General features: G+C 36.0%; 1 pseudogene; it reads right to left on the bottom strand.

Annotated features, from left to right (window-relative positions):
* Positions 1–27,291: 27,291 nt before the first annotated feature.
* LOC149194869 (uncharacterized) lies at positions 27,292–122,624 on the bottom strand (annotated as a pseudogene).
* Between the last annotated feature and the right edge of the window lie 21,555 nt (positions 122,625–144,179).

The following is a 144,179-nucleotide window of genomic DNA, read 5'->3' as shown; positions in this document are numbered from 1 at the left end:
TTGTGTTTTCTTAAATAATATCTAGGTTGAAATCATCTTATGATTTTGGATTTTGATATGAAATTGTTTTTGATGGTTTAAGGGTTAATTTTCTTTTGATTTGATGAAAAAGGTTAATGGTCCAATACTTAAAGACATTTCATAAAAGTTAATGTCTAGCTTTTTACGGACAATTAGGTCTTGTTTGCACACATGATATTGTTACACATTGTCATCTTGAGATTGTATTAATAGAAGTTAGACAAATAGCGTTTAGTATTATAGATTTGTTCTTACTTTGAAAAAAATAGTGCTTTCTAAAGAATAGAAGTGCAAAGACTTAGAGTTCTCTCCCTATTTTGTATTGTTTTCAAAAACTCATTTTCAGTATCTATCAGTTGTAATTTTTGCAACTAATTTTCATGAACTTGGGAGTTGTTCTTTGAACTTTGGTAGAGACTTCGGTGACAAAGTAATGGGTTCTTTCCTGATAGATGCATTTGTTCCATTTTTCAAGATCTCTTATGGGAACTATGTTTGTTTGTTTCTATCCTTCTTTGGACTTTTCATTTGTGGATAAAAATGGATGGACTTTAGGAAATGAATCTCGAACCTCATCTATGATTTCCAATAAATGCATTGAAGAATCAAAAGAGAGCTTTCGTTATTCCCTTGGTAGTGTCACATACCTAGAAGTTTCACAAACTTAACGTCTTTGTTTTATGCCCAATGTATTTATAAAATTCTCACTAGCTTTAGATTGGAAGGTCAATCTATGTATGCCAAGGCTCTAAGAAACCATATGTTCTCTCTTTTCTCTTTTGTAATTACACACATGTAATAACCATAATGTGCTTACACTCATGTAGTTACACACATAAAATGACCACAATGAGCTTATGTTGCATTATGTGATTATATATATATTTTAATAATTTAGCATAGACAAAGAGACAATATTCAATTGTTTTAGCTAATATGACATATGAAATAGATTAAAATAGAAAGATGACACATTGGAACACAAATATTTACTTTGTAAACCCATACAATAAAGCCAAAAAATAATGAGTGGCCTTGCCTTCCATCTTCTTATCAGAGATTACAATATATATTAATAACTTGTCCAAGCTCATAAATAGCCTATAAGATACCGTATTGATATTCTAAAATCCTATAAAATATGGTTTTGTCTCTTGACTTTGTTAATATCTCCTTCATAACCATGCTCATATGATTGAAAAATGGTCACGCAACCAAAACATTAACTCTTTTCCCTCCTATTAGGACTTTTTATAGATAAAATAGTTTTAAGTTTAGGGTTTCATAATCCTCTTGGAAACTACATGATATGTGGTTAACACTCCATATAAAGATTAAGGTAGGTTAGCATGACTAGTGCTTCTTCATATGGTGGAAATATCAATGATCCCCTTTCTAGGGACATAAATTGGGACTTAACAACTTCATTCAAGGCATGCATATCTTGTTTGAAAGTTGTCAAGAAAAAGTATAATTTACATATATTAATGATCCTATGACACATGTTTGTTATCAAAAGGTCAAAATGTTCTTCATGGACCTAAAACTAAAAACATGCTTGAAGTCTAAGACATCTCAAAATATAATATCCCCAATATGTTCATATGGTACTTATGTACATTGATTTTGGATGTATAATGAAAATCCCTAGATGAGAAGCAATGAGAAGGCTTGCAAATGCTAATGCCCCCTGCTTGATTAGCAACAATTAATTTTGTCTTCAATGTTTTTTTTCATATTTTGGATTTCAACAAAATGTTCAAAACCAAAAAGGTTTGGAGCACCTTTCAAATGAAAGAGATTAATACTTATATTAATGGAGAGAGAAACATAGGAACAATGCCACCTACAACCAAATATAGGTAAAACATGAGGTTGTCGTAGTAAATTAGAGAATGGGGTCTAATGAGAAAAAATTATGATCAATCAATAATAAAGAACATGTTATTTCCTTAGGGACTAACAATTCTTCACCTAAAATCATACAAAACGCACTAACCACATGAAGGGGAGAATGTTGAAGTGAAGTGTTACCTAGGTGAAAAAGGAGAATGCAAACATTTCCTTTTTATCAATTTCTTAGGTTATCTTTTGTTATTATATGAGTTCTCACACAAATGAGAGTAATGATAAATTGTAGCATACTCATCAATGTTCTTCTATTCCATGCTAGCTGCCCACTGAACAAAATCTTGAAAATTTTGACCACTCACATGTTTTTTTCTTTTTTTGTAAGCTTGGCAGGACTACATCTTCATCATGTCCGATATATCACCCAAATGAGGGCGGGGAATTGAATTGGTGACTTCATATCAAGGAGTACCTTAACAAAGCACCCGAACACTATAAATCCAAGACCCTGTGGACTGGCCACTCAAATATTAGTTCACTAATTAAAAGTAAATTTTTTTTTTGAAAAAACTTCTAAATATATAATTATATATAATTTAATCATATAATAATGTGAATAACACAAATACATGCATATGTTTTGATCTATAAATAACAATTTTTTCTTTATAAAATTAAAATCTACATAGTATCTTTATTAGTTCCACATTCATTTGTTTATTTTATATATCACCCTACTTAAAACAATTTCAATAAATTAAGTGCCTTTTTTCTCTAGCTTACGAGCTAAAAAAAATCTTGCTCAAGAAAACACCAAAAGCATACCCAGTACTCCTATTCTCATTAATCCAATAAATGAACCACCTTATTTAATCGTTGATTTAAATAATAAATAAAAACTACATTTAATTTAATGATAATATCTTCCTCAAACACTCCTTAATTAGAAGACAAAGGTGAGCAATAGATATGGGGGGCATTTGATTTTCCTTCGGTTGTGTTTTCCAAAAAACCAACACTACTTATACATGCACAACACCTTTCTTAAACACTGTAATAACACATATACAACTCCACCTTAATAGGAAGTAGAATGATTCCTTCAATACATCATTACCGACAAAAGGTTAGCTCGACAACGTAATCATTTTAACATTACTTGTGACTAGTTGTAGGATGACAAAGGTTTGATTGTGACACATGATTCAGTTTGATGGCATAAGATGCAAAGACTATCCGTTCTTAGCATAAGATGTAATAATTATACATAATTATAGGTGTGGTATATATTGGAATTGGGTTATAAAGAATTTTAGTTTTTTAACAAATGAATAAATATGATTTGATTTTAAGATAATATATTTCGTTATCGGTTTGGAGTATGTCGTAAAACTGTTTCTGTTTGGCTAAGAGCTCGGACGTAAGGAAACAGGTTAACGGCCCAAGACTCAGAGGCATCTGGAAGGAGTGAAAGCCTGCTCCCTTACGGACCACCAGCGAGTTATTACAGGTGGCGTGGTTTTCCTTGATAATAGTGATGAGTCAAACCGACATTCGCGGATAGCATCCAGAGATGGCTGTCCTCACTGTTGGTTTGACACCTGAGTTTGATAGGTTTTGCCACCTTCAAAAAAAAATACTTAACCGATTATATGAAAAATATTTTAAAACATTTTTAATTTCAAACAAATAACAAGAAATTAAATTTAAATATCATTTATTTTGGCACATGTTCACGCTGATTGGAATTGAAATATTATTTATTTTGGCACATGTTTCGTTTGGTTCCATGTGTGTGACCATTAATAATTTGTTTTGTTTCGTTTCATGTCCCATTTGTCAACGCAAACGCTCAATTGTTAAATAAAAACAAATCAATTGTTTTTTATTTTGTCGAGACAATTCATTTGTTTATTAATCATAATGGACAATTCAGTATGGATTATTGAGGTGAACACTTGCAGGTGCACCGCGTGAATGGTTGTTGGCTATTGACTTCAGAGCGTAAAAGTCTCACACAAAACATTTTCATAATTTCTATGCATTTTGAATAATCACTTAGTATTCATTATTTGCATGTGCACTGCTTGAATGGCATGCTCCATACGCTACATTTTCTTGTGGTTCTATAGTATTTATTTATACTCATTACTTGCATGTGCACCGCTTGAATGGTATGCTCCATACGCTACATTTTCATATTGTTTTATAGGATTTATTTCTACTAGTTTAATTTAATTAGAGGTGGAATGGTGATATTTTATTATTTAAATTGTAATTTTTATATAAAAATATATATATTTTTTTAAGATTAAAAAAATTTAAAACATTGATATTATATGGTTTCACTAATTAAAAAAATTTCATTTTTCTAATTTTTAATCAGATAAAAAAAAATTTAGATGCTAATTAATCAAATTCGTTGTGTTATTGGAGTTTTTAATAAAAGGTTTTTGGTTGTTGCAAACAAGAATGCTTGGGAGGCTTCACCATTACCAGTAAAATTTTACTTTATCAACTTTTGTTGGTGTGCATTTATTAAAATTTGATTTTAGTTATGGTTTTTCGGATTTTCATATTCGTCTCTATTTTTATGTTGTTATTGACGTTCTTATATGTTTTATGTATCATAAATTTTGTTATTTGATCTATTAGGGTGTCTGGGCTAGGCTTTATCAATCTTGTGACTTTTTATTCGATCCATGCTTTTTTGTTAAAAATAATAATGTTATGTTTTTGAAGGTTTTTTGTTCCTAGAAGTTATCCAACTTTGTCTATATTTGAGCCATGAATTTTAAGTATCATGCAAGGTAGAGAGGGGATTTTCATTTTCTAGCATAATTCTTTAGGATCAATTTTTCTCATGTTAAAAATTATCTTTGCTTTTGTATGATCTCTCTATTATTTCTGCCAGTGTGTGATTTGAAAACTATATTACAATGTGATGATTTTTAGGTATATCTAACACGTGGATAGAGTTGCAAGAGAAAAGGGATTTTCATTTTCTAGCATAATTCTTTAGGATCAATTTTTCTCATGTTAAAAATTATCTTTGCTTTTGTATGATCTCTCTATTATTTCTGCCAGTGTGTGATTTGAAAACTATATTACAATGTGATGATTTTTAGGTATATCTAACACGTGGATAGAGTTGCAAGAGAAACGAAATCTATCCAGTTTCCATGGTTCTGAAGTAAGTTTCCCATTATTAGAGTTTTATATGGTGGGAGAACATTATGCCTTTATTAGAAATCTTGATTTATGAAGGTTTTATTGGGGTTCTTTTGATGATTCCCCTGGATGTTTCTAAAGAATTTATCTAGTTTGTTTCTTAGCCCTATTTTCATGCGCTTTAAGATACTATAATTCAAAAGTTGTACTGTATTGTGTATTGTCTAGGGTTTTTTCCCTTTGCTTTTTGCTTTTTTACTAGTATAGATTTTTTCTTGTGCATTTTAGGATATGTCTTTGGTGTTCCTACATTGCCATGGTTTTTTGATGTACCTTTATATATATATATATATATATATATATATATATATATATATATATATATATCAACTGATTTTGTCATTTGTGAAAATTTTGAGAACTTTTTCCCTTTCTTTCATTCCTTGTATCATTTTTATACACAAGTGATGTTGTGTGCTCCTAGATAGCTTGTTTATATGATACTTTTTCTCTATCTTGTCCCACTCCAATACTTGCAGTACATAAAATTGTTGCATCAGCGGTGCAACAATCTACCCTATTAAGGGTATCAAGTTTATTGGATCTGATTCTCAGGTTGGCAGATATTTTGAACCTCTACATATAGTTCTGTTGATGGTGCTAGACCTGCCAACATTCAGGGGAGCACCCCAGTATGAAGTCCCAACTATACCTCACACAGTTTGGTGTGGGAGTCCCATCCGATATGATGGCCCGGTTGCCATTGTCTTAAGGATTTGCCTCAACTCTTTCTTGTCAGTACAGGAGTGTGGTCTAATTTTTCTTCGAGAAGTGATGTTTGCGTGCCTGGTGATTTCTAGTGTTACTGGTGTCAATGGTTCTCTCACTTTAGAGGGGAAGGTTGAGAGTGAGTCCCAAGTCGGTTGGGAGGAAGCTCCAACTCTATTAGGAACACATAACACAATAGGTTGTGCATAGCTTCCGGAGGAGCGGTCCACACGGTTACGACAGTCACAACACACAAGGGAAGATAACACGTACAACACTTAGCGGATGAGCCCGCACGAGTGCAATGGTTGTTACAACAAGTTTTATTTGAAAGGTCTGTCTGATGTCTGGGGAGATAACCACCTTGGGTGAGACACTGTTAACACCATATACAACACATTGTCATTAACATATTATGTATTGCAACAAGTGAAATAAGTTCAAGTGTTCAACATAGGTTAAAGCAACATGCATTACAAGTGTTCAAGATTAGTCTTGCAATAGTTACAATACATGTGTGAAAACGTGCTAGCCTGTTAACAGGCTTTTGAATTAAGAGAAATTTCCAAGACACATCCTTACACCATACATCACTAACCCCTTGCACGGGGCCTTAGAGCCACTACTTACTCCTCAAAGAAAACATTACAGACTCTCTTGGCTATGTGGGAGGAGCAGAGGTGAAAAGTCTATTTCATGTACAAATGAGGGGCTATTTATAGCCAAGGGTGAAACTGACCCTTGTGGCTGTTAGACTACCCTCATGATTGTTTGAATTCCATGACTTTTCGAATTTACATGACTCATTGTACAACAAGTGGGTCTCTTGGACTTCCATGTTACATCACATTGATTGACAACATGACCCATAGTAGAGATGTGGACGACATGACTCACGACTCTACTCGACATGACAGTGCTGGTACGTTTGTGCTGCTGCTGGATTGCATGTCGAGCTGCAATGTTGCTGGGTGATTGATGTATTCATGGTGTGTTACAGCTTCACCTCCACATGACAAAGTGCACGGAGTCTTCAATGATTGTTGGTTCACTTAATGTTGCTTTGGCACATTATTTCTTGCTTGTATGGTGGAAGGCTTGATAGGCTCATTTGTTTGTGAAAGGTGAATGTTCATCTGTTCGTCCGTCCATGAGCACATCTTGCATGTTTTCTCATCCGTCCATCCACAAAGACATCTTTGCATGATCATCCGTTCATGAGCACATCTCTTCACAGGCATCGTTCATTCGTTTATTGGTGAACCTGTCCTTCTGCATGTGCTCCCTTCATTCATCCCATTCGTCGTTGTGCCATGTTTGTTGGTGTACTTGTAGTTACAGTCACTCATGATGAGATGACATCAAATCAAAAAACCTCTTAGTCTACCATAACACGTGATCATTTCGGATGCAGGTGACTGGGAGAGGAAACAAGGTTGCGAGGCAGGATGATGGCTCTGGGCACTACTAATGAAAACCACGCAAGGGTCACTGGGTGATGCAGATGGGCAATCCGAGTCGACAGTGACTGTCTAAGAGGTCTGGCTTGGCTGGAAGGAAAAACTGCACAAATTTTGGGAGGGACAGTTCGAGCTGTGGGAAGGAAAGGCAGACAAAATCTACGCATTTTCCGGAATGAGCAGGTAGCGGGGGCTTGACAGAAAAATTTGCATAATTTATTGGAGGAACAGGCCAGGTTGCAGGGAGGATTGGCAAATAGGATTTGCGCAATTTTTTGGAGGAACTGGCCAGGAACCTGGTAGCCAAAACTGCACAATTCCTGGAGGGAACTGACAATTGGCTACTGGGTCACTGGTAGCAGAAACTGTGCAATTCCGAAGGGGAACATGCAGTCATCTACCGGGATCTTGGCAGCAGAGACTAGCGATTCCTGGAGGGAACTGTCAGTCTGCTGCTGGTAAGAGGAATTGTATAGATGTTAGGAGGCTGGCCTGCAAATCATCTCTATGCACTTTCTGAGCTAAGTGGATTGTTGGGCAGTAGAAGGCCTACTCATGAAAACTGCACAATTTTATGGATTATTAGCGGGTTGACTGTCGGGAGGACTGACTAGGAAAACTTCGCAATTTTGTGAGGGAGCCAAGGATGGACACTGGGTGTCTATCTGACCTGTCTATGCAATTTCCTTAGTCAGCAGAGTGGGCAAGGTCAGTAGCCTCTACGCAATTTTTGAGGGGAGTCAGTCTCTGGGTGGCCGTCGGGTCCAACTCTTCGGGTGGCTAGCATGAAGCTTAATTGAATCTCTTGCGGGCATCGAAGCTTGAAAATAATTGCTTGGTGCTTTTGCTTTGTTCTCGGTGGAATTCGATCAATTCGATGGTGAGGTGATGGTCCGACTATCAAAGAGGAGTCCGGTAATCAGAACTTCAACAAAATGACTAAGTGTGTGAACGAGTGAAATATGAAAATGTGATCTTACAAACATACACCCACATGACTTGTCGACAAGAAAACTCAAACCAACCAGACACAGATGTTTAACATGACTAACCGATGTGCAAGCGATAAGAGCGATAGTCGTGATTGATTGTTGATCGACCGTGACAACGCTTGTGCGACAGTGAATGTAACTCTGTGTGTGAGTGCGAAATATGCTTTCAAAGAAAACATAGCATTTACACATGAAGAGAAGAACTTGAGCATGACCAGAACATGGTCGCAAGTAAGATATTGACATCAACATGAAAAATCTTGGGTGGAATGAACAAGCAAGGAGGGTGTGAAGGCTCACACGAGCTCACGGAGTGAACCTTAGTGTACGCAACCATCAAGTGAACCTCTCAAGGGAGGCTCTGAATTTGGGTGCAGGCCAAAATTTTGGAGGGTGGTTATAGCTTCTACAACACTTGGTGACACATTGGTAGAACTCCAGCTTCTCTATTTTGGTTCATTGACAGCATAGGGCCTTGGTCTTTTAGGGAGTATTGAAATGCTATGTGGGTTACTTCGACTTACCAAATTACCCCATGGGCATACATGGTTCACATTTTTCCAACTCAGTCAAACATAATCGAAGTTTCAGCTTGATCACAGTGTTTCAAATCTGGAAGGGTTGTTTAGCTCACGAGTTGAAGATTTTCAGAGTATAGTTTTCATCTCTGGTGTTGCTTTGCTACCAGTAGGCTTGGATAGTACGTCGATGGATTCATGTAGGAACACACACATTGCTCCACTACTAGCGAGCATGGTCAGTACCCCAGTTGAGATGCATGCTTCACCTCTCTACACATGAAGCCTTTCTCTTCTTTTGCCTTTGTATCTTTCAATAGGATTGTGCATAGGAACTTATTTATTTTTGGGGCGGAAGAGGGATCCTGACTTATTGAGAGCAGAAGAGGTTGTTCCTTCAGAGAATCATGTAAGACCTTTGACATAGGTTTGTTCGTTTAGATTTCCCCTTCTTTGTTTCTACTAGTTGGATGAGCTTGAACACACAAAGAAGAGGGCTGAGTACCAACATCGAGATTCCCAGTGTGGACACAGGTTCATGGTTGGACCAAAACTTCCCTTGCAGACGGTTCATATTTTCCATGGAGACTTCATTGGCATAAACTTATAACCAAGAAAATAGAAGACAGACACAAGACTGGTCAAGTGCTGCAGTGTCACAAGTCTCTTCAAATTTCAGCCACATAGTCTATTCAAAAGCCAAAACGTAGTAGTTGGCAGCACTTATTTCCGGAAACAAAAATAGTAATATACCAAGAAAATAAAACAAATGTAAAAAAATAGCAAGAATATCAAACAAAGTGAAAACAAAGATAATAAGTAAAGCAAACAAGATGAAAACAACAAGTGGCAAGCACACTATGTACATGGCAAGGGCGTGGCTCGACCTACTGAAAGGAATACTTGAGATCTTTGTCCTTGACAGGAAGGTTGTCAATCCTCCCATCAAGTGATTGCAGGTGATATGTGTGTGGGCAAAACTTCTCATGGACTATGTACGGACCAATCCACAGGGACTCGAACTTTGTATGTTTTCCTTTGTCTTCATGGGGCTTATCCCATTTCTAACTAAGTCACCAAAACTGAAGTAGCTTTCCCTGTAGACTTCTTATCGAATCATCTCTTGATACGGTTCTGGTGGAGTGTGAATTTTTATTTTTCTTTCATCCTTTCTTCCTGAAGCTTATGGAGAGCATCCATCCTACGTTGTACTAGCTGGCAAGGCTTGCCTTGGGATTCTTGGGAAAGCTGAAGTGCAGGAAAGTAGATATTTGGCGGAAGGATGGCTTCTTTACCATAAACCAAGAAGTACGGTGAGGTATTCAGAGAGGGATTGGGTGTTACACGGTCAGCCCATAATGCATTCATCAGGGTGGTATGCCAGTTATGCTACTCAGAGAAAACAGTCTTCTTGATTATGCGAATGAGGTTTTTATTTGTGGATTCTGTGAGACCGTTTCCTTGTGGGTAATAGTTAGATGAATTTTTAGCATATACCATTCTATAATGCAAAATCATAGAGTTTCAACGACGAGAACTATGTTTCATTATAAAAAACAAGTAATACCGAAACACTGAAGCATGAGATGATGTTCTGCTGGAGGAAGCTGATGACCTCCTAGTTGTTCACTTGTTTGAGCAGAACTACTTTTATCCACCACGTGAAGTAGTCAGTTGTTGTTAGGATGTAGCAGTGTTTCTTTGACGAATATGGGAATATTTCCCCAATGATGTCCAGGCCCCACTGTTGGAATGGTTTGGTCACTGCAACAGGGTGCAGTGGGGCTGCTAATATTCATGTTCTGTCGGCACATCTTTGACAGACCGTGCACTTGTGGGCATAAGCATGTGCATCCATGAATAATGTGGGCCAGTAGAAACCAACTCGCATAACTTTGTGCACAATGTTGTTTCCCACAAAGTGACCCCTAGAGGATCCTTCATGCAGCTCTCAAAGTAACTTCTCTGATTCATGTGCCTCAAGACACCTGAGCAAAACTCCATTGCTATGATTTCTGTAAAGCACTCCTTGCATCGACTGATATGCTAAGGTTTTAAGGCGCAATGCCCTCTTCTGCCTAATGGAAGAGTGAGAGGGTACGGTGCTGTGCTCAAGGTACTAACACACATCTACGTACCAAGAGGTTCCATCTTCAGTGGATGTTGCTTGCCTTATATCATACATCTCAATTTCTTGCTCCTAGCTGGCGAGCTCTTCTTCACTTTCCGGAGCATGTACTGCTTCAGATGTAAGTCTGCAGAGCCCATGTCCTTTGATTGTGTGAACTGGCTTGATTTCAAGATCATACTCTTGCAAGCCTGTCATCCAATTTTCACGTCGTTCACCCAGTTCCTATTGTACAAGCAATGTGTGGACTTCTGGGTGAAGGACGAAGACTATGCAATGGTTCTTTAGCAAGTAGGGCCTAAAGTGTTTCACCGCCTTGTATACTGCATACACTTGCTTATCAATGGTAGGGTAGTTGAGCTCTGGTCCCTGCATGCTTGCACTCATGAAGGAGATGGGATGTTCATCGTTCATTTCATCCTTCTGAGTGAGTACTGTAGCTAGTGAATTATCAGAGGCGAAGGTGTATAGCAGGAAGTCTTTCTTGAAGTCTGAGTTGTAGAGTGCAGGCGCTTATGAAATGGCCTGCTTGATGGGGTGAATGCATACTTTTCCCTCTTTCCCTAGCTGTAGATTGTGTCTTTCTTGATCATGTCCTGCATGGGCTTGACTATTTGTGCATAACGTGAGATGAAATTCCGGAGGAAGTTTATCTTGCCCAAGAAGGACTGCATGGATTTCTTGTTGGTTGGGTATGGGATCTGTGTGATAGTCTCAACCCGGTATGGATAGACCTTGATCCCAATTTTGGAAACAATGTGTCCAAGTAGGTTCCCCTTTGACACTGTGAATACGCTCATTTTGGGATTCAAGTAAATCTCGTATCTCTGGCATCGCTCAAATTTTTCATTAGATGGTATATGTGGTCCTCTCGTCTTCTTGAGAACACAATCACATCATCGAGGCATACCACTACACTCTGTCTGATGTGTCCATGAAAAGAGTTTTTAATAACAGGCTTTTGGTTGTTGCAAACAAGAATGCCCAGGAGGCTTCACCATTACCAGTAAGATTTTACTTTCTCCACTTTTTTGGGCATTTATTAAAATTGATTTTAGTTATGGTTTCTTGGATTTTTAGATTTGTCTCTATTTCTAAGTTGTTATTGACATTCTTATATATTTTATGTATCATAAATTTTTTTATTTGAGCTGTTAGGATTTTTGGGCTAGCCTTTATCAATCTTGTGACTCCTTATTTGATCCATGTTTTTCTATTAAAAATAATAATGCTACGTTTTTGAAGGATTTTTTTTCCTAGAAGTTGTCTAGCATTGTCTATATTTGAGCCATGAATTTTAAGTATCATGCAAGGTAGAGAGGGGATTTTCATTTTCTAGCAGAATTATTTACTATCGAATTTTTTATGTTAAAAATTATCTTGGCTTTTATATGATGTCTCTATTATTTCTTCTAGTATGTGCCTTGAAAACTATATTCCAATGTGATGATTTTTAGGTATATCTAACACATGGATAATATCGCAGGAGCAAAGAAATCTATTTAGTTGCCATGGTTCTGAAGTAAGTTTTTCATTATCATAGTTTTATATGGTGGGAGAACATTATGCATTTATTATAAATGTTGATTTATGAAGGTTTTATTGGGGTTCTTTTGATGATTTCCCTAGATTTTTATAAAGAATTTATCTAGTGTGTTCCTTAGCCCTATCTTCATGCATTTTAAGATATTCTATTTCAAAAGTTGTAGTGTATTGTGTATTGTCTAGGGTTTCTTCCCTTTTTTCTAGTATAGTTTTTTTCTTGTGCATTTTAGGATATTTCTTCGGCATTCCTGCATTTCCATTGTTTTTTAATGTACCTTTCTGTGTGTGTGTGTGTGTGTGTGTGTGTGTGTATATATATATATATATAAACTAATTTTGTCATTTGTGAAAATTTAGAGAACATTTCCCTTTCTTTCACTCTTTGTATCACTTTTATAAACAAATGATGTTGTGTGCTCCTATATACCCTATTTATCTGATACTTTTTCTCTATCTTTTCCCAGTCCAATATTTGTAGTACATAAATTTGTTGAATCAGTGCCGCAAAGATCTACCCTATTAAGGGTATCATGTTTATTGAATTTAATTCTTAGGTTGGTAGATATTTTGAACCTCTACATATTGTTCTATTAAGAGTCAAGAGTGTATGACTCAAAAAATGTTTGATGTCTATATTAGGCGATTTGAGGTTGTTTGCAACTATGTATAATGGATTAGGTATTATTTGCAATCTATGTTAGCCTGCACATTCCCACAAGTTAGTGATGGTTATTGGCCATGTTGACTCTCTATAGAGAGGTTAATATCTAAGTCCTTTATGTTTATAATCTTGTATTCCTATGCTTATTCTCAAATCTGGTGGAACATGTAATAATTTCAATGTTCAATTATTATGAGCTGAAAACTCATAGTATTCTTGTTTTCCTATTCCAGCTGTAGTTGGTATTTCTATAATCATCTAAAGGCGTCCAAGCTTACATGGATTTCCATTTATTAGAAACAACAAGAGAGGATGGTTATAGTACCTTTCAAATTTAAATGAGGTGATTAAAATTTCTTGTAAAATGGACAACAACACCATATGTGAAGAAAACATTTACTTCAATTTTTGCAAATGTCATTATGTACCATGAAGTTGATCAGTTAGACTTATTGTGTTAAGGCCTACTTTAGTTTGGAAAATTAAATGCACATTTTGATACATAGCTGACAGGAGTTGATTAGAAAGATTTATTATTCTTAATCTTGGCTATAAATTTCATAGTGGAATGAATTCAGATAGACACATTCTTTACTAATTGTTGCATGATCTATTTTGCGAGTTGACATGTTTCTCCTTGTTTCACCTCTAGAAGCATAATCATTAATTATATATATTGTATATCAACTATGGAAAAATATATATAGGGACATAGATGATTTAAACTGTGAATGTGTAAGTTAAAAACATGTCAGTATTCTACTTAAGTCATGCATATCTAGTGTTAAAAAGATGCAGTAATTATATTTATATGCATATCAAAGAGGAATCATTGTTCAAATTTACTCATTTGCAATGAAATGGGGTACACAATGCAAGAATGTTGAACTGAATATTAGAACATGGATATATTAGTATCATTTGATATACACTTAGTTAGTGAGTATAAAATTCAAATTGCTTATTCTAATTCCTCATATTCACGTGAGTTTCATTGTGGTTCGAAGATGGAAATTATCATTGTTCTATTATTTTGGAAATGTTTTAGATTATTCTTTATTCTTTTTGGGATGTATCATTATTTGATATTGTAGTTTTTTGTAAATTTTTAGTAGTTAGAACCTGAAATTCCTGGATTTCAGGTAATTTTCTAATTATTTTATTTTTTAACATATTTTGGTTATATTATGGATTTTATTATCCATTGTCCTTAGTTTCATGTGTCAAACCCCTAGGCTTCTGGCAGGTTTTTAGTATAAGTTGTGGATATGCAGAGGTTTTATTTGTATAACTATTTAAAAAAATGTAAATTGGATGAATATCTCTACAACATTTCCACCAAACTCTTCAACTGCTTATGTGATTAATTTTTCTTAGATTAAATTGCATACATAAGGTTATGAGAGTTTACAGTAATTGTAAGGTGACAACTTTATTTTCTATTTTGTTAGTAGAAAGGAAGAGAAATTTCAATATATGTGCTTGTGGTAAGAATCAAAGAACAAAGAGGAGAGGTTGTCAAGTGTTAATATTGTTAACGCACATGAATTAGTAATTCCTATTGATATTTTTTATCTCAACCAATTTTCCAAGTTTAGTGTGTGTTTATCAATGTGATTTTTCTTCCCCTATTATATGTGAGCCTCTTAGCAAGTTGATCAGGTGGCTTGGTAGTCTTGGTATGTTGAAATCTATAGAGATTTATATTTCAATGGAAAATTTTTGATTTTCTTCATACTATTGGTAATTTTCCATGAAGGGGCCCTTTGTGTTGAGATTTTATTTTTTAAAATAATATTCATAGAAGTTAATTTCTATTAGGATATTCCGACACATAGGAAATAGTTAAGTACAACTTGGTCTAGTATAGAGTTAGGTAAAGTGTGTTTCTTTACCTTGTACATTTTGTAACTTACAATCTGACGGTCACGATATGTAGTGATCTGACGGTTCATTCTCTCCTCGGTATTACCGACACTTGATCCGTGGCTTGACACCCGATTGGTCCATGATTTCTATTTAAAGCGCATGGAGGGTCATTTGTAGGGTAATCCATCTATGAGAGAAGCTTATGTAAATTTTCATTATTTTATTAATAAATTGCCTGAAGTCGCCGCATTGGCTCAGGCCGTGGACTGTTTCCCTCTTTGAGGGTTTTAACCACGTCAAAAATACTGGTGTATTTATCTGCGAGCAATGTTCTTTGGTGTTCTGTCTGAGGAACTTACCTTGTAAATTCCTACAATTTCAAATATTTCATGATGCTCAAGATTGAATATTTATAATTCAACTTGTTTAGTTGTTTTAGAATGTAATTTTTTGTTCATTAAAATGTCTTTACCTAATTTGTTGTATATTCTCTCAAGCATTTTTTTTCTTGGTCGAGTAAGTAGATGATAAATAATCATTTATTACCTTTTCTTAATTTATTCACCACAAATTTATTATTTTTCATTTACACCTAAGTGTAAATAGCTGGGTCGCTTTCCTAACATGATTATAAATTAAACATTTTATTTTCCCTTCACCTTGTGCATGTTGACCCTCAAAATTTCTCTCTTAAGTTTTTTTATACTTAGCCAAATTTCATGTGTGTAGAAGAAAGTCTGTGTTACTTTATCTGCACATGCATTATCTCTACGTAGTCATTTCCTCTTGCATATTGACTCTTCTACACATTCTTTATTTCACACACATCCTCGACTCCACACACCTCTTGTTCCATACAAATAATTTTTCTGCATTTGTCACTTCTCACATGTTCTATCACAAACCAATATTGATTGTATGCACATCAGTTGTCATGATCATAAGATTTTAAAGAACAATATTTATTTTTAATCATTAAATTTCCATGTAATTCAATGTTAGTGATACCAAAGGTGTTAAAAGGGAATCAATCTCTAAATTAAATGGACAAGATGGTTTTAAAACTTGGAGGTTTATTGCCACCATCTTCAATAAATGATAATGTTAATATCTTAAGATTCTATTTATTAGCATTTATGTCCAAGGAAAGTGTAACACCTTCTCTCACCCCTTGGGTCATTCTCAAGCAATAGAAGGTGTTAAATGAAGCTAACCCAACCTCCATAGTCCTATCATGTAAATGGGGTAAGGAAATTACTCAATTTTAAACTTCCCTAAAACTAAATACTAATATAATCATTACGTTCGTCTCATCGATATATTTTCAAAAATATAAATTTTATCTTGATCTGAGCTACAGATAAAAAATTATGGCCATTTGAACTCGACCCTTTTTCAAGCCCTGCCATGTAATCATGGCTTGCATGTGGCACTCATAGTGTGGCCCATGTCGTGTGCTCGACCAACATAGAATTCATATGTGGTAGGCCATGTCCTCTAGGTACTTATCATATCATCGTTCCCTTATATTATTCAAGATCTCGGTCTCAACGTTAGTTCCCTGGTCCATGGCGTGATTGCATATTTCAAATGGGTTAGAGGTGAGACAAACTCCTTCCATGTCAATTGATAAGAATACTTCCAGTCTTGGTCTAATCAATATCATCTAATTTCCTCAGTATACTCCTTGCCATGCATGCCATAGTTCCTCTTAAGGTTTAAGGAACCCAAGGTCCTAAGACATGAATATCTCTATCAATTTCTAGGGAAACTTCCTATCAATCTCGACTGCATCAGTCTTGACCCTTTTCCTATGGCACACCTCTTTTCCTCTTGAAGGTCTAGAGAAATCAATATCCCCATTGATTCCCATGGAAAACTACAGTCAATCTCGACCCCATTAGTCTTGGCCTTTTCCCATGAACACCTATTTTCCTCCCCAAGGTTCTAGGACATGAATATCTCCATCGACTTCTAGGGAAAATTACTGTTAATCTCAACCTGATTAACCTTGCATATGTGTGTGTGTGTATTAAAAATAATGTCCTTGACACTAAGCCTTAACGACCTATCCCTCCTTAGAGTTATGTATATATGTACACACATACATATATACAGGGAAAACTACACTCGACCTTATTGGCCTATTTGTCTTGAGGTTGTCAATGCCCTTTCCTGAAACTTGGATAATTTGGGCTATCTCTCTTGACATTTAACAAATATATACTTATATAATTATTTACATAGGGATGTCCTCGGTCATCGTAAAAGAGAGTAAACCCACTCAAGAATCCATAATTGATTATCATAAGTATGATAGAGTTACATGGAGCATCAAGCCTCCCAAAAATGCACATTATCAAGAATTCATACAATGAATAAGAACATTCTAGTTAACAACACACAACATAAGACAACAATATAACATCATAGTGAAAATTTCATTCACAATGGCATTAAATAGACAACTGATCTTGTGTTATAAATGAGTTTAGCATCTTAGATTAGGAATCTAACTCTCCACCCAACATTAGATTTACTACACTACTATATTTCTTACAGTCAATCAACTTGAAGATAGATCCACAATCTAAGGGAAATCTTATTTAGTATTTCATGGACTTCATACACATATTCGGGGAGAATGAGGTCATTTACCAGGTAGTTTATCCGTTTTCACACTTCAAGGAAAGCACTGCAGGTCTCCTATAGCTCATGAATTATGGGTGTTTTATCAGCTTACTTAACAAGCTCTCAGTGGTTTGTCAACCCTTCTTATCTATCACTCAGATTTTTATTAATCCTTTCAGCAAACACCCCATCAATGCTACCTTTCTATGTGGTTTCATCCTTATTAGTAAGTGATATTGGGGTTTATCATCTTTCTCAATAAGCTCTTAATGTTTTAATAGCCACACAACAACCACCATCACCCATGACTCTCCTCCAAGCACTCGAGTGAATTCTCCAAGCTAGGAAACTTAGATTTTGTGGCTTGATAACTTTCACATAGGGAATTCCATTCCCTTAGCCTCAACAAGCTTTTTAAGCGCTTAGCATGTGCTTCGAAATTTTGTTCTTCTAGCATTTTATTTTCCTATGATGTGCTCTATGACATATTCTCCTTTGATAGATCAATCCCCTTCCAATTGCCTCTAATTGTTGTTTTGCTTGTATCCCCTTCCCTTGGGGTTGTTCATATTCCCCCTGTCGCTCTCATTCTCTCAACATGGGAGATGTGGGGGCTTCCCTTTGAGATATTTTTTCCATATTTTGAGTGAAGTGTGTGGGTGGTTATGCCAACCCAACACCACTCGACCCTCCATTAAATCATGAATCCATGTCCCTTTTCCATTGGTTCTAGTCAAATAAAAATTTATTCACATTTTTAATAACTCATTACAAAAATTGGAGGTGTATGCTAGAGGTGTTACAAACCCCACCCCCTTAAAGGAAATTCTATCCTCAGTGTCCTCTATAACAAAAAACAAAACCTAAAATAAGAGCTTTTATATATATAGCTCGTACATGCACTTATTCAAGAAACAAAAGATGGGTAGAACACCCTTATTTTTTTAGTCATATCCTAGGTGGCTTCATCAGTTCCAAAGTCCTTCCATTACACCTTAACCTACACTAATAATCGATTCCTAAACATGATTTTCCTCTGATATAGGATGCATAGTGGTTTAGGTTGGAACTCGCCATCAGGTTCCACCAGTGTCACAAACCAGTCAACAACATGATTAACATCATGAACATATTTCTTAAGCAATAAAACATGAAAAACATTATGTTCTTTCACTATGGGTGGTAGGTCCAATCTATAATCCATTGGTCCCACTCTTTCTAAGATCTGAAATGGTTGAAAAATATTTGGGTTCCAACTTGGCACATGAGCCCACTTTTAATAATATTTTCCTTGGCTTAATGCAGAGGTAGACATGCTCTCCTACTTGAAACTATTTATGCAATATCTATTGGTCTGCATAACTCTTATCTCTATCTTGTTATGTATTTAACTTTTGTTTTATTTTGATCATCTCTGATTCCATTTCTTTTAATATTTCTGGTCCAAGGAGTACTTTATTCACTGGATCATCCCAACTAATAGGAGTATTGAATTTTGTACCATAAGTGCTTGAAATGGACTCATTCCCAATGACTCTTCATAACCAATGTTATATGAAGTGGTAGGTACACTTCCCACTTTCTTGGTTGATGCATAACATACATCCTTGACATGTCTTCCAATATTTTGCTTATGCTCTTAGTTTGACCATGTGATTGAGGATGGGAAGTTTTGCTAAAATCTAGTTGGGTTCCAAAGGTAGCAAACAATGGCTTCCAAAACTTTTCTATGAACTTGGCACCTCTATATGATATTATTTTTTTAAGTACTGCATGCAACCTAAATATTTATTTCATGAAGATGTGAGCTATGTCAATTTCCTTATGAGTATATTTAATAGTAATAATGTGAGCTTCTTTTCTCAACTTATCCACCACAACGATGATAACATCTTTTTTACAAACTATCTTTGGTAATTCGATGATGAACTCCATAGACCTGACTTCCCATTTCCACTCTATAATGGGAATTGGTTGCAACAAGCCCACTAGATGCCTACATTCTACTTTTACTTTTTGGATTTCCAAACACTTAGCATTGTATTATGCAATGTCCCTTTTCATTTATAGCCAACAATATGTTTTATTCATTTGTGTAACCATCTTTTGGTACCAAGGATGACCTGAGTAAGGTCTCTTATGAAACTCGTCTATGACCAACTTCCTCAAATCAATTTTATTAGGTACATATTTTATGTTGGGTCCCTATAATACTAGTGATTACCCCATTACTATTGTAGTTATACCCCTTATTTATATTGTTGTGCCCCTATTACCCCCATATTGTTATTTCTGTGCCCCATAGAATCCCTCTATTGTTATTTTTGTGGCTTTATATTATTATTGTTAGGTCGGCTGGATTATATTGTGACTCCTTAGACTCCTATATATAGAAAGGAGGTTTTGTCATTTGTATCATCCAAGAATTGTTCATTTATGTAATGTAAAGGAGGTTTCCCCCTCGAAGAGGCTGAATTCTAAGGCGTTGATCTTTCTTTCTATCTTTTCTTGAGCTGGTTTCATAACATTTGGTATCAGAGCTTTGGATTCTAGGGTTTCGCTGCTCCAAACAGGTCATCGTGGAATTTTCGCTATAACTTTTTTTCTGTGACGTTTCAGAAGTCTAAAAAAAAACCCATTTGATAAGAAATCGCGCTGAACCTTGGGTCCAAATTTCAGATCCTTTCGCGTGATATTTGCGGAGATATTCTCTGAGGAAGTTGGTCTTTTTGCAGACTCCTGAATTACATTCAAAACAGGTGACCTAGGGAAAATTGTCATAACTTTCTCTCTGGGGATCGGATTGAAATTTCGTAAGAAGGTACAGAAATAGGACGGATTTTAGTTTCTTGTATATCTTTTTTAGAACCAAAGGTCGAAAATTGTACACGTGGCACTTCATACAAGTTCACTCTTCTGGAAAGGTCTATAATCAGGTCATCTTGGGAGATTGTGCATAACTCTTTCTTGGAGAATCCAATTTGGATCAGACTGGTGGCATTGGAAAGAGGACACAGAGGGCTACTACAAGTCACAATTTTAAAACTAGATGATTGGAAAGTACAGAGATACATCAGAGGCAATATCAAGCTCCTACAAAGTGAAAAAAGGTGTGTAGATTTTTATAAATTTTTGCTTAAGCTTTGTTTGAAAATTTATTGTGAAGGAATTCAAAGGGCATAGTAGAGCATTATTATCGGTAACTGATGCCCCGAGGAAAGAAAATTCAAACACCTAGTAAGGAACCTGAAAGCTCTAGCATGACTCATGAAGAAGAGGAAGAAATGCAACATGATATATCAAAATTACAAGACCAAGTGCAACAACTGTCCCTTGGACAAAAAGGAACAGAATCTAAGATGGATGGTTTAAAGAAAGGTGTAGAAGCTAAGATGGACTGTTTAAAGAAAGGCATAGAAGCTAAGATGGATGGCATGGAAGCTAAGGTGAAGGGCATGGACGCTAAAATTGATGGCATGGATGATACGATGGAAGAATTGAAGATAAATATGAATAAGTTGCTACAAGAAATGGTCACTAAGGGTGAAAGAGTACTAAAGGAAACTCATGATTAGAACAAAAGAAATGTTAATCATGATTCCATAGACTCTAATGTTGGATCGAAGACTCACCATGTTCCAAAAATCGATATGAGGAAGTTTGATGGCAAGGATCCCGCCACATGGATATTACAAATGGAGCAATTCTTCGATCTCAATAATGTGCAAAACACACAAAAGGTACGTATGGCAACTTTATATTTGGAACCAAATCAGTTTGTATGGTATCAATGGCTTTGTTCTCGTAAACAATTTATCACTTGGGCAATTTTTACGGAAGAATTGATAGCACATTATGAGGATACAAAAAGCAACACTTTTTTTAGCCAATTGATAAGTCTCAAACAAAAGGGTTCAATAATGGAGCACATTGAGGAGTTCCAAAAATTGAACATAAGGGTAAAAGATATTCCAGAGGAGCATAGGATTGATGTGTTCATAGGGTCTTTAAAGGATAATATCCAACATGATGTGCGCCTTTGGGAACCTGATTCATTAGAGAAGGCATTCAGGTTAGCAAGAAAAATGGAAAGCAAAATTATGGCAACTAGGAAGCATACCATTCACAACTATAAAGATGGAAGTGTTGTTGCCCATAGTCTTCCACAACCTACAAGGTTGACACCACAACAATTGGAAGAAAAAAGAGCAAAAGGGCTTTGTTACAATTGTGATAGCAAATACACAAAAGGTCATAAGTGTGCTGAGAAGAAATTATTCTACATAGATTGTGAAGAGGAAGAAGAAAAGGAGCAAGAAAGGTCAAAAGAAGAGGATATATTCCAGGAACAAAGCCTAGATGAAGAACAAATAAATCCGACCATATCTTGTAATGCATTGGCGGGAATTACCACTCCTCAAACCATCAAGATAGAAGGACAAATCAAGAAGAAAAAGGTAATAGTGTTGATTGATTCAGGAAGCACCCACAATTTTATTCATTGTAGGGTAGCAAAAGAATTGAATTGCTTCCTATATCCAGCACCAGAGTGTCAAGTGATGATTGCAAATGGAGGAACAATAAATTGTTCTGGAAAGTGCCATAATATCAAGCTATCCATGGGAGAATATGTATTGACTAGCCCAATGCTTTCCATTCCAATGGGAGGTGCTGATGTTGTACTAGGAGTCCAATGGCTACAATCCTTGGGTACAATAGCTTTTAATTTTCAAGAACTTTTCATGAAATTTTCTGTGGAAGGAAAGGAAGTTGAATTAAGGGGTATTGCAGGGAAACCAGGAAAGATAATCAGCTCTAATGGCATGACAAAGCTTCTAAAAAAGGAGCAAAGAGGTGTAATTGCACAATTATGTTCGCTAGATGTTTCCACATTGGAATCATCTATTTCTCCAGATCTCCAAAAAGTCCTGGACAATCATTCCAAGGTATTTGAGACTCCCAAAGGTCTCCCACCTATGCGTGATCATGATCATGCTATTCATCTGATTCCAGGAAGTGTTCCTCCAAACATCAGGCCGTACAGATATCCATATGTCCAAAAAAGTGAAATTGAACGTATGGTTGCAGAAATGCTAGAGGCTGGTATAATTCAACCAAGTCAAAGTTCTTTCTCAGCTCCAGTAGTATTGGTGCACAAGAAGGATGGATCATGGCGCATGTGTCCAGATTATAGGGAGCTCAACAAGCTCACTATTAAAGATAAGTTCCCCATTCCTGTCATTGATGAATTACTGGATGAATTGCATGGATCAATTTACTTCACCAAGTTGGATCTTCGTTCGGGATATCATCAAATCAGAATGAAGATTGAAGACATTCCGAAAACAGCATTTAGAACTCATGAGGGTCATTATGAATTTTTGGTCATGCCTTTTGGCCTTACCAATGCACCTTCAACATTTCAAGGTTTGATGAATTCAATTTTCAAACCATTCCTTAGAAAATTTGTGTTAGTATTTTTTGATGATATACTAATCTACAGCAAGTCTTGGAAGGATCATGTTGAACATGTTGACAAGGTGCTACAACTATTGGAGGAGAAAAAATTATATGCAAAAAGATCAAATGTTTCTTTGGAGTCCAGGAGGTGGAATATTTGGGTCATATTGTATCTCATGAAGGAGTTAAGGTAGACCCTAGCAAAATTAAAGCCATTAAGGAATGGAAAATCCCCACATCCATAAAGCATCTGCGAGGATTTCTTGGGTTGACAGGGTATTATCGCAAGTTTGTTAAGAATTATGGGAGAATAGCAGCACCTCTAACAACATTATTGAAGAAAGATTCATTTTCATGGACTCCGGAAGCAACAAAGGCCTTTAAACATCTTAAAGAGGCAATGTGCCAAGCACCGGTCTTAGCTACACCAGACTTCACAAAAACCTTTATTGTGGAATGTGATGCTTCAGGAAATGGAATTGGTGCTGTTCTAATGCAAGATGAAAGACCCATTGCTTTTGAAAGTCGTCCAATCAAGGGAAAGTTTTTAAGCAAAGCTATTTATGAGAAGGAAATGTTGGCAATACTCCATGCACTTAAGAAATGGCGACCCTACCTAATGGGAAGACACTTCAAGGTAAAAACGGATCATGATAGCCTTAAATACTTTTTAGAACAAAGATTATCCTCTGAAGAGCAACAAAAGTGGGTCACAAAGATGTTGGGTTATGACTTTGAAATCATCTACAAAAAAGGGAAGCAAAATGTGGTGGCAGATGCACTCTCAAGAAAGGATGAGGATATGGAAGCATTGTTGTGTGCCATTTCTATTATCCAACCAGATTGGATAAACGAAGCAAGGGAGGAATGGAAGAATGACGAAGAAGTGTGGGCACTTATTCGAAAGCTACAACAAGATTCCAGTACTTCTGATACATTTAGCTGGAAAAATGATTCGTTATGGTACAAAGATCGCTTATACCTCTGTAAGAATTCCCAGCTAAAACAAAAGATTCTTATGGAATTGCACACTTCTCCCTTAGGAGGGCACTCAGGATTTTTAAAAACTTACCACAAGGTTAAGAAGGAATTTTTTTGGGATGGCCTTAAATCAGATATTCAAAAGTTTGTGGCGGAATGTTTGGTTTGCCAACAAAATAAAGTTGAAACAATTAAGACACCGGGTCTATTACAACCTTTATCCATTCCAAGCCAATGTTGGGAGGAGGTTTCAATGGATTTTATCACAGGTTTACCCAAGTCTGAGGGAAAGAGTGTCATCATGGTGGTAGTTGACAGACTTACCAAGTATGCACACTTTTGTGCATTATCACATCCATTTAAAGCCAGTACAGTTTCTACTGCATTTATGGAAACAGTTCAAAAGCTACATGGAAACCCAAAGATTATTGTAAGTGACAGAGATCCCATTTTCACTGGAAATTTTTGGACAGAATTATTTTCTTGTCTTGGTACTCAGTTAGCTCATAGCTCATCTTATCATCCTCAATCTGATGGGCAAACTGAGATAGTAAACAAATGTTTGGAAGGATATCTTCGTTGCTTTGTATCTGATAAACAAACACAATGGGTCAAATGGTTGCCTCTGGCTGAATGGTGGTATAACACTTCCTTCCATACAGCAACAAAAATGACCCCATTTATGGCACTTTATGGGTACCAACCACCATCAATCACATCATATTTAAGAGAAAATTCTAAGGTTCAGGCAGTGGAACATCACATCGAACATCAACAACAAGTCCTCCAACTCTTAAAGGATAACCTCGTGTTGGCACAAAATAGAATGAAACAACAGGCAGATCAACATCACAGTGAAAGAAGTTTTGATGTAGGTGATTGGGTATTCCTACGGCTACAACCATATAAGCAAATGTCCCTAAAGCAAGCTAAGAAGGATAATAAATTATCACCAAAGTATTATGGTCCGTACAAGGTGTTGGAAAAGATTGGTACTATGGCATACAAATTGGAGCTTCGTATAGCTTCTCGATTGCACCCAGTTTTCCATGTTTCAGGTTTAAAGAAGGTTATAGGCGACAAGCTCCCAGTTCAAACAATATTGCCAGAACTTGACGAGGAAGGAAAAATTATATTGGAACCGGAAGCAGTCACGGAAACAAGAACTTGACAGCTACGAAATCGATCAATTTCAGAGTATCTTATCAAGTGGAAGAACTTATCTGCTGAAGATTCCTCATGGGAGGATGAGAATTTTATGCAGAAGTATCCAGAACTGCTCAAGCGTTGAGGACAACACTTTTTTGAAGGAGAGGGGCATGTTGGGTCCCTATAATACTAGTGATTACCCCATTACTATTGTAGTTATACCCCTTATTTATATTGTTGTGCCCCTATTACCCCCATATTGTTATTTCTGTGCCCCATAGAATCCCTCTATTGTTATTTTTGTGGCTTTATATTATTATTGTTAGGTCGGCTGGATTATATTGTGACTCCTTAGACTCCTATATATAGAAAGGAGGTTTTGTCATTTGTATCATCCAAGAATTGTTCATTTATGTAATGTAAAGGAGGTTGCCCCCTCGAAGAGGCTGAATTCTAAGGCGTTGATCTTTCTTTTCTATCTTTTCTTGAGCTAGTTCCAAAGGTAGCAAACAATGGCTTCCAAAAATTTTCTATGAACTTGGCACCTCTATATGATATTATTTTTTTAAGTACTGCATGCAACCTAAATATTTATTTCATGAAGATGTGAGCTATGTCAATTTCCTTATGAGTATATTTAATAGCAATAATGTGAGCTTTTTTTCTCAACTTATCCACCACAACGATGATAACATCTTGTTTACAAACTATCTTTGGTAATCTGATGATGAACTCCATAGACCTGACTTCCCATTTCCACTCTATAATGGGAATTGGTTGCAACAAGCCGATTAGATGCCTACATTCTACTTTTACTTTTTGGATTTCCAAACACTTAGCATTGTATTATGCAATGTCCCTTTTCATTTCTAGCCAACAATATGTTTTATTCATTTGTGTAACCATATTTTGGTACCAAGGATGACCTAAGTAAGGCCTCTTATGGAACTCGTCTATGACCAACTTCCTCAAGTCAATTCTATTAGGTACATATTTTATGTTTTTGAACATTAATATGCCATCATCATTGAGATGGTAACTTCTACTCAAAGATCCATAGTTGCTTCTTGCAAAACTTATTCACATATTGGTAATGTTAATAATCAATTAACCCTTAATTAATTCTTTCCTTCATGTCATATGAACATGTTCTCAAATATGCTAGGTGAATCTATTGCAAACTCCTACAAAGTGCATCTTCCACCTTATTTTATTTTCCTTTGATATGCTTTACATCAAATTCAAACTTATTTATCAAATAAAACCACCTAGCTTGTATGGTATTAACATGGGCTGGTTAAACAAATATTTAAGTCAACAATGGTCTATCACGAACACAAATCTCCTTCCCAATAATTAATGTCTCCGCATAATGCATGCACAATGGCTACTAACTCTAAGTCATGAGTGGAATATTTCTTTCATGGTCATTCAACTTCTTGGACTCATAAAATACTACATGCCCTTCATGCATCGAGACTCCACCAAGTCCCTCCTTACAAGCGTCAATGCAAACAACAAAATCTTTCAGTAGGTCAATTATTCTTCGGATAGGTGCACAAGTGAGTAACTGCTTCAACTATTCAAAACTAGTAGTGCATTCAAGCATCCATTGAAATTTTACTCCTTTTCTTTTTAAAGCATTGATGGGATTCCCAATATTTGAGAATTTACGAGTGAACCTTCAATAATAACTGGCTAATTACCATAAAGGATGTGACCTCCATCATACTCCAGGGAGTGGGAAATTCCATTGTTGCTTTGATATTGTTTGGGTCTAAAACCATGCCTTGTTTTAAAATAACATGTCCTAAGTAGTGAACTTAGGTTTTGAAAAACTCACATGAAAGAATTATCAGGTACATAGAACTTTAGTGTTTCCATAAGGGAGTCTTGCACCCACATGACCATCTAGAATGACAGTTCTCATAATATCAATTGGATACGAATAACTCTCTAGTTTTAACATTAATAAAGCCAGTTAACATAAGTCCAACATAATTCCAATCTCTATAGAGAAATCATGAAGGGTACTCCTGTGTTTTGCAACTAGATCAAACAAAGAAAGTTTCACTTCAAATAAAATTTAATTGAAGTCGGCTCACCCACCCAACCTCTCATTCGGATCATAGTTTGTGAATAACATAAACTCATTTCCCAATTTGTGTTAGGTCCCTATAATACTAGTATAACCCCATTATTGTTATTGTTGTTTCCATGTAGCCCCCATATTGTTATTGTTGTGCCCATGTAGCCCCCATATCGTTATTGTTCTGCCCCATATAAGCCCGCTATTGTGATTGTTGTGCCCTTACATTATTATTGTTAGGTAGACTCTCATTATATTGCGACCCCTTAGACTCCTATATATACCAAGGAGGTCTTGTCATTTGTATAATCCAACAATCATTTATTTATTTGATGTAAAGGAGGTTTCCCCCTCAAATAGGCTAATTTTCAAGTTGCTGATCTAACTTTTCTTCTATTTTGTGACCTGGTTGCATAACATTTAGTATCAGAGCTTTGGATTCTAGGGTTTCACTACTTCAAACAGGCGATCTTGGAATTTTTCCTATAACTTCTTTTCTACAAAGATTTAGAAGCTAAAATTTCTAGCACATGAAGCCGAAATATTGATGAACTTGTCAAAATTTCATATCTTGGTTCACTATATTTTCTTAGATATGGTCCAAAGAATTTAGGGTTTTTTCATGCTCCAGAATTTAGTCTTAAACAAGTGACCTAGGGAAAATCATCATAACTTTCTCTACAAGCACCGGATTTGAATTTCATAAAAATTTGATGAAGGTGAAAAAACTTTATCTTGTATTATATCATTTTTAGAGATGAATGTTGAAATAGTAACACAAGGAATTCCTTGCAAATTTTCTCTACTAAACCATTGTGAGATATTAGACAGAACCTTACCTTGAGGAATCCAATTTAGGTCTGACTTTTGTCATTGGAAAGAAGAATTATAGGGATACCATAAGAAAAAATATCAGACTATGGAGAGCTGAAATTACGGAGATACAATAGTCTCAAGATCAAGCTCCAAAAAAAAAACAAAAAGGTGTGTATTTTTTTTTAATTTGCATAAAGTTTGTTTGAAAAATCAGTTTCAAGTGATTCAAAGGGAATATGAATCATACATATCATTATTTAGTTCTAATATGCCTCGAAACAGAAAAAATGGACACACGCAGTAAGAAACTATAAAACTCTAATATGATGCATGAAGAAGAGGAAGAAATGCAACATGATATTTCAAAATTAGGATACCAAGTGCAACAAATTTCGCTCTCACAAAGAGTAACTAAAATTGAATTAGAAGTGATGATTAATGTTAATATGGTTTGTTTAGAATAAAAAATAAAAATGGAAATGGAAGGCTTGAAGGATGATTTAAAACAAGAAATGGAAGGTTTGACAAAGATTCTACAAGAAATGCTTCTTAATGGTGACAAGGTATTTCATGAAACTGATGATGAGAAAAAAAATAATGTGAATCATGATTTTAGAGACTCTAACATTGGGTTCAAGACCAACCATGTTCCAAAGATAAATATGACTAATTTTGATGGAAAGGATCTCGTAACATGGATACTACAGATGGAGAAATTCTTTGATCTACATGATGTGCCACACACACAAAAATTACACTTTGCATATTTATATTTAGAACAAAATTAGTTTGTGTGGTATAGATGGGTTTGTTCTCGTAAATCAATTGTCACTTGGACAATTTTTACAGAATAATTGGTGACACATTATGAGGATACAAAGAGAAATACATTCTTTAGCGAATTGATAAATCTCAAATAAAAGGGTTCAATGTCGGATCACATTGAGGACTTCCAAAGATTGAATATCAAGGTAAATGATATTCTAGAGGAGTAGAGGATTGATGTCTTTATAGGGACTTTAAAGGATAACATCTAACATGAGGTTCACCTTTAGGAACTTGATCCATTGGAGAAGGCATTCAAGGTGGCAAGAAAATTTGAATGCAAAATTATGTCAATAAGGAAGTCTTCCACTCACAACTATAAAGATGGAAGTGTTGCTCCTCCTAGCCTCCCACAACCTACAAGTTTGCCACCAAAACAACTAGAGGAAAAAAGAGAAAAAGGGTTTTGTTACAGTTGTGATAGAAAATACACTAAGGGTCATAAGTGGGATGAGAAGAAATTATTTTACAAATATTGTGAAGACAAGGAAGAAAAGGAATAAGAAAAATCAAAATAATATGATATACACTACGAACCAACCCTTGAGAAAGAATAACTGAATCCGACCATATCTTGTAATGCATTGGCAGGAATTACCACTCCTCAAACCCTCAAGATAGAAGGATATATCAATAAAAAAGGTAATGGTGTTGATTGATTTTGGTGGTACCCATAATTTTATTCATGGTAATATAGCAAATGATCCAAATCTCTCAACAGCCAGAATTAAATAAGATCTTTTAATTATTTGATGTTAGTAGAATTACATGTGAAAGAGGATGAAAAACCACATGTGCATACTTTAAAGAAGGGAAAACATAAAGACAACCATCAAATCAAGAACACACATAAGTTGATAATGAACTTCACCCAGTGTGGTTTATGTATCTGGGCCCGATGTCAAGAGTGGGGAGATAGCTCCATTAAATGCTACAAGTTGATGATGAGTACATGATGTATTCTTTGTCAATATAAGGAATAAATCCCTTAATTAGAGTGGCATGTCTCTCCATGAGACCTTATCCTATAAGAACTCTCACTCATAAAATCTCTCCTTCATCATGAAAAAATATCAAACTCTCCTATGAATTGGCATACAAGGATACTCTAAAAAAGTGGAAAACCAAGATCTCAACAACAAATTGTCACCTCAGAAAAAATCAAAGGAAGACATGGCATCAGTGCATCTTATACCTTGAATTTAGAGGATGACCTCAAAATTCACACCTCTAATGAAGAAATAGACTACATGGATGAATTCATGGCAAAACATTGTTAAATATGACTATAAACCTGACTCCTTATGCTTTGGTCAAAATATAGATTCTCAAGAATTTCAAAGATTCCCCAAATATTCCTTCCCATGGGTTGACTGGAATTTGGATGCTCAAATGAAAAATATGACTTCACCACTATGCTCCTTGCGAAAAACTAGTTCAAATGAGTATAAAATCGACATATTTTTGACACGTTCAAAATTCTACCTCAAGGGAATCTTAAAGATTCCTCGTAGAGAATATTGTTTGAAATATTCCCTAACATATGCTCTAACAATATTCCAAGAATCTTCTTGAGATTCATGACTTGATTGTACTTCTTGTACCCTCATCTCTCATGTATTCTCCATCATTCTCCATGGTTCCATTCGAACCATTTGAATGGAATTTTATAAAAAAGTGTGAGGGTGAATAAGACAAAGTGTTTGGTTTGCATAATTGTAACGAATCCCAAAACCGATAATAAGACAAAGATGGTGGTTGAACCGTGTCAAGGCCAAGTTGGGCCTACTTTGAGGTGTCATGTGGCACCATGTAATTAGGCCATGTGGCAGACTCTCATTGGCCCACATCATTTGCCACCTACTTGCCATGTGTTGACTTGTGGTGTTGCCATGTCACTTGCTTGCGGGTCCACCTGGTTTGCTGACTTGGATTCCACATTAGCTCTATGGGAACTAATAGGCCTACGAAATTTGCTGCCACATGTCATTTTTATGGCATGCCACGTGGACGAATGTTGACTTTGACTTTGACTTTTTCCTAGTTTAACTGAAACATTGAATGAGCATAAATTTCGCTTACGAACTTGATTGAGGTGTCATTTGAACCATTTCAGATATTGTGATGGCCTCTTTGATTTGATCATAGTTTCATTTAAATCCAAGAAATTTTATTTTGAGCCTTTCTTGAGCCCTCTTTGACTTTAGAGCATTTTTGGAGCCACCTAGATTAGCCAAGGAATTGAATTGCTTTATGTATCCAGCACGAGAGTGTCAAATGATGGTTGTAAATAGAAGAACTATAAATTTCTCAGGGAAGTGCCATAATATCAATTTAACTATGGGGGAATATGTATTGAATAGTCAAATTCTTTCCATTCCAATTGGTGTTGTTGATGTTGTATGAAGAGTCCAATGGTTACAATATTTAGGGATGATAGATTTTAATTTTCAAGAGATTTTCTTGAAATTTTCCTGGGATGGAAATGAAATTGAATTAAGGGGCATCACAGGAAAAATAGGGAATATTGTAACACCCTCCTCCCACATTTACCCAATCTAATCGGCTAGTCGGGTAAACATGTGATGAAGAGTTACTATCATATGATTCAACTCCCCATGTACAATTAAGGAAGTGGACACAACAAGACAAGACCAATCCTACCTTCCTCAGGAGATACAAAACCTTCATAAGACAACCAACCCTTCCAGGTGCCCATCCCTTGGGACAACTTGATATTTTCTTGAACTAAACCCTAAGCCACTCCCATGTCAAGCCCTCCATGCACCTGAGGCCCTCTAGTCACTCCCACAACAAACACTCCAATGCATCTGTGGCCTTTTTAATGTAGTTTAATGCCATTGACCTTGAATTTTGGGCCACTTTTCAAAGCTAGGTCTCATGCCTCTACCCAAAACTTCAAGAAACTTGCAAAATTGATAAATAACAATGAAATAAGGCTACTAATGCAAACACTTTAATAAGGACTTGACCTGACCCCTAAGAGCCATGACATGAATTTCATCAAACATATCATAAACATGTAATCTACATATTATAACAACATATCTGAACATTGGTATCTCATACTTATCTGAGAATCGTCAAGGAGGACTGATGACTCCTCCCAGTAGATTCAATGTTAACTATTAGTTCATTCATTCATTAATATTTCATTTATTAACTAAAACATGATGAGATCCATTCGACAATATTGTCATAAAACATACTTATAACTAGCAAATAACTAGAGGTATATCAAAGATGAAACAACCATTAAAGCCACATATTGAAAACATATTTACTCATGAAATACCAAAGGAAAATGAGATCTTATTAACATATGAAAATCGAACCAAGTCAGGGACTTCCATGTACGCCTCGACCATATATTGGGTTGAACCAAATCTCTCTTTCAACCAATCACCCCCATGCCATATTCATATAATGAATGTGGGATATCATGGAATAATATAAGAACACCAAACCAAGGCTTCGAGAAGCTAAACCACCTCAACCAGTGATTCCACCTCATAGTTGGACATTACTAACCATCAGTAGATTGGTCTCTACCTAGGCTATCCAGGGCTTTAGAGTGCTTGTCCCAACCAAGGCTTCCAAGACTAGTAACTCAATCCGCAACTACTGCTAGGCTCCAGAGCATTTGTCCAAATAGACCTTCGAGAACTAGTAACTCAACCCACCAAGGGCTCCATAGAATTTTTCCAAGAAAGGCTTACAAGAGTAGTAACACAATCCAATTTATTACAAGGCTTCTAGAGCATTTTTCCAATCAAGGCTCTAGGAACTAGTAACTCAACCCACATCTAAAGGAACATGAGCACAAACCAGAAAACAAAGATAAAACCCACAACATCATGGCTCTTAGGGAAATGTCAAGGCCCAGAAAAAGCATTGTCAATCCAAGAAATCCTCCATGCCAATGATAGATCATATCCAAGAAACCACATGCGTGTCACATGCATGCCAAAACTAGCAAGGAAATCATACATGTAATTCGGTACCTATAAGAAAACCCATTGGAGTTACTGATACCATTATCCTCTTGCGGTTTCTTTATTTTCCTTTTCCTCCTTTCTCCAAATCCAAAGTATGCCATAGTCCTCCAAGAATGATCCAATAAAACTCTAAGTTTCCAAGAGTACGAGAGAGAGAGAGAATAGAAGAGAGAGCTCCTAGCTAAAACTCACAAAAAACACATATTTCATTAAATTTGGAAGTATTCAGTGAATCTAGAATATATAATTTTATCTAGATTAAGTTTTTTCAAAATGGGGAATTAGAAATTCACTTAGTTCACTAATTTTAATGTAGATATTCATCATTTTTTGTGAAAAAATTATCATGATAAACTTTATTAAACAAATTCATATAAACTTGCAAAAGCAAATCTTTCATGTCTAAATCTTGGATTCCTTACATTATCTATTTTAATATTTTTATGGTTTGTATTAAAATATAAGTTTGTTAAGGTTGTTTTATGAAAAGAATGATGTGTATTTTACTATTATTAACCCATTTAATGATAATCCAATATAGTAAATATCATGTATGTGTTAAGTTACAGTTATTACTAAGACAATGTTGGCACAATTTAAAAGTCTATCACCTTTGCAACACTAGTAATATCGTTGAAGATTTAAAAAATCTCATAGATCATTGAGTTTATACTCATATGGATTTAAATTTCAAAATACTTGTGACGCTACCAACCTTCTTGATCTTTTAACTAAACAAAATTATGATGAGCTTGAAACACTTCTTTTTTGCTTTTTGAGCATAACAATAAAATTCGAAATAATTTTGGGTAATACCTTTTTGCCATCTTATATACTATATTTTGTCTTACTGGATGATAATCATCATTATCACCATCATCATTTCATACTATTGTAGGAAATTTGCACCATTTTAGAGTTGATGAGAAAATATTTCTTTAGGATCAAATTAAATGTTGAATGCGAGTAGTAGCATAATTTATTTGTATTTATTATTTGTACTTTTGTGTTAAAAACTAAGTTGATTGAGGCTTACTTAATGAATAATAGATTAATATTCAAGATACATATTAAGTATAAAATTATTTAATGACAAATGATCATAGTAATGTGTCCAATATATACCAACATAGATCCATCTTAAGTACAAATGTACGGATCAAATTCCTTCACGTGCAAACATTTTTAGAGTGCAAAATACAATGTGTTATTTTTCATTGTTGAAACTGTATTTTTGAATGCTAAATAGAGTATACATAAGACTAATAAAAATTTTAACTATAAAAAGCTTATTTTTTTATATATATAGATATATATGAAGTTGATATTGACATAAATTAGTTAACATAGATCTTCAAATAGTTTATTTGAATCTCTAGTTGAAATATTTTTGAAAAGTATAATATTTAAACATCTAATTCACACATTTTTTTCTTCTAATTACTTTACAACATATTCATTTTTTTATTTTTCTATTTAGAACATAATTTTTATTTTAAAGGGGCACAAACGGACAGACAAACTTACACATCTCCTCATACTGGGTTGTAGGATGAGCCTCTCGACTCGATTACTAAGCATTTTAATGATTAAAATCAATCACGAATTAGAATAGTAACAAAGTAGCACAATTTGATTATTTTCAAATACAAAATGAAAGAGAGAAAATTGACTAAACTATTTATTACAAATGTTTAGTTTTTATTCCTGTAGTGTTTAAGGATATTGTATTGAAAAGAACATATTAACATTCATCTAAAACTTAGATTCCTTACATCATTTCTATTATCATTAATATTTATATTTATGTATTACATTTGAATCATGAATAATAGATTTTGTAAAAAGAGAAATTACCTATAAAGTTTTTTAACAATATATTAATATTGTTTTTCTTACTATTATTGACCATTTTAAATTGACACTAACTACTTTTCCTAAGTTGAGTACAAATTTATTATAATAGTACAATGTTGGCACCACTTCAAAATCTATAAGAGGAAATATTTTATAAGTCGAGTTGTGTTGTTCAATGATCAAGAATTTTTTTTTATAAATTAGAGTGCAACAAAATAGCAAATTTGATTTATATCAATTATAATAAGGAATATTAAGGAAAACTCACTTCAAACATTATTACAAGTGTCTAGCATCTATTCATTAAGTGTTTAAATGATTTACATTAAATAAAATACTAATTAGGTACCCCACTATTGTTTTAATAGACCAAGTTTAGAAGATGTTTTTAAGTGTATTATTGAATTTGATTATGCATATTTGATATGGTGAAAAGTCATGTTGGTCAAATAAAGCTTTGAAAACTTAAATATTTTATGGCAATGTCATGTAATTTGTATCAACACATGATTACATTGAAATACTAAATAATATAAAACTCAAAAAATAATATGAAGGTAATATTTTATATACAACAAATATTGAAAAGTGTATCTGAATGTATATTAATAGATCCTTCGAAAAAAAATTACATTCATGAATCATATAAACCTAATCTTAAGATATTTGTTCTTGCAGTGTTCTTTCATTGGCATCCATGCCCACACTATGGTATTAATTAGAATAGAACCAAGTTCTGTGTCATCAAGATTTGGTATCCAATATTGCTCTAATTCCATTGCATTTCCCTGACATAGGTTTCCACTAGTCAACCTTTACATGAAGATTCTCAATTTCATTATCCCTAAAGATATCTGAGGTGGATTTTGCCATCCAAATCATTTCTCATGCATCCTCATTTCCTGATCTAACTAGCAACATCCTTCCTTTCTCAACATCAATCATCGGATTGAATGTTGGCTTTGGATTTTTTCATTTGGATCCAAAATATATTGGTTCATCTATCGCATTATCAAAATCTCCATCCATAATACTTGAGATTACATGGAGTGCATTACAATCAACATCAATGCTTTGCCTTCTATTGGGCCAGAAATCCTCAGAAGATGAATCACTTCCATCTATTATTTTATGATCATTATAGATTCCATCTATATGTATCAAGAACTCTTTCCCAATACACTACTTTATTTTTCCATTCCTCTGTAACAGTTGGCGAATCCTCATTCCGATTGTGTCTTTCCACATTTTTATGTATGATGTTATCCCTTCGTTTAGTTCTTTTAAATAGACATCATTCTGTTTGGAAGCTTAGAAAGATGTCTTCCCTATGGGAATTATAGGTCAACCTTCATCATCTCCATAACTCAACTTGTTCTGACCACTTAGTATCTCTAATTGATTCCTTGTACCTTAGTATTGAAACATCATTGAGTACAAGAAATTGGAAGTATTAGACATTAAGATGTCCAACTAGTGCATTTTTTCCCTCCTTGGTGTATCCATTAAGGAAACTTTTGAAGTCATAGACCTTGTCAATAAGTATAGGTGGAAACACTCGATTTTCTTCAATTATGCGATATGTATCCATCATTTCAGGTTAAGAATATATATCTTTACTTTTTAGGTTGGAAGGAATTCTTCTATAGGTTCCATATATGTATTCATGAGTGTGCCCCACAGGCAAGAACCCAACCTCAATAGTGATGAAGACACCAAGTGCAGTTAAAAGTGATAGAAACATGAAAAGATAGCGATTCTTATTATCACTTGCTGCATTGTCCAAATGTAACAACAAATGTCGAGGAAGAGGTTTAAAATCAACATTTTGACTTTTTGATCTTCCATGAGATATAAAATCATCCTTGTACACTTGACATTTTGAGTAAATAGAGGTGTCAAGTAATGCATTTGTAAGTGGGTTTCTTGAACTTCCACTTCCATAAAGTAGATCACCATACATATCCATTTGTGGGTCTTCAAGGTCCCTTAAGCACTTTGCAAGGGATGTAATAGTAAATTGTGATCCCATATGTACAAATGGTAAAGAGAAATGACCAAAACCTCTTGTCTTATGCCCATGTGTAAGCATACCTGTCAATGAAAACCTAAATTTGTTACTACAATAGATTTTGATTTGACACGTAGCCTTGGAATTGAAGTCTTTGTTTCGTCCATTTTATCATGGATAATGCTCAAATACTCCTTTGGAAATTGCTCTAACATAATTATGTGGTCATAGTAGCATTATTTTCCACACATAACAATCTTGTTATGTTTGTTCAACCTACCTCATGCCTTTTCTTCCAACTCTTTTGTAGTTTTTGAATTCATTTGTGCTTTCAACACAATACATTCACCACACTTACTGAAGTTGGTGTTCTTTGAAAATGCCACATCTCGAAACTTAGTATTCCAAATCTTGCTCATTGTAGACTGTGATATTGATGGGTAATTGAGCTTTTGAAGAGCCTCATTGATCTCTTTTAACAAAGAATTTTGTGTGTAAGTCGAATGAAGCAATCTTAAAGGAGAGTATGTTCCATCTTCTTCAACTTGATGTGTTTGGTTTGGTGAAAATTCTGAATTATCCATTACAATTTTGTGCAATATTTCTATGGCTGCCTTTGTGTGAGCTCGTGCTTTGCATGTGTTGGTGTTACCATGAATAGCTTTTATCTATCCATGTTGGAAATAATGTTGGTAGTTATAAAATGTGCTTTGAGGAATCTTATGTATCTTATACCAGGCTTTCTTACAAATAATATTCCCATTAAATCTCATGTCCTTTACATTTCTAGCAATAGGTGGTAGGCCATGGCCATGGCTCTTTCACATGATTGTGTTTGACATGAGTGAATTTAAGACAAATTCCCTAATACCATTTTTATTTATTTATCTCATACCCCTCCTAGCACATTCAATGGCCTTCCTATCCACATGTTGAAGACAATCTTTTCTACAACATACACCTGCTGCCAAAAGTCGAATTGCTTTCACTTCATCTATTTTTGTTTGACATTTTGCAATTTTTTTTGTAGCCATAACTCGTTTAATCCTTTTATATTGCCTTGTTACATGCATATCAAGTGAGTTTCTATCTTTTTCATTACAAAGATACCCATCCCATTTGTTTAAGGGATTTGTGTCCTCTATAACATCCCATATCACCATTTCCTTGGGTGGCTCCTTTAACTTTTCCTTGACCCTTAATATCACACCTCTGTTGTCCACCAATTTATTTATTGGCCATCTAAGTAAACAGTAGATAGACTTATCCCCAATTCTTGATATCTCACAATTTCCATCTATCTCTTCCAAAAAACACCAAAGTCCATTTCACCTAGTGTTTCATACTCAACAATGTGCTCCTCGCAGACATTAACGAGCATTCCTTTGGCAATGCACATGCTTGTTCCCATGCATTCATGTGTAAGAGAAACCTTTGTACATATGAATCTAACCCTATCTTGGGGAATATTTATGGCATGATCATGACAATGAGGCTCCAAATCTGATTCTGGCAAAATCTCATAAGATTCCAATGCACCCCCTAATGTATGCTAAAATCCTGTTGGATGTGGTAAAGGAGCATCATGTTTTAACACCTTCTCAATTTTAACCATTATGCATCCTTTATTTACCATATTTCTATGCACTTTATGCCCAAGCTTTGTATTGAATATGGAGCCCTCACCCAACTTCAATCCATGTTGCAGAAGATCTACCTTGTCTCCAATAGAAAATGTAGAAGAAACATTTGCACCTATAAACGAATGTAAATAAGGTTAGTATTTACTCAATAAAACATTTACTATATTATCAATAATATTTAACACATGCCTCAATATTTTGATTTACCTATGTTGTGTCTCAAATCTATGATCTTCCATGGATGTATGTCCCCTTCATTAACATCCTCATCAATCAAATGTGGTTGAGTGATACCAATTATCAAAATTGTAACATAACCTGCATTAACCCTTTCTCAACATAATAAGTTCTAGACTCTGCAAATTCAACCCTTCCTAGCCCAATGACCTGATCACTAATAAGGAGATCAACAGCGTCCCCTTTTGCCAAAATTACATTTTCCATTGTAGCTTGTATCAATTCTGTAACAAAAATTAAATCGTAACATGTAATCAAAAGGTTGAACCATGTAAAGTGTGACTTTATATTTTCAAAAAAACACAACTTACAAAAAAGTAATATGGATGCAATAATTTAAATAGTTTGGTAGTCATATTATATATAATGAAACATTGTTTCCCACCATCTAGTGCCTACTACCAAAAATTACTTTACATACAAATTACACAAATATATATATATATATATATATATATATATATATATATATATATATATATATATATATATATATGAAGACTGGGCAATTAGAGATGTAGATAATATCATAGAATGAAAAATATAACCTCATATCAAACCACCAAGTTCCTATTTAACTTTAGAAATGACACTTGTAGTCTTGATGCATGTGTATGAATAATGATCATAAGAAATTTGTAGAAGTTGAAGAACCAAAACATGGTCCTTTGGAAAATATAAGAAATTCCAAGATCGATGCTACATAAGATGTCTAAAATCCCCATGAGAAGGAGAAATTATATTTATATTTCACTTCGTGAAGATGTTTGATGTTTGAACTTGATAATCGAAAGCCAAACTAGAGGTTTTCTTCCAAATAAAAGTTTTGCTACTATAAATACTAGATAATTCTCACTTTTATTCTAAAAGCAAAGAAATTGCATTGGAAGAAAAATATAGTATACCTCAATAAGACATTTATTCATAAACTTCAAAATTATACAAAGCTCACATTATTCTCCATGGATCAAATAATTATGATTGGATTATTGTGTTTGTGCCAAAAGGAAAGCTATACCATTATCTTTCCTTCCAACTCAAGCACAAATGTAGTGCCAACAATAACATATATTTATATACGAATATTTTGAGCTATCATTGATCTTCATAAATTGTTCCAAATTCAATAAAAAGGCACATCAAAAGCTATAACTCTAACCATTGTGATTATTTAAACAATGTCACTCCTAGAGCATTGGTTGCATAAGTGTAATGGTGTCTAGAAGAAAGTTAGTAATCACTAGGTATCCTTCTTGCATAATCACAAATGCACTGCCACGAACAATATCAGAGCACTAACCTTGGTGAGGGTGAAATCTTGATAGTTTTCGTTTTGGCACAAGAACAAAGATCTAGTGCATTCTATAATTCCTTCTAACACAAATACAAGCACATTTCCAACAATAATTTTGCATTGTGAAAAAAAATTAACGCATGCAAGATTTACTTCTATCACAAACACAAACACATTTTCAACTGCAAGATGAAGGAAATTTAACACATTCTAACCTTCCTTCTAGCATAACGACAAACATATTTCTAATAACAACATTACATTATGAAGGAAATATAATGTGCTAGCTTTCCTTCTATCACAGGTAGAAGCCCATTTCGAACAGCAACATTGCACCTCGAATGAAAGCTAACAATCAATATCATTCCTTTTACTACAAACATAAGCATATTGCTAGAAGCAACATTACATGGTCAAATAAATCTAGCACATGCTAGATTTCCTTCTAGCACAAACACAAGCACATTGCCAATAACAATATTATAAGGTGAACGAAATCCACCACACGCTAAATCTCCTTATAACGTAAATAGAAGCATATTACTCACAAAAACATTGTAAAGTAAAAGAAATCTTACACAGAATGAGTTTCTTCTAGCACAAACACAATCACATTGTCAAAAACAACATTGCAGGGTGGAAGATATCTAGCATACACTTGATTTACTTCTAGCATAAACTCAAGCACATTGCCAACAATAACATTGTAGGGCAAACAAAATCCAATGCGTGATAGAATTCCTTCTAGCACAAACACAAGTACATTTCCAACAATATTGCATTGAAAAGGAAATCCAATGCAAGTTATATTTCGTTCTAGCACAAATACAAGCATGTTGCCAACAACAATATTGCATTGCAAAAGAAATCTATTGCATACTAGATTTTATTCTAGTACAAACACAAGTACGTTTCTAACACCAATAGTGCATTGCGAAATAAATTTAGTGCATGTTAGAATTCCTTCCACCATACACAAACATATTGCCAACATCAATATTGTAGGGTAAAAGAAATTTATCTCATGTTATATTTTCTTCTATCACAAACATAAGAATATTTCAAATAAAAATATAGCAAGGTGAATTAGATCTAACATGCTATTTGTACTTATATCTCAAACACAAACATGTCACCAATAATAACATTGCAAGGTGAATGAAATCTAACACATGATAGATTTCCTTCTCTCGCAAACACAAGCACATAACAATATTGTATGGTGAAAGAAACATATCGCATATTAGATTTACTTCTAGCTCAAACAAGCATATTGCCAAAAACACCACCATTGCAAGACAAAAGAAATCCGTTGTGTGATAGATTTCCTTCTAGCACAAACACAAACACATAACATTGTAGGGCTAAAGAATCTAGCGCATGCTAGATTTTGTTATAGCAAGAACACAAACATATTACCAACAACATTCTAGGGCAAAAGAAATCTAACACATACTAGATTTCCTTTTAGCACAATCACAAGCACATTGCCAATAAAATCATTGTAAGGTGAGGGAAATGTGACACATACTAGATTTCCTTCTAGCACAAACAATTGAATTTCAAACAACAACATTGCAATGTGAAAGAAATCTAGTGCACACTAGATTTCCTTCTAACGCATATACAACCACATTGTCAATAAACTCATAGAAGGGTGAAAGGAATCTAATGTATGCTAGATTTCCTTCAAGCACAAACACAAACACATTATAACATTTCTAGATAAAAGAAATCTAGCACATGGTAATATTTACTTCTAGCACAAACAAAAGCATATTGCCAACAACCACATTGTAGTGAAAAAAAATCTAATGCATGCTAGATTTCTTCGAACCAAAATAGAAGCATGTTGTCAATAAAAACATTGCAAGGTGAAGAAAATCTAACACGTGTTAGATTTACGCATAGCACAAACACAACCAAACAACGACATTTTTGCCAAACAAGTAATTCAACAAGACATGAGTAAAAAGGCCTTATAACTCCCTTTATTAGACATTGCCACTCAACATTTGGAATTTTCGAAGTACTCATAAAACCTTCAATAGATTGAAGTTGATTAGGAGATAGTCTTTTAGGCTTCCCGTGGTCAAAATGAATAAACTTTATCAGTAGAGATCTTCAAGATCCCACTCATAACTTGAGCAATAGATAAGTCCACACGTGAAGTTAAAGGATCCTTTCTAAGTCTTTGAAATTCCACCATTAATTCCACATAGGAATCATGAACAAAAGCCATCAATTCCTTATTCCAAGAGGCAATAAATTGATTGTGTGTGCCATGTTTATTTCCTAAAGCAATTACGAAGGCTTCATTTTCAAATAGATATCGCCCTGCATTGTGGCATATAAGAAAACATACAATGATTGTCACTAGCATGCTGACTGAGAAATTCAATGGAAGGGGGGATACGATGCAATTATCTAAACAAACCCTCATAGTTTTTCCATACTGGGACACATTTGTAGCAACACCAGCAATTTGAGCCAAGTTGTAAGACGTATACCTCCTGTCCAATGCCACACTTGTCTATCCGAAGCCAAGGGTAATGGCAACAAACCATTTATCTGTAATTTTTCTCCCATCTTCAACTATGCATACATCTATAGTATGCAATTTTGTCGCAACACTTGAGCTACTAAATAGATTTGATATTTGAAATTTTCTCTTTTTTTTTTTTTTTTTTTTTGGAAATAAACTCCTTAGAATGGAAAATATGGGACCCACAAAGACAGCGTATTTTTGGCATGGAAATGATAATCCTATTTCCCGAGTTGACAATAACACCTGTTCAACTGACATAAAAACCAACAATACAACAATACCATGATATTTAAATTTGTTAAATAATCATTTGATTCTCTTATCACCACTTTCAACAGCGTCTTTTGTAGAGTTAAACTTCAAAGGTATACAAATAATTGTAGAATCAGATGAGCCCCAAGAAAGAGTTTTGCGAACAAAAAGTGGAAGAAATTGATCTTGGAACCTCCCAAGCAAATCTTTACCTCTTAAATAACACATTTTTTCACTTGGTGATCTTGAAGGTATAAAAGGACCAGGGTTCAAAGACGTATTAAGGTCCAAACCCAAAGGATCAAATAAATAAATAAATCCATCAAAAACTATCAATGGAAGGTCACATAGCAGGTAACAACTTAGTAAGCCTGAGCCATAGCTAAGGGTTTGACCTCGAAGTTTCCATGGAGGATTAAGATGGAGAATGCATATTTCCTCCATACTTAGCACAATCTCTTCAAAAGTAATTATGGGAGCAGGCCCCTCGAATTCACCTAGATTAGGTTGAAGTAAAGATTGTCATGGGTGATCCCACTTATCATATATAATGTGTAATTTCTTTGCTTGGCATTGCTATGCTATCTCTGACAGGTCAAACAATATAAGGTTGCCATTCCCATATCTCTGAAACAATTCAGTTATTCTAGTATGATCCATACAAGGCAAATATTTTGACATTTCTTGATCTATAAATGACATATATTGTAGTGACTTTGCACCAAGTCACTTAGCCAAATCATTGCTTATAAATCAACAAAGTGTAATGGTGATTCTCTGTTGTGAAGACCCATATGAAAAGTGGTGTAATGATGATAAGACCAATGCAACTACCACTAGGATACCCACTCACCTTTCCCTTTATCCTACAAAACATTCCCAGGTGTGAAATCCTATTTTTGCCAAGTGTTTGTTTGTAAAAGGGGAAAGTAATGAATAATTTAAACTGCCAGAATAACTTTCTTTGGGGAAAACAAGATGGAAAACATGAAGCCTCATCTCCTTACCAAGCAAGTAAGGCTAACTAGGCTTGATTCGTATCCATGACCGAGGAACTATATTAGTGGTAAAATTTGTTGTTTTCACTATGATTGGTGATGAACCTTGAAAGACACACGTGTTATCATCTTCAAAATGTTAACAGTTACACATCCATGGCATCTCTGATTCTTCCAACTTCTATGTCATAATCAGTGTAGTTGAAGCCTTGGAGATTTTTGGATCCAGTGTTCTTAGAAGAATGTGGCAAGGTTAGAAGTTGTTGTCCAAGCAGTTACTAACCTTTATCACAAGCTGACCAACTGGTTTTCCTATTCTATATTACTCTCAAGATCTACTTACATGCTACAAACAAAAGAAGGTATTGTAAAAACAATCTCTCTCTGTTTCTAAAAGAAAACAATCTCTGTGAAATGACCAAAGATAATTTTTTGTTATTTTTGTAACAGTTGCCTCGAGAACATTGCTAGAGAACTCATAATCCATTGCAGCATTTGAAAATGACACAAGGCACTAATTCTCAAGCATTTCTTGTTTGTTAGAATGAACTAGGTCCTATAAAAGGTAAATCTGTCAACCCAAAATTTCCTTGCACAACTGGAGGGTTAATCTAGCTAGACTCCATCATGTTGGTTTGTTAAAATTGGCAAATAGGGCCAAATTCCACTTTGGACAGCTCCTATGGGAAATATTATTGCAACATTAAATTCCTCTCTTCGATAAGACCAAAATCGATCTAAAGATCGCCAAATTTGGATAAGGAAAATGGGTTTTCGAATTTATGTTCTCAAGTAAATTTATAAGGTCGGCCTCATCCTTATGTCGACTCATCAAGCCTAAGGCAAGGACGTAGGTGTCAAGATTCAAGTTAATGAAGATGTTTATCTCTATTTAGGGTGTAGGTTCCTTGGGAGAGAGTCGCAGGTCTAAGGCACCATGGGTGGAGGCTAGAGGATTGTTTGGGAAGTTTAACTCTTGATTATGAGAGTGAGTTTCTTGTTGGATAGGGCCGAAGTCAGAGGTATGCTCATTGGGTATTTTTCTGTGCCATTTGGTGTGTTCAATCTCTATTACAAGCCATAGAAAGAGGGATGCTACAACAAATTATTAGTAAGCAGTTTGGAGGGTGTAAAATACTTTTCTCTAGGCCACATATGCCCAGGCTAGAGCGCAGCTAGGTCAAGCACTCTTCCATGTGTTTTGGACTGCTTTGTAATATCTCATAGGTCCAAACTGTAGCAAGGAGGAAGATGCATCTGAGAGGGAGTTCTGCATGATGTTTGGGCTTGTCATAGTTGGATTTTTCTCTCCTACAGCAGGCCACAGCCCTAGCTATGTGTTACAAGTAGGCCGCAGGCCTTGACAGCCTTGGACAAGAGGCTGAAATGCTGGCAGGAGGACAGAGGCCTTGGATCTCTTGGATGGGAAACTGTGACTCTTATCTTTTGTTTGAATAATAGTCCAAACCATCAGCAAATTGGAACAGAGGTGTTTGGCGGAAGACCACAGTCAGGTATGGGTCCAGGAGCAAATAAACAAGGTTGTAACAGTTTGCCATCAAACCTTCTCAATAATTGGCATTATCTCGGTTCATCATTACAGAAGTGTTTCAGCCCTTTAAGATCCTCGACCTGCATTGTTTCTATGACTCACATGTTATGATTTGCATTCTATAAACTCTGGCCCGCCTGGTGTTAATAAGAATCACTACAGATCTCTCCAATCACATGACAATGACTCATTATATCTACACAACACCTTGATATGTAAAATGGTCTGTTCAAACTACATATTGGCCATGATAAGATGGATAAGGTATGACACATGGAAATTGATACTCTGCAAATCCCATGATAGTGACTACAATTCTCATCTATAACATATTTGTACTGTTGTAACCTCGAAGTATAACATAATTCATATTTCATTAACTTCGTACTAATCAAGCTTTCACCTGTGATTATTATTTGAAGTAGTCTGAACTATAATCTAGCCAGAGATAGCTTTCTCCTATAATACAACCTTATCTCAGTGCCCTGAAATCAGTATCTATGATATATCTCCTTAGATCTAGGTTATAAATTGACAAGAACCTTGCATAGAAGTAACATTGACAAGGTTAAGTCTTTAGCACAGTAAACCCTGTAGCTGATGGTATATGATATAAATATAAATGGCACAATCCTGAGGATGAAGATAAATGACAGAAGCACCATATGGGGTTCAAGTTGATCACACCCTTGTATTGTGTCAATCTTTGAAGATCTAATTTTATTAGTTGAAATACCTCTGTGGCTCAAATCTGAAGAATATAATTTGAGGTAGTATGTCCTCAGCTTTTCATCTTGTGAAGATCACCCTTGGAACACTATGATGATTACCTTGTTCACTTGATCATAATTGATTGGTGGCTTACTACTATTGAATATTGCTATATCCCTTCTGGAGATTGAAATATCAAGTCATTTTCTCTAAAGCAATAGCTCAAAAGGTCACTTCAATTGCTTCTCCAGATATTCTATTGACAATACTTTCAGGTAGTTACATTTGTTGAGAGTAGGTGTTGTATGCATTTTGCAAAGGCTGAGAATTGTGAAAGTCTTGACATTGAGATCACTATACATGAGTCAGTACTATTGCATACACAATTGTGAAATAACGATTGCAGGGTAGTACAATGCACATCAAGATTGAGAGTCGATGTTCTTGGTGGTGCCTAGGGTTTGTCTTTGAGTGAGATTTGTCAAAATTCTGTATAGCTGATTTACAATATTGATAACTCATATGACAAGATGCATGTGGAAGAAGATGAAAGATGGATTTTTTGCTGATCAGAAGTTCGAAGGCTTGCTTAATAGCTTAAGCAAAGCTACCAAAGTTTTCAAAGTATTTGCCATATGTCTACAATTGTATAGAATATTAAAGCAGTTTCTTTGATATCCTGGGAAGTCAGAATATGTTACTATTAGTATGATTATGTATGACAGTCAGGGTACATCTTGATGATGTATGGGCTTCAGTTTTCCAGAAGTACAATACGTTCATCTGGCATATTCAACCTTGAATAAAATCTATTGTTGAGATTCATAATCTGTTGAGCAGTCAATATATCTCAGGGTCTATATTTGATGACAGGTGTATCTAGGTCTTTATAGTGATTAGGGATTTCTACAGAGTCAGTTTCAATAGATTCCCAGAAACTGTTATTTTTTACAGTTTTCTTTTTCCTAGAAACAAGAGTTCTAGGGCTCACATGGTAGAGATGCTTAAGTAGATTGATCCTCAAAGTGATTTTGTTTTGATAGGACCGCAAATGTCACTATGAATTAACTCGTGATTTGTGTTGCTCTCAATTTAGATATTTCAAAGCTATCCATCTTCTGCTTTCCAAAAACACATGCTTCAGCTCTGACGCCAGGTCAAAATTGAAGCAAATTAGCATCATGTTATCACTGGAACTGGATCACATAGATCATTCAATAAGACAAAAACACTATGAAATGAGACACTGACAATTTTATTACAAAGACAGAGCAAAAGAAAATGGATTTGGAAGCACATGAACACATAATAGAGCTTTTAACACTAAACATTCCAATTCCTATGACTCTTTATTTGCCCAATAACCTTTCACTTCCTATAATCTCTCTCTCACCACATATGTAGCCAAGTTTGTCCTCTTATTGACTTGCCATTTTACAGACCCTCAAATTACACCACTCACAATTGTTTCATGTACACTAATTTCAAAATTTGACCATTACTTTAATGACCTAACATTTTAACAACAGAACCAAGGCAAGCCTTTCAGGACCTTTCCTATAATAGCTCACATCAAATCACAAGATCCCAAGATGGCTTTTCCTGGTTGCAGTCAACCTCTGACAGATATGTCACTTATGCTAAAGTGACACAAGAAACAATATTGTCATAATGTATGACACAAATTCACGTCATTAAAGATGGTGTGACCCACCATAAGCCTTATGCATTAGATATGGAATTGTTTGCTGGGGAAAATAAAGTGGAAAGATGAATAAGGTGTAGGATGATTTTGGTGAGATCTAACCAATTTTGGGAATAAAAGGGTAATCACAACAAATATGCACAACTGTGGTATCACTAAAACAACCTATTTAATCATTAATGTTTGTGCACAACGCTATAAATGAAACAGTGATCCTCATTAATCCTTAGTGACAAACAAAGAGCATTAAGACAAAGTGTGCTAAAATAGTCTGTAGTTGTAGCTAATACATGCAAAAATTAGCTTAATGGCTTTCTTGGAAGTTGTCTAAATCAAATCCTGTTGGAACTATCCTGCTACAGGAATACAAATACACAAAAGAACCATTAGACTATATTTTCAAAAGGCTGTTCACCAAAACCCTAGTTGGTTATTAGAGCATGATAGAATTTATTTCCTGTCATATCTTCACTTTTATATATAAACTCCTGTGTATGCAAGTTCAACCTTTTAGGATCTGAAGCACCCATGAAAGTGCCTCTGCATATCATTGATCACATAAAATAGTTTGAAAACAGTTGAATTAATACATGAATACACATTGAGAAACAAAATCTGCATGGCATGTTGGCAGAATATCGAATATAACAACAATTGTTATGCATAACATCAATAACTTAAATTATTGGTTCTCAATGATTGCTCTTGTGATGGATTCATTGTAAACCTATACAAAATGTTTGGATTGACAAAGTACTAGGTAGCATTATAGAATTCACACTGGAATCTGTCTAATCCCAAGACTTACCATCATCATTGATCATGTTTGAGAGGGTAGCAGCTAGCTTACCCAAGGTCAAAGACTAGTCACACAATATTCTTTGTGCTTAGTCTTTGCAATTGAAAATTCTTTTGTAGGGAGAATTAAGAAGTAAAATGTTTTTCAATTTCATCTTTTAAGCCTACCCTTGGTTGATTTGATAGTGGATATTATCTTCAAGCCTTCTTTTGAATATAGATCCCCTAATAATCCTTGCACTATGATATTCTGCAGATGATTAGATCATAAACAATCATACAAACGGAAACTGTTTTCCATTGAGAAGAATCTATATACCCCTCTCAAGGTCTTGCAAGGAAAGGACATGGATTGAAAATAATATATATACTCTTCTCAAAAGAATATATATACGTTATGCATGAGGTTAATTCTATACTATCTTGAGGAAAAACAAAAGGCTTGGGTTAGATCCGGTAGTCCAAAGGGAATATCTTCTATTGCTGGTCTAATTGAGGGCTTTCTCGAGCATTGGGGCCCTGGGTTCCGATGATATGAAAATACCTTTCAAGACCTTGTGGTAGACGTACAAGAAGAAGAAGCTCCCACCTCTCTTGAAGATGATAACAGCATATATGTTATCCAAAATCAAAGGAAACAGTCAATGAAATCAAGGTGAATATTGGGTAAAATAAGCAAGCATAAAATTAAATCTGAAAAACTCAGAAATATTACGAGAAATTGAAGATATTTGCAACAAAGGATAACAGTATCACTGAAAAAGACACTTTAAATTCACAAGATTAGTTCTTGATGGACAGGCTACTTGTGACCAACGTGGCCCCACAATAAACCCCATCCTCATCAAAGAACAACTATGTGTTGATGTATCTGTCCTAGATTCTATGAATGATTTGCATGAAAACAAGGAGCATGATAAAAAATTTCACCATTGTGAGGATGCCAGTCATGATTTCCTACATGACAAAGTGATAAACAGAGGAAATGAAGAATTTTTTAATATCTCCAGCGATGATACAACCCATATGCAGTTCTAGACAGGTAGAAACCATGTTTCTACCCCAAAAGATCAACCATATGAAAAGGATAATGAAGATCATGCTTCCCTTGCTGATAATTTAAATCCTGAAAACACTTTTGAAGTCACAGAAATATAGTTCAATCACACTAATCCTATTTTCATAGACACTGAAATTAAGGGAGCTGTAGGCTTTCATGGTAATATACTTGGCACCTCAACATTTCATTGTGAGTTTGAGGAGTAATGTAACCCCCACGTTGCACTTTGATGTTAATCATGATCATATAAGAAATAAATGGAAGTAATCATGATTTCCTACAGTTTGAGGTCAATAAACTCAAAAGGTTTTTCAAAGCCAACAAAGTAATAATGTGACCATTATTATTATCTGAGTGAAGAAACAATTAATATTATAGTTCAATCCTCAAAGATCCTATATCATGGAATCCGACAGTCCTGCTATTTTTTATGCCTACAATCTGAATTTATTCCTCAAGCCTGATGGGATAGGGAAGTCTCTTCCTTTTACTGTCAATACTCATCTGGAAGAAAATGTTATTGACATATGTGATGGATATTCCTTGGTAGACGAACAAAGGGTATGTTATAAGCTTTCAGTCATACAGATCCATTGGATATTCCTTGGTAGACAAACAAAGGGTATGTTATAAACACACAATTATTGAAGCTTTCAGTCATACATATCCATTTCCACCTCTAGATGGCTCTATTGTTGACAATAAAAAAGTTGGACAGCGCAGAAGATTGATGAAACCTGTAATGAAACCCTCGATGACACATACAACTACAGTGCCGAGAATGAAAACGGTGTCAAGAAAATAATTGATGAAGAATACAGACTTGACCAAATAAAATATTTCTCTCTGGACCACATCAAATGCAAAGATGTTCTCTTCTTCATGAACATGTGGACAATCATTCATGCACTAGATTTTTAAAATGAAATGTAGACAACGAACCTCTAACAAATCCACATGAAGTCAATGCTGAGGGACAATTTTGGGGCCTAGAAAAGGTGCACTCTGGAATGATCGATGATATAGGTCAAAATGATCTTGAAACCAGCAAGAGGACGTTTCTCAACCTAGTCATAAACAAGATCTGGCTGCTCTGACCACTCAGCTTATGGGGTTTAGGGTTTGATGGTGATACAAGCACCGTTATGAAGTGTTGTGTCTGTGTATCAATTTCTGGGCATTATATTTCATAAACAGACTCTAAGACGTTACTTATAGTGGACCACTATAAAACAATCAGGTTCCATCTTTCTAATTCCCTTCACTGTGTGTTCAACTTTTGAATGAGAAATGACCATTTGTGGGTATTATTGGTCTTCTGGATCAAATGTGCATGACCTTGAAGGCTCTAATTTTTCAATGGAAATAGGATGAAGTTAAATCGACAAAAATGGACCTTAAACAAAAGTTTTGTACCATTACTTGGGTCAAACTTATCGGTTCATTCATCACTGCAATTACACAATATTAGAAACATCCAAACACCTCAAGTCTCTAAACAAAGAATCTGGTGTAAACTCATTGACTCCAAATGACTACAATACCAGAGGCGAGCATCAGAAATACCATGTAACATCCAATGGGAAAATACATTTTATACATGAAATCAAATGCAGTCAGAGTATTTTCTAATGTTAGAACCCTGGAAAATTATGGAAGACGTACTCGTTCATTTTGATTGAAGGTAAAAATACTGATTATAATATAGTGCAAGGCAATTCCAAAAATCTCTTAATGGGAGACAGAATACACTTTCTATTAATATGTGTCCAAAGGTAAACAACTACATTCATACATGAAAGAAGGAATTCTCTGAACTATTCAATACTTCCTAACAACTATAACCCATTCCAAAAATTAAAAAAATGCCATTTCATCTAAGGATACTAAAAAGAAAATGGAAGAAATAAGTGAGTGAACTGACAAGAAAAAAATAAAACAGGTTCCCAATAAGATATTCTCAAGGTGAATCTATGCAAGTTCGTTCATATTCTCAAAGTAGACAATGACATGAAAACTTTCTAGTTTGTAACTGAGGAATACCAGAGCACAATGAAGATGCAAAAGAAATATATTTTTAACTTGCAAGTTATCTAGTTTAAAGTGCATGATGCTAATCAATACCAAATACAGAAGTGCAGGCTGTGGTAATCAATTCCTGCAGCAAGAGCAGCAATCAAACCAGTCATATATCCTGAAAGTGCATGCCAAAAATACTTGCAGCCCCTCATAACAGGCAATTTTGTATCATTGCCAAGATCCCTGTTCTTTCGGTAATCAGAATAGAGCACTAAAGCGAGGAGCATCCCTGGAATTTCCTGCATTGTGATTCAATATAAAGTTGAAAGAATGAGTAGGTGGATGTGAATAAGGTGCTCACTATTTATGAGTCCTCACTTTTAACAAACCGTGACATCCATAGAAATACTGTTCATAAGAACATTTGTGTAAAAAATAAACTAAATAAAGCATTCATACAAAATGGTATCTTCCCACTAAAAATGCACCAACTACAACAACAATCTGTTGATGGTTTAAACAAATTAAAGAACATGTTAAATAGTTAATACTGATAGAGTTAATGACAGGTTAAGAGAAAAGACTTCATTCTGGAGTAACAATGAAGTAAAGTAACTCTCTTTATTGGAGATCTTACACAGAAAGTTTTGTGTACCTGAACAGGTATTGAATATCTTATAAATAAAGTTTGGTGTACCCAAACAGGCCCAAAATGTATCTCATGTATGCAGTTAATCTCTTACAAGCACCCTATGTCCATTGATCAAGTCACTATAATACTAAAATAGTAAACAGTTATATCATGGCCAAATATGACATGTTAGGTTCCTGAACAAATATTGTCTGATAAACAAAGCTGGAATACAGTATTATACTGGAATATACTTGATGAAACAACTAAAATCTAAAACCACTTGACTGTTATATCTTTATAAATTATTCCAAAGAAAAATATAGACAAGAACACAAACAAATAATTATTTTGAAGATGGCGGAAAATGAAGAGGAAAAGAAACACTAGCAGCGCTCTGATGGTCGGCGATAATGGAGTTAATGTGGCACTGCTGCCAGGCACCTGACAGTCAGTGTTAACCTCCACAGCTCGCCAGACTCCATCCAACCTTACCTCCTTCCCGCGGGCTCTCTGGCATTTTCCATTCCTGTGGTCCTCCCGCCTTCCTCACAGTCCATAACCACCATCGACCGTTTTCCTGTCAGTTGCAATGGACCTGGACGAGGTGGGCTATACCGAGGACCCCAATCCCCATGAGGTCATTTGGTCTCGCCATCATGCCGTGTCAGGCTCTGGTCCCTTTGCCGCATCTCTACAACCTCTGTCAGCTCCTAGCTCTGCACTGGACAAACCTGGGCCATCTGTGCCCTTTCCTCCACCATCTATCAACATCGAAGATGCCTCCGGCTTGGACTGCCCACCGCTTTCCCCGGCTACCTTGAATCTCCTTGGTACCTGCCTACAACCATTGCCCACTTTCGACGTGCCACTGCCCCGTCTACCCCACATCTCTGCCCCGCCCTACAACCCTTCCACATCTAGCATCCCCCCTCCTGGGACTACTACCTACCCTGTCCCTACACTATCTGGTAGCACCCTTAACCCTGGTGGCCCATCTCCCAGCACCCCTATCCATTCTGGATGCTTCAGCTCCCCTGTCCCAAACCCTAAATCGACCCCATCCACCCCACAGACGCTTAACCAGGGCATACGGGGATATCTTTGGGACTATCTTACGGCTCGCAGATCTGGCAAGCTAAAGAAAGGAAGGTGCCTAAAAGCTATCGATATGGACATCAACCTATCCTTGGGCTAAGACCTCTCGATGGGGGAAGTTGCTGATACAACCAAGAAGGTCTTGGTGGGCCAAGTTCGGGGGCAGAAGTATACTGTGGAGAGACTTCGTCTCTGGACCTCAGAGATTTGGGGTTCTTTACTCAAAGAACTACCCACCATGCAGGTGCTTGCGCGAGGATAGTTTGCCCTTCATTTCCACAGGGAAGAGTACACGGACTGGATACTCTCTAGATTATGGCATATCAAATTAGCCCCTATTCTGCGGAAAAGATTGGATCCCTTATTTGATCCTGGGAGGGAACAGATGGGAGCCGGGCCGATTTGGGTTCGATTACCAAGCCTTCCGATGCAATACTGGACTCCAGTCATTTTTAAGCGCATAAGCATGGCACTAGGTACCTATTTAGAACATGATCAGTCCTATGAAACGTCAGGGAATATGACTATGGCTCGCATCCTGGTTCATTTGGACACCAGAGAAGGCCTGGAGGAAAATATTACCCTACATTGAAGGCATTTCTCTCGCTGACAAAATCTTGGTTATGAAGGTGTTCCATTGAGGTGTAGATGATGCCATAAGGTTGGACATCTTTTCAAAGAATGCCCACTGATCATGCCTACTACTCCGGCTGCTACAAAGGGAACCAAACATTTCCAGATGAAAGACCTAATTGTGGATGAGAAACCCACAGGTCTAGATAGTCCAAAGGATGTGGCTGGGGTCATTGCTCAGCCATCCAACGCTTCCTAGATGTCGCCAATCTCCCCTCCTATGACTAGATCCCGATCTGCTGCGGAGGCTGCTCCTACATCGGGTACAATTTCTTCTCCCTTATCCTCTACACTAAATTTTAATAAATATTTTTTTCTCATTGGCATCATCTGCATCTTCACCTTGTTTGGTTACCTCTCCCATTACCTGTGCACTTGATCACCCATTGCCTATCTTTTCCACCACCCCCCAGTTGTCCTTGAACAGGGGCTCCAACACAATCCTATTTCGCCATCTGCTTCGGGTTCACATTTCTACAACCTCCATTCCTTCCACCAGGCAATCCCTTACTCGCTTGGGTTGGGTATCACACCCTCAAATGTTGTGCATAAACCCACTCGGGGAGGCCTTCCAAGATGTACAAAGCCATTAAGATTGTTGGGGATGATGTAGCTCAGGGCTGACAGAACACCATTGAAAGGGTACTTAGAGCACCAGACACCCTTGGCAATGTTCCCCCATGAAGAGGCTCTCCCTCAACTGTAGGGGATTAGCTAGTCCCTCTAAAAAATCATCCCTTAAGAGACTCTTGAGCTGTGAGCCTTGTGACATTATTTTTCTTCAAGAAACCCTAGGTAGCTTTGAGCTGATTGTTAAGACCCTTCTAAATATCATGCCAGGGTGGCACTTTCAAGCCTTGGATGTTGCTGAGAGATCCAGGGGTCTAGCTCTCGAGATAAACCCTCAAACCATCAAGGTTATATCGGCTTGGGGAGGTCAGGGTTTCCTGGTTATCGATATATTTTCCACTGAATTGGGCAAAAATCTATGTATTATGAACATTTATGCACCCAATCACAGTATATCGGATTTTTGGTAGCAGCTCCTTGAGAATCCCCTGATAGACCAATCCACTATTCTAGGGGGAGATCTTAATTTCTCCATCGGACATGAAGAATTCTAGGGACACCACTCGCAGCTGGATCCACTCTCGGATCAACTCGACATCCTCTTGGAGCAACATGGTCTTATTGATGTCCCTATGAACAAGAAGCTGCCAACCTGGCACAATAGAAGGACTAGAGATGCAACTATGGGGAGGAGACTAGATAGGTATCTCATTCATGAAGATGTGCTTACTTCCCTCAAAAATTTCAGATAGTGGGTGGGCACTAGAGGAATATCGGATCATTCCCCTATTTATCTGGAAGTGGCAGGCTCCTTCAAAAAACCTAGGGCTCCTTTTAAGTTTAATCCGACCTGGTTAAAGGACCTTGAATATCTCAGGTTGGTTTTGAAATTTTGGAAGGCCCATCCCTTACCAAATGTCGAGAGGAAGACTAAGGGTTTCTATAGTAACCTGATCAAACTCAAGCGATTATCCATAGATTGGGCCAGAAGGAAAAAGGCGAAGGAGGAACATACCCTTGGTGACACTAAAAATCAGCTGGCCACTCTAATGGATGAACAGGGAAGAGGGTACACCTCTATAACAACAAAAATACACCTTGTGAACTTGGAAACCCAAAGATCAAAGATTTTGCTGGATCGAGAAGAAACTTGGAGACTCAAAAGCAGGGAAACTTGGTTACAAGCGGGGGATGGAATTACAAAATTCTTCCATAAATTTGCAAATGGAAGGAAATCCAACAATATTATCTAGAAAATGCCTACGAAACAGGGTCTAATTGCTAAAACTTATAATCAACTGGCACGGCTGGGTAACACTCACTTCAAGTAGTTGTTCAAAGCCCCACCAGGCACACTTCTAGCTGATATCATTCGCATTGCAGGGAATTTTCCCAGATTTGTGGAACCTGACATGGTGGAGGATCTCATAAGACCTGTTACTATGGGGGAACTGGAGGGCACCCTGAAGTGGTTTAAGAAGGACAAAAGTTCGGGGCCAGATGGTTGGTCCATGGAATTCTATCTTACATTCTTTGACATTATTGGACCGGATCTACCCGATGTGATCGAGGAATGTCGTTCATCGGGCAAAATGTATGAACCTATAAATTCCACCTATATAGCCCTCATTCCCAAGATGGATTCCCAACCATCCTTCAATGACTTCAGGCCTATATCCCTATGTAACTGCCTATACAAAATTGTTGCGAAGATCATTGCTAACCGCATCAAGCTGATCCTATCAGGCAACATCTCCTCGAAACAGTTTGCCTTCCTACACAATCGACAAATCCTTGAGGCCATCGGCACAGCACAAGAGGCCTTCAATCCATCAAACAGAAGAAGCTTAAAGGGGTGATGCTCAAGATTGACCTCTCAAAGGCCTTTGACAGGGTCAGCTGGTTATTCTTAAGGATGATCCTTACTCACCTGGGCTTTCTACTAGTTTATATCAGATGGATAATGTGTTGCATTACATCTATATCCTTTGGAACCTTAATCAACGGATCAGTCTCCCATTCCTTTCAAGCGAAGTGAGGAATCAGGCAGGGGTGTCCTCTCTCCCCATTGCTTTTTCTTATTGTGATGGAAGGCTTAAGCAAGCTGATTGCATCAGAAAAAAGAGTCAGGAGGCTCAAGGGTCTCAAGATAATGGAGCAATGCACTCTAACACATATGCTCTTTGTGGATGTCATGCTCATCTTCTTAGATGGAGGCATTCAAGACAACAACACTCTCTCTGAAGTGTTGAATGTTTTTTGTGTCGCAACAGGGATGGAAATAAATGGGGCCAAATCCACTATATCTCTCTCAGCTTGTACTCAATAGGAGACCTATCATGCACTCCAAAACATCCCCTTCCAAAACCTGACAATGGAGGATGGATTGAAGTACTTGGGTTTCAGGATAAAAGCAGATGGATACAAAATTGCATATTGGACCTGGTTGATTGCCAAGGTGGAAAGAAGATTAAATATTTGGAGCCTTCATCTACTATCCAGAGCAAGTAGACTGGTGCTCATTAAATCGATTCTGGAAGCAACACCAGTCTTATGGATGTCTCTGGCCTAGATCCCCCAGGTATATTACAAAGGATTCATCAAGTTTGCTGCCACTTCTCATGGAAGGGTCACAAGGAGGGAAAACCCTATGTGTGGGTCAAATGAAGTAGAATTGTAACTCCCAAAAAATGGGGGGGTTGGGGCCTCAAGAACCTCTCTACCTTTGCTCAAGCACTTGCATCCAAATTAGGATGGCTTCTCCTAAAGCACAAGAGCCTTTGGTCAAAGCTGGTTACCTATAAATACATATGGTTGCGCACAATCATGGACTGGTTAATATTACCTACTTGGAACAAGAAAGGAATATCAGTGATTTGGAGGGTTGTTATAAATACCCTTCCCATCATAAGAAGGGGTCTTACTTGGCAAATCAGCAACGACATGTCTATCCGCATTGGGACTGATCCATGGATTGGTTGCGGCAACTCACACCATCTCCCTCCTGGCTTGATTGCCTTCCTAAATCATAATGGAGTGGAAAACATCACACAGATCGGGGACCTATACAACACCACTACATATAACAGTGGAGAACCTAGATATACCAACTTAGTGGCATATGGAGTGGAGGAGATATTCGGCGGCTTTAATTGAATCCCATGTGAGACTAAGGGATGAGGATGACAAACTGCTTTGGGGTTTTGCACAGAGGTGATCTATACTCCAAAGGATGGATATCCTATTATCCATGCTAGTCATAAACCTGATTCTTTGGATAACTAGTGGAGCAGCATATGGAAGCTAAAAGGTCCATCGGGTACTCATCTTTTGATGTGGAACATCATTATGGACAAAACCCCAACCGGAACTAATCTCAGAAAATGATCTTTTCAGGGACCTACATGGTGTGTATTATGTCGTGAGGAGGAGGAATCAAATCACCATCTATTTCTCTCCTGCCCTACAACACAACAGGTCTAGGCACAGCTGTTACATACTCTTAATTTATCACTTACTTGGGCTGGCGATGGTATACTAAATGCCTGGAACCAGTGGTGGGCTGAAGCTCCAAACCCAAGATCCTAAAATCTTCCATTAATGGTGTGCTGGCACATATGGATGAGCAGGAACAACAACATATTTCATGGGAAGCATATAGTTTGGCCTTTGATTATTCCTAAGATTTGTAACGGTTATATGGAAATTCTGGTTGATGAACAAGTTGCCAAGATTCGAACCATCACCCTGGAGGTCATAGACAAAGCGTACCCTTGGGCCTATTTCGACGAATCAGCACAGGAACAGGGTTGTGGCGGTGGCATTATCCTCCATATATCTGAGACACATTATTTCAATATTTGTATGGGGTTGGGAGGTGGCACAAATAACTTTGCAAAGCTCCTTACACTTCGTCATCTTTTATATTTTGCTATAAACAAAAATTGTAGATATTTACAAGTTTATGGGGACTCCAAGATTGTTATTAACTGGTTCAACTGCATTTCCACATGCCATGCGTATACACTAAGAACCATATTGGATGATGTTTTCTTTTTAAAAACATATTTTGATCATGTTTCATGTGCTCATATCTACAAGGAGTGCAATGAACCTGCGGACCGGCTTTCAAAAGTGGCAACACATCATCCTAGAGGGGAATGGGTGATCAGGGAGCACACACCAGAACAGATCTACTAGTATTTCCATAGACCATACATGGATCAGGAACTGCAGAGGGTTGACAAGCCCTAATGTATCTATTTATGTTATTTATTTTTTTGTCTATAGAACAGTAATCACCATGGGTGAAATTTTGAAAAAAATTGAATATGTAAATAATAATGTATATGATCAGATACTATCAACACACCCTTCTTTGGGTTTTTTGTATAGATTTCTACAATACAAAACAGTTCTCGGATGACCACGGTCACTTTTCTGCATATGCCTATGGCATTTACAACATGTAATTTTACTTGATAAGGAAAATTATGATACTTTTCCCCAGGAAAAAAATGTTTTGAAATACCTGAAATCTGAAAAAACAAAAAAAAAAATAAATAAATAATTAAATAAAAAAAAATAAAAAAATAAAAAAATAAAAATAAAAATAAAAATAAAAATTTCTGAATTTTGGAATAAAACGTTGAATATTTGACAATAAAGAAGAACAACATTCAAATATTTGTGGAAAACCCTCAAAACAAAGCCTTTATTAATATGAAAAAGAAAATGCAAACTTCCGTCCGGCCTGAGGCAAACTTCTATTTAATGACAATGTTAATGGATTATCATTATCACCTTTTATTCAAAATGGGCAAGGCATACATTAGTCTTGAACTTATCACAGTCTCCGTTTTATTCCTCTAATAAGTCTCACATGAAGCAACAAATATTTTTCACCTCTTATTAGAGCCCATTCTAAAAGAAATTGCTCTTGTTGTTATATGTCTTAAAGAAGCCAGTGTGACCAGCAGCATGTGAGAAATGGCATTCTGCGAAGACCTTTGCTTTGATTTGGAACTGGGTACAAGGGATACAGGGTATGTCGATAAGTGTAACTCATGTAGGAACTTCTTACACATGAAAGGTGTGAATGTGTGAGAAGTGGTTCAAGACAACTTTTGGTGACCGTAAAACTGTGAAATAATACCATCTTGTAATTTCACTTAGTAAATAAAAGTGAAAGATCAATTTCCCTCAATCTCCTAACTCTTAAAAATCTAAATGAAATATTCTAGATATTTTCAGAATATTAGTGATTTGTATTTGATCTAATCTTAGTTGTACACATAATTGTTGAGAAAAGGTGGTTGCTCGGATTAAAGAGATTAGTTGCTAAGATAAGGGAGATTAATTTTCTCAATTAGAGTCTAAGAGAATAAATAGAACAAGATGAGAGAAGTTGTATGCAAACATTTTTTAACATCAAAAAGACGAGATCAGAGAAAGATCAGTTGAGCAGATTCAAAGCATAGGACAGGAGCCAAGGTCAGATCAGAATCCATATTGAACAGTGTTGTACAGCAATTCAATAAAGTGTGGGTTTGAGTATCCAACAAGGAGATAGAGCAGATCTGAGTGTCCAAGACACTGAAAACCTCAGTTTTGACGTGTCCTTGTAAGTTTCGATCATTAATGATAAGCTGATTTGAAGGACAGAATTATGTGTGTACTTGAAAAGCTATTATGAGTCCACTGTTTAGGTTTTCCAGTTATATGTGTGACTGTTGCATGTTCAAAATTTTATTCAGTTATTAAAGTAATTCAAGATCTGAGTTATTTGAGAAAGAAACACAAGGCAGTTGTCCTCTTGAATTAGAAAATTTTTACATGGTATAAGAGGATCATCTCTAATTGAGATTCTCAAGGGTTTACAACAATAGATCAACTACCAAAATCAAAGACCAGCAGTTAGAGGGTTTCATTATTGTTGCTTGAAGGACTAACCACTCTTGCGGGTCTATTTTTGTTGTTTTATTTTCATATCTGCAAAGTTTGTAAAATAGATCTCAGAGATGGCAGCATCAAGTCCCAGATTTGAGGACAAATTAGATGGTGCCTCCAGATAGTTGTCATCAAAAGCCAAGGTAACATTGTTTTTGAAAGAAAACGATATAAAAGATTGTCAAGGATGTTATAATTCAGTCTATAGATCTGCATGAATTGGCATCACATAAAAATAAGGAAGTGAAGGCCCAAATTACTTCAGGAAAGGGTCCAAACCCTGCCTCCAGAAAAAATGACGAACTCTGCCTCAGGAAGGTCAAACTGCATATACGATTGAAGATGTTTTCATGTACAATTGTTGCAAACGCTGGTGTGGAAGGTGTAGTGATTGTTCGGAAATTACTGAGCAATATAATCTTGACCTTGGCTACGATGCCGACTAAGGTGAATACATTGATAAGGTGAAGGCAGAGATTATTGATCCCCTGAAAGAGACCAGAGCTATTTTGGTTGATGTTGCAAGTGTGTCTTCATTGTTAACCACAACAGAGTGCATCATTGTTGTGATTCTGAAGGATAAGAAGGAAGTCCCAGGTATGAGAGACGGTATGGCTGGCATGGACTACTAAAGAGCATATCTAGACCAGTGTGCCTTCTGCGTGGTGTCCTGTTTCGAAAGTAGGGTTAAAGTTCAGGTTGTCTGGTATCCTAGTTTTGAAGGTCAAACTTCGGGTCAATTAGTTTGACCCCTGTTATTGTCTCGAGCATTACATTTCCCATTACTGGAACAATTGCTTGTGTATTCAATCTAACTTAAAGGAAAATTTATCTATTGAAGTGCCCTGCAGTTCTACCGCCTATCTTTTATGCAGGGAAAAAGCGTAATCCTTATCAAGGAGAGACCGGAGAAATGTTTTCCATTTTCACCTACTGGAGATGATAATTTATTCAAAGAGCTAATTTTTGAGAAGAAGAAAAAAATACCTGTTTTAGGCAAAAGCCATGGAAGATCGCGCCTTGCAAAATCCATAGAAGATCGGGCCTCGCAGGAATGGTTGTAACTACATAGCTTGTAAACATGTCTTATGGTGTGGAAGGGTTATTGCCAGAAGCATCTCACCTGTTAATGCTCCACAATACTCCCGAGGATAGTGAAGTTAATCATCTATCTGTAAATGTGTACACCAGCTAATGCTCCTCGAACAGTTTATCTGTTTGCTAAAAAGTGTCCCAAAATGCTTCAACACCAAATTGTTCCAGAAGCGTTTGAAATTTGAAAATTTCCCACCAAATTGTTTGAAAAGTGCCCGATCGATTTTGATTTATGTAATAATTACATTATTTTAATGTGTTAATTAGGATCTATTGATTTAATATTTATTAATTATTTTATTTTGTTTAATTTAATGCGTTAATCAAAATTTATTGATTCAATATATATTAATTGTATATATTTTAAAAAAATATCTTGATAACATAAATATATTTTTAGTAAAATATATAAATTAAAAAATTGAGATGTATTTTCAAAATTGTTAGATTTTTGGAGGGAATGAAAACATTAGCCTAGCTTTAAGTGCTTTTATGGGAGTCTCTTGGAGGGAATCATTTATGCTAGTATTTATCATTTGATTCAACATAAGTTGGAAGATGAATCAAGCGGTTTGAAAATAGAAATGCACCAATCTAGACCTGTTTTAAACCCTTAAACATCCACCATAATTGAGGCAATGTTGAGAGGATTACGAGCTAAGTTGAATTTAGAAAGAGCATTTTCAAGGCTTGAGGTGTAAGTTGGAACAACCATTATAAGTAGAATCTAATGAGCTTATCATGACCTCATTATAAATAGATATGGATTTATTAAACGAGAGCTACCATCTTGGCACATGTTTCTATTTTGAAGAGTTTTTTAGATTGGTTGAAGGAATATCCCACCTCGAGAGTATGTGGAAAGCACAATTGGTACATTGCACTTTGAGGTCAACAAATCTATTTGGAGAACACTCCCTTATTCTCGACCTCCTGATTATTTGAAGGTGACCTTGGAGAGCATATGAGCTTGTTGATATAGGCTATATGATGAGGGTTTGAAATTATGAATGATAAATAGTTTGAAAAAATCAATGCAAAATCTCCCAATTACCTAGTGACAAATTTGAATATCAACTTAGAAAAAATTATGTTGAAACATGTTGCAAGTAGTTTGTACATGTAGTTTTGTTGTCATTTCTAACCATTATAGAATTACAGTGCCAGAGAGAGGGTCTCAGCGGACATGCAGGTGGAAAATACTTATCTATCACATAAACAACATAATCATGGGCTTTGGTATGTCCAAATATGTTTCAACCCTTGTTGGAAATACTGGGGGATGAATTGATACTTCTTATAATTGTCATATTATGTTCATTAAAAAGTTAAGCCAGAACATAAGAAGTAGAACAAAAATAATAATTTTATTAAATATAGTGAGGACTTTCATTCTCAGTTATAAATATGGGCTCCAACTTGTAATATAAGTTCTTTAATTCTTCGAGGCGCCAACCTTGAATGAGGACAAAAAGCCTCTTAGGCCAATCCAGGCACCAAGCTGGTCAATATGAGGACATCAATCCTCTTAGGTTGAAGCCTTTAACTATACTTGAAAACAAATCAAAACAAAACAAAAAACAAAAAAACTTAATCAAAATACTCCAAAATCACTCCTTCAAGATGTCTACCATATAAACCTCTTGTAAAAGCAGGGAAGATTTTACACTCAAGATGCTCATGTCTATTGAACATAGGCTATTTAACGATGATATAGGTTTATGTAATTTGACAAAGACTTTATACAAATAGTGACATCCCCCAACCCATGTTTGGACAATGACATCCAACCATCATCAGATAATGTGTTCACTACCTCAATTGTCATCTTATATGCAAAGAATGTAGATGACTCGTGTAAGGTACAAAGTGTTTCAAGGACACTTGAAGCCTCTAAGTCATGTGATCAACCGTGATGACTAATGCTCCTTTGCCTTCACTAGGTCGGATCAAATACCCACTAAATAAGAGTTCACCATACACATCTTTGAGATTGTGTTGTGCTCTTAACCTGCAAGACGAGACCAGAATACCGAATATGCGAAGAAATATACCCAAAACATGGAATAGTGAGTAACAACAACAAATATTTTATTATTCAGAAAGCAATGTTCACTTGCCTCTTCAAGGGGGCAACCTCCAATAGAGCAGAGCTCGATGACAGAATAAGACACAATGCTCCTTGTAGGGAGTCTCTATCCTTTATATATGACTCATACATGCAATACCATGGATCAATACCATGGTTCCTATTAATACCATCTATCTAATACCATGGCCCATTTGCAACTAACTATGGTCCCGTCATTAAATGCGGGTTAACCACTGAAGAATAGTGGCTGGTTCCCAGGTTGCATCTTCCGGAGAGGTGTCTTTCCACTTAACGAGGACTTCCCTGATCATGCGGCCACGCAGGTGTCGTTCTCGTGTGTCTAGGACCTGTTTAGGTTGGAGCCAGATTGACCCTTCTTCATCCAATTCAGGTAGACTGGTTTGAATTCTGCAATTGTTCCCAATCACTTTCTTGAGGCATGAGATATGGAAAACTGGATGGATTTTTGCAGTGGGTGGCAAAGCTAGCTTGTAGGCCACTTCTCCAATGCGCTGAAGTACTTGATATGGTCCGTAGAATTTTGGAGATAGTTTCTGACAACCCTTGTCTTTGAGTGATGTTTGCTTATATGGTTGTCGCCTCAGAAATACCTGATCCCCTTCTTGAAATTAGCACTATGAGCGATGTTGATCTACCTGTTGCTTCATGCGGTTTTGAGCTTGATGAAGATTCTCTTTAAGATGGGGGAGCATGGTTGTGTGGTTTTGTAGGAGTTGATCCACTGCTTGTACTTTTGAGCACCCCTTGATATAAGAAGTAGGGGAAGGAGGGAGTTGACCATAAACTGCTTCATAAGGAGTCACTTTGGTCTGCTAACTCGGAACTGCAGGACTGATGTCTGCTGCTGCTACAAACCCCCTTGCGGGCTCTGATCTGGCAGAGATTATGCGTGATCCCAAGACAGAAAAGGGAACTATGGTCTCAAGGAGTGTCAGGTGCTATAGATCGCAATATACATAAGGGTCTGACAGTAGTACTGGCCCAATGTTTCAAGGCTCTAACTAAGGAGGATCAACTGTACCCTTAGCCGTACAACCCGACTACCCTATCGTATAGGTGAGTAATCTCTCCGAGTGTTGTTCTCGGTGTACTGTAGCAGCAAGACGGCCAATGGTTTATCTATGGCGAGGTTTCAAAGGAGCTAGGGGGCTTTCGATATACCTAGAGGGTACTTGGAAGACAGTCTGTGCGCGGTTTTGTCTAATTTGCTACTACTCGAAGAGGTACCCACAGGGGTTACAACGGAGTCCAACAAGCGTGACCACCTCTTGTATTTCCTGCGTGCATGCCTCCCCAAATCCGCAAGTTTATGCGCTCAACGATAGATCCCGTGGTTTAAAGACCCCAGAACACGTCTCTAGCCAAAAAAAAGATTGCTAAGAAAAGGAGATCCCACCTGCCCTAGAAAGAGCTCTGATACCACTTGTTATGCTCTTAACCTGCAAGACGAGACTAGAATACCGAATATGCGAAGAAATATACCCAGAACATGGAATAGTGAGTAACAACAGCAAATATTTTATTATTCAGAAAGCAATGTTTACTTGCCTCTTCGAGGGGGCAACCTCCAATAGAGCAGAGCTCGATGACAGAATAAGACATGATGCTCCTCGCAGGAAGTCTCTATCCTTTATATATGACTCATACATGCAATACCATGGATCAATACCATGGTTCTTATTAATACCATCTATCTAATACCATGACCCATTTGCAACTAACTGTGGTCCCATCATTAAATGCGGGTTAACCACTTACAATTATTAATATGGGCTTTATTGACTCTTTACTTTAACTATAACTATGACTCGATCCTACTACATAAATAAGGGGGTTAGGGTGGGACCCTAACAGATTGTGATACCATATGCATACAATCAACACATAGACATACATATGTTTATTATTTATTGATCTACGCACATGTTTACACTATTCATACTCTATTTCATTTTTACTATGTAATTGCTTCCTCGCATTATGAGAGCCTTGAAGCTTTTGCTTAGCACGTTATGTGATCCTGAATTCTTTTAGGCAAGGGATTATAGTCAACTTCAGGGGATAGTGAATTCCTTGGTGGCGGTCTTTTAAGAAGGCTTGAACTTCTCAATAAGACTCATGATACACGCAACATATTAACGGTTACCTCCAATTCAGCAATGACCCTTTCTTTGGCATCAATGGCAAACCTCTCAAAACTCCACACATTCAAGCATCTCCTTGAATATCATAATCTAGAGCCTCTTTTTCTCCCTTGTGTCATGCACGGAAGAGTGCTCCTGATCCCTTCCCTCCCCTATATTCCCCCTTCTCCCCCTATTACTTTTGTTTCCTTCCTACCCTCCTCCTCTTTAGCCTCCCCCCTTGTTACAATCTATGATGCTCTGCCCTCCTTTTTGTTTCCCCCTTTTTTGACTCATCAAACATTCCTTTTTTAGACTCTGGTAGAGGGTTGGGGCCTCATAGCGATTATCATCTAAATGTCCCCAAGAGAAGGGGAAAATCATTTTTGTCAATGGAACATAAATATGCAAACTTTGAAATTTGCTCCCCATATATATATATATATATATATATATATATATATATCATTTTTCCCCTTAGAGCTTCAAGCGTTGAATCTCTTTCAAACTGAAAATCTTATCCTTGAATTGCAAGGCACTAACCAACCCTATAAAAAACTTAGCTATAAACAGTTTAATCAAGTTCACTACCCTCATATTTTCATTATACAAGAATCAATGGCAGATGGGGAAAAGGGGATCCAATTACTATAGAATTCTCTCCCTCATTGGGAGTTTTTATCTAATGATGTTATTGGCCATTTAGGGGGCCTTGTCACAGGATGAAATGTTGGTTTTGATTAGCCTATTCACTCAGGAATCTTTGTTGATATTTAATCTGAGGTCCTGGACATGTCTTTTGTTGATTAAACCTTTAAAAGCTTTACTTGAACTGATAATATTTCTAGCTCTCTTTTGTAAAGCTTCCCTCCATTCACTTGGGTCACACTACTATTGAGGGAGATTAAAATTTCTCTTTGGGGGGTTTTGAAGTTTGGGATCCATAAGCTTAACAAGACGCTCTTTTGAAGTTCTTTATAGACCGTTTTGACAAAATTCTCCTCTAAGATATCCTCCCTACAAATCTTATGCCAACCTAGCCTAATTATAGATGAATAAATGCTCACATTGGAAAGAAACTATGTCATTTTCTTTTATTTGAAGATCTCTTGGACACAAATCTTTAAAATTTTCAATTCATGTAGAATTTAATATCTCTAAACATGTGCAATAGAAAATGGTAGAGCTCTTATATGGCCCCTCTGACTTGAAGATTAAATTCCAATGACTAAAGATACTTCTCAACATATTAACCACTCAATCTTGCATGGTTAATATCCACTATTAGAGTTGCAAGTGCAAGTTCTTCACCAGCCTCCCAATTGACACCTTCATCCATTTCAATTATATGTGCATGTAGTCCAAAGATCCTCTTTGCAATTTTTGGAGAAATAAATATGTATAGGAGAGAAGTTACAATATAAAATTAAACAATACCAAAGTTCAAATAAAACACCACTACTTAATTAAGACTATCCAAAATGAGAATTTCTAAAGAAGAAACTAGAATCTCATCTTATTTTTTATATCATTGGTAAATGAACATGGGTTGATTATTCAATATCTCTTGTAATTGAAACAAACTAATGTATGAGATGAATAATTATAGGTAATAATTCCCATAAATGGTCATGATTACTATGTCACATATTGGTATCTTCTATTTCATAAATAGTTTCATCATATCTAATAGATAAAATAACGACGACTTTAGGTAGCACTTTTGATGGATTTTACTCATTGTTAACTAGATTTTTATTTCTTTGTGAATGAAGTTGAAAAGTGGAAATACAAAATATTTAATAAATGAGAGTAAAGATTATTTGAAGGGTGTTACCAAGCCTATGGCTTGAGGTTTTATATGAGAAAACTATATATTTCTAGAAGAATAAAGGTTGCAAGATAACAAGTGTAGCAATAGGAATCAACATATAACATGAAAATGTTTGAACACTTTTTAGATATTCCAAAATCTATAGTAGTATGAATTAGTCACTAAAGGAAAATATTAAACATTTTCCTTACAACATATCTATGAAAAATATTTTCTTTTTAGGGGTTGTATTGAAGTGGCTTGGGAACTTATACATGGACCATGAACATTATGTTACACCTCTTTTGGGCCCTCATGAACTAGTTTTCATCCTTGAAAATGTTTAAAGCCCTAAAAATCATCCCTTAAATGGTATTCATGAGCATCACTAAGCCAACTATTCACCTTAAAAGCACTTGATGGTGGTTTTGTACATTTTCATAGTCTATATTATTACTGAGCCTTAAAAACCACTTGTAAACCCTAGGATGGCAATGGTCTTTCTCCTTAAATAATGTGCAATGTCCAATTCCCCAACAAAAAAAAATCCAACTAAACAAATTATTCCGCTTAAATAATAAAATTTGTAAAATATTCCAAATTCTTTGAAAATCCATTTGATTAAAAGACAAATCTATGGTCATCGATGACATCATTGGACAATATATCCTGCCCTTAGATTCAAAACCTCTTGTAGTTTGCCGCCATTGCATGTATCCCTCGACCTCGCAAGCCCGCATCTGAACAATATTGGTTTGCAATCGCATAAGCATTGCCCAGAATCGATCCCTAAGCCACTAGATCTCTTCGTGCATGGCTTCCAACAATTCATTTGTGATTCTTCACCATCAAAACGAGTTCAGAAAAGGTAATTTTCTGCAAAAGGGTGCTAAAATTGCAAAGCACCATTATTTTTCCCGTCGTCATGATGAATCGTATAAGCTTTCTCCTTATGCGGTTATTTTGAGTTCTTGATTGGAAAAATTGGCTATATTTCGGATTTCTGGAAATATTTCATTAAATAATCCATTGTATTCTCTAAACTAAATCTGTCGAAAGAGGCCATGCTCAAAACAGTGTTTTAAGCGGAAGAATCACAGATAAAAAAATATCATTAAGATATGTTCAAGGGTTCTTTCCAGTTCAGTTATTATGAGCTTTCAATGGAAATTTTCGACTCTATTTTGGCTTACAGGCAAGATTTCATAAATTAAGGCTCTCTATAAATGGACTAGAGGAGGCTGTGCTCAATTTTGTTTAAAAAAAACAGCAGAGTTTGGGAAGAAGTGCATTGAGTTAAGGATCATGATTTTGTAATTTGATTGAATGATTTATGTCTCACTTCTCCACATTTCAATGTTATTTGAGAATGGACATTCATTATTTTAGTATTTGATGGTGTTATGTTCAAATTACACAGAAGAAGATAGAAAGCTAGGGCTTTTAGAGGCTAAGCATACACAATGGCACAAACTTTACAGGTTTTTGTGAGATTTTTATGACTGACAAATAGGATAGAACATTAGGGCTTTCACTAATCTAAGAAATCTAATGCCACATTCTTTACAGATTTACTTCAATGTTGTGAGACTGAAAATTTGTAATGTTCAGCTCGTTCGTAGATATCTTTTGGTGGTTTCTATTTGTATGGAAGCAAGAATTTGAGACCTCAGCATGAAATACTATGCTCTGGCAGATTTTTCCTTTCAACGCATCTTTGCGCAATGGAATACAATCTCTAATGCTCTTTAGTGTCTGGAGAAGCCAAAACCAATGGACCAGGAAGCAGGGGCTATCGGAACGGTCAGTAATGGAGGGAAACACTATCCTTCACAAGATAGCAACGTAGAGGAATAGGCTGTCCAAGCACGTCGTTAGAGATTTCAAACATAAGCTCTTTGTTTTCTTTAGCGTCGGCTGAAGTTCAGAACTTTTGCCACATTATCACCTGTGTCTGTTATATAAGGAGGTCTTGTAACCTGCTTTGAACTTCCAGTTTCTCTCTTTGAAAGTTTGTATGGAAAACCAGTGCTGGATCAAAGGTTTACTCATATGAAGGATGCAGAAAATGAGACTCCTTTAGCGAGTCCAAGAAAAATGCCTGGCGAAGAATTGATGCAAAATGATACCTGCACCACACCCAACAAAGTTTCAAAATTAGAGCTAACCGTGCCAATTAAAAATTGCAAACAACCTAGAATCATATCTTCAGGACAACATTGTTCGAAGCACCCCAAAAATTCAAGTATGTTGGCACTGTGCTACCTTTCTATAAACTGAAATTATTTATTTTATTGTTGTAATATCAGTGATACTAAATCTCAACGTCATAAGCAAAATTGACAAGAGAAAAGGAGGAAATGAGGTCAGGTATTTACATGGCTAATGAGTTCTATTAGAGTTTTTCCTACAACCTGATTGAAAATTCAATTGTACTTAACTAGATGTTATACAACTATTTATGAATTTTTATGAAAATCTATTCCCTTATATTTCAGTGTCGTACTTGATATCAATGTCTTTTTAGATCATTTTATCTTACTACTAATTTGTTTTGGGTAACAATGTTTGTTTTTGTTTCACAGGCATGAGGATCTTTGCATCCCATTTGAAAGGTTTGGACCAGTAAAAGATGTTTACCTTCCAAAAAATTATTATATGGGGTATGGCCATCTTGTTTATTTTCGATATTGTTAATTATGCTTGTTTATAACTTTTGAGGTTTTAGCTTTATGAAATATTGACACAATGTTCATATTATGCATTAATTGGAAATTTATATGAACATCTAATGGTATTCGGTATCACTTTTGATTTTATGTGAGACCATGTTTTTTCATAATTATATTTTGTTTTTTAGTCTATTATCATGGTTTTACTTGTCTTTGTAATAAAAAGCATATGTGGTTGATAAAGTAATAATGCTATTGAGTGTTGTAATTACTTTAAAGGGGCCATCACTAGGAGATATTTCTTAGCAAGGTGTAATAACCCTGGTTGCATTTCCCTGCTTATTTTAAGCATTAAAAATTTAAGTAAATTAAATGGGCTGAGTTGGGGTACACGGATTCTAGAGATGAGGTGGAAGGGGAAAACTATTTGGAATGTGGACTTGTGTGGCATATTCTATTAGGTAGATACAAAATAAACTAAGAATGACAAAACAAAAACTAACAAGAAAAAAGTCAGAGAGACAAGGGACAACTCGCATGATTTCACTGTCTAAAGAGAGCTTAGCCAGGCAGGCAAAAATGAGGGAGGAAACAAAATGTGGAAGGCAGGTAAATGCTTCCATGTTTATCATCTTAGGGCTATCTAGGAGATGAGGGTCTATGTTAAAATTGGCAACTAGGGCCAAACCCCATGTGGGTCACCTTATTTATGGTAGCTGATATTTTTCTTGGATTCCTCTCTCCGAGAGGTGTAGGATTTGATCTAAAGATCATCTGATTCTGTTAAAATTGGCAACTAGGCCAAACTCCATATGGGTCATCTTATTAATGACAGATGATATTTTTATTGGATTCCTCTCATCGAGATGTGTAGGATTGATCTAAAGATCATCCAATTTTGACATGTATTCATGGAGATATGAATTTATTTGTGTTATGGGACTTCGTCAAGGACGACCAACAACCAAATTTCCCCCACTTGTGCTCAAAGTTTTAGTATAAAAAGAGGTGGCTTGCTAGTCATTTGGACACACACTCTTCTTGTGATCTCTTCCTCTCCACTTGTCTTTGGGTTTTGGTGGGAGGAGAGATCCTAAGAGACTACACAGCCCTAAGAAGAAGATGCCCTAGCTCTACGCTGTCATGGAGAAGACATGCCCTAGATCTAGATGCAACCAAGGGAGAGAAGGCTCTATGTTGTCCTAATATGGTAGAAGCCTAACATGGAGGACAACTCTTATGGTGGACCTACACAAGGTTCTACGTTGTCCTAAATGAGACCTTTCTACACAACAATAAGAAGCTTAAGTATGCTACCATAAATGATGTCATACCCTAATCACAGAGATACTAAGATGTTGCCTAAATTCCCTATGGAGATGACCTTAAGGCCTAATGCAATCATGAAGGAGGACAACCCTAACGCAATTAAAGAGAAGTCTACACGCTAGTCTAAAAGAGACCTCATAGCAGTTTTGTGTATGCCCTAGTCACAGTCTGAATGCACTCTAAATGTTGGTCATATTCTGCAGCAAAAGAAGGGCTCCATGCTGCCCTAACCGAGGAGATATAATCCACCGCAAGAAGAGGATTCCTATAAGCTGGAAAGAGCAGAGCCATATGATGCCTAATCTGAACGTTGTTTTGGACAGGGACAATGTCCAACTTCAAGCATATGACATGAAGTAGAGTGCTGAAAGATGTGTGTTCAGCAAGATTGGACAACATATGATTAGGACTGTGTTGACATAAATGCAAATGCACAAATTGTTGTATGTTGCAGAATTTGATTTAGATGGATAGAGAAAGGGGTAAAGGCAATAAACAATGAAAGTAATCACTGCATTGAAGACCAGTTGAAGGGATCTGCAATTATAGCCTAGCTGCTCTGCTATGTTGCAAGCCATAGCAAGTAGATAAGGCTGGTGAGTGTAAATGGTGCAGCATAGTGCACAGTGATGGGTACAACAATGATGGAGTGGTGCAACATAGTGCACAGTGATGGAATGGTGCAACATAGTGCACACTGATGGGTACAACAGTGATGGAGTGGTGCAACATAGTGCACAGTGTTGGAATGGTGCAACATAGTGCACATTGATGGGTACAACAGTGATGGAGTGGTGTAGCATAGTGCACAGTGATGGAATGGTGCATCATAGTGCACAGTGATGGAATGGTGCATCATAGTGCACAGTGATGGGTACAACAATGATGGAGTGGTGCAGCATAGTACATAGTGATGGGTACAACCGTGATTCGGTGCAGCTCAGTGATAAGAGAAACTTAGTGAATGGGTGCAGCATAGTGACGGGTGCAGCATGGTGATGAGGTGCATCACAATTAGGTGCAACATGGTGATGGAGTCACCTTGGAGGATCAGTTGAAGCAGTATGCCTTCACCTGAGTCCATATCAACTACCTCATGTGACATCTTCTTTGAGAAGATCTTTGCTCTTATTTTGATAAGTCAAAATGTTGACTTCTGATGTATATGTACTATCTCTCTCTGTGGTGAACTATTGAAGAACATATAAGAAGAATTTATCAAGGATTTCCTGACATTGGGGTTTGTCCTTGGCCGGTGCCACATCTTGTGTCCTCTTGTCTTGGCTAAGCCACATCAAAAGAGCCCTAGCCGCGACTAAAGGAGAGACCCGAGTTGCAGCAAAGGGAGCCCTAATGCAGTAAGAAGAAGGCTGAAATAAGCATGAGAATTTCGGGTTACAATGCAACGATAGAGGTTGTTCCTAGGAATGGGTTGAGGACTATTTGAAAGGCGGGGGAGCCGCAACAATAAGGTGAGGCAGTATGTTGAAGAGATCTGTCCTATAGGCTCAGAAAGATCAATGTAGGGCTAGATACATATGCGGATTGGGTGCTAGAAAGTGTTGACAACAAGGCGAGTTCTTGTAGGCTAGATATTACTCCATTGATGGTGTTTGTAAGTTGTTTGATGGAGGACCGTAGGCCTAACTTGCTGCTTGGCTAGGTCGCAGGCCATAGCCAGCAACAAAGGTTGTTCTAAGGGTTGCATTAAGGGTAATCAAACCAAACTTGGACAACGTGGCAGTGGTGGAGTCTCACCTTGCTGCACAACTGATGAGCCTCATCATTGGGTAACGATGTGGGCCTTAATACACCTACAAGCTTATTAAAATCAACTCTTTTCATAATTCCTTACATGTTTTAATTATATTTTTCTTAATGAGATGAGTAAAAGTAAGATGTATGTCTAGTGGTCTAATGTGCATTGATTGCAGGTTTTTGAGAGAAAATCATGGCATTTTTGGCTAAGTTGTTCCTAGGAATGGGTTAAGGACTATTTGAAAGGCGGGGGAGCCGCAACAATAAGGTGAGGCAGTACGTTGAAGAGATCTGTCCTATAGGGTCAAAACATATCAATGTAGGGCTAGATACATATGCGGATTGGGTGCTAGAAAGTGTTGACAGCAAGGCAAGTTCTTGTAGGCTAGATATTACTCCATTGATGGTGTTTGTAAGTTGTTTGATGGAGGACCGTAGGCCTAACTTGCTGCTTGGCTAGGTTGCAGGCCATAGCCAGCAACAAAGGTTGTTCTAAGGGTTGCATTGAGGGTAATCAAACCAAACTTGGACATCGTGGCAGTGGTGGAGTCTCACCTTGGTGCACCACTGATGAGCCTCATCATTGGGTAACGATGTGGGCCTTAATACACCTCCAAGCTTATTAAAATAAACTCTTCTCATAATTCCTTACATGTTTTAATTATATTTTTCTTAATGAGATGAGTAAAAGTAAGATGTATGTCTAGTGGTCTAATGTGCATTGATTGCAGGTTTTTGAGAGAAAATCATGGCAATTTTGGCTAATTAAGGGTAGACACTCGAATGAGACAAGGAGGAGAGATGATAGGAGATAGATCCTCCTCATTAAATCTTTACTCATTCGAATATTCCTCAATCAAATCACACTAGATCGAAGTTTCAAGCAGTCGAGTCATGGAGATCATGGGCAGCCGAGCCAGTGACAGTTAAGAGCCAGTTCATCTTAAGTTTGGGAGCCAAGCCGCCATAGATTTAAGGAAGTTGTTGGAGACTTCAGTTGTATAAATAAGGAGGTTTAAAGCCTCATTAGGATTCAGATTTTTTATGTAAGAACATTAAGCATTTTCGAGCTCAAACTTTGTGGAAAAACATTGTTATGTAATTTTTTTGATATGATAATGAGAATGAGCATTTCCTTGATTTGGCACTAAGTTGACTTTGAGGGCTGAAGCTCTTGGGTTAGGGCCCAACCCTAGCAACAAAGGCTCCTCTTTTTCTACTTGTATGTTTAGGTTATTTCATAGATCAAGTGTTGAATTGGTTTTAACATTGCTTCATTGCAAGTAGTGGTGAATTTGATTAGTTTGCTTCCATTTGTGCATTGCTTTAGCAGTAGATTTATAGAGATAAAGGAATACCAAAAAGAATGATAACAGGTGGATTTTGCCTCACTTCTCCTTTCAGGGACCATGGTTTGAGGAAAAACTCCTATTCAGCCCCAAAAAGACAGAATTCTGATTTCTTATGGAATTTAGGGTTTTCTGCTACTTAGGCCAACATCTTTTCAGTTTTCAAGAATAGGTTTCAATTGTCATTTTTGATATCTTCAGTTTTGTATTAGATATCATGGTGTTTCACAATATTCTGCAAGTATTTCCATGCATGAATTAGGCAACTAAATAATGAAATTTTGTTTTCTTAAGTTGATTAGAAATCTTCCTTGTTTGATATGATTTATGGATAAATGCCAGTAATGTATGTATTGTAGCAGTTTCAATAGTGCAGGAAGATCTCATGCCAACAACCCCAAGCTAACCTCATCCATCCATGATCACCAAAAGCCACCAAGTCCCTCAACCAATTCGTCATTCCATAAGAACAACTTCCTAGGTTTGTTGAGCAAATCCAACCATCTTACAAACTTTGGGTTAAGCTGTGAGGAAGTCCTAGCCACTCCCTTGCCTTGTTTCTTCCATCGTTCACCTTCCCTAAGCCCTATACCACCTTCCAATTCATCCCTATTTCTCTTGGCTAGATCTTGTACGAGTACAAGGGATCTTGTAGGAGCATTAGGACATCCTATAGGAAGCATTAGGACATCCTGTAGGACGACCTGTAGTGGCTTGTTTTGAGGTAGATTTGTGGAAAAAACATCTAGGAAGATAGGAAAAGACCTCTACTTGCCTCCCAAGCCATCTGATCTTCCATCACCATCTCTAACCTACCTGCCACATCACCAAGAAGATTCAGCATTGAAATTTTCACAAAAAAAAGGACAAAAAGGAAAAAAGAGTTATTGTGTTCATTCATATGCACAACAATAGAATATTTGGTTATTTTAGATTGCATGCCTAGGACAATTAGGATTACACACATATTAGCTTAGAATTCTTCTGAAGCAAGATGTCTTAGCAATTAGTTAGATGAGTGGTGTGTTTAAAGCATTGATTTCAGTCTTTCCTTACTGCAGTAGACAATATTTCAATTCTGCCAATTAGTGCAAATTTCCCTTTTCTTCATTAGTAATCAAACTCCTTCTAAATCAATAGAAGGCTTGTTTGAGAAACCAAATTGGTCTATTTCCAGCTCAACAGTGACAAAAAGTGGACCCATCGCATCTACTTGTGTATACAACACTGTCACCTCCAATTTTGTACAAACCCCGGGTTGATAAAGTAAAGTTGGTAGCCCCAGGAGTTGCAACATTCTTGCTGCAATACTGGTGTTCATCAACTGCAACCTAAGAAGGCGTGCATTATTGACTGTGTGGAGAATGAGGGCTGAAGGTTGATGCCCCAACTCTTGAAGCAATGACAACAAGTGCAACAAGAAGACAACAACGTTTTGGGAGATGTATTGGGTCAAGGTTTGACCATGTTTGGCTCAGTTTAATGAGAATCCTATTGGTGCCATATGAATGATCTTCAGAGAAAGTTTGTGTCCTATTTGACTAGCATTGACTTCTCTGGTCAAGGCTTTACTATTGTTGTCATAAAATATTAGATTTGTATATTAGTGGTTCATCCTTCTCCTGTTGAGACACAATCATAGGGTGAGTGGTCCAGCCTTCCCCTAGTGATTTGTTGTGTACAGGGTGAGTGGTTCAACCTTCCCCTGTGATACCCCATGGCGACATGTAGGCAGGATGAGTGGTTCATCCTTCTCTTGCTAAGACATCCTACCCATGTAGTCTGGGACTGATGGGAAGTACCTCTCATCTGGCCAATGAGTAGGGAAATGAGGATAGGGACCACAGTACTATCGATGGACACATCGTGTACTACCATACTCCCTATGCTAGGATGACCTATATTGATCTGTGATCAAGTGGAACTAACTTCGATCCAGTAATAGTGGTATGAGACACTCTATTTTATTTGGGACTGACTTTGGGTCAGTAAGAGTGGTATGAGACACTCTGTTTATATGGGACTAACTTTGGGTTAGTAGAGAATGGAATGATACATTCTCGATCACTGCTTCTTCTTCATAGTTCAACAGAGCAGAGAAGAGCAGAGTAGTGCAGAGGAGTGCATTGATGGCAAAGATGGTACCAATTGAGAGATGGATTAGCAAATGGAGTTCTCCCTAGTTGAGAGGGAGTGTTAAAATTGGAAACTAGGGCCAAACTCCATGTGGGTCACCTTATTTATGGCAGATGATATTTTTTCTTGGATTTGTCTCTCCGAGAGGTGTATGATTGATATAAAGATCATCTGATTCCGACATGTATTTATGGAGATATGAATTTATTTGTATTATTGACAATTTGTCAAAGGTCAGCCAACAAGCAAATTACCCCCAGTTCAACCTCAACGTTGCATTTAAATAGAGGAGACCTCGAGTCATCTGAGGCACACATCATCTCATGATCTCTCTTCACTTGTTTGGGTCTGTCTTCTATCAAGGAGAACGTAGTGGAAAGGGTCATCTAAGAGAGCCCTAACCTCAGTCATGAAGGAGATCTAGCTGCAGTTGAAGAGAAGCCCTAGCCACATATCTAAGGAGCCCTAATACGAAGCTGGAGGAGGAGCCCAAAGCCGCAACAAAAGGAGCCCTAGCTGCAGCGAGAGAAGGAGCCCTAGCTGCAACAAAAGGAGAGACCCTAGTCGCAGCAAGAAGAAGCCTCAAAGAAGCATGAGAATTTCAGGTTACAGCGCAGTGATATAGGTTGTTCCTAGGCATGTTTCAGGATTGTTTGCAAGGTAGGGGAGCTACACGAATAAGGCGAGGTAGTACGTTGAAGGGATCTTCCCTATAGGTTCAAAACAGATCAATGTAGGGCTAGATACATATGCGGATTGGGTGCTAGAATGTGTTGACAGCAAGTCGAGTTCTTGTAGGCTAGATACTACCGCATTGATGGTGTTTGTAAGTTGTTTGATGGAGGATCGTAGGCCTAACTTGCTGCTGGGCTAGGCCGCAGGCCATAGCCAACAACAAATCTTGTTCTAAGGGTTGCATTAAGGGTAATCAAACCATACTTGGAAAGCATGGCAGTGGTGGAGTTTCACCTTGATACACTACAGCTTAAGAAGGCCTGCATTATTGATTGTGTGGAGAATGAGGGCTGAAGGTTGATTCCCTAACTCTTTAAGAAGTGACAGCAAGTGCATCACGAAGACAACAATGTTCTGGGAGATGTATTCGATCAAGGTTTGACCATGTTTGGCTCAGTTTAATGAGAATCTTGTTGGTGCCATATGAATGATCTTCAGAGGAAGATTCTGTCCTGTTTGACCAACATTGACTTCTCTGGTGAAGGCTTTACTGCTGTTGTCATAAAATATCAGATTTGTATATTAGTACTATCTCTCTCTGTGCTGAACTATTGAAGAATATAAGAAAAATTGATCAAAGGTTTCCCCACATTGGGGTTTGTCCCTGGCTGGTGCCACATCTTGTGTCCTCTTGTCTTTGCTTGTATTCTAATGTTTGTGTTTATGTTCTATCTGCATTTTACTATCATGCTGATGTGATTGCTAAACTGGAAATTGATATTGGGCTAACAAGAAAATTGAAGTAACTTGCTCTTAAGCATAGAACATACCAAACATTTAACATTCGGCCTGCGGGGTTTACTCTTTGCCTGGTTCACTAGCCCTTTCCATGCTATTAGGTTTATTAGCATTCAGAACATGAATGCTCCTGACTTGTAGATTTGTAGAAAATCCATCCAAATACCAAGACACTCATAGGCACCAATATTGTGGAGAGTAGATCTAGTATACGTATCAGTCAATACAGCAGGGAGAATTCTTTCTGTAGCTTTTGGAAGTATATTTATTTTTGTAGTTTTCTAAAGTATACATATCTAATTATATCTCGTATACATATCAGCCAACTCAAGAATTCTCAAAGGTTTGAAGTGAAAAAAGAATTATCCCTTCTCTCAAAGGAACTCCTATAAGCATACATGTACCAACAGTTGAAACAGAGACAAATGTGGGTGTAACAGAGAAAAGAAATTTTGTGATAGTTGATGTGTAAACGTATTTTTATAGCCAACTACATTATGCTTGCCTCAAAATTTCTAGATTCCAAAGAAATCTTGTCTCCCAAGCTACAATTTTAAGATCCTCCTAATTTTTAATGTCTCCGATGTGGCCTTAGTGCTTTTGTCCTTTTATTCCATGATTCTGTTTTGGAATTTTTGTTGCAATTTTGTAACTAGGAAATTTGGCAACGTAACTACCAATGAGGTTGCCAACCCTGAAAATGTTGTCAAGCCCAAGTTCTGATGTAGAATAATGAAGGTCATAACAACTTGAAGAGGTAAAATCCAAATACCATGCATATGCCATCAAAAAGCTCCAACATTTTGAACATTTTTACTCTCGTAGTTGATAATTTTTCCACGTGTATGCTTTTGTCTTGACTGACTGGAGAGCAACAATCCCTTCTTGTATATAATAGTTGTTAATGTTGCTTTAGTCCATGAAGCTAACTGGTGTTGTTTGTAATTCCCTTGTCGCTGTGATAAGGATCCTAATACCTTTTCCATAAAAAATGCACAAACTAGCACATAGCCTTGACTTTCAAGTTGTTTCTTTCCATCTAGAAAAAGTACAAAGGCACTTATAAAATATGGACCTACATATGATGTAGAAGTTTCCAGTGCTGGTAAGGATGCAGTCAAAAGTACTTCCTTCCAGAGAGATAGCCATAAGGCTTTTGCTAATGACTCAGTATGACCTTATACCGAGCTTTATCACCAGTGTACTCCTTTATGGATAGTAACTAAACTCTGCAAATGGACCTCATTTGTCAAAAGTGATCCTAAATGTGAATATGTTTTCTACAATGCTTGCAATTGTCAACTCTTTTTGTGCCTTTGTCTAAGAAAGGTTGAATTTTTATTTGTTATGAGCACAATGACGACTCAGAACTATGTCTTGTGTGTCAATGTCTGATCTATGGAAAAAGATAAATATAGATTTTAATCACTCTTGAATAGACTGTAAAAAATTATTGCCATTGCATGATGTTGAAAATAGTTAGGTGGATTAGTGTAGAGCTTAAGAAGATATTGAGTTAATGGCACAACTGACACCATGAAAGAATCTTTGGAACAAGTGGTGGAGTAGATTGTGCCTAAGCAAAGGGTTACAACAATGCATATGAATTTGGAAAATACCCCCATGTAATGCTGGGTGAGCACATCAAATCAAGTTTCACTCATGGCATGATATGATAGAGGTACTTAATGATAAAGGCCTACCAGAAATTGGGGTTCCACTAGGTAATGACATTTTGGAATCCAGTTCTGTCAACCAGCCCCTACAATTCGGTGGTACTTCCAATCCAATGGGATACATGTATTACTGTGAAGTCATTAGGAGATATAGGAGGTTCCTATTTAACTATGGGTTCATAAATTTATGCAAACCTTAGAGCCATTTCCAAAGAAGTGATTTCTTGAGGAATACATCTATGAGTGTTGCTGTATTGATGTGTATGTTGGTGACAATATATCTCTCAGTGTGTGCTTTGCTCTATCTTGCTGTTCTGAATTCTCAAAACTCTGCTTCATATTAGCAAGAAGTATGACCTTTGTTCTTATGGTAGTGATAAATTGGTGCAATATTACTCATGGCGAGCTTGATAACATATAACCCATACTAGATGGTTTTAACTTTTAAGGTAGTTGAGGTTACACAGACATACTTTTGTGACAAATGTTTTGGGTCACTGCTATGAAATGATTGGTTATTTTCCTGTGAGGTCTAGAACTCATGATTCTATGGAGAATCATGGTCTACAGATTAGTAACTACTTACAAGGCTTGTTATGTCCCATATATGTATATATATAAGCTGGAGAATGTCAATAAACCTTAGCAGTTTCTTAGTACTGGTAAAGATGATGTGAGTTCCTATCCTACTCCTATTGACCTAGGCACCATATTGTGTTCGATGCTTCCTATTTATTTTGTATTCTGCCAAGACTTGACATGCTATTGGATGTGATATAAACATATATTTTTTGAAATTGCATACATTGTTCACCAATCTCTCTTAATAGACATTACATAGGATGAATTGTATTTGATCAGTCTCTCTATCTAGTTTGCTTAAAAGTTGTCTAATTGGAATCCTTGAACTCCTGAAGTCAACATGGTGAATCTTGGGCATTAATCAAACTGTCCATGACATGTGCTATACACGGGTACTGTTTCGGCAGGTTTATTTAGAGTCAATCTAAATCTACATGTTTTATATGTGGTTATCCAAATTGCTGGGACAGGGCAACCCTTTTTGTACATTGAGTGCCATCATATGTGCAATAAAATGATGGACACTGATGCTTTAGTTTCTTGAAAACTGTTATCAGAGGATCACACCTATTTTCTGCTGTAGGGTGCCTCTTTACATTCCCAAGGCAAGCAGCGTGCAACCCATCTCTTTTGGAAGTGGTGCCTCCCACTGTTTATGTAATCATTATTTATCTCACTTGTTCTTTCACGAATAATGCCATTTTATTGTTATTTCATAAATATATGTGTTATGTTGGGTTTATTATGTTGTTCTATCAATGTGTGCTCCATTTTTGATAATTTGTGGCAGGGGTTTCTTGTTTTGACACCTTCAAGCAATAAGTGAACTTTTTATAGGGACCACCTCCAGTTTTAGGTGATGCTTACAATTTTGGATACTTCAAAGTTGGCATAAGAACAATGGAGGTGCAATCAATACAAGTTAGTGTTACTACCTAGTGCTAAAACTATTAGGGGATGCCAAGATAAAACTAAAGTGAACCTAGTCCATAGCAAATTAGACCTCTCGGAAGATTATGGATCCAATTTTCATTTCAGTTGATGCAAAATTCACAGAGATTCAGCCAATACAAATTCCCGCTGCCGGGAGAGACTAAAAGCAACAGGGCTTGGCAAATTGAGCATACCTCCACTAGCAGATCCAAATAAGGGGGATACTTGTTATGTTTAGGAAGGGGAAAGTTAGATTGTTATAGGTTGAAATTACAGAGAAGTCAGAGTAGAAATCTTAGCTATAGAAAGTACATTGTTCTTATATATGTGCAAGGTCTACATAAGAATGCCATAACTTTTGATGGGAATATATATGTGTGAAAAGTATAGGAAAATTTGGATAATCGTTGTAAATGTATGGGATTGGGAAGTTGGGTTTTGGGAAAGCCCTATTTTTGCTAAGATGTGCTTCACATGAACCCTGATATTTCTAGTTGCTTTAAAAGCCGCTCTCTAGACCAGTATGGTAGAGATGTTTTAATGTCTTGTCTTATCCTGTCCTCAAATCATTTTGACTCGGTCAAACTACATTAAAAATACCGGGGTGGAGGGGAGGGTTGTGTTACACAATAGGGGGACATGGGGGTCAAATGTGATTCACATGTTTACACCGTTACCTTGTATATGCAAACAATTTTCCCTTGTGCAGGTGTAAGGTCCTTAGTAGACATCGTTATACTTATTGCAGCCCCAATCCCCACTATCTCCTCATGCAATGGATCCTAAACTTGTAACATGATTTTAAATATGATATTCACCATTAGTATGAACATTTTCACGGGGTTTTGAGGTTGTTTCTATGGACATATCATATATGTGAAGATGCAATTGAATGCAAAGAAGTTGAGAATATGCAAAAGATTTGCAAGAAACCCTTCTCCAAGAGTTGAAACAAATCACACATTTTCCACTTGCAAACCATCACCTTGTACCTTCAAAAATTTACTCTCCAAACCTGCAGTAACACCCTACAGGACTATTTTTTTTTTCAGAAGTTCATTTATACAACTTGCAAACTGACCCCCAAGGTCACAATGTCTTGTACTGTAGCTTCCTTTGTAATGCAAATCTTTGAACTTGATCTTAGATATTTAAACCTCCCCCTTTGAAGTTTATGGTCACCATCAATTTCCAAGTAATGGTATTTATCTTGGGCTTAGTGTACCACTTGTTGGATCAACGATGCTATCATTTCATCTTAACATGGAACGATTCTATCTCTCCTCATATAACAGAATCTGGATTGTGTTTTTGCACTTACTTTTGATGCAACATTTCTTGTTGATTAGGCTTTGCATTTAACCAGGGTGATGTGAATAACTACCCAGGTTTAAATTGAATATGCACCCATGTGCAATATGATGTCATTTTTTCCCATGTAACAAAGTTTGAAAGTACCCCACCTTCTGATCCTGTAGGCAAGGGTAAGATATTTTGTTTATCTGTTTTTGACTAAGTGGAGTGTTCACTATAAATATTGATGTTTCAATTTTTTTTATATAGTTTGTTTTGAGAAAGTTTGAGTAACAATATGAATAATTGTGAAAACTTACATTGTAACTTCGTTGGAACATCCAAAAATATTTCAAAAAATTGAAGTAAGAACATGAATAACTATGAAAACATATACACAAGGAATTATAAATTCATTTGAATATCCAAAGATAATAATTTATGTATCCAAAATTGAGTTGTTGTAAATTGATTTGTATACCTCATGCCTATAATTGATTATGTATGTATGCAAATTTATAAAGCATAGGTTCATTCATATATCAAATTTTCTGATGCACTTTGAGTTGTAGTAGACTATGGGAAACCTCCTCTGCTAGCACCAAAAAACTGTGAAGCTTGATCATAGTACTCTTTCCATGCTTTATTGTGTGGTAAATGGGTTGTTATTACATATGTCCTCTCCTAGGTGCCTGCTTGCCAAAACCCATGAATCATGATAGTGGATGGAGGAAACACTTTTTTTTTGCAAAGCATGTGGAATTCCAAAGGGATCAGTGGGTGGAGGTGTGTCTCCAGGATCTCCCAGATGGCTTGAGACTGGTTTGATTTAACTACAACGAAGGGTATGTGAAGAGATAAGGATGACACACTATGAGTTAATCGCTGAAGTTTGAAGTTAGACATTTGGACAAATTGGATTACCTCTTTATTGATTTAACTTGGTGAAAGAGAGACATCTATTTCTATTGCTGCATTATGAGACTCACGAAATTGCCTAAATTAGGTGTGTGTTTCCTGAGAAGAGAGAGACATTTGTTGCTGCATTATGAGACTGAAGAAATCGCCTAAATTGAGTGTTACTTGAGAAGGGTATGAGGTGGAAGATATGACTAGGTTGCCTGATAAGACGAGGCAACTTCAATTTTTAAAATCCATAGGCAAATTCAGTACATAAATCTATTTTTTCTCATGGAAGCTATGGGATATTTAAAACTTCAGCATAGAAATCTAATGGCTTTGGAATAATTGGTGAGAAACAAACAAAAAGAGTGAGTTCTAAATGTTCAAATCCAGAATTGAGATTGCTATGGTCTTGTATTCCATTTGTATTTGTTCAATCTCCAAAGAAAACTAGGAAGTGATAATTAATGAGAAACAATCATGTTATGATCAACAAAGTAAAATTAGTTGTTGGGAGTAGGGTGCTTGAGCAATATTTTAGACTTTCAGCTAAATAAGTCACAAGGTTTATCATTATGAACATTAATGTAGGAAAGATGGTTCTTTTTGGTTGTGCAGAAAAAATAGATTTATAATTCAAAACTGTAGAAATGTTATCACGCATATCGAGAATGTTTATGATTAGATTTAATAACAAGGTTCCAAGTCATTATGAAAAAAAAATCCCAATTATTCAAGACAAACTCAATTAATTATCAATTTAATAATAATAAAATAATTTCCATTTTTTCCTTATTACTTTATAAAAGGGATATTGTTTCCTTATTCTATTTTATTTCTTTGGAATTTTTGGCTGGAAACATTTATTTTTGGGTGAAATCTTGCTTTTTGTTTTTGAATTCAGCTCTTAAAAAACCGCCACTATTATACAAAATTCACAAATCAAATTTTTGATTCCAATGAATTGTGAACAAATTGCATAGGCAAATTTGACCAAACAAATATAGCCAAAAACTGTCGAAAACATACACTACGACCTATAAAAATGCACATCGGACTGTAAACACACTTGGCCTCTTCGAATGCAATTATTTTTTCATTTGGTTCTTTGTTTGCTTATCTCAAATTCTTATGATGTGAGTCTATCAATGGATGGATGCTATCAGTGACAAGAACATATCCTTTTCTTATGTTCTTGTCACTGATAGCATCCATCCATTAACCAACCAACAATATATGTGTTTAGTGACTTGCAAAAAATTGACATGGGACATTGCCATGAAAACGTCCATGTAGTTGGAGAGAGGATAGAAAATTTTGCAGTGCATTACCTATGGTTGTGGGTATTTTTCCTATTCTATATGTTGTGATCCTTGTTAGGTAGGTTTAATTTTTAATTTTTGGAGGTTGTGGTGCTACTTGCAAGTAATTTATTATTTTTTGGAAATTTAGAATTCAATTATATTATTAAAGTTATTATAATTTTAAATATTTTATTTAAAAAAATAGTTTTTTTTTTTAATAAATAATTTTAGTAAGCTTGGCGGATCCTTTCTATTCCATTTTAAAAAACAGGCAGGAATTACATAAACATCATCCATAATTAGATGGCCTCAACTTGCTCATTGGGAAACCATGTATGTTGGCCATTTGACAACATTATATGCAATCCAAAATCTGAAAAGCCTGAGAATGTTAAGCAAGGCTATATAAACCTGAGTGTCTATGCGTCTCCTATTTACTCTATGTCTATAACAGAAATATAAAAAATGCATGCTATTCATTTATACATAGGAAAATTAAGATTCAAAACTATGTTAAGAAAAATGATAATCATCAAAAGATTCAATTGGCATCAAGTCTTTGGCATTGGAGCCCAATAGTTCAGTTTGTGGAAGGCAGGGAATATGATTCTCAATACGACTTAAACGAGCATTTTGTTGTTGAATTTGGCATTGAATGAGTTGGAATTCCTTGTCGATTTCCTGTATTTTTGTTGCTAACTATGAAATTCCTTCAAAGCTGGATGTTAAAGCTTTTGCCAAGAGATTTTTCATCATCCAGAAAAGGTAAAGGGTCTGCGGAACTGGGTGTATCGGCCTTTGGTATGGCCTGGGTTAGGGATGAGATCCTATGATTCATTTAGCTCCAATTCATTATATGTTTCATGCTTCAATTCATTCTCCCAACCCAAAATAATCTAACGAGCATGTGGGTGTGCATTAGTTTGCTAAGACAGAGTTTTTTCCAAGTCTAAATCATTGTTATTTTTGCGACCTTGATTTCGGGTAGTTCAAGGTTGAGCTTGAGTTATAACACGACCACAACCCTGGCCCTGGCTATGACCTTGACCACCCCTTGCATTTCTCCCTTGGGACGAAAGAGTGAGGAGAAAAAACATTAGGGAAAATATTGGACTTGAGGGCTGCACTTGGAGGGAAAGTAAATATGATAGATGGACTAACAACCCAATAGACTACAAACTCAAAGAGTTAGAGACCAAACCAACCGCGGGATACTATATGAAATTTCATTATATGGAAATATACCTGAATGTCTTTGTGTTAAGGAGAGAAAGCTCCTTGAGATTTAAACAAACTCTACTACCAGTGATACCCTGCCAAAGGTTGTCGAAATAAAGCGTAGGAGTTTGTTGGCAAGGAAACATAACACAAAGAGGTAAAGGGACGAGGCTAGGAGGGATTGGTCCTTCAACTTTCTTGGTTGTTATTGGGAAATATGCAAAGATTTTTCCCCTTCATGCTTTGATAATTCCATGCCCTTTAGTGCAAATAAAAAAACAGAAAGAACATTCTCAAACACCTCCTAAAATTCCCATAGAATACATCAGGATCAACACTATATTCAATGACATCATCCATTTTCTTCAGTGCTTTCATTATGGAGTGAATGCAAAGAGATGATTGTATGCTCGAATGAAGGTTTGTGCAAAGCTGATTCAATGCGATTTGCAAACTCTCCTTGATTTGATGAATTCAGTGACGCATCATGTAAGCCAACCTCAATTGGATACAACTACCCAACTTTTTGATCCTCTTCACTCATGCCCAACATAACAGTTTGAAAGTATCACAATCTAAAAATGTGAAGGTATGTAAAGTCTACTATAAGGGGGCCTATCTAAAAATGTGAAAGTATGTAAAGTCTACTATAAGGGGGCCTATCTAAATGTGAAAGTATGTAAATTCTACTATAAGGGGGCCTTTTAATGCCCCCAGAAGTTGCCATGGGGGGGCTCTTAACGACCCCAAAAGTTAGTACAAGGGGGGCGCCCAACGTCCCTAAACTTTGCAACAAGGTGGTTTTAAACCATCCTCATAAGTTGCTACAAGGGGGTTGTAAGCCGCCCTTGTACGTTGCTATGAGGGGGATTTTAAATTACCCACATAGGTCAATTTTCGAGGGGGTTTCAAATCGCCCTCAAAAGTGACTTTTTTTAGGTGATTTACAACCAACCTTGAAAGATGACTTTTGAGGGCTATTTCAATCACCCCTAAAAGTCACTTTTGTGGCTGGTTCATATCTCTTAAAAAACCTTTTTGTTTGTCCTCACAACGCCCTTAGTCTAGCCCACATGAAGGGCCCTCATGCCTAATCGACCCAACTTTTGGGGCTTGACCCTGACGAAGCCAAGGAGAATTGAACCAACGCCTCATAACAGAGGGCCAATGACTTGGCAGATAGGCTTCAACCAACCATTTTGGCTACCCATCAACGCTATCTCTTCAAAAACCTTCCCTAAAAGGCTTGACATTTAGAGGTGATGCTTTGAAGGGAGGGGAGTTCTAAAAAATTCCACCCAAAAGTCACTTTTCAAGTTTGGAACCCCCCTTGAAAAGTGACACATTTGGGGGCAGTTCATATCTCTTAAAAAACCGCCCCTAAAAGGCTTGAATTTTAGAGGTGATGCTTTTAGGGGCAGGGGGGAGGAGGTGTGATGGAGGTTTTAAAAAATTGCAGCTAATGTTAATATTGCTTTTAATTCCCACTTTTGGAGGCAGATTACGACCCCCCAAAAGTATTTTTTTTGTAGTAGTGGTAGTTATAATTTTTGTCTCCAGAAGTCATTCTTTTTTAATGATTAACTATGCTTTGCTTCTTTCTAGGATATCCTCTCAAGCACATGTTTCAACCAATTCTCAAGTTCATTCTTCAAATTACTTTTATATTTATTTTTGAGATTTATACTTCTCTAATCTTTTGTAAGAAAAGGTCTTTCATTTTATACAGGGTAGGTGATTCCTTGAGTTAGAGGAAAGGAATATCCTTCCCTCACTAGTAAAGGGATTTCCCTATAGAAAAGGAAAATGATTTCCTTTCTGGAGAGAGATACAAGATTTTCCTTATCAATACCGATTGCATCACCAGCAGATGCATCGTCAACATTACAAATAGCTGGTGAAGTCTCTTTTTTAATCTTTGACTCTCGAGTAATCTTCTTGTTATTCCGAGGAAATCCTCGGCCTCTCCCCTTGGCATTAGCATTATGAGATACAACCTTAATTGCTTTTGGTTTTTTCAAGCAATCAATCAAGGGTGCTTCCTTAGAGATATTAGACACATCTGATAACACTGCACATTGTTTAAGGGGTTCAACAACAACACTGGATCCATAAATATTTGACTCCATTCCTACATGCTTTCCTTTTGGTTTACTTTGGGCCGGTGGAAGAGGTTGAAGGGGATTGTTCAACGTGGACTTTGCAACCCTTGCCCGTGTAATGTGAACATTGGATGTCTGGGTTCCAGTCATTGTTATTTTGTAAAGTTGTGAACAACATGACTTTACACCTTTGAATTTGTGTAAACCTAGTAGCAGAATTCAGAGATGTAGTCGCGAAAGTTTACCAGTTATTGCAGCTCACCCAAAGTTCAACTAGAATGCTCAAATGTTAAAGTGCATAGTGAATTAAAGTGTGTACTTCTCAAACTTTTTTCTAATCCAAAATAGTGGTTGAGTCATATGCTTTATTACTAAGCTACGGTTGGTTTGAAAAAATAAATGGATATTTTTTTGATAGAATGGTCACATCTTTGGCTTCCATATAACGACAATACTAATCAAATTAAAATAACAAGCAAGAGGTATATGAAGCACATGATCACTGATTTGAATGATTCAAATGTGTTCATTGTGTTCTTTAATTCTACACTTTTTAACTACTATTTTGACTCTCTTTTTTGGAAATTTATTGTTGAATGTTCACCTTTTGTAGATGTGTGTAATCAATCTAAGATCTTTCACTCAAATTAGCTTGTTGTAAATAATCTATATATTATGCAAGAACATGTACAAAGTTATTTTCAAAATTAGTAAATTTAGATGTAAATTAGAATGTATGGTTTTTATTTTTTGATGGCTCTAAGTCGAGTTCATGTGAAAGGTCTAGATGCACTCTTCGAGATCTTAAAGGGTACGAATATTTGATGTCTTGTCGCTTGGATTGCCCATGCACAAATAATGTCACTAAGTATGAGGCTTTGATACACTAAAATCATTCAGGATGTGATATAATTCAATAATTATATGATCCTATTCAACAAACATTCTTAGATAGGTATTCAACAATATAATAACAAATGAAAATGAAACTCAATAAGTTTTTGGAGGAAAAAATAATATTTGTCATTCATCATGTGCTAGAATTCTTTTAGCATGCAATGTTGTTATGCTCTTGTATTTGTGCTAGAAGGAAATCTAGCACACGTTAGATTTATTGTACCTTGCAATGTTGTTATTGCTAAGATGATTATATTTGCGATAGAAGAAAATCTATTGTGTGTTAAATTTATTTTACCTTGGAATGTTGTTGTTGGCAATATAATTGTGGTTGTACTAAAAGTAAATCTAACATGTGTTGAATTTATTTAATCCTACAATTTTGTTATGTGCTTGTGGTTGTGCTAGAAGAAAATATAGCACATTCTAGATTTGTTTTGCCTTGCAGTGTTGTTGGAACCATGCTCGTGTTTATGTTAGAAGTAAGTCTAACAAGCACTAGATATGTTTGAAGCTATAATGTTGTTATGTTATTATTTGTGCTAAAGGAAATCTAACACTTGTTAGATTTGTTTCATCTTACAATGTTGTTATTAGGAATACACTTGAGTTTATTATAGAATGAAATCTAGCATGTGTTAGATTTCCTTTGCTTGATAATGTTGTTGTTGGCAATATACTTGTATTTCTGCTAAAATTAAATATAACACATGTTAGATTTTTTTCACCTTACGTTGTTTTTATGTGCTTGTGTTTGAGCTAGAAGGAAATTTAGCACACACTATGTTTCTTTCAAAATGCAATGTTGTGGTTTGAAATTTGGTTGTTTGTGCTAGAAAGAAACATGATAGAATTCTTTGACCTTGCAATGTTATTAGAATTTTACATGTGATTGCGTTAGAAGGAAATTTAGCACATGTTAGATTTCTTTATTGCAATGTTGTTATTGACAATATACTTCATTTTGTGCTAGAACTAAATTTAGTGTGTGTTATATTTCTTTAACCCTAGGGACAATGTTGTTATGTTCCTTTGTTTGTGCTAGAAGGAAATCTAGCACAGGAGATTTGTTTCATCCTGTGATGTGATTTTGTGTGTTAGAAAGAAATGTAGCATGCGTTAGATTTCCTTGCCCTGTAATGTTGTTGTTGTCAACATGGTTGTGTTTGTGTTAGAAGTAAATCTATCATGTGCTATAATTCTTTCACGTTACAATGTTTTTTCTGCTTGTGTTTATACAAGAAGGAAATCTAAAACACATTAGATTTCTTTCACCTGGCAATGTTGTTATTGGCAATGTGTTTATCTTTGGGCTAGAAGGAAATCTTGCATGCACTAGATTTATTTTACAATGAAATGTTACTGTTGGAAATATGGTTGCTTGTGCTAGAAGGAATTTAGCATGTGTTTTGTTTCCTTTAGCTTGCAATCTACTTGTGTTTGTGATAAAATGAATCCAACATGCACTAGACTTCTTTAGTCCTACAATGTTGTCATGTGCTTGTGTTTGTGCTAGAATAAAATATAGCATATGTTAGATTTCTATCAAATTGAAATGTGCTTGTGTTTGTGTTGGAAGAAAATTTAGCATAGGCTAGATTTTTTATACTCTACAATGTTGTTGTTAGCAACGTGCTTGTATTTGTTGTAGACATAAATCTAACACATGCTAGATTTCTCACTCTACGTTGCTATGTGCTTGTGTTTGCGCTAAAAGGAAATCTAACACATGTTAGATTTTTTTTACCTTGCAATGTTGTTATTGCTAATATTTTTTTCTTTGGGCGAAAATGAAACCTAGCTTGTGCTAGATATGTTTTGTCTTGTAATGTTGTCATTGGAAATATTTATATGTTTGTTTTAGAAGTAAATATATTGGAATTTTTTCTCACCCTACAATGTTTTTTTCCAGAAAAAAAGAGCGTAATTTTGATTAATAAATAACAAAATTACATGTTGTACTGGCTAGAAACCGCATCATCAAGTCGGAGAACAAATGATAGGCAAGAGATAAGTAGAAGAAACAAGATAAAAATACATGGTGGGGGAAGCTAAGCTTTTCACCCGTTCTTTTTCTCTACCCTGCGGCGTTGAAGAGACAAGAGCAAGATGGTTTCCTGCCTCCAATTTGGCGATGTCCTTGTCAGAGTCTGAGTTATCTGATGTGTGGTTGCTCCTATTCCCACTGATGTCCCCCTCGTCAGGGATCAAGTCGGCTTGCACCCTGTGGTTCTTGGCATCTGATTAGTCTTGTGGAGATCCCCCTTGTGTAACAGGTTCCATTGGATTCTGACTTTCCTCTTGTTGGGGATGGTTCATCTAGAGCTTCATCCTCCTTTTCAGTTTCAAGCGGGGGGTATTGCCAACCTTTGAGTTTTTTCCCGAGATTATTTTTCCTTTTAAGTATGGGGGATTTACGCAGTGCATTATATTAGATATCATTTTTGGGATTCAACTGCGTTAAGTAAGTCATTCAAACGTATGACCATTTCCATGAGAGGTAGTCGTAACTGACTAATTTCTCATGATTTTTGAATAGTTCACTTAGCACTCATTGCATCGGGTGATGCTCACAGGGGTGAAGAACTGGGATTGAAGCTAGTGAAATGTGGAGAACGAATCACATAGCATCAATCAATTATTTTTCCTTCTAGTGTCCTTTTTGGCTTCTAGACACATGTTGTGTAAATGCCCTGTTTGTCTACAACTCTTGCATCTAAAAGCTGTGTTCTCATAATCCAAGTTCTGTGTCCAAATTCGCTTATTGTGAATTAATCGGATGCTGTCCGAAAGTCCTTTGCTGAGGTCTACCTCTATGCATATGCGTGCGTAGGTGAAAATCCTTTCCTCTATTCTTTGGGAGTCCTTTCTTATGAACTGTCCAAGGCTGTTGCCAATACCAGCCAAAACTGTGTCCTCCTAGAAATGAAGGGGAAGGTTGTGCATTCAAACCCAGACTGGCATTTTGGAGACGACCATGGTGTTTGCGTCGAAGTCAGGGAACCAGGGAGTGGTAAACAGGCCGATTGAACCCCAGAACCATGGTCCTTCCTGCAGAATCTTGTCTCTAGCTTCAGGGGATGGGAATTTTACAACAAAGAATCCTTTGGAGCAGAGGTGGATGTCGCATTCTAATGACCAGTTTGTTAAAATCCAATGGAAGAGCTCTATTGGTTTTGGCCAAAAACAATTAAATCGACAAATAATTGCTAAAGATTCAAGGGAGGCACATTGCTCATCAGATTCTGGCAAATCAATATTTAATTCTGGGTTGTAATTCATCTGCTTCACTATATAGGGGTTTGGAGTGTTTCCTGCCTGTTTGGATGGTTCAGGGGCTTTCTTTCTCCCCTGTAGAATGTTCTTGAATGATAGACCCTCATGTGCTTGCTTCTGTTTTGATCCTAAGCCTAACTTTGTGCTGCCTCCCAGCCCTGTTCTACCCTTGGATGCAGCCCCCCTCCCCATGCATTCTTAGGTTTAGAATGATGGTGGAATCAACATGAATATGATACAACGACAAGGACTGTTGGTCTTGTAGTATTTTTCCTTCAAAAATCAAGCTCTGTGAATGGCCAGGGTATCTGAATTTCGACATGATGCGTCGTTTCAGGTCTAGAACTGTGTCTGTGTTTTTGACCCAAAGTATGCCTGAAACCCCATCTGGAGTTTTTAAAAAAAATTGAAAACAGAATGGGCTTACCTGGTTCACAGGTCTCGACTGATCCTTTGGGTGCGAGGAGGCAGCTTCACCTTTAAAGGTAGAGACTATTCGTGCAGGATGGTGAAGGTCGATCTTCGCCAAGAGTTGGACCGAACAGAGTGTCTTGGGCCTAACCGAGCAGGGGTATGCCAAAAACCCTTCATCCCAATAAAGGTTGTCCTGTAGCTTCTTGGGGAGCCCGCAATGGTTCAATCCCCTTGCCGCTGCAGTGAACTCAAGGGCGTTAATCTTTTGGAGGGCGAAAGGAGCGCTAAATTCACCCTGTGGCCGCCGCAGAACCCCTTGCAGTCAGCCTCGGGCAAGAGAAGGCCAAGCCTGTCTGTCTGTGTAATCGAAAAGAAGAACCCCATCAAAATCCATCTCCTGTGTTCGAAGCTGCCCAGTTTTTGATGTCTGTCGTCGGGGAGCCAGAATCATATGGGACAATGAGCGGCTGCATGAGGATGACCTCGGGGGGTAGTCCATAGGGAGCTTGCTGGGTAAGTCGAGAGGAGTGGCCGCACATGCCCGGCCCAGTCCTTTCTTCCTTGCACAGGGGTCTTCGTGTTTGTTCTTCGGGCTCGCCAAGCAGCCAAAAGTGGCTGTCGAAACCTGAGATCCGTTTGCATGCAGAGTAAACCCTAGCTCCATTCTCGCTCACCTCTCACCCTACAATGTTGTTATGTGATTATGTTTGCATTAGAAGGAAATATAGTATGCATTATATTTCTTTCACCTTGTAATGTTTTTATTTGCAAGGTGCTTGTGTTTTTGATAGGAGGAAATCTAACATGTGTTAGATTTGTTTTGTCTAGTAATGTTGTTGTTGGCAATATGTTTGTGAATTTGCACTAGAAGGAAATCTAGTACGTGTTACATTCTTTTTCACAATGCAATATTATTTTTGACAATATAGTTATTTGTGCTAGAAGGAAATCAAATATTGTCTTGCATATTTTTATTTTGTAATATGCTTTTGTCTATGCTAGAAGGAAATTTAGCTTGCGCTAGATCTCTTTTTTTCTTGCAGTGTTGTTGTTGACAATATGCTTGTGTTTGTGATAGAAGTAAATCTAGCACATAGTAGATTTATGAGACCTTGCAATGTTGTTACATTCTTGTGTTTATGATAGAATGAAATATAGCACACATTAGATTTCTTTCATCTTACAATGTTATTATTCGCAATGTGTTTTTGTTTTTGCTAGAAGAAAATCATGTGGGTACTAGATTCTTTTTGCCTTACAATTATGTTATTGGTAATATGTTCATGTTTGTGCTACAAGTAAATCCAACATGTATTAGGTTTATTTATCCATATAATAATGTTATTTACTTAGGTTTGTGCTAGAAAGAAATATAACATGTGTTAGATTTTCCTTTACCCTGGTGTAATGATGTTGTTCACAACATATTTGTGTTTGTGCTAGAAGCAAATCTAGCACATGTTAGATTTCTTTCACCTACCAATGCTGATATGAGTTTTTCTTTTTTTTGTCCTCCAGAAGGAAGACTGCAATGCTTAAATTTATGTCCCTTTCTAATGTTTTATTGGCAATGTGCTTGTGTTTGTATTAAAAATAAATCTAGCATGTCCTACATTTAATTTTCTTTGCAATATTGTCGTTGGAAACATGTTTGTATTTTTGCTAAAAGTAATTCTAGCACATGCTAGATTTATTTCACCTTACAATGTTGTTATGTGTTTGTTTTTATGCTAAAATGAAATTTAACTTACAATATATTTATTTCACTTTGCAATGTTTTTATTGGCAACGTGCTTGTGTTTGTGATAGAGGGTAATATAGAATGTTTTTTTTCACAATGCAATGTTGTTGTTGGAAACATGCTTATGTTTGTACCATACCCCATTCTTAGGCCACATATTCCATATGAAGGGCCTTCTAATCATTTTAGGGTTACATTTTTTATATTGTAACAATAGTTTATGTAGGCATGGTCTAAAACCTCATTGTCTCTAAAAGGCAATGTCAAATTACATAAGCATGGAGATGTCTCAAGAAAGATTATTATTGTAATGTTTTTATTGACAATGTTTTTGTGTTTGTGATATAAGGAAATTTAGCAATGTTGTTGTTTTCAATCTTCTTTTATGCGATAGAAGGGAGTCTAGCATGTGTTACATTTCCATTGCCTTAGCAATATTTTTAATGACAATGTGCTTGTGTTTCTGCTAGATTTCTTTCGGTTTGCAATGTTTTTCTTGGAAATATGCATGTGTTCGTGCTCAAAATAATTCTAGCATGTGTTAGATTTATTTCACCATACAATGTTTTTATTGGCAATATCCATGTGTTTGTGATAAAAAGAAATCTAGGATACAAATATTTCTTTTTCTTTGCAACATTTGTGTTGGCAATATGCTTGTCTTTCTGCTAGAAGTAATTCTATCACATTCTCTATTTCTTTCACCTTGCAATGTTGTTATGTGTTTTTTATTTGTGCTAGGCGAAGATCTAGAAGAAAATCTAATAATTGCCATAGTTAATGTTCTTTCATTGTGTTTTGATTTTATGGTTTCTAAAGCAAGCTAAGAATATACATGACTATAAAAGATAAATTTTCTTTAAATATGATGTTGTTGTAGTCTCTGCAGTTTTATTTATTTATTCACAATGTAATGTTTTTTGGAAATGTGTTTATGCTTGTGCTAGAAGGAAAGCTAGTAGGTGATGACTTGCCTATAGTCATGATTAAAAGAACATAATAAATTATTTGGGGGTTCCCTTTTTCTAATCAACACCATGATTAGCTATTATTGTGAGTTCTACACTTGTTATTGTTCTTGTTCATTTTTGTTACACATACAATGATGCGATTAGTTATAGTATTTATAAACTCATACTTTCTTCAATAATTCGAAACTATGTTAATAAATTTTTACTTATTTATTTATTTATTTATTATTATCAGAAACCATAGACTATGAAGCTAGTGAGAATTCAAAGGAAGCATCCAAGGAAAAAGAATGTTCAAGAAACATGACACCAAAATATTTAAATAGTATGACAATTTTATAATTAGTTTATACTTTGTTACAATGGATAGACATTATGCTAATAAATGGTTGTTGATTAGCTTATATTTATTATTTTATCAGGCCGATGATGAAATGTTGTGCACCTCCTTCGAGTGTCCAATTAGATTTTTTTTTTTTTTTGATAAAAAATTCTCTTATATCTTGATCAACCTATTTGGGATAAATGGTACCTTGTTTTTAACTGTTACCAAATAGGAATATTAAAGTGTTCTCCAATTCAACCCGATTTTGAGACTACAAGAGAAATAGTTTACATTATTTGACAACATGTACTATTCGGCCCATAAGGGATTAACCATGGAAGAAATTTCTTCAGTAGCAGATAAGCTATTGGATGAAACCATTTGGTTTTTTATTCCACTTAATCATCCAACAAATGCCACAAAATTAAAAGATTATTGTTCTAAATTGAAAACCAACAGAACATTTTTGGAGGCAATGGTTACATATTGTCAGAGTCACGATGAGAAATTGAATGAGAATACTTTTACCACATTCAACATTCTTGAGAATTATGAAATTAACGATATTATATTTTCCAACTTTTGCAACATGGTGGAGGGGTTTACTTATGTAAAAAGAACACATAATGCAAAGATAGAGTCCCTTTCTCTGCGAGCATGTGGAGTCTTTGATAGAATGATAAAGGGATCAACAAGTGTTCAACGAGTTGACAGCAATTTTGAATTTGGTTGTCATTTTGGGGGCTTTGATATTTTGTCAACACTTTTGCACTCTTTTCCAATGTCAGTTGCAAGCACTTTTACATACTAACCTTATTGTTTCGGATACACTTGCTTTGAAAAAAGAACCATTCCACAAAGATATAATATTGATTTTTTTTCGATAGTTATGATATAGTTTTTACTATACATTTCTATACTTAAGAATTAAAAATTTTGGAAGCTTCAAAATACTTTCACACATTTGCGGACACATTTGATGAAAATGAGTCAGATTATGATTTTTGAATGGACTTATTGGAAAAACACCAACAATGTAGTGATGCAAAAGTGGTTATTACTCTTTATGCAGGGACAAATTTAATCAAGGCTTGTTGTACATATGGAAGAAAAATTGCATGTGTTGTGAAAACATAGTCACAAAGGATAATCATGTTGAATAATTACAAATATTTTCAACTATCAAATCCAGGATCTATTAACTACTTAGAAAATTCAGGTACTACAGTTTTTTTGTTGTTTCTCTTATAATACTTTGGATAATATTTTGTTTATATTTTTAATTGTCAAAGTGTTTACTAAAATGACTAATGATGGAGATTGTAAAACAAAGAATGATGAATGTGGGAAGCAAAAAAATAATCAATATAGTGCTTATGATGTTGAAAAAAGTTTAGAAATGGAAACAGGAGGAGAAGAAGTTATCATGCCAGGAACATAATTTGTTTGGTTTTTTCTCTTGTTACTTTTTGAATTTATTTAATTTCCATACTCATAACATTTTTGGACGTCTATTATAGGGAATTATGAGAAGAATGAAATTAATCAAGACAATGACCATGGGATGATGGGGATAGAAATGGGTATTAATCATTGTAACTCTTTTTTTTAATCTAAATTATTATTTTTATTATCTTGAGTCATTATAGTTGGAAATAAAGAGAATGAATATAGTGACTAAGGGAATGTCCCACAAAACTACAATCAAGACCAAAATATTATATGGACAATTAAAGATGATTCGTTTTTTGTATAGTTGTTTAATGAATTTTGTTCTTTGTCACAATTTATAACATTTTTTTTATGTTTATTATAGAGACAAGCAAGGAGAACAAAGACATTGATCAAATGAATGTGAAACAAAGCTTTAATCAAGGACAAAATATAATATCAGGTACTTATAATTTGTCCACTCGTTTTCCTTATTATTTAATGATTTTATTCATTTTCACAATTCAAAATATTTTATATGTTTAATGTAGAGAAAAATAAAGGTAACAAAGATGATGATGAGGTGCAAAGTTACAAATATGAAGATAATGTCATAGCAAATATTTATAACTTGTCTTCTTATTTATTTTATTATTCTTTGAACTCTAATGCCTGTAACTACCATAACGTTGTACATTTTTATTATAGGAACTAATAGAAAGGACAAAATTAACAATCAAAATAATGTTAAAGGTGTGTGTGGGTGTGTTTCTTTTTAAAGGTTTCATTACAAATGTTTTTTTTGGTATTGGTATTTGATTGAATGTTTAATAAGAAGTGCTATTGGCAGTTGATTGAATGTTTAATATGTTTACTCCAAGTTCTATCAAGATGATAAAAAGAACTTATTATTTCATCTATAAATGGTGAAAAAACCACTGAAGGTAAGTGTATTGTTTCAACAATTTATTTAGTAGTTTTTATAACATGAATAAAATGGTTTGACTAGATTATTTGTCATTGTGTTGCAGCCAAAATAATTGAAAATAAATTAGTTATTTTTGAACTAAAGGACATTTTTTTATTATCATAGCATCAATGATGAAGCAACAAACAAAGGGCATATTTAGAAAATGGGAACTGATGTTGATTACACAATAGAGAAAAAATTATTTTGGATTCATCCACATGTAAGAACATTTATTGAAATGTGTTTCAAAAATGAATATCTTGACATTGCAATTTGGACGACAGCTTTGAAAGAAAGCACAACAAGAGTTTTAAAAAAGTTGGTTTCAGAAACATTCAAGATAAACTTGTGTTTATGTGGACTTCTTAAGATTGTAAACCACAAAAGGGACATAAGGTCATTGACAATCCAAGCAAAGTTATACACACTAAATCATTGAAAAAAGTATGGGAAATGCATACCCAATATGATGCAACCAATACTATTACACTGGATTGTTCACTTGAGAGTGTGAAAGGTAATCCCAAAGAAAATGTTATTCTTGCCCCTCCAGTAATTGGAACAAATCAAGAGGATAATTGGTTGATCAATGTGCTATGGAGAATGTTGCTTAAACTCAAGAAGGCTATAGATGTGCGAGCTACTCTTAAAGATGTTCAATTACATTTAGAAGTACCTTAATATGACCGATGTCTATTTCATGTTATTATATGTATGACATCACGAATTATTAGTTTTATTTCACAACACTGATAAAATAATTGTTGATTTGGTTTGTCATTAATAAAAGCAAAATACTTTTATTTTCCTTATTTTTGGTGAGATATTGTGTTGATAATAATTATTGATTTGAATGGCCATTTAATGTTTTCATATCAAAATTTCCCATGCTATAGAATTTTTTACAATGGATTACATTAAATGTAAAAATTAATAAATAACTGGTATATTTGTTTGAATTAGATCATTACAATTATTTGTTTCAATTTTGGTTTAAGTTATCATTATACCTCTTAGAAATTAGTAATGTGAAGGATGGCCCATTGTATTTTTATAACATTTTTTAATCCATGTAAGTTGAAAAACTATATTAGGTTGTAGGTAGCACCAACAATAAACATACAATTTGTACTAAAAGAAGCACCAAAAGAAACTAAGGTAGAGAATCTAGAAATTAGCATATAAATAATTAGGTTTGAAATTTTAAAATTGTATTATATTGTATGTGGAAAATAATATATAATTTATTTGTTTCAATTTTGGTTTAAGTTATCATTATACCTCTTAGAAATTATTAATGTGAAGGATGGCCCATTGTATTTTTATAACATTTTTTAATCCATGTAAGTTGAAAAACTATATTAGGTTGTAGGTAGCACCAACAATAAACATAAAACTATATTAGGTTGTAGGTTGCACCAACAATAAACATACAATTTGTACTAAAAGAAGCACCAAAAGAAACTAAGGTAGAGACTCTAGAAATTAGCATATAAATAATTAGGTTTGAAATTTAAAAATTGTATTATATTGTATGTGGAGATTAAAATATAATTTATTTGTTTCAATTTTGGTTTAAGTTATCATTATACCTCTTAGAAATTAGTAATGTGAAGGATGGCCCATTGTATTTTTATAACATTTTTTAATCCATGTAAGTTGAAAAACTATATTAGGTTGTAGGTAGCACCAACAATAAACATGAAACTATATTAGGTTGTAGGTAGCACCAACAATAAACATACAATTTGTACTAAAAGAAGCACCAAAAGAAACTAAGGTGGAGACTCTAGAAATTAGCATATAAATAATTAGGTCTGAAATTTAAAAATTGTATTATATCGTAAGTGGAAATTAATATATAATTTATTTGTTTACTTTGACTAGACCATTGTAATTATATTTTTCAATTGCAATTAAAGAAATCATTATAAGTATTAAAACCAATGATTTAAATGGTGGGCCAATGTGTTCTTAGAATATTTTTATTCCATACAAATTAAATAAAGGTATTATGTTGTATGTATAAAGTAAACATATCATTAGTTTGTTCATTTTAATGGGCCATTGTATTTGTATTTTGTGATTACTATTAACTCATTGTAAAATTCCCTTTGCATACAAATGGAAATAATTCATAATAAATATTAACATCATTTTTAAATTGGTAGGTTTTTATGTCCTTAATCAATGAAGTGTTGACGTGGAGATGTGTTAATATCATACATGTGGTTGCAGTGTAGATGTAGATAAGCATTACTACAAGTCAAAAGATGGTGATATTTGAAATGGGAAGGGTATTCTTCCCATCATATGCCAAAGATGAACTAAATTTTCATATTCAAAGAGAACTAGATTGGCAGTGTGGTGATGGGTCCTATTTTTTAAGGCCTTTCCAGTCAAGTATGAAAATGTTGCTTAAAAAATTATGATGTTGCAATATGGACATTAAATGTCACTGACAAGTACATCCGAAAAGTACTAGAAAAATCAAATACTGATATAGAGGACTTTAAATTTGCACGGGACAGGTCTCATTGTCATTTGCAAACAAAATTGGATGCAAGGAGAACAAGACAATTTTATGAGAAATGTTAACTGATTTGTGGTCCCAATATGGAGATAATTATGAAGAATCAAATGTATTGTTAATAGATACAACAAAGCATACTTCTCAATTCATTGGATATCGATCAAACCGCATGTTGATAAAATCCTATACAGGAAAAGACCAAGATACTTGGCTTATGCAAGTTTTATTCCCCTTTCTTAAGACACTTCATCTTATCAATAAAAAGTATTAGTACATTCGAATGTTCAATAGAACATGTACTTCATTGTATTGGATGGAGATAATTTCCTTTATAAATTTGTTGAAAAGTAGATTCCAAATTTTTGATACATTTTGGACATAGTTTTTGTTGAATCAATTTGTATAATTTTATATTTTTTGAAATATATGGGAATTGCCAATTATATTAATACGTATATTTCTTATTATTTATAATTTCTTTTGCAATGACTTTGTTGTATCGATTTTTTCTAAGATGTGTGCGTGCATTTTTAAATGAATTGTTTGTCATTTAAATTATCTTGCATGAACCATCGAGGCATTTTATTTTTAATGACGTAGGTTTACTTATATGCATCAATAATCATAATATATAAATGTGAAATATAAGTTTTCAAATATAAATCCTTGCAAACGAAGGTGTAATTATTGCTAAAGAAAGTATAATAATTTACTTGATAAATGTTATGTGCACTATTCACTATTCACAATGCATTTTTCACTATTAAGGCCAATGGGAAATGTGTCATAGGTGAATGATTTGAACTTTTTGAAGCATAAGATATGTGATTTCTTAATCCATAATTTTCATAAATTTATATGCCTAAATCAATTAATGGTTGTAACTGCAATCATATCATATTGAAAATCAATAAGGGACAAATATGAGTGCGTAAATGTGATTTGTAATTTTTGAAATAAAAATCTATTGTAAATAATTTTGCATTTATTAAAAAAAACATATAATTAATGATAATGATTGCTAAGTGGACTATCAAGGTTTGATTAGACACTATCATGGATGAATTATGTCTTTGAACTGTAAGGCATCTAATTTCATTACTTAAAAGTTAATTTTTTGTAAATTTGTATTTTAAGTAAACTGAAATCATATGATTTGAGCTATAATTATATTATTGACTTGTACTTAGTTATGTCCATTAATATGATTGTATAAATGTGATATATAATATTCGTATAATATGATGCATTTCTTCCAAAAATAAGTCTTATAATTTGTTGATAATAAGTATTAAGTGGACACTTTAGGCTAATGGGTGATGGCTCATAGGTGAATACTACTCGTTAAATTGTAGGGCATTCGATTTTTAATCCATAACATTTTTTATATATTCTTAAATCAACTATCTGTATATGCAATCATCTCATCTCACATAATTTAATAAGGAATCGATTTATTGACTTGTATTTCGTTATCACTTAACTTATTAATAGTGTATTAATGTCATATTGTATTTCTTTGAAACAAAACTCTATGTAAAGAAAAATTATCTTCTTAATAAAACATGGAATAATTAATTAACAATGTGTTAAGTGGATGATCTATACTCTTTAAAGAGATGGGTAAAAAATAGTTGTATTTAAACTTTTTGCACCATAAGACATTGATTTTCTCATTCATATTAACATTTTGTCATTTTCAATTCTTAAATAGTTTATTTGTGATTTAAATAATTTCATATAAACCAATATGACTTGAAGAATTCTATTTGGTTATATGCATTTATAGAAGTCTATAAATGTGATGCATTTTTGAAATGTAGCTCTTAATGTAAGTAAATAAATATATATTTTACAAAACAAATTATAAGTAATTGATAATGAGTTCTAAGTGGCCTATATAAATCCATTTATCGACTTTTATTTTCCTATCATGAGGTTTAATATAAGTGTATAAATGTGACATCTTTTTTTTTGAAATAAAACTCCATGTAAAATTAAATGTTTTTCATAACAACACATGGAATAATTATTTGGTAATGAATGTTAAGTATATCGTTCAAGTTCATTCAGTATACGAGTTATAAATAAATGAATTTAAACTTTTTGCAACATACGACATTTGATTTTCCCACCCCTATTAACATTTGGTAAATTTCAATTTTTAAATAAATTATTTGTAATCGAAATAATCGCATAGAAGCCAACAAGACAAGTATGTATTAAATTATACTTAGTATGTATGTATGTATGTATAAATGAAATTTATTTTTGAAATCAAGTTCTTAATGTAAGTAAAAATATATTTTTTAGAAAATTAATAATTTAAAATCAATTTTTGGTGAGTTCTAACTCGTTTATTTTATTTTGAATCAACAACCTTTTCTAACTGTGCATTCTTAAATCAATTATTTCTATATGAAATCATGCCATATAAGTCAATAAGTCAAGAAACCATTAATTGATTTTTATTTAACTATCATGTGGTTTAATACGAATGTATAAATGTGACATTGCTATTTCTAGAATAAAAATCCATGTAAACAAAATGTATTTTCAAATAAAACATGGATTAATGAATTTACAATGAGCATTAAGTAGACTATTTAAGCTCATTCAAGAGATGGGCCACAAATGGATGTCTTCAAAAGTTTTTCACCTTTTGACATGATTTTCCCATCAAGATTAACATTTTGTAAATTTCAATTCTAAAATAAATTATTTGTACTTAAAATAATCTCATAGAATCCAACAAGACTTAGAAGCTATTTATTCAATTCCATTTAATTTTATGTATTGATATAAGTTTATAAATGTAATTTATTTTTGATAAAAAGCTCTTAACGTAAGTAAAGATATATCTTTTACAAAACTAATTAGAATTAATTGATAATGAGCTTTAAGTGGTTTATTCAGACTACATGAAAAATCAAGTGTCATAGATGAATGCCTTTTAATACATATTTAATATGTAAAATCAATATCTTAATGATAATTTATTTGTATTTAGATTAAGTATTTAATAATTAAAGAACACGTGGACTTATATAAATTTCAACTAAAATCCATGAGTTATGTTTCACAATTATTTCTTCCTCATTAAAAATTCTTATCATTTCTCCTCTTAGTGAAAGTAATGATTGATCATGGTTTTCCATACAATTGGTTGGTGCTATTACATCGAGACTATTATTGGTTTCGACAATGTTGACAAGGAGAGATAAATATCCACACTACCATCAACTATACTAATCTTTGAAAACTCTTGCCTCCACTACTTACAAGAAGACTGGTAATTCTTGTTTACTTCAATTTGTGACATTGTCCATCACAATGGAATGACTCGAATACCCATTTAAGAACTCTCATTTGATGTACTTGGCTTTGAGTGGAGATAGATCAATGGTGCCTAACCTTCTTGAAATACCTAGATCAACAATGCATAACTTTTATAATGGATGCTTGGATGCTATGAAGACGAATGATCACCCCCTCATTAGTGCTTCATAAAGGCACAAAGGGACTGTAGGAAATTGAACTCAAAAACATTTTACTAAGTTTTTAGTAGACTAGTTTCAATGTAATGCAAGGGACGCACATCCTTTCCATTTACACTAAGATCCTCGCATCAAAATCATTCAATCAAAAAGTCCTCCATAGGTTGTGGGAAAGGGGTTTAGAGTTGTCAGACACAAAATTCAAACATCGAGGAATCTAGTTCGTTATCCATAACTATAATATCTTTATTGGATGTTAGACATACTAATATGATTTAGCTTGAATCAATTGCTTTTAAGAGTTTGATTTCACATTCCTATTGTGTATTGATACTATTGTACATAACAACTCATGTTTGACCTATTCATGATCTCTACTTGGTTTGAAATTACTAGATTATTTTTATGTTGAATTAAGTTAATATGGAGATTTACAAAAGAATGAATGTTGTTGAAGGCCTTGTAATAGAATACTTCCAAATTTAATGAAATATGTGTTAAAAGGTTGTGAACTGATCCTCATAAGCCTTTTTATCATTGAGGGCTCTATCTTCTTCATTTTCCATTATTTTCCTTCATTTTACTTCTCACATGAAACCTGTGACCTTTCACCTTCATTTTCTCATATTTTCTATTATTTTCATAAGTAAAATGCCAATTAATACCTCATGATTTTCCAAAGCCTTTTCCAATTTCCATAGTCATTAATTAATCAATGATCCCCATCACTACGGTTTTTCCCAACATTCAGCTTGGAATACATGTCCCATGAACTTGGTTTTTTTTCACCTTTATTAACTTTCTTACATGGATTTTTAACCGAAGGCTATTACATACCTCTCCCCCTTAGGGGAACACTGTCCTTGGTGTTCAATGACACCTACAAGGAGCAAGACTACTGAAAGGAAAAACATACTGCTCATGGAGCTTTATAACATAGCTTGTAGTATTTATAATGAACAACCTACTGGAAATTAAACCAACATGAGAAACATAGCAAAATGACATCCATATTGCTTATTGGAGCTTTATAACACAACTCTTTACGGAATTTACAATGACAACCATATATAAATATGCGCATATACCAAAACTTATTTTCCTAAACTGACAAACAAGGAAGGATACATAGCCCACATCTAATTAGTCATCTCCCATGTAGCACCGTCATGCCTACAGTGCTTCCACTGCACTTTAACCTACTCGATTGCTCGGTTCCAGAGCATGAACATTTTTCTTTGCAAAATGCACTGAGGTTCCGACTGGAAATTTCCTTCTGTTTCCACTTGCAATACAAACCAATCGATAACATGACCAACATCTTTCACATATCTTTTAAGAAATGAAACATGGAAAACATCATGGGATTTCACTGTCAAAGGCAGTGAAAGTCAATAAGCCACTGGTCCAATCCTCTCAAGGATCTCGAAAGGCCCATAATACTAAGGTTCCAACTTCACAGATGACCCAATCCTCAAGGAGCTCTTCTTGGGCTTGATGTGAAAGTACACATGTTCCCCAACATGAAACTCCTCAAACAACTTGTGCTAATTTGCATAACATTTTTTCCTGTCCTGAGCTACCTTTAAATTCCTCTTGATAACTTGCATTTCATGTTCCATCTCTCCCAACATGTCCGGTCCTATCAACACCTTGTTCATTTGATCACTCCAATTAATGGGAGTATTACAACTTCGCTCATAGAGTGCCTCAAATGGACTCATCCCTAGTGACTCTTGATCCCCATTGTTGTAAGAAAAATAAACCAATGGAAGGTACTCCTCCCATCTCATATGTTGATGCATCACATACATCCTCAACATGTTCTCCATCATCCTTTTGACCCTCTCTATTTTTCCATATGTCTGCAAATGATAAGTTGCGTTGAAGGCCAACTCTGTCCCAAAACGTGCAAACAACTCCTTCCAAAACTTGGAAGTGAACTTAAAATATTTTTTTGTCAAAATACTCTTCGGAACACCATGCAATATTACTACATCCCTTATGAATACCTATGCTACATTACTAGCTAAATAAGTAGACTTCACTAGAATAAAGTGTGCTGCCTTTGTTGACCTATCCACCACAACCATGATGGAATCATGTTGTCTAGATGTGCTCAGAAAACCTGTAATGAAATCCATGGAAATGACTTCCCATTTATGGAATCAAAATCGACTATAGTAGTCCACCTAGATGCTTACACTCTTCTTTTACGTATTGATAATCCAAGAAACTAGCCACAAACTCTTCCACTTCCTTCTCCGAATTTGGCAAATAATAGAACTTCTTCACCGTTGTCAATGTCTTTTGATATTTCCGGTGACTTGAATACAACTTAGCATGAAATTATTTCAAGATAAGCTTCTTTAGCTCACTTTTGTCCAACACATAGATCATGTCCCTAAATCTGACAATCCATCTATTGTAAGACAATTGTGCACATATTTATCATCTGTACCCTATTGAAACCTATGCATGAGCTCGCTATACCTATCATCCTATTGTCCTACATGTAATATATGATTTTGTAGATCGGTCCCATATGAACTCATGGTTGCTATATGATTCACCTACACTATTCTGCTAAGAGAATATGTAACCATGTTCTCTTTCCCTTAAATGTACTTGATCTCAAAGTAAAACTCATTGATCATGGCTAACCATATAGCTTGTCTAGAATTCAGATTCAATGGTCAAACAAGTATCTCAATCCATTGTGGTTTCTCATCAGTACAAATCTCCTACCAAGAAGGTAATGTCTCCACATCTTTAATGCATGTATGATCCCTACCAACTCAAGATCATGTGTCACATATTTTTTCTCATGCTCATTTATTTTCCTTGATTCATAACATACCACTTGTCCCTCTTGCATTAAGACTCCATCAAGTCCTCTCTTGTAAGAATTTTTACACACTACAAACTCTTTATTCAAATTTGAAATCTTTAGAACTAGAGAATTTTTCAACAATATCTTCAACTAATAAAAAATCGTTACACATTCGCCTTTCAATTCAAATTTCTTACCTTTTCTTTACAACAATGTAATAGGATATGTAATGCATCAGAATTTCCCGATGAAACTCCTATAATAACCTAATAACCCCATAAATTACCTTACCTCATCGAAATTCCTAGGAGTTTCCCATTCCATAATATCTCTTATCTTTTCCGGGTCCAATGTTATGTGTTCCTTGGAAACATGCCCCAAGTAATGTACCTCTGTCTACAAGATGTTTCATTTGCTAAGATTGATATACAATTGATTCTCTCTTAGAAAACTTAGTACTACTGCTAAATGTTTGACATGCTCTTCCTCATTCTTAGAATATATCAATATATCATCGATGAACACAATAACAAACTTGTCGAGATAAGGATGCAATACACTATTCATTAAGCACATAAAAGTAGCTGGAGCATTAGTCAAACCAAACGAAATTACAAAATAATCATAATTTCCATACCTAGTTCGGAAATTAGTCTTGTAGATATCCTCTTCTTTAATTTGTACCTGACGTTATCACGACGTTATATCAATCTTTGAGGACATTATTGCTCCCTTCAATTGGTCAAACAAATCATCAATCCTTAGTAACAAATACATGTTCTTGATGGTTACCTTGTTCAACTACCTATAGTCAATGCATAACCTGAGAGTATCATCCTTCTTTTTCAAAAACAACATTGGTGCACCCCAAGGTGATACACTTGGCATAATGTATCCCTTGTCAATCATTTCCTTCAATTGAAACTTCAACTCTACTAACTCTAGTGTGCTCATCCAGTATGGTGCCTTTGATAGTGGTGTTGCCCCTTGTACCAACTCAATGGAAAAGTCCACTTCTCTATGAGGCAACAACTCGAAATTTTTTGCGGGGAATACATCCTGAAACTTCTGTAAAACAGGGTACTGTTATGAAACCAACTCAAGAAAAGATAGAAAAGATAGATCAACGCCTTAGAATTCAGCCTCTTCGAGGGGGCAACCTCCTTTATATTACATAAATGAACAATTCTTGGATGATACAAATGACAAAACCTCCTTTCTATATATAGGAGTCTAAGGAGTCACAATATAATCCAGCCGACCTAACAATAATAATATAAAGCCACAAAAATAACAATAGAGGGATTCTAAGGGGCACAGAAATAACAATATGGGGGTAATAGGGGCACAAAAATATAAATAAGGGGGATAACTACAATAGTAATGGGGTAATCACTAGTATTATAGGGACCCAACATGCCCCTCTCCTTCAAAAAAGTGTTGTCCTCAACGTTTGAGCAGTTCTGGATACTTCTGCATAAAATTCTCATCCTCCCATGTGGAATCTTCAGTGGATAAGTTCTTCCACTTGATAAGATACTCTGAAATTGATCGATTTTGTAGCTGTCGAGTTCTTGTTTCTGTGACTGCTTCCGGTTCCAATATAATTTTTCCTTCCTCATCAAGTTCTGGCAATATTGTTTGAACTGGGAGCTTGTCGCCTATAACCTTCTTTAAACATGAAACATGGAAAACTGGGTGCAATCGAGAAGCTGCAGGAAGCTCTAATTTGTATGCCATAGTACCAATCTTTTCCAACACCTTGTACGGACCATAATACTTTGGTGATAATTTATTATCCTTCTTAGCTTGCTTTAGGGACATTTGCTTATATGGTTGTAGCCGTAGGAATACCCAATCACCTATATCAAAACTTCTTTCACTGCGATGTTGATCTACCTGTTGTTTCATTCTGTTTTGTGCCAACACGAGGTTATCCTTTAAGAGTTGGAGGACTTGTTGTTGATGTTCGATGTGATGTTCCACTGCCTGAACCTTAGAATTTTCTCTTAAATATGATGTGATTGATGGTGGTTGGTACCCATAAAGTGCCATAAATGGGGTCATTTTTGTTGCTGTATGGAAGGAAGTGTTATACCACCATTCAGCTAGAGGCAACCATTTGACCCATTGTGTCTGTTTATCAGATACAAAGCAACGAAGATATCCTTCCAAACATTTGTTTACTATCTCAGTTTGCCCATCAGATTGAGGATGATAAGATGAGCTATGAGCTAACTGAGTACCAAGACAAGAAAATAATTCTGTCCAAAAATTTCCAGTGAAAATGGGATCTCTGTCACTTACAATAATCTTTGGATTTCCATGTAGCTTTTGAACTGTTTCCATAAATGCAGTAGAAACTGTATTGGCTTTAAATGGATGTGATAATGCACAAAAGTGTGCATACTTGGTAAGTCTGTCAACTACCACCATGATGACACTCTTTCCCTCAGACTTGGGTAAACCTGTGATAAAATCCATTGAAACCTCCTCCCAACATTTGCTTGGAATGGATAAAGGTTGTAATAGACCCGGTGTCTTAATTGTTTCAACTTTATTTTGTTGGCAAACCAAACATTCTGCCACAAACTTTTGAATATCTGATTTAAGGCCATCCCAAAAAAATCCTTCTTAACCCTGTGGTAAGTTTTTAAAAATCCTGAGTGCCCTCCTAAGGGAGAAGTGTGCAATTCCATAAGAATCTTTTGTTTTAGCTGGGAATTCTTACAGAGGTATAAGCGATCTTTGTACCATAGCGAATCATTTTTCCAGCTAAATGTATCAGAAGTACTGGAATCTTGTTGTAGCTTTCGAATAAGTGCCCACACTTCTTCGTCATTCTTCCATTCCTCCTTTGCTTCATTTATCCAATCTAGTTGGATAATAGAAATGGCACACAACAATGCTTCCATATCCTCATCCTTTCTTGAGAGTGCATCTGCCACCACATTTTGCTTCCCTTTTTTGTAGATGATTTCAAAGTCATAACCCAACATCTTTGTGACCCACTTTTGTTGCTCTTTAGAGGATAATCTTTGTTCTAAAAAGTATTTAAGGCTATCATGATCCGTTTTTACCTTGAAGTGTCTTCCCATTAGGTAGGGTCACCATTTCTTAAGTGCATGGAGTATTGCCAACATTTCCTTCTCATAAATAGCTTTGCTTAAAAACTTTCCCTTGATTGGACGACTTTCAAAAGAAATGGGTCTTTCATCTTGCATTAGAATAGCACCAATTCCATTTCCTGAAGCATCACATTCCACAATAAAGGTTTTTGTGAAGTCCGGTGTAGCTAAGACCGGTGCTTGGCACATTGCCTCTTTAAGATGTTTAAAGGCCTTTGTTGCTTCCGGAGTCCATGAAAATGAATCTTTCTTCAATAATGTTGTTAGGGGTGCTGCTCTTCTCCCATAATTCTTAACGAACTTGCGATAATACCCTGTCAACCCAAGAAATCCTCGCAAATGCTTTATGGATGTGGGGATTTTCCATTCCTTAATGGCTTTAATTTTGCTAGGGTCTACCTTAACTCCTTCATGAGATACAATATGACCCACATATTCCACCTCCTGGACTCCAAAGAAACATTTGGATCTTTTTGCATATAATTGTTTCTCCTCCAATAGTTGTAGCACCTTGTCAACATGTTCAACATGATCCTTCCAAGACTTGTTGTAGATTAGTATATCATCAAAAAATACCAACACAAATTTTCTAAGGAATGGTTTGAAAATTGAATTCATCAAACCTTGAAATGTTGAAGGTGCATTGGTAAGGCCAAAAGGCATGACCAAAAATTCATAATGACCCTCATGAGTTCTAAATGCCGTTTTCGGAATGTCTTCAATCTTCATTCTGATTTGATGATATCCCGAACGAAGATCCAACTTGGTGAAGTAAATTGATCCATGCAATTCATCCAGTAATTCATCAATGACAGGAATGGGGAACTTATCTTTAATAGTGAGCTTGTTGAGCTCCCTATAATCTGGACACATGCACCATGATCCATCCTTCTTGTGCACCAATACTACTGGAGCTGAGAAAGAACTTTGACTTGGTTGAACCAGCTTCTAGCATTTCTGCAACCATACGTTCAATTTCACTTTTTTGGACATATGGATATCTGTACGGCCTGATGTTTGGAGGAACACTTCCTGGAATCAGATGAATAGCATGATCATGATCACGCATAGGTGGGAGACCTTTGGGAGTCTCAAATACCTTGGAATGATTGTCCAGGACTTTTTGGAGATCTGGAGAAATAGATGATTCCAATGTGGAAACATCTAGCGAACATAATTGTGCAATTACACCTCTTTGCTCCTTTTTTAGAAGCTTTGTCATGCCATTAGAGCTGATTATCTTTCCTGGTTTCCCTGCAATACCCCTTAATTCAACTTCCTTTCCTTCCACAGAAAATTTCATGAAAAATTCTTGAAAATTAAAAGCTATTGTACCCAAGGATTGTAGCCATTGGACTCCTAGTACAACATCAGCACCTCCCATTGGAATGGAAAGCATTGGGCTAGTCAATACATATTCTCCCATGGATAGCTTGATATTATGGCACTTTCCAGAACAATTTATTGTTCCTCCATTTGCAATCATCACTTGACACTCTGGTGCTGGATATAGGAAGCAATTCAATTCTTTTGCTACCCTACAATGAATAAAATTGTGGGTGCTTCCTGAATCAATCAACACTATTACCCTTTTCTTCTTGATTTGTCCTTCTATCTTGATGGTTTGAGGAGTGGTAATTCCCACCAATGCATTACATGATATGGTCAGATTTATTTTTTCTTCATATAGGCTTTGTTCCTGGAATATATCCTTTTCTTTTGACCTTTCTTGCTCCTTTTCTTCTTCCTCTTCACAATCTATGTAGAATAATTTCTTCTCAGCACACTTATGACCTTTTGTGTATTTGCTATCACAATTGTAACAAAGCCCTTTTGCTCTTTTTTCTTCCAATTGTTGTGGTGTCAACCTTGTAGGTTGTGGAAGACTATGGGCAACAACACTTCCGTCTTTATAGTTGTGAATGGTATGCTTCCTAGTTGCCATAATTTTGCTTTCCATTTTTCTTGCTAACCTGAATGCCTTCTCTAATGAATCAGGTTCCCAAAGGCGCACATCATGTTGGATATTATCCTTTAAAGACCCTATGAACACATCAATCCTATGCTCCTCTAGAATATCTTTTACCCTTATGTTCAATTTTTGGAACTCCTCAATGTGCTCCATTATTGAACCCTTTTGTTTGAGACTTATCAATTGGCTAAAAAAAGTGTTGCTTTTTGTATCCTCATAATGTGCTATCAATTCTTCCGTAAAAATTGCCCAAGTGACAAATTGTTTACGAGAGCAAAGCCATTGATACCATACAAACTAATTTGGTTCCAAATATAAAGTTTCCATACGTACCTTTTGTGTGTTTTGCACATTATTGAGATCGAAGAACTGCTCCATCTGTAATATCCATGTGGCGGGATCCCTGCCATCAAACTTCCTCATATCGATTTTTGGAATATGGTGGGTCTTCGACCCAACATTAGAGTCTATGGAATCATGATTAACATTAATTTTGTTCACATCATGAGTTTCCTTTACAACCTTTTCACTATTAGTAAGTATTTCTTGTAGAAAATTTGTCAAATCTGTCTTCAAATCTTCCATGTCTGTCTTCAAATCTGTCTTCAAATCTGCCATGTTTGTCTTCAAATCTATCTTCAAATCATCCATCTTAGCTTCCATGCCCTTTATCTTAGACTCCACGCCATTTATCTTAGATTCCACGCCATTTATCTTAGCTTCTGTTAGCTTTTGTGAGCATGACATATGTTGCACTTGTTCTTGTAATTTTGATATATCATGTAGCATTTCTTCCTCTTCTTCATGAGTCATGCTAGAGCTTTCAGGTTCCTTACTAGGTGTTTGCATTTTCTTTCCTCGGGGCATCAGTTACCGATAATAATGATTTACTATGCCCTTTGAATTCCGTTAAACCAAGCTTACACAAAAATTAAAAAAAAACTACACACCTTTTTTCACTTTATAGAAGCCTGATATTGAATCTGATGTATCTCTGCAATTTTAGATCATCCAATTCTGAGGTTGCAACCTGTAGTAGCCTTCTGTGTCCTCTTTCCAATGCCACAAGTCTGAGCCAAATTGGATTCTCCAAGGAAGAGTTATGTGAAATATCCCACAGTGACTTGATTTTAGACTGGTTCAGTAGAGCGAACTTGTACGACGTGCCACGAGTCACTGTTTCAACCTTTGAATCTGAAACACACATACAAGCAACTACAGTCCGTCCTCTTTCTGTACCTTTTTACGAAATTTCAATCCGATCCTCAGAGAGAGAGTTATGACGATTTTCCCCAGGTCACCTGTTTTGAATGTAATTCAGGAGTCTGCAAAAAGGCCAACTTCCTCAGATCATATCTCCGAAAATATCGTGCGAAAAGCTCTGAAATTCGGACCCAAGGTTCAGCGCCAATTCTTCTCAAATGGGTTTTTTTTGTGACTTCTGAAACGTCACAGAAAAAAGTTATAGTGAAAATTCCACGATGACCTGTTTGGAGCAGCGAAACCCTAGAATCCAAAGCTCTGATACCAAATGTTATGAAACCAGCTCAAGAAAAGATAGAAAAGATAGATCAACGCCTTAGAATTCAGCCTCTTCGAGGGGGAAACCTCCTTTATATTACATAAATGAACAATTCTTGGATGATACAAATGACAAAACCTCCTTTCTATATAGGAGTCTAAGGAGTCACAATATAATCCAGCCGACCTAACAATAATAATATAAAGCCACAAAAATAACAATAGAGGGCTTCTAAGGGGCACAGAAATAAGAATATGGGGGTAATAGGGGCACAACAATATAAATAAGGGGGATAACTACAATAGTAATGGGGTAATCACTAGTATTATAGGGACCCAACAGGTACCTTCTTAATACCTCCACATCCTTACCTTTATCACAAAAAATATGCACCAAAAATAACGCAGACCCTTTCCTACAATTGCGCTTTGCCTACATAACTATAACCATTCTAACCGATGTTTCCTTCTTCTGATCCTGCTAGATCCTCTATTCTCCATTGTCATCTAAGAACTCAATAGCCTTGTCATATCAATATACAACCAGTACATACTCATCAACATATGTATGATCCCAATGGAAGAAAATTCAAATGCTTTTATGTAGGCATACATTTCAACTCAAATGAAGAATCTCTTACCTAGTGATGAACTCTTTTCTTCATACATGTATCCAACTGTACTAACCAAGATTCTACATGAATTTCTTTATTCAAACCACACTTATCCAGCAGGTCAGGATTAACATAACTATAATTAGATACAGGGTCAATCAAAATATAAACAACTTGATTGCAAATCTTGTCATTCATCTCGAAAATAGATACCTAGGTATTTGCCTGCCTGTTATCCAACGTTGCATAAATCCGAGGAATACCATGTCCAACATCCCCCACTATCTTTGCCTCCTGAATACTATAGATTTATGGTCTACCACCCTGATACTATGGAAAATCTCTCCTGCGATGATCTTGGACACAAGTCCAACACTGCAAAGGATTTCTGCCATCACCCTTGTTCTTCTCTTCAAACGAGAATACATTCCCTATGTTAGATGCATTGAACTTCTTAGATGGTGTTTCATTCTCTTTGTTAATATCTCCTGAGATCTAGCTTGCTTCTTATCCCATTTCCCTTTATTCTTCGCATTACCTTTCCAATCCTGCGTAGTCTCAGATCTATGCTTCTCTTGTTCATAACAATGCTTTAGTTTATGACTGCTTCATCCAATTATCTGGGTTCATCAAACTCAATCTTGTCTTTGAATGCTACCAAAAACCCACTAATGAATATTTGAATCTTCTCTTTCTCCTCCTTCAGATAAGGCACATACCTCAAGAAACCCAATAATTTTCTAGTGTACTCCTCATCAGTCATGGATCCCATCTTCGACTCATAGAATTCTTTTTCCCTGTCATCATAGTATCTCTCTGATAGATACTTATTCCTGAAAAATATCTCAAACTCATTCCAAGTCAACTCTTCTTCATGAATACCTCTGACATTAATTACAACCTCCCACCAAATGTCTTCTTTACCTTTAAGAATGAAAGTAGCTATTATGGCCTTTATGTTCTCTAAGTAATCATGGAATCTGAAGAACTTATTCATCTCGAACAAGCATGCTTCTACATCTTGTGACTTCTTCATATCTCCATCAAATGTAGGTGTATTTTCTTTCCTGAACTCATCCAGAAAATATCCTCTGCCACTCCTCCTATAAGGATGATATCGATGGTGACCATGATATCTGTTTGAACCAAAAATAGAGTAAATCCCATGTCCATTTCCTCTTCTATCTGGTGTATCCAAGAACCTGCCATCTCTAACGCGTCATCTCAATCCAACTTGTGCCCACCATGATAACTACTACCATATGATCCATTAGTCCTGTCCTCATATCCATGACTGATCCTAAGTGGTCCCTGTCTTTGCAAGTCTAACAAGCTATGAAGGATAATTGCATTAACCTCTTCTTGTTTCTCATGTTCCTTGGCAAGCCTCTCTTGTGACTTAATCATTATGTCATTATCTGCCTTACAACTTCTTATTTCTTCCTTCAAACTTCTCAAAGTGTTTGTTATGTCAAGAGATTTCCCATCACCATGCTTCTCATCTAATCTATAGGGAGAGTCTCATGAATTGTAGTCTACCATTTTTCTAGTCATGTTTTATCTTCTTCTTCTTACACGTATATCATGTCAGTTAAATATAATCATAAACAAACCAAAGTACCTTAATATAGTTTAAGGGAGGATATCTTGTCTCCAAGACCAACTAGATTGATACAATACATGTATAATCATAATCATCATAGTTTGTAGACAACATTTCAACCATTATTCAGTTACCATGAATGACTATGCCAAAACCATGAAAATGCATCCATAACGACATATAGACATTGACATGCATAACAATTGGATAACGGACAAACACTCATGACAATCACATCCGATAAAAATCACCATCAACTTTTACATGACAACGCAACTGCAACAATGACAACCACCATGATTACACAACAGGCACATATACCACAAGCATAAGAACACATATGAAACTGACATATATGCATGACAAACACATTTCTCCCATCTAGTCCAAGGGGTGAACCATGCTCTCATACCACTCTATAACACACTCCTCCTACATTTACCCAAGCTAACCAGCCAGCTAGGGTAAACATGTGATGAAGAGTTACTATGATATGATTAAAATACCCATTTAAAGTTAAGGAAGTGGATCTGACAAGAAAATACCAATATGAACTTCCTTGGGAGATACAAAACCTTCAAGAGACAACCAACCCTTCCAGGTGCCCAACCCCTGAGACAGCGTGATATTTTGATGAAATAGGCCCTAGTTGCTCCCATAACAAGCCCTCCATGTGACTGAGACTCTCCATTCACTCTCATAAGAAGGAATTCATGTAACTATGGCTTTTTTCAAGCAGTTATGTGCCAACAACCCTGAAATCTGACCCACGTTTTTAGGGTTAGGACTCATGCTTCTCTCTGGAACTTCGTGAAACTTCCAAAATTGATAAATAACAACAAAATAAGGTTACTAATGCAAATTATTGAACAAGGAATTGACCTGACCCCTACCAGCCATGAGAGGGATTTTGTTAAACATATCATAAAAATTTAATCTACATATCATAACAAAAAATTTGAACATACTAGGGTCTCATACTTATATGAGAATTGTCAAGGAGCACTAATGTCTACTTCCAATAGCTGCATTATTAATTATTAGGTCATTCATTCATTAATATTTCTTCTACTAACTAAAACATGATGAGATCCATTCATCAATATTTTCATAAAACATACCTATAACCAAAAAATAACCAAAGATATATCAAAGACGAAACAACCATTAAATCCGCATAATGACAAACACATTTACTCATGAAATACCAAAGGAAAATGAGTTCTTATTGACATATGAAAATCCAACCAATTCAGGGTCTTCCATGTACCACTCGATCATAGATTGGTCTGAACCAAATATCTCTTTCAACCAATCACCCTCACGCCATATTACAAGCATGAATGTGGGATCGCATGGAATAGACCTAGAACACCAAACCAGAGCTTCCAGAAGTTAAACCACCTCAACCCTCAACTAGTGATTCCACCTCATGGTCATACATCAATAACCATCACCAAATAAGTCTCTATCCAAGATATCCAGGGCTCTAGAGAATTTGTCCCAACCAAGGCTTCCAGGACCAATTTTCCAGGACCAATAACTCAACCCATAGCTACTGTTGGACTCCATAGCGTTTTTCCATCCAGGGCTTCCAGGACTAGTAACTGAACCCACTAAGTGCTCCAAAGCATTTGTCCAAACAAGGCTTCTAGGACTAGTACCTCAACCCAATCCGTTACAGGGCTTCGAGAGCTTTTTTCCAACCAAGGTTGCATGAACTAGTAACTCAACCTACAACCAAAGTAACACGAGAACAAACTAGAAAAAAAGAGATAAAACCCACAACATTATGGCTATCAAGGAAATGGAAAGGCTAGGAAAAACCACTGTTAACCAAGGAAAACCTCAATGAAATATCATTACCAAGAAACCACATTCATGTGCCATGCATTCTAAAACTAACAAGGAAATCATACATGCAATTCGGTGTCTGCAATGGAAACCTGTTATAGCTACTAATCTTGTTGTCCTCTTGAACTTTCCTACTTTTACTTTTCCTCCTTTCTCCAAATCCCAAGTATGCCACACTCCTCCAAGAGTGATCTAAGAAAACTCTAAGTGTCTAAAAGTATGAGAGAGAGAGAATAGAAGAGAGAGCTCCAAGCTAAAACTCACAAAAGGTTGAGAGCTGATCCTCATAAGCCTTTTCATCATTGAGACCTCTATTTTCTTAATTTTCCATTATTTTCATTCATTTTACTCCTCACATGCAACCTGTGACTTTTCACCTTCCTTTTATCTTATTTTCCATTATTTTCATAGATAAAATTCCAATTAATGTCTTATGATTTTCCAAAGCCTTTTCCATTCCCTTTTGCAATTTTCATAGCCATTAATTAATTAGAAGTGATCATCATCACTATTCTTTTACCCAACATTTAGATTGGAATATGTGTCCTATGACCTTGGTTATTATTTTTCCTTTATTAACTTTATTACATGGATTTTTAACCTGGGTTTGTTACAAAGATAATTACCTCTATTGGCATGGAAAATATTTTGAAGAAATAACAATGATTCATAATTGCACAATTATGTTCACTAGATGTTCAAACATTGAAATCATCTATTTCTCTAGATCTTCAAAGAATATTATACAATCACTCCAAGGTATTTGAGACTCCCAAATAGCTCCCACCTATTCACGATCATGATCCTTCTATTCATTTAATTCCATGAAGTGTTCCTCCCAACATCAGAGCTTACATATATCCCTATGCAAAAAAAGTGAAATTTAATGTATGGTTGCATAAATGCTAGAGGCATGTATAATTCAACCTAGGTAAAGTTCTTTCTTTTCTCTAGTAGTATTGGTACATAAGAAGGATGGATCCCGGTTTATGTTTGTGGATTATAGGGAGATCAACAAGCTCAGTATTAAAGATAAATTCCCATTCATGTCATTGGTGAATTTTTCGTCTCATTGATGAATTACATGGAGTAATTTACTTCACCAAGATGGATATTCAATTATGGGATCATCAAATTAGAATGAAGATTGGAGACATTCTGAAAACAACATTAAAAATTCATGAAGGTCATTATGAATTTTCGGTCGTGCCTTTTGGCCTTACTAATTCACCTTCCACATTTCAAGGTTTGATGAATTCCATTTTCAAACCCTTCCTTAGAAAATTTGTGTTAGTAGTTTTTGATGATATACTAATATACAACAATTCTTGGAAGGATCATGTTCAACATGTTGATAGGTTGCTCAAACTATTGGAGGAGAAACAATTGTATGCAAAAACCTTCAAACGTTTCTTTTGGGTACAAGAGGTGGAACATTTGCACCATATTGTATCTCATGAGGGTTTTAAGGTAGATCCTAACAAAATTAAATCCATCAATGAATGGAAAATACCCACAACCCTAAAGCATCTTCGAGGATTTCTCAAGTTGACATGGTATTATCACAAGTTTGTTAAGAAATATGGGAAAAAAGCAGCACCTCTAATAACATTATTGAAGAAAGATGGATTTTTTTGGACTCCAAAAGAAACTAAGTCCTTTGAACATCTTAAAGAGGCAATGTGCTAAGCTCCGGTTTTAGCTACTCCAAACTTCACTAAAACCTTTATGGTGGAATGTGATGCCTCAAGAAATGGAATTGGTGTTGTGTTAATGCAAGAAGGAAGACACATTGCTTTTCAAAGTTTTCCAATCAAGGAAAAGTATTTACGAAAACCTACTTATGAGAAGGAAATGTTGGTAATACTACGTGCTTTGAAGCAATAGATCCCTTACCTAATGGGAAGACACTTTAAGGTAAAAACATATCATGATAGTCCTAAATAGTTTTTTCAATAAAAAAAATTCTTCATAAGGGCAACAAAAATGGGTCACTACGATGTTGGGTTATGAATTTGAAATCATCTACAAAAAAAGGGAAGCAAAATGTTGTTGCAAATGCACTCTCAAGAAGGGACGAGGTTGTGGAATCATTTCCCTATGCCATTTCAATTATCTGACTTGTCTGAATTACTAAAGAAAGGGAGGAATAGAAGAATGATGAAGAGGTGTGGAAACTCATTCAAAAGTTGAAGCAATATCCTAGTACATCTAATACCTTTATATGGAAAAATGACTCATTGTGGTAAAAATATCGCTTATATCTATGTAATAATTCCCAATTCAAACAAACAATTCTTTTAGAATTGCACACCTCTCCTTTAGGAGGGCACTCAATATTTTTAAAAACTTACCAAAAGGTTAAGAAGGTAGTTGTTTGGGATGGACTTCAATATGATATTCAGAAATTTGTGGCAGAATGTTTGGTTTTCCGATAGAATAAAGTTGAGATAATTAATACCCTAAGTCTGTTACAACCTTTATCCATTCCAAGTCATTGTTGGGAGGAGGCTTGAATATATTTTATCACAGGTTTATCCAAGTCCAAATGAAATAGCGTCATCATGGTGTTAGTTGATATAATTACCAAGTATGCATACTTTTGTGCATTATCTCATCGTTTTAAATCCAGTTCCATTGTTATTGCATTTATGGAAATACTTCAAACACTACATGGAAACCCAAGGATTATTGTAAGTGACACAGATCCTATTTTCATGAGAAATTTTTAGACGAAATTATTTTCTTGTCTTGGTGCTCAATTAGTTCATAGTTCATCATATCATTCTTAATATGATGGGAAAACTCAGATAGTGAATAATGTTTGGAAGGGTATATTTGTTTCTTTGTATCTAGTAAACAAACATAATGGGTCAAGTGGTTACCTCTGGTTGAATTGAAGTGTAACAGTTCCTTTCATACTGCAACAAAATGACCCCATTTATGGAATTTTATGGATATGATCCACCGTCCATCACATAATCTTTAAGAAAAAAATTTAAGGTTCAAGAAGTGGAAGATCACATCGAGCATCAACAAAAAGTTATCTAACTCTTAAAGGATAACCTCACTCTGTGCAGAATCGAATGAAAGAACAAGCAAATCAAATCGTAGTGAAAGAAGTTTTAAACTAGGAAATTGGATATTTTTATGGCTACAACCATACAAACAAATGTCCCTCAAAGAAGCTAAGAAGGATAATAAATTATCACCCTAGTACTATGATATTTAAAATGTGTTGAAAAAGAATGGTTCTATGGCATACAAATTGGATCTACCTGCATCTTCCCGAGTACACCAAATTCTCCATGTGTCATGCTTAAAGGAGGTTATTGGTGAAAAGCTCCTGTTCAAATAATTATTTTGGATCCTGAATCAGTCATAGAAATAAGAACCCGATAACGATGAAATCGATCAATTTGAGAGTCTCATTAAGTGGAAGAACTTACCTACTAAAGATTCCATATGGGAGGGTGATAATTTTATATAGATGCATCCAAAACTACTCAAGCCTTGAGGACAACTCTTTTTACTTAAGGAGAGGGGCATGTTATGTTCCTATAATACTAGTATATCCCCCTTATTATCATTATTAGTTTAGCCCCCTTATTGTTATTGTTGTGCCCATGTAGCCGCCATATTGTTATTGTTGTGTCCCATATAAGCACACTATTGTTATTGTTGCACACTTACATTATTATTCTTATGTATACTCTCATTATATTGTGACCCTTTACACTCCTATATATACCAAGGAGGTCTTGTCATTTGTATCATCCAATAATTTTTCATGTATGTGATGTAAAGGAGGTTTCCCCCTCGAAGAGGCTAATTTTCAAGTCGTTGATCTATATATATATATATATATATATATATATATATATATATATATATATATATATATATATATATATTATTTATTTTTATTTTTTTTTTTATTTTTTATTTTTTTCTGTTTTGTGATTTGGTTGAATAACAACTTGTGATGATGTGTACGTTGGAATCCACATGGGTGTGCATTCAAACCTTTTGGTGCACGTTCCTATTGAACTTTCCCTATTAATAAAAGGAAAAAGGAATTATTTTCATTTTCAAGAAGCATCATGATTTTATAGATCGTCATGAGACATTATTTACTCAAATAAGGAGGATATGCCACTACCACTTGAAATTTGTGCTGGTAAGTAGTTGGCATGTCGTTAGGTTGGTTGTAGTCATGGAAGATAAAATTAGTTCCATATTTTTTATTTTATTTTTCAAATTCAAATATTCGTGCCTCAACCTCTAGACTACTCTTCTTGAGCTAGACAGAGAAAGTTGGAAAGCAATGCAGGAAACAGTGGAGGTAGTTAGACAATTGAGGTAGTGTAGCTCCTCTGCTACTACTTGGGTAGTTGCAGGATCATACTAGAACTGACTCAACCTCCAATCCTTAGGTAACAAATCATCTTTCACGGCATCATTCTCGATTTTCTCAACATTATAAATAACCACAACATATAAATTGGGTTGAATTTGGAGAAAAATTCTTGTAGAGCTACAAGTGTATGGGAGACAAGGCATGACCGATCACTATCACCATAATCTTTGCCAACCTCTTTCGTAATTGTTGCAGGGTATATTGATTCCTCCATAACCTCTCCACCCTCCATGGTCTTCAATCCTCTTCTTTAGCAATTACATTACACCTATGGCCTCATGGCTAGTTTGGAAATGTAATTTTCATTTCCTTCATTATAGTTATTGCAACTCTCTACATGACCTTTCAATGTGAGTGAATATTTGGGTACTTGAGCTGCTACAAAATTTCATTAAAAGAAACTCATTTTGATGCTTGATAAGGATGTTTAGATGGCCTTTTGTCAATACATATGGTCCTCCAAGGCAGGGCTATAGTATCATATGTACCATTACCCGATGATTGTTTGAAATGAAAAAATTCATTAAGTATGTAGAACTATGAAATATTTCCTTGCATAACCATCCACAAAAAGAATTGATCAATAATGTGACATGAAATTTTACAATTTAAAATGTAGAATGACCGTTGCAACCATGAGGTGGTAGAATGAGATGTAAAACTGTAAGAAGTTATTGTGGATGTATTTGTCTTGAATATGTGAACAAGAGTTTTCTCAAACATATTTAACCTCAAGCATATGCATTTTCGTAATAACTAAAGGATGTATGGTTAAGTAATGAAATTCCAATCATGATCATGCAACCACTTTAACTGTAAAATTTATGAAATACTTAAGATAAATCAAGTTAAAGGGTGCATCTTGGAGAGTGGGAATCAAAGTAAAACATGTATGACAAAAGGTCCGCAAACCCTAATGTGTTTATAAGAACATGAAAAAACATGAATCCAACTAGATACATGAAAATTACATCATGAGAGACTATGATCTCATAAGATTTAATGGAATCTAAAACATTAAAAAGTTTATAACATTTCAAAAATTAAACCTAACCACTAGAATTTTTAAAGCATAGGGGTTACCCAAAATTTGGTCTTAGGCCAAAAAATTGGGTGGTGTTTTAGCGGCTATAACAACGTGCTAACTTGGATTGTTTAATGCAATTTACCTTATTATAGAATATATTCAAGAGAAAGTTATGTTAATTTGGTAGCTTAGTGACAAATTTCAATCATGGGACTAGATTCCTCTTTTTTAGAGGACCAATTTTGGCTATTGAAGTGCTCAATTTGGACGAGTGAAAGTGTTTTTTTTGAAGAAAAGCTAACATGTTCTCAAAAGGACAAGTCGACCCAAAATAGAAATTGGTCACCAATGGATGGATATAAATTCAAGTCAAGTGACCTCATTTGGACATAATTATGGTTAGTCTTATTTCTTTTCTTTGAATCACATAAATTTGAAGTGGTTCACAAATATTGGTCCGTACATGTCTGAAATTGTAGGGTTCAAAGGTCGCCCGTGAGATCTAGGGTTTTGGTTTCTAGCCATAGGGATCACATAGGAAATTTTCGATCATAATTGCAGGCCTGCAACCCTGTGCATGTGGTTGGAGGGCTTCTACCACATGCACATGCACTCTATGTGTGTAGTTGGGAACTAGGGTTTGAATTTTATTGTTGACCGCATATTTCATTAGTTGACGCAGAGTGACAATTAGCTGCAAGCTTCTTATTCAAGGTTTTGATTAAGAATAGTGTTGGGTTCATATATTGAATATGGTGTAGTTAATTTTTGTTGGATATTCTTGTGGATAAAGTAATGAATCATTGTAATATCTTTTTTTGAATGATTCAATGGAAATATAATAAGAAGAACAATTTGAAAGGGTTTTCGCCATAGTGGGTTTTACCCTAGTCTCCGACCAATCTTAGTGTCTCTTTGTGTGAATGTTTTTCTTCTATTATTCCTTTATGTTCTAGTGTGTTGACGGTGATATTGTTCCATATATATATATATATATATATATAGATATAGATATATATATATATATATATATATATATATATATATATATATATATAGATATAGATATATATATATATATATATATATATATATCTCTTATGTTTCTGAATAATGTTGTAAAACGTAATAGTGATACGATGTTGTGGGGTGAATTTAATATGAAAATGAAGAAATGTAATTATCTAAAGCAAAGAACAATATAGGCTTAAGAATATTTAACATGGTATCAGAGTTGGGCTGAATAAAAGTCATTGAATATCACCCCTATGAATACACCTTTGTTGGAAGCAAGAGAAGATGGCAGAGACCTAAAATAATGATAGGCTTTGAAGGAAACCCTTGGGAATTTGACTATTAGGGTTTGATGGATCTTATGACATTAGATTTTAGAAGAAACCCTTTATTATAAAAAATATTTTAGATATGCAATCTAAAAACCCCAGCATGATCAATGTAAAGATGTTCTAGCAATTATGACATGTTTGATATCACACTAGATGGGATAGTCCCAATTAGGCCTGGTTGTTGATGAAGTTGGTTGAAATATAATGAGGGAAACAATGTTATATGGAAAATGGATAGGGAGATGATCGCCTTTCATTGAAGATAAGTACTTTTTTTATTTATGTTACTTCTTTATGTCTTTATATTTGTTTAGATTTATTTGATCATTGACTATACTTCCTGCATGTGTATTTTAGTATTTTCATACTTCTAACCTCCTGATGAGATGTGATATGTGGGTCCTTCTTGAGGATCATCCGAGGTGTAGGAAAAGAAATCTAGTGCAAGAAGAGAAGAGCTAGTGCTAGAAAAGGAATGAAGGAGCCGATGAAAAGTTGACAAAGTTCTACAGCTGCTAATGTCAAACAAGAAGGTGCACGAGTATCTAAGCACTAAAATGTATGTATGGTGTATGGCTTCAATGTTATTATTTAGATACAAGTTTGGAAGGAAAGTTAAGCCCTAAGGTATGTCAATAACACTACTCTCATACATATGAAAGTAAGTTTAATTTTTGGAACATGTGATATATTTGTGCTCTTGATATTTAGAAAGTATTTTACATTTTAGACGTGATGAATTTCCTAGATGCATTTTTTGTGATATATTGTGACTTGATGCTTCTTGTGATAATCATGGTAACCTTGATGATAAAAGTGTAACAATAATATTGTTTCTTAGGATCTCCTTACTGAACTTGGCTTAGTAATTTTGACAATATGCTAAAATTGAATGACCTGACTTGATGATTGAATAAATGTAAAACAGGTAATGTAGTGATTATAGTCCTTGAAGCATGATGATACACCTGTCATCTTTCCTAATCATATTAATCTAACCCTTAATGAAATTTTGATGTCATTTTCATATTTTATTATGAATTAGTTGATGCTAATATGTTAAATATGATGGATATCTGTTTGAAAACTTGGTATAGTTTGATTTTTTTATCTAACAGTTTTGCTGATGCATGATAGCATTATGATAGACAGGTTGATATATTAAATGGTGATGATTTAAGTGGATTCCCATTTGGAGGGAGAAAATCTCTATAAGATCTATACACCTATTATCATTTGCATTAAATGCATAGATGATTCTTTATTATTGAAGTAAGATTTTTGGACATGAATAAACAAATATTTGATGTTGTTAATCTACAACAAGTTCTGGTCTTATAAGAGAAGCTTTCTCTTAGTTTAAGCCCAAACCACTCAGAGAAATGCTTAAGAGTGTGGTTATAGACCTCCCAACCTCATAGAAAAGGCTTATGGGTGTCGTTTTGTATGTAGGACATAAAAGCTAAATCCCTATGCATAAAAACAGGAGCACACCAAGAATATGACAATCCTATAGATATGGAGAAAACAATAGAAATTTATATGAGCAGGGAAGTTTGAATATTTGACTTACTATAGAGAATGTGAATGTGTTGAATAAACTTGTGTTTGCAAGAGATCAAAATATGCATATCAGTACGATCATTGAAGATAGCATATGGAAATAATTTATAATAGTTTCAAGGGTTTGACAAGATTTTCCTTATTGATTTAATATAGATGAGAAGTATTGGAGTTTTGACATGATGCTTGATATTTGATAAATAAGTTTTCTCTTATGGATTGTTTGAATTCAAAATGTCAAAAAATTAGGGTTTTTATTGGATAACTGACTATTTTTCTTGATGACCATGCTATGTGGGTATAGTGACTTTCAGTGACTAATTTTGGTATTCAATAGTGATTCTATATTTGCATCATTGGTTTTGGAACATTTGTTGAAGTATAAAAAGTTGTGATTCAATATGTAGTAATCTCACAATGAAAGCATGAAACTTACATGACTTATCCTCAATGTATAATGACAAAAATAATTCATATTATGATTATTTGGATGTCCTGATGGAGTTTGATATTTCTTAATAATAATTTGTTGACATGACAATAGATTAAGTCATAACCTGGTATTTGGATGTGAGATCTACCTAACACTTGGTTTGAAGAGTTTGTGTTATAGACATTTTTGTGCCTTACAGCTCTAAGCATGAAATGTCCATAAACCAAGGGATCCTAAGTCCCTAAAAGTGTTGTTCCGACCCCTAAAGGAACAAGGTCAACAAATTACTGCTTCTCCCAGAAGTTCTCCACCAGAAACTGCTCGGGATCAGTCAAATCAGGATCATTTCAGCTGCTCCACTGGCTAGCTGCGTTGCATAGCACCCAAATACACTAGCTAGGTGCGTTGCAATGCACCTAAATGCACTACCAGGGTGCGTTGAGCGGGAAATGACAAATGGCAGTGTCATTCCACGAGGTGGAGAGACAATGGAAGCTTCCAGAATCTTCCCCAATGACACTTGCCTCACTGAATTCGACCAAGGATGAATAAGAGGCTCTCAGTCTCCAAGTGGAAGCAAGAACTGACAAAGAGAAGACACTAGTCAAATCATAAGTTGACTCATCCTCTTTGCATACATCTATATATGGATCCCTCATCCCAGAGATCCAGAGGCTAGAATTTTGTACATTGCAGAGAATTGTTGTTGGTTTTGAGATAGATATCAGAGTATTGGGTGATTTATGCTTTGTTGGAGGTGAATAGGGGGTTTCTTTGCTAGGAGGTTGATGCTGGATCAGGAATCATCGGTTGTAACTCCTCCTGGATCTTCTTTTTATATCAATAAAACTATTTGAGTTTCTCCTACATGCTTGTGTATCATTTATGTTTGTTACATTTGTATGTTTAGCTTAAATCTGATCCTAAGCTTTTTATGAATATAAACCCATGTCTTTGTATAGTTTCCTTCTTCTATGATCTTGCAGGTACTTGGTGAAGCTGGGCAAGTAAGGGAGCAGGTAGCTGGAAGCTGTCAAAGAGGAGAGAGATTGGATCAAAGGACTAGCGCAAGACACAATTTGGTTCATCCTATTTCTCTTTGTTTATAGTTCATAAAGAAGAATACAAAAGTAGTTTTCTCTGTTTGTTTCTAAGGTCACTGTCACACCTTAGTGGGTTAGGGTCGTTCTAAATAGACACTTTTCCCGTTAACAAAATGGCGACCATACTGGGGATGATTGTCTAGTTAGTTTGTTTGTGTTTCTCTTGTTGTTTGTTTCATAAACTTAGAAGTAGCGAATCGAACTGCATTTTCCATTAACAAATGCAAAGTAGACATCTGCTGCTTCAATCCATTCACTGGATCTGTTTATGATTTGAACAGCTGATTCACAAATGATCTGATTTCCCTTTGTGATAGCTCTTAGACCTTCTTTAAATCTACCCTCTGATTGTGCATTACTGATTGCTTTTACTCGGCCAAAAACCATAGATTAAACTGCAAACCGTGACCCAGAACCCAGATAGAATTCTCGTTTCTGCCCCAGCACAGGTACTGTGAAGAGTTCCTGCATTTCAGCGCAGTTCCCGAGAGGGCAACCTGCGTTGCAATCCAGTTTCTCTGTGTAACGGGTGCGCTAATCAACCTAGCCTTGTGCAACTGAGGTTCTTTGCTCAATTTTTTCAGTTTTGTCTCTGATTTTTGCAGCCTGTGATCAGTGTATGTGGCTGTTTAAAAACCCATTTTCCTTGCTGCAATTCCGCCTCAGTTGTATAAAAGAAACTGTATATGTTTTTGTGTGTTTGTTACATCATTTACAGTTTCCCATTGCAAAAGTAGAATAGTCATACTGTCGCCCTTTGTTTCAGATCTGTCACAAGTGTCGATTTTGATCATAGGAGAAAGTTTATATGCTGTTGACAGTCGATTATGCTTTTACTTTTGCCTTTGGTCTGAATTTGTGACTTTCTAGTGTCGAAACGAGTATTTATTTCAAAATCATAAAGTGTCGTAATCGTCTCTACCTTTTGATTTCGAAAAGAAGCTTGTTTGTGTTTTTCACTTGAAAGCGAATTCAGATTTGTACAACAACTTTCTTTTTAGGCATCAATATTAAGAAAGTGAAAAACAAAACACATGCATGTGCATTTGCATATTGGCAGTCTGTTTGGCTTGATTTAGGAAAGTGCATTTACAATGTGCTCTTTGCTCTTTGCGAAAAGATTGTGTCTTTCTTTTCCCTTAGTAGCTAGGATTTTCATTGCTGAAAAGAGATAAAAGTTTGTTTATCATCTTTAGATTGCATTTTAGGAATTACATCTACATTTCGTGGTGATCCCAAAAGGCAAACTTCTTAAGAAAGATCAACTTAAAATAAACTCAATGAACTTAACAACGCTTTGTAACTTAACGCACAACATTTAGAGGTCTAGGCTAGAGACGTATTCCGACATCGTAAAGCCTGGTAACTGTTGTCCTCACTGATGGTTGGGTGATTCCTCCACTTTGAGAAGATAAGTGCCAGTACGGACTTGTGCTCCCATGTACCGTCGAGTATATTTTGGGAGACCCCTATAGGCTTAAATCCTTTATCCATAGGAAGCCGTGTCTGCCGCCCTATCGATCGCAATGCACTGAAAATAGCATTCGGGAAGATTGACTGCCGTACCGTAAAAAGTATTCTGTAGTTTTGCGATTGGTTTGGTACTCCCTCTACCTAGACTTCCAGAGTAGTCCCTTTCGTTTCTTTTCAGACTACTTAACGGAAAAGGTCCATCTGAACACTTGTCACTTCAGGCTCATTAAAAATCGAAGGAGACTAGAGTCATCTTTTATTTTTTTCTCGACTCTTAAAAATTGAAAAAACAAGTTGTGTCAAAGCGTCTAAAATTTATTTTAAACGGAATAATCATCACCTTTCCCTCGTTGATCTTCGAAGTTAGTCTCCCTTCATCACAAGTTCTTGTAGAATCGCTAGGAAATATTTTAGATAAACTAGATATGTCTGAACAACCATCAACATCCAGGACTGTGTCATCCGATGCAGCAGTGGCAGAGCCTCCTGCTGCTACTCCAATGATGTTCGATGGTATACCAACTGTCCTGGCAAGTTATCAACAACAAGCCGGAGTCCAATCGGGGATTGTTTCGACGACATGGTCAGTTCCTATTTCTTCATCCGGATTATCATCTGGTATTTCTTATGTTGAAACTCAACAAGTTGATCCAATGTGTCTTCAAAGGCCAATCTACCCTTTAAGTACTGGATTTCCACCATATGGAGGGCAGTATGCCTTTTCATTGTTCCCTCCCGGAGAACAACCATATGGGAGTTTACAACAAAGTTCAGGTCAAACTGGAATTACATCTAATGGTTGGGTACCAATACTGCCTCAGCAACCAAGGGTTGTATATTCAATGCAACCAGTCCACCCTGTGTCGAATATTCCCACTATACCTGCTATGGTGACTGCATCGCAAGTACAAGCGTTACCTGTTGTATGTCAACCCCAAGTTTCTCAGGTTGCAATACAACAGCCTCTTGTCTCAACGACTCAATCACAACCTCAGGTTAGTGCCTCCTTATCTGGAGCGACTCAGGCTCAAACAAGTACTATGACTCCTCATCTTGGTCAATCATCCAGTATTGGACAACAGCAAATGGTCCAACAACCAGGGCTGGTTCAATCTCAACAACCGCCATTCCAGCAATCATATCAAGGACCTGAGCAACAAGTCTTTGTAAGTAATGGGCAACCGCATTTCCAAAGCGGTTATCAACAACCATATTATAATGGTTATGCCCATCAACCTTGTCAAAGTTGCCAGCATCAAATACATTATGCTGATATGCAAACACCCATTGCTCAGGTGATTCCATCTTATCCTGGGTATGCTTCGCCTAACCTGAATCAACAGTTGCCCTTTGTAGCAACTCTAGAATTACCAGATCTAAACCAGCTGACGAATGATCCAATTGCTTATGCCCCTTTGTGGCCAGCGATTCCGCATAAACTTCCGTCAGATATTCCTAAATTTAATGGAAATCCAGGTGAAGATCCGTCGAATCATGTGATGACATTTCATCTGTGATGTTCATCAAACACCCTAAACGATGATTCGATTAGGCTTCACCTTTTTCAGAGGACGTTAACTGGTCCAGGCAGCAAAATGGTATATCGAATTGCCTAGAGCTTCATTCAACAACTTCAGTACCCTAGCCACAACCTTTTTAACCCATTTTCAATTACCAATAAGGTACGAAATGGGAACGGAACTTCTTACCAATTTCAAACAAACAACGGACACTCACATATCTGATCATATACATGAGTGGCGACGTCGTCGTAGGATGGTGAAAACGTATGTTCCCGATCAGCTTTTAGCTGAATGGTTTATTAAGTCATTATTGCCTTCCATCACGGAAGATGTGGAAAAGGGGGGGGTCGTAACAGAAGAGCAAGTTATTGCTCGTGCGCAATATTTGGACTTGATTTACACTCAGTCCGGCACGCTCTACGATAAAATACCTGACGCCCCTAGACCGGAATTCTCAGTTCCTCCTCCTCCTAAATCAAACAATGACTCTCATGTCGGCAATGGCGTGATTGGCTCGACAGACACGAAATCGACAAAGGCTACATCTAAAAAGGCCCGTAAGATTTCTAGTCAAAATGCAAATGAGGAACTTCTTGCCTCGGAAGTAAATGCCATGTCGACCGACAAGGGCAAACAACTAAAGCAACCAGGGGGCAAGAAGAAAACGAAAGGGAGAAAAAAGAAGCACGATAAAGCTTCTGCAAACCCTTTTGGGCAAAGGAAACCCCCTGCGAGGTGTCATATATGCGATGAGGATCATCGGACGAGAGATTGTCCACATAAAGCTGAAGTTAAGAAACTCTTTAAGAGTTCAAAAACCTCAGCAGTATTGACTGATCCATTTCCAAACCCGGGAACCAAGCTGGTTGCTAATCAAAATGCTTCCCGATCCCAAGTGCTTATATTGTCTATATCAAAGCAGTAAAATGATGCTTTGACAAGGAATAAAGATTACGGGAATCCACAGCTGTTGAATAACAAGACTAATGAAAAACCTAGTAGTTCGACAACAACTTTGACCGAAGTTGTGCCACCCATCATTCCTGAACAAATGATAAAGCCGCCAAAGGGAGTAGTACACAAATCAACATTTAATCCTCGTGCAAAAATAGCACGGAATTATAATATAATAGAGGACCTGGCCCAATCGCCATCCGCTATGTCGACACTTGAGGTATCGCAAAATTGCCTCTCCCAAGAGCAAGCTTTATTATCAGCAATAGGTGGGATTGACCCAATGGATTCCAATCTTGTGGCCTTTGATCATAAAGGATATGACCCTCAGTTACCAGCTCAACTAGCTTTCCTTATTCAAGTGAAAGCCCTCAACAAAACTGTTCATCGAACAATTATTGATGAGGGGGCATCCACATGTATTATGTCGATGAGTTGCTGGAAAAATTTAGGGTCACCACCCTTGTCGCGATCGTCAACAATGTTAAAAGCATTTGATGGACGATCATACACTCCATACGGGATTTTAAGTAACTTGCAGGTTGAACTGGGGGGTAAAACAGTAGAAATTGATGTTGAAGTAATCGACGAAAACCTTGATTACAACATCCTACTGGGTAGGCCCTGGATATATGCCATGGCCGCAGTTGTGTCGACCTACTTCAGGAAGATTGCATTTCCCTTCCAAGGAGGAATTACAATCGTCGACCAACAAACATTTCTCCCCAACAGTTCACAAGTTACGGGAAGCATTCCAATGATCCATGGAAGCAATCATTCGCTCCAAAATATCGGAGTAGGTCTCCTAAAAGACCCTGCCTTAATGGGTACTTTTGCCCTACCGCCTCTGAGTAATCTGGCGGAAATGGCCACAGTGGAATATGAAATCTTCTATATCTAATGGATTTGGATTCCGAGGACGGTTCTTATCTCGTGTCGACCTCGTTAAAAAATGAAACAAGGAGTCTTGAGGATGGTTCTTTTACTGTGTCAACCTCATTAAAAAAAAATGAAACAAATACCCTTTCTCAAAGGTAAACCTTCATTCCAACCACCAAGTTGAATGCAATGAAGCTTAGGGGGCATGCACCTCGATTTGTGTTATTATGCTGGGGGCATGCAAACTTATCACGAGCAGTGTTACTGCAGGGTTCAAGCTCGTTAAAAAAAATAAACCCGCCATGAGCAGTGTTACCGCAGGGTTCAAGCTCGTTAAAAAATAAACCCGCCTCGGGCAGTTTTAGCACATAGTTCAAGCTCGTTAAAAAATAAACATAAGACATGAGCAAATGTTTCCACTCGCGTTTAAGCTCGTTAAAAAATGAACTATTCCCCGGTAAATAACAACCGTGAATGAAGTACTTCAGCCATTAAAGCCTTGGTCGTGTTGACACCGTCACCTCCACTTTTTCATTGGCCGATCATTCACCTCCATTTGATTGTTTACCCATTTTGAGGAACAGCTGCGAAGAGTGATTTCACTAGCCATCCTTGTGACACTGCCGTGATTGGAAAATTCCAACCCTTACCTGGAATCAGCTGCTACCCATTTTATCACTCGTTCCTCAAAAGACGAGTCTTCTTTAAGCTCTTTTCAACTGACTCGTAAAATATGAAAAGATTGCCGAGCTTTGGCCTTCCAGCTCGTTAAAGCGACAGGAAGTGCTATCCCTCCTCTAGATTTTAATCTTTTTGGACCTGAGGGATTATTGCACAAAAAGATCGAGAGCTTGTTTTGTTCGGCTCGTTAAAACTATTGAAAATTCATCCCTTCTGTATTGTTTTATACTTTTTCGGACTTAAGGGATTAGATGACGAAAAAGGAATTTCAGAGTTACCTTTACGTACCTTTTCAGACTCTCTAAAAATGAAAAGGACCGAGTTATCTTTGTCGTTAAACTCGTTAAAAAGATTAATAGCGACAAACTTGTCTTTAGACGAGAACGAGTTTCACTATCGCTAGGCTCGTTAAAACATAGCGATGGGTTTGCCCAAAGGGAAAATTATAGAACAAGCATATGTTATCCTCCTCAATCTTGACAAAAATAAAGAGGTACTGGTCAGCAATGACTGGGGAAAAATTGGGAAGAAAACTCAAAGAATCTTTATTGGTAGCAAGTCGCTCTTGAACATGACACTTCCACTCCGTGCCCGAGTCGGGTTGGGTTGTTTCATTCACCAGTCACATCACCATGGTCACGACATACCATCCACATTTGGGGTAAATGCTACCAATCCATCACATAAGTGTCGCCGACATGTTCAAGAGAAGTCATCCAGAGAAGTCACCTATGTCCCATCCACTACCATACATTATACTTCATTCTTTCATGACCGCCATCCTGAACCATATATCATCAGATTGTTTTCACCTCCATCAAAATCATTTGCTCCGTTCCGTGTCATTGATGTGGGATTCATTAAGTCCCTCCTTTGATGGATCGCTTCTTGTCGACATCAGCTCATTATCCAAGAATTTGATCTAGGAACACCCCATTCAGTACTTTGAAGCTTGCATGCCTCAATGGAAATTTTCTCACTTTCGGCGACAGGTATACATCAATGACCTTCGACCAAAAGATTTTGCATGGTGTTCGATGCCAAGTCCTTTATTCACACCACGTGAATTGTACTGCAGTACCTTGAGGGTCATTATCATTATCGGTGATTCCTCTCGCGCTTGTTAACAGTTTACATCATTGACTGGTAATCAAGCGATGTCTTTCCATGTTCGACTTCAAGACATTTCTCGCATGGATCGACTTGTACTTCGAGTGAAGATCGGGCGAGATTGAAGACCCCGGATCTAGTTTCATCCATCCGGGCTGCGATATATATTCAGGAAAATAAAGACATTAAAATGTATAGCACTGCAGCACAGATAATCATCCTACCAAAAGGATGATGGCTCTATCAGAATCATCAGTCTACCATCAGGCGATTGTCTGTCCTATGTACATGAAAATGAATTTATAAAGTTGAGCATGGGAATGCCCACCTTAGCTAGATCATGAAAACAGTATGAAGATAATGTATTGTATTGTATCTTATTATAGGTCTCCTCCCAGCATTGAAAGAACTTCGGATCCTCCTAATAAAGCATTTCACCCGATAAAAGGCCTCATACTTTAGGGGGCAACTGTTATAGACATTTTTGTGCCTTACAGCTCTAAGCATGAAATGTCCATAAACCAAGGGATCCTAAGTCCCTAAAAGTGTTGTTCCGACCCCTAAAGGAACAAGGTCAACAAATTACTGCTTCTCCCAGAAGTTCTCCACCAAAAACTGCTCAGAATCAGTCAAATCAGGATCATTTCAGCTGCTCCACTGGCTAGCTGCGTTGCATAGCACCCAAATACACTAGCTAGGTGCGTTTCAACGCACCTAAATGCACTACCAGGGTGCATTGAGCGGGAAATGACAAATGGCAGTGTCATTCCGCGAGGTGGAGAGACAATGGAAGCTTCCAGAATCTTCCCCAATGACACTTGCCTCACTGAATTCGACCAAGGATGAGTAAGAGGCTCTCAGTCTCCAAGTGGAAGCAAGAACTGACAGAGAGAAGATACTAGTCAAATCATAAGCTGACTCATCCTCTTTGCATACATCTATATATGGATCCCTCATCCCAGAGATCCAGAGGCTGGAATTTTGTACATTGCAGAGAATTGCTATTGGTTTTGAGATAGATATCAGAGTATTGGGTGATTTATGCTTTGTTGGAGGTGAAGAGGGGGTTTCTTTGCTAGGAGGTTGATGCTGGATCAGGAATCATCGGTTGTAACTCCTCCTGGATCTTCTTGTTATATCAATAAAACTATTTGAGTTTCTCCTACATGCTTGTGTATCATTGATGTTTGTTACATTTGTATGTTTAGCTTAAATCTGATCCTAAGCTTTTTATGAATATAAACCCATGTCTTTGTATAGTTTCCTTCTTCTATGATCTTGCAGGTACTTGGTGAAGCTGGGCAAGTAAGGGAGCAAGTAGCTGGAAGCTGTCAAAGAGGAGAGAGATTGGATCAAAGGACTAGCGCAAGACATAGGTTGGTTCATCCTATTTATCTTTGTTTATAGTTCATAAAGAAGAATACAAAAGTAGTTTTCTCTGTTTGTTTCTAAGGTCACTGTCACACCTTAGTGGGATAGGGTTGTTCTGAATAGACACTTTTCCCGTTAACAGTTTGTCATAATGATATTGGCATAAAATTTTATGGATTTGATATTAGTGTTGATTTAGCATCTAAACCTTGATAAGCTAACTTAGTTTATTTGATTTCATAGTATTGATTTGTGTGAGGATGAGTATATTGGTTTGATCAATATAATGTTTTCATATAACATTGTATGGTTTGAAGCAAGCTTCATGAGCTTGGTATGTCCGCATTGATAGTAACCTGGGGAAACTAGGAAGATGTGTCGATCTGAACATCTACTTCAAGGTGGTCCAAGGTATGACTTTTATTTTGGTTTTATCTGTTGATGATCTATTCTTGATAGGTAATGAGCATGTGATGATCAAAGTAACAGGGAGTTAGACTCTGAAGTATGAAATGAAAAATATTTGCATGATGAATTACTTTCTAAAGTTTGGAAAGGAAAATATAAATCATGAAGCAATTGAAGAGTTTTTGGAAAGTGGAAATGAAAATCCTTGGACACACTGATTGTATTTCAAGAAGTTATGAAAAATATGTTGCTCAACCTGACTTGGAAACTGATAGTTTATTAGGTCATTGATTTTCCTTGTGAATGCCCATCTGGACATATGATTTGCAGAGAGAGAGCTAAGTCAATTCATCATTGAGTTGCTTCATACACATTAGGTTGCCACCAAGCACAATTTGAGATAATCACATGGGACAATCAATAATGGTATGAGATATACTAGAGGATATATACAATTACATGGATGCATGGATGATGAAAAAAATAACACATCTAGGTGCTTCTTTAGTATGAGATCTTCCATGATAGTTTGGATGACAAGTTTGTAGCTTTAAGCATAGAGAAGGTTGAGTACATTATTGCTATCATGACTAGTTGTGGGGAAATTTGGTTGAGGAAGCTCTTTGGAGAGTTGTTTGAGTAGGTTATGGATATGGCTGTGATGCATTACAATAATAAAGAGTGGGATATGATTGGAAGAGAATCTTGTATATAGTTGGGACTGATATTCCTTCATATATTGAGACAATATTGTTGTACAAGACAAGTGGTTGCTGCCACTGTGAGAAGGAGGATGGATAAGGTATCATTTAGTGATATATATTTGTTCTAATGTAATATTTCATTTGATGTCCTGCATGAATAGGAGACTGCTGGTATTAAGACATTATGATTGAAATATTTAGTGAGTTGTTCAAATTGATACCATATATACGCACGTTGATATGATTTTTATCTATAGAGAGCAATATTGATTCAGGACATTGAGCCAAACATACCCCCCTGTTTGAGCTCCAAGGGTGAGGAATTAAGATGTAGGGATCCTACAATTGAGCGATCTCTATACAATAGGGTATATCCCCTATATATTACCCATAGTGTGGAAGATATTTCTCCCCTATCTTGGTCTATGCAGAGTATACCGAGTTGGAGTTATTTCTCTCCATCTGGCCAACAAGTTGAGAGAGCTTGGAAGTGTGTGACCCAAGCTTATTATGATGCGGGTGTTCCACCACATGACTCTTTAGGTTCATTGTTGGGAAGATAAGTGGGAAATATGATGGATGAGATATTGTTGATCGACACAGGGTGGAATATATTTTATCCCCTATATGATGGCTCCTATATCTCAACATAGGTTGGAAGATGTTTTCTCTCTATTAGATGACATGAGATGAGAGTGTCCCATAAGATCTTCCTCATTGTCATTGGATTCTAGGTTGATACTAAGCTCCCCGATTTGGTTTCAGGTTGAGATGTGCTCCTTGATGATAAGCTCTTTGAAGTTTCTTGGGTGGTAGCATTAGGCTCCCCGCTGGCATTGATTCTGGGTGGTAGGAGTGGTTCCCCAGTGGATAGAGGGAAGTAGCTTGGGCTCCCCTTTGATGTCAAATTATTCTTCTTTTAGATTCGAGAGTGGTTAGAGTATGAGTAGAGACAATTAAGAGATAATAAGGGAGAAGAAGAGATGAGTAGAGATGAGCAGTGGTGTCATTTGATGATGAGATACTTGAGATATGATATGATTTGATGATAGGATACTTGTGATGATTACATGATGTTGTTGGGATTTCTCCTTAGCTGAGAGGGAGTGTTAATTTAGAAGCTTAGTGACCAATTCCAATCATGGAACAAGATTCCACTTTTTGAGAGGACCAATTTTTGACTATTGAAGTGCTAAATTTGGAGAAGGGAAAGTTTACTTTTTGAAGAAAATCTCACATGTGCTCAAAAGGATAGGTCGACCCAAAAGAGAATTTGGTCACCCATGGATGGCTATAAATTCAAGTCAAGTGACCCTCATTTGGACATCATCATTATTATTCTGCTTTCTTTGGTTTGGCTCACATAGGTTTGAGGTGGTTTGTGGAGATTGGCTTGTAGAGATCTGGAATTGTAGGTTTTGAAGCTCGCATGTGAGATATCGGATTTTGGTTTCTAGTTTGTTGTGGCCAGCAACAACCCCCTTCTTATTTAGTGTTATTCCTAATACTAAAGAAGTGGGGACCCTTAGTCAAAAATTTAAAAAATTAATTAGTGCTTGTATTTCCTTTTTAATAAAACTTACCATCATAAACTTAGGAAAATACCCTTGAAAAATCAAAAAAGCCTATTTTTTATGACAAAGTAGAATTATTCCTTAGGAAATATCACATCGCAAAAAGATAATGAATACCTCCTTGCAAGCCGAATTCTAAGATTGCGAGATTGCGATGCGAAACTACACATTAAGAAAACATTTATCGCATCGAATGCCTCAAAAAATCACTTACGTTGAAAAACCTCAAACTGTTGATATGCAATGGCGCATATCGCAAATCGCATTTTGCAGAAAACAGATTAACAAAAATTGTCATATGCCACACTCATACGATATTGTGATAGAGCGGAAAAGCGACATTACGATATAGCGAGCAAGCGATAAAGCAATAGAGAGATATTGCGATGTTGCGATCTGCGATATTGCGAAGCAAATCGCAAAATCGCTTCATCGCAAATCTTTCAGGCTCGTCGTTCGAAAAAGTATTTTCCATAAACCGAGACCTGGTTATGTTCATTAATGCTAATTAATAAGTTATTTGCCAGTCATTAATGGAATATGGTTTGTGCTTATCGAAAATCCATTTCACGTAAGGTGGTATATTTTATACGTCTTCGGCATTTAATAATTTCCCATCACCTTTCCTTATCATTATTCTCACTTCACTTGTAAATTGCAGGAATGGAGAATAGCGAACGATACAAAGCAGTATGCAGGATACCATGGGAAAGAAAGGCAAAGCCCCGAGCTCTGAAGAGAAATAAATGGCGCCCTTGTATATAGACATTGCCTGTAACAGAGACACTGGTATTTCTACTTGGGAAGGCATGTATAGTCTACTTGAGGAAGAGAATCCCAGAGTAATGGAGGTTGAGGCTACTGCAGACTCACATAGTTCTTCTGAGGAATCTATTACAGAGGTAGCTTGTTCGTTCTTACACAGGATAGTGGCGAGGTCCAAAATTATTCCATACACAGACATGGTTAAATGGGTACTGGACAGCGCTAACATAAAAAACAGACAATTTAAAACTCAGGGTCAAGAGCTTATGGAATCATTATTTTCACAAAATTTGAGCTTTGTATCCGCAAAAAGAAAAAACGCAAAAGGCGAAAAATGCACCAAGGAAGCCCGGATCAGGAAATGGAGGCAGATTCTGATGCGCGATTATGGGAAAAACTTCTTGAAAGGGAAAACCTCTAATTGCCCAGTCACTTGTAAGCCCAGAAATTTGAAAGAAAGCAACGATAGAGGTAAAAAAGTAAAACTTGAATCCTAAAACCAGTGGTATTTGTCAGAAATATCTTCAAAATGGTACGTATATATGCACAGAAAATACACGCAGGCTGGAGACGGAAGGCTCAAGAAAAGGCATAATCAATCCAAAGGTTAACCAAGTTGAATTGGGATTATTACTAGGCATACTTGGTAAAACCACACAGCGAGTGCATGACTCTCAAGTGTATCATCAATTCTGTCGAGAAGATGGCGTGATCTCTTGCTGATTCTATTTTCACAGCACAGCTAAAATCGGAAGTCGGCCAGCCAACTCTTCTCAAGCAAATGCTGAACGTGTGTGATTTCAAGGAGCAGATACATAAATAATTAGTTAGTAGTTTTAATTTTAGATTCAGTTTTAATTTTAATTTTGCTTTATTTTTTCCTGAAATGAGGATGGTCATTTAAACCGCATCCTACATTTTTGTAATAAGTTATTTTTAGATTTAGTTAGTAGTATTTAAACCCTTCTCATGGATTTAGAGAAGGGTCCTGAAATTTATCAAAAACTTATCCCCAGAAAATGCACTTTTATACCCTCTGAGGAGGTTTTGATGAATGAATGGAACAAGATTTATTGGTATCTACATTTAATATCTGCTACTGATGTTGCACTTCTGTACTCTTAGTGGATGTTGGATTAAGAAGAGATAAATCATTATCGCTTGAAGCTCATGAGTAGAACTAGTTATACATGGTACTTCTATCTCTCAACTATTTCTGCCTTTGTGTTAAAAGTGATATTCATGTTCAGTTGTTTATATATTGATGCGTGAATGTCCGAGTTATCATTTGGCACTTTTTTACGGTGATAGCTATTTATTTATGCTTAATGTATGAGTAGCTTATTATGCGATATGTTTTTCACAAATGTTTCATCTATCTTTTTATACGAAGTGGTTCATCTTTATTGAATTCTTTTCTCATAACAGTTGAATGATCTTTATTATCGATTGTTATCTGAAATCATTTTAGATCGCATAACAGAAGGATTACACCCCGGGTTAGTGTAGACTTAGATATTTCTGCTTATTAGAATACAATTTGCATGTTATTAGATTAGAGTTAGAATTAGAGCATCTCACTTAGGAACTTTTAGAAAGGAAATATCAATTCTTCACACACACACACATAAATTGGGAAACTGGTCCCATATCCCCAGTGAGACCCACTATACCAAACAGAAAAGGAGCTTCTAACCAAGGTCCGGACTGGGTGGGTATCCCCCTTGTTTCAGACCCGATTTTCAGGGCTTCAACATATTCAACACTAGAAGGAGGGCCCCGAACTGTGAATGGCAAGTAAGTATAAATCTAAATACCATTCTAAGAGTAAATTGCCCTCACCATCTCCCCTAACTTCTCCATTGCATTTAGAATCTTTAAATATAGAGCCAGAAGTCATAGGAGCAACAACCGCTGCTACAAACCCTAACATTTCATAACAGTCTACTATTGAACCTCTTGAAGTTGAATCTTTGATTCACAAACCTCACCAATTTTCTATATCTCCTCAAAAATATGATAAATCTCAAGGCAGCATGACTTCGCAATATAACCCTGCTCATCCTCTTACCAGATTAAAGAGCGAAAAATTTGGCGTTCAGCCAATCGAGTTACCTCTACCTACAAGGAAGAGAGCAAGGAAATCTCCTAAAGGGTCCGATAGCGAGACTCTTTCCTCATCATCATCCATCTCAACCTCTCCACCACGAAGTCAACCATCCGCTCCTCCACTTTAGATCATTGTTCATCAATCTACCGGTACTCCCACATCTCCTTCTCAATCATCTGGAGTCGTAATATCCTCATCTTCTGAACCACAGGGATCATTTTCTGCACTTTCCTCTGTTAATAGATCAGCGATGGCCCAATCTCCATGGAAGAACCCAGGGGCAGTCTTAATGCCTGCGCCCTTGAGTCAATTACCAGCCCATCCTGAAAAATGGCTGCCTAATTTTAATCCTGAGGCAGGCATGCTAGCGGAAGAACATATAAATAACTCTATGCTATCCATAAATCTCAATGGAGTTACCAACGAAGACATTGTTGTTCAAATTTTTCCTTATACTCTGCAAGGAATAGCCGGATCATGGTATTTCTCATTACCATCTGGATCTATTACTAGTTGAGAAATTTTCCAAGAACAATTCCTAGCTAAGTTCGATGATGAGAGGTCTACGGCGACACTGATCAACAACCCGTCTAACCTTAGGACCAAGTCAAAAGAACCTATCAAAGATTTCAATTCACGTTTCAATAAACTCTTAAACAAAATTCCTACTGCTTCCAAGCCCAGCGAAGAAGTGCGAAGTGAATGGTACATCACTGCTTTACCATCAAACATAGAAATCTTTGTTGATAGGGCTAACAAAAAAAATTTAGTCGAAAATATGAAAGAAGCAATAGCAGTAGAGAAACGTATTATGGCCTTAGAAAAGAAAAAAGCGATAGAAGAATGAAAATCCAAGAAGGTTTCTTTCAAGGAAGATCCCAAGAAAAAATATTCGAAAGATCCATTCAATTTAGAAGGATTGCAAAAAGTTTTGAAGACCATGTCTAACGAGATGGTTGACATTAAGAAACAAGTGGCAGAAACTTCTTCTAAAAAGCTGTATAGAACTTTTAAAAGAAACCCTTCGACCGATTCCAAACCACCTAACGCTATTACAAGTGTTGAATCCAAAGAAGAAGAAGAGGAAATCGTTATTGAGGAACATACTGATGAAGAAGAAGTTGTAGAGTTACAATGTATATGGGATTTCATCCTCCCAGATGAAGAGGATCAAGAGGCATCCCCGGTTAGTACTCACAGTAGAAATCAACTTGATCCTCCTCAACCTACACCTAAGCCAAAGAGCGCAAGCTCAATGACTAAGGATAAAGTCGCAGCCAAGAAAACTACACCTAAAGCGACTCAAACCAACCCAGTCCAGACAGACCCATCAACTCCATCTAAAACACTGATCGTTTCAGATGAATCGGAGTATAATATTATAGAAGACATGAAAAATACTAGGGCCAATATCACTTTTTACGAATTGAGCAAGTTAAAACACCAGCAAAAGATACTTTTGAAAGAATTACATGTTGTACCAGTTGCACCTTTGTCCACCGCTGTAATCTCTCAGGCTTCCCATGACATGGGAAGACCTCCAACTAATGCGATTAATAAAGTTGATCCAAACGATATCGCCTTAATTTGAGGAAGATTGAGATCGCATACTCCCCCATTTCTTCTTACTTATGAAATTTTCAATAAAAATTTGCATAATTGCTTAGTGGATTCTAGAGCTTCATCGAATATTTTACCAAAGTCAATATGTGCAAAATTGAACGTTCAACCACAAAAATCCACTGTGCACATAGTTCAATTAGATCGATCACAAGTCAAAGTGATTGGCGAATTAAATCAGGTCACCATAAAGTTGTCATCCAACCCAAAGGTATGTCAAGTTATCGACATTTTAGTTGCTGATATTCCGTAATTCTATGGCTTAATTCTTAGCAGAGATTGGTCAGAAAAACTTCATGGATACTTTGAAACTAATTGGTCGCACATATGGCTCCCTTACAATGTTAAACCAAATCAAATAAAAGTTGAGCAGGAAAGACATCAGAAATACATAGTAATAGAGCTGGAGGGAGAAAATGAACGAGTAGCATACAACAATAACATCATTGGCAACTACTCAGTAGATTCTTTCCTAGGAAATTTTAATGCTCATAATTCACCCTACTTAGAACATTCTGTTTTATCTCAAGTATAAAATTTCTCTCAAACAGATAGTTCTAAATGTACTAATTTCATAGATAGTCCTGTAAATAAATCTTTATTTTGGAAATTATTTTTTTACGGTTCTAAGTCTAACAAAGGAACAGAAGCAGGATGTGTGTTAATAAGTCCAAAGGGAGATAAAACTATGCTAACTTGCAGACTCGAATTTGATTGCACCAACAATACCGCAGAATACGAGGCTTTAGTCCAAGGGTTATACAAAGCAATCGGATTAGACATCAAATACCTTCAAGTTTTTGGAGATTCTGAAATTGTAATCAGACAGGTACATAATACTATACATTATTGATCAGGTCATTTAAAACATTACCAATATTTAATTCAAGATCTGACTGAACACTTTATAGAATTTAATATTTCATCAATTCCCAGACTTCAGAATTCTAGTGCGGACCTCTTAGCTAACGTAGCTTCCAAGCTCATTCCTTCAGAAGATTTTAGCCCTGATCGATTGACAATTGAATTAATTTTTAGACCATATATTCCTGATAACATTATCAATTGGAGGATTTTCAACGACGATCCTAATATCGTGAGTTTCCTCACATCTGAAGGATCCTACACCAATCAAATAATTGA

Source organism: Pinus tabuliformis, chromosome 2_2 (assembly GCF_031772625.1).
Source record: "Pinus tabuliformis cultivar Carrire ecotype Pingquan chromosome 2_2, CPIR1, whole genome shotgun sequence".
NCBI classification, from domain to species: Eukaryota; Viridiplantae; Streptophyta; class Pinopsida; order Pinales; family Pinaceae; genus Pinus; species Pinus tabuliformis.
The sequence above is the reverse complement of the archived record's forward strand: the minus strand, read 5'-3'. Positions and strand labels throughout refer to the sequence as shown.